The 137,978-nt window shown below is 43.8% G+C and overlaps 17 protein-coding genes and 1 pseudogene across 29 annotated transcripts in view; 12 read left to right on the forward strand and 6 right to left on the reverse strand.

The window, feature by feature from the left end:
* Nucleotides 1–251: 251 nt before the first annotated feature.
* On the reverse strand, nt 252–79,270 carry LOC117582494 (calcium/calmodulin-dependent 3',5'-cyclic nucleotide phosphodiesterase 1). Of its 8 annotated transcripts, none has more exons than XM_034270270.1 (9): nt 78,876–79,270; nt 20,183–20,422; nt 17,571–18,165; nt 17,395–17,508; nt 16,880–16,942; nt 14,624–15,226; nt 2,582–2,831; nt 1,004–2,102; nt 252–407 (listed from the first exon to the last, which is right to left on the reverse strand). In XM_034270270.1, the coding sequence occupies exons 1-9, from the start codon at nt 79,237–79,239 to the stop codon at nt 256–258; spliced, it is 3,480 nt and encodes a 1,159-aa protein (XP_034126161.1). In that variant the 5' UTR covers nt 79,240–79,270; the 3' UTR covers nt 252–255. The 8 variants fall into 8 exon arrangements, with proteins under 8 accessions (XP_034126161.1, XP_034126157.1, XP_034126158.1 ...); XM_034270266.1 differs by lacking the exon at nt 78,876–79,270 and adding an exon at nt 40,283–40,829; XM_034270271.1 differs by lacking the exons at nt 252–407; nt 78,876–79,270 and adding exons at nt 660–819; nt 40,283–40,828.
* Nucleotides 12,345–14,083, reverse strand: LOC117582496 (polycomb protein esc). Its single transcript, XM_034270280.1, has 4 exons — nt 13,861–14,083; nt 13,662–13,795; nt 13,425–13,596; nt 12,345–13,365 (listed from the first exon to the last, which is right to left on the reverse strand). The coding sequence occupies exons 1-4, from the start codon at nt 13,918–13,920 to the stop codon at nt 12,454–12,456; spliced, it is 1,278 nt and encodes a 425-aa protein (XP_034126171.1). The 5' UTR covers nt 13,921–14,083; the 3' UTR covers nt 12,345–12,453.
* On the forward strand, nt 21,408–21,713 carry LOC117582499 (leech-derived tryptase inhibitor C-like). Its single transcript, XM_034270283.1, has one exon. The coding sequence runs from the start codon at nt 21,485–21,487 to the stop codon at nt 21,695–21,697; it is 213 nt and encodes a 70-aa protein (XP_034126174.1). The 5' UTR covers nt 21,408–21,484; the 3' UTR covers nt 21,698–21,713.
* Nucleotides 22,479–22,890, reverse strand: LOC117582498 (trypsin inhibitor ClTI-1-like). Its single transcript, XM_034270282.1, has one exon. The coding sequence runs from the start codon at nt 22,791–22,793 to the stop codon at nt 22,539–22,541; it is 255 nt and encodes an 84-aa protein (XP_034126173.1). The 5' UTR covers nt 22,794–22,890; the 3' UTR covers nt 22,479–22,538.
* Nucleotides 23,696–23,877, forward strand: LOC117582500. The gene has a single exon (XM_034270284.1). The coding sequence runs from the start codon at nt 23,708–23,710 to the stop codon at nt 23,837–23,839; it is 132 nt and encodes a 43-aa protein (XP_034126175.1). The 5' UTR covers nt 23,696–23,707; the 3' UTR covers nt 23,840–23,877.
* On the forward strand, nt 24,498–24,984 carry LOC117582497. The gene has a single exon (XM_034270281.1). The coding sequence runs from the start codon at nt 24,589–24,591 to the stop codon at nt 24,811–24,813; it is 225 nt and encodes a 74-aa protein (XP_034126172.1). The 5' UTR covers nt 24,498–24,588; the 3' UTR covers nt 24,814–24,984.
* Nucleotides 28,275–42,628, forward strand: LOC117582495 (maltase 2). 4 transcript variants are annotated; one of them, XM_034270278.1, is made up of 7 exons: nt 28,275–28,425; nt 31,779–32,877; nt 32,946–33,096; nt 33,153–33,348; nt 33,408–33,548; nt 33,618–33,692; nt 42,592–42,628. In XM_034270278.1, exons 1-6 carry the CDS (start codon nt 28,307–28,309, stop codon nt 33,682–33,684), a joined length of 1,773 nt encoding a protein of 590 aa, XP_034126169.1. In that variant the 5' UTR covers nt 28,275–28,306; the 3' UTR covers nt 33,685–33,692; nt 42,592–42,628. The 4 variants fall into 4 exon arrangements, with proteins under 4 accessions (XP_034126169.1, XP_034126166.1, XP_034126168.1 ...); XM_034270275.1 differs by lacking the exons at nt 33,618–33,692; nt 42,592–42,628 and adding exons at nt 34,704–34,790; nt 34,858–35,110; XM_034270276.1 differs by lacking the exons at nt 28,275–28,425; nt 33,618–33,692; nt 42,592–42,628 and adding exons at nt 31,224–31,341; nt 34,704–34,790; nt 34,858–35,110 and having other exon boundaries at nt 31,698–32,877.
* A 19,099-nt stretch (nt 79,271–98,369) lies between the features above and the next one.
* On the reverse strand, nt 98,370–98,897 carry LOC117582241. The gene has a single exon (XM_034269852.1). It carries the CDS (start codon nt 98,895–98,897, stop codon nt 98,370–98,372), a length of 528 nt encoding a protein of 175 aa, XP_034125743.1.
* Nucleotides 98,898–115,431: 16,534 nt separating this feature from the next.
* On the forward strand, nt 115,432–116,629 carry LOC117582242 (odorant receptor 33a-like). Its single transcript, XM_034269853.1, has 2 exons — nt 115,432–116,156; nt 116,218–116,629. Exons 1-2 carry the CDS (start codon nt 115,432–115,434, stop codon nt 116,627–116,629), a joined length of 1,137 nt encoding a protein of 378 aa, XP_034125744.1.
* Nucleotides 116,630–117,530: 901 nt separating this feature from the next.
* Nucleotides 117,531–119,236, forward strand: LOC117582243 (annotated as a pseudogene).
* A 5,943-nt stretch (nt 119,237–125,179) lies between these two features.
* On the forward strand, nt 125,180–127,780 carry LOC117581836 (trichohyalin). The gene is made up of 2 exons (XM_034269283.1): nt 125,180–125,312; nt 125,748–127,780. Exons 1-2 carry the CDS (start codon nt 125,304–125,306, stop codon nt 127,308–127,310), a joined length of 1,572 nt encoding a protein of 523 aa, XP_034125174.1. The 5' UTR covers nt 125,180–125,303; the 3' UTR covers nt 127,311–127,780.
* Nucleotides 127,781–129,456: 1,676 nt separating this feature from the next.
* On the forward strand, nt 129,457–130,749 carry LOC117582314. Its single transcript, XM_034269958.1, has 2 exons — nt 129,457–129,842; nt 129,900–130,749. Exons 1-2 carry the CDS (start codon nt 129,512–129,514, stop codon nt 130,640–130,642), a joined length of 1,074 nt encoding a protein of 357 aa, XP_034125849.1. The 5' UTR covers nt 129,457–129,511; the 3' UTR covers nt 130,643–130,749.
* LOC117582311 lies at nt 130,668–132,707 on the reverse strand. The gene is made up of 2 exons (XM_034269955.1): nt 132,454–132,707; nt 130,668–132,391 (listed from the first exon to the last, which is right to left on the reverse strand). Exons 1-2 carry the CDS (start codon nt 132,607–132,609, stop codon nt 130,847–130,849), a joined length of 1,701 nt encoding a protein of 566 aa, XP_034125846.1. The 5' UTR covers nt 132,610–132,707; the 3' UTR covers nt 130,668–130,846.
* Nucleotides 132,708–132,915: 208 nt separating this feature from the next.
* Nucleotides 132,916–133,523, forward strand: LOC117582318 (39S ribosomal protein L27, mitochondrial). The gene is made up of 2 exons (XM_034269965.1): nt 132,916–133,075; nt 133,135–133,523. The coding sequence occupies exons 1-2, from the start codon at nt 133,012–133,014 to the stop codon at nt 133,500–133,502; spliced, it is 432 nt and encodes a 143-aa protein (XP_034125856.1). The 5' UTR covers nt 132,916–133,011; the 3' UTR covers nt 133,503–133,523.
* A 130-nt stretch (nt 133,524–133,653) lies between these two features.
* LOC117582317 (60S ribosomal protein L27a) lies at nt 133,654–134,833 on the forward strand. The gene is made up of 4 exons (XM_034269964.1): nt 133,654–133,724; nt 134,002–134,319; nt 134,536–134,670; nt 134,746–134,833. The coding sequence occupies exons 1-3, from the start codon at nt 133,722–133,724 to the stop codon at nt 134,662–134,664; spliced, it is 450 nt and encodes a 149-aa protein (XP_034125855.1). The 5' UTR covers nt 133,654–133,721; the 3' UTR covers nt 134,665–134,670; nt 134,746–134,833.
* Nucleotides 134,834–134,987: 154 nt separating this feature from the next.
* On the forward strand, nt 134,988–136,585 carry LOC117582316 (probable pseudouridine-5'-phosphatase). Of its 3 annotated transcripts, none has more exons than XM_034269961.1 (4): nt 134,988–135,123; nt 135,335–135,461; nt 135,523–135,741; nt 136,097–136,585. In XM_034269961.1, exons 2-4 carry the CDS (start codon nt 135,398–135,400, stop codon nt 136,507–136,509), a joined length of 696 nt encoding a protein of 231 aa, XP_034125852.1. In that variant the 5' UTR covers nt 134,988–135,123; nt 135,335–135,397; the 3' UTR covers nt 136,510–136,585. The 3 variants fall into 3 exon arrangements, with proteins under 3 accessions (XP_034125852.1, XP_034125854.1, XP_034125853.1); XM_034269963.1 differs by lacking the exon at nt 135,523–135,741 and adding an exon at nt 135,778–135,996; XM_034269962.1 differs by having other exon boundaries at nt 135,072–135,211.
* A 2-nt stretch (nt 136,586–136,587) lies between these two features.
* LOC117582326 (NADH dehydrogenase [ubiquinone] 1 alpha subcomplex subunit 2) lies at nt 136,588–137,161 on the reverse strand. The gene is made up of 3 exons (XM_034269973.1): nt 136,986–137,161; nt 136,817–136,923; nt 136,588–136,750 (listed from the first exon to the last, which is right to left on the reverse strand). Exons 1-3 carry the CDS (start codon nt 137,081–137,083, stop codon nt 136,668–136,670), a joined length of 288 nt encoding a protein of 95 aa, XP_034125864.1. The 5' UTR covers nt 137,084–137,161; the 3' UTR covers nt 136,588–136,667.
* Nucleotides 137,162–137,363: 202 nt separating this feature from the next.
* The window catches only part of LOC117582315 (tRNA selenocysteine 1-associated protein 1), a 1,254-nt gene continuing 639 nt past the window's right edge, over nt 137,364–137,978 (forward strand). The window contains exons 1-2 of the mRNA XM_034269960.1: nt 137,364–137,483; nt 137,538–137,978. The exon at nt 137,538–137,978 is cut by the window's right edge and continues 639 nt beyond it. Coding sequence (XP_034125851.1) covers nt 137,448–137,483; nt 137,538–137,978 — 477 coding nt within the window. The 5' untranslated portion in view covers nt 137,364–137,447. The remainder of the gene's footprint in view (nt 137,484–137,537) is intronic.

Genomic DNA, 137,978 nt, shown 5'->3' on the forward strand with positions numbered 1-137,978 from the left:
GGTAGATCCTAAGATGCAATTCTAATTTCTAACCAACATTCATTCACATAGAGAGCCGCATCTGAAGCGTTTATTAATCATATTTTCTAGGTTTGCTTCTAAGCGCATTTAACATTATTTTTATTTATTTTGTTCTTTTGGAATTGTGTTTTTGTTTTTTTTTTTATTTTCTGTTCCTTTCTGTTGTGTGCTTGCTAATTTTTATGATTTTTTCTTTTATTTATTTGTTTTTGTTGTATTTTTTGTTTATTATGTTTAGGTGGCTGCTGCAGCATCCGCCGTTGTGGCCTCTGTCTCTGCCGCTGTGGCCTCTGTTGCTTCCGCTTCAGCTGCGGGCTTGTCCGCATCTTCTGCGGCGTTTGCAGCCGCTTCCTCGGCAGCGGTGGCCAAAGCGCGGCTCTCGGCATCTGCAGGTAAATAAAATAAATGTTAAACGGGAATTTTCATTCACTTTTCACAAAAGTAAACAAAGCAAAGCAATGCAGTTTACACCTCTGGGCACACTCTGCCGCTAGCTAAATATTTTGCACATTTTGCTGGCAAAATCTCTTAACTTAAACGTTGCCGCATTTAGTTTGTGTATTAAATATAATATTTATTTGAAATCTTAATTTGAGAATTTGTTGCGCCTGCTTTTTGCTTGCAAAAATGGTTTCTATGCAGTTGTTTTTCTTCTGCTATATTTTGCCTTATTTCTTGCACACTTTAGTTGGGTTTTAAATACAATTTCTTGTTCTTAGCTTGAGGCTGTTTCTGTTTCTGTTTCAGTTTGTTGCTAGGCTTGATGACCGCCGCTCTTTTGGCGCCGATCCAAGAGCTCTGCGTAAGAAGGTTTTAGCATGAATAACAAATGGCTGGCCGGGAGATCAAAGCAAAGGGCATTCAAACTCAATTAGCAAAGACTACAGCGAGTGGACGGGGGGCAGGAGCACAGCCAATTAATATGATAATTAATAAAGCATTAGGCAGCGGCAGGGGCAGGGGCACAGGGACCGAGACTCACCTTTGACGGCCTGCTCCTTCCAGATCTTTTTGTTTTCGGCGAGACATAAAAGCCATGGCTTGGGTATTACAAATTTGGATGCAGTGCTGCCGGTGAGGCTCTTGCGTGCCATGGGCGGGGCACTGCATTCGGAGGACTTTTCATCGGTGCGACGATCGGAGGGACGTGGACCCACACGGCAGCTGTCATCTTGCTCCAGCAAAGGTAAAGGCTTCGTCTTGAGCACGGGCGCAATGGGTGCCAGAATGTACTCCAGCATATCGGACATGACGCACATGCTGGGCTCCACGATAAAGTCAATGAAGCAAATCTGTGACTCGGCGACGAGTGTGTTATTGCGATCGCAGAGCGGACTGAAGGGCAGGCCCAGCTCCTTCTCGAGGTCACCCTGGCGGAAGAACTCCTCGAGGAGCAGCATGGTCCAGCGCTGATGGACGCCCCACTGTTTGGCCGGGTGGGAAATGTCAGAGCAGTGCAGCACCAGCGACAACACCTTCGACTTGTCAATGGTTGCCTCCTGCAGCGTCAACAGATTCCGCATCGTTTTCATCTGCTGAAAGTGATTGGTCATGTCCGTGCCCAGCACCATGTCAATCACCAGAGTGCGCATCTCCCGGTACTCCTCCCGCGACAAATGCGACAAAATATTATACTCATCCTCGCGCAGCAGCCGGAAGCTGGCGCTCACATGATGATTCTCCAGCACCGCTCGATCGTTGTACATCAGCGCCGTCTCCGAGCCGGACATTACGTGAAAATTGTTGGTGGTGCCCGTGTGCTCGTAGTCGTGGAGCAGCGCCGCCAGCAGCGAGGCAAATATCTCCAAGTCCGTCAGCCAGTTCATCAATCCCGTGTTGCACAAACAATAATGCATCGTCTGCATCACATCCACCGCATGCAAATTGTTGTGATAAGGATTGCGATAGCGACAATAACCCTCCTCCACGCGATGCAGAAATGCCTCCAGCACCCCAGGTGCAATCTTGAATTTGTGTATCACTCCGTAGCGGTTCAACAGATCGTAGGCCACATATTTAACAACCTGCCCGCTGGCTGCCTCCGTCAGAGCAAACACATCGAATGTCCAGTCATCCAGGTTCTGCGGAAAAGGTACAGCAAATATTTTAATATATATTTTGAGATATTAATGGGCATTTCGGCTAATAAAAACAGATGTCCAACTGCTCTTTTCACTATATTATAGACTATTTTCAATTATTTACACATCATTTCATTCATTTTGATGAGAACAACTACTAAAATAAACAAAAATTCACGTTTTCCCTCATTTTTGACATTTTTACGGTCAGCTTTTCAGTTATTTTTATCTCTCATAAGAAAGATGCTCTAAAAATATAAAACATCAAATAATTAAATCTCCGCTAGTGGAATATTTTTTAAGTTTTATAATGCCAGCTATGACGCCGGTTGCCAGCGCGAATTTAGTACAAAAGAAGCTCCCTGTTGGGACACTTTAAGGAAATTGTATAAAATAATTCAACTTATTGCCCATTCAGTGTATGCTGTACCCTTGCTCTCATTGCATAATTTTGAATTTTTAATTAACCACCAACTCACCTTAAGCAGCTTGACCACATCGGGTGGAAATTGCATCAATGCCGAGCTGGAGACGCGTCTATAAATGCGATCCACAAAGATGCCCGCACGTATGGCATGTGCCACCGAGCGGAACTTGGGCTTCTCGTCGCTCTTGCGGCGGCTGGTGGCCATCTGGCGCGTGAATGTGGAGGCCAACCATTCGCGCACCTCCGGTGGCACGGCATCCGGCTGCACCTCCGATAACTCATCATCCTCGTCGGCCAGGCGCCTGCAGGTGGTTTGGGGGGATTGGTTAGGTTACGGGGGAAAGGTGGGGAAGAGAAAAAAATCTATTAGTTTGGCTGCATTTACAGACACTTTTAGCTAGATTAATTGTTAAACGAAATTACCAGAAAACAATATTTAAGAAATGTACAAAAATTAAAAGAACATTTCTATCAAATTTCTTTCAATAAGTTCAAAATATTGTAAGCTAAGTTTTTAATAAAAGAAAATAAAAATAAAAACAAAAATATAAACAAATTAAATGTTTAATAATATTCTTTTTGTGTGGGTTTAACAATTGGTACGGAAAAAGGAAGAATTTAATTTTTTATTTGGGTTAGAAAAGAATTTTTAGTGAGCGGAAAATAAAGTTTTATTTTTTTTGGAACAGTTTTAGATACAGATACAGTTAGAAACAGACTAAAGTTAGTTAACAGCTAAACAAGTAAGTGAGTGTAGAGGTAGGAAAGTGGTGGGTGTGGTGGGAGGAGTAAGGAGTAAATTTGCTACTTGGCAAAAAGCTGACAAAGGCAGGCAGCAGAGGTGCAGCATGCAACGAGTGGGTTGTGTGGCATGTGGCGTGTGTGGGTTTGTGTGTGTGTGTGTGTGGTTTTTATGGGCATGGTGACTTGTAGGATTTTCTTCATTGCATGCCAAATACATACAACCACAAACAAATACGTGAACATTGCAACAACATTGAGAACAAAACGTGCCAGGAGACGGTACGAGAGTCGAGACTTTCTGCAAAAAGTCGTCAACTTTATTCTGTGAATTTTGTCCCTGCCCAAGCCATCCTAATTGGCATTGGCAACAGTCGCTCATACAAGTATCTGTACACACAGCCATATGTACAAAATTCCCTTCACTAATTGGTCCATTAGGTGCAGTGTCCTTCTGGGACGCCCAATCAATGCATTTCTATGGAAACGCCATGAGCAGATTTTTCTTTTCTACATCTCCTCCTATTAAGTTTCAGAGCCGTGTAAAATTTATATAAAAAATATTAAAATATACCCTGTAAAGGAGTGTGTGGGTATGCTGAGGCACTTATGTGTTTGTAATATATTTTTTATGATAATTTGTATGCCAGTTGTGGGGGATAAAAAGTGCCAGTGGAAGGGTAAATCTTTGGCATTATGGAATGAATGTATTGTGGTGTCTTATTTTATGATTATTTTAACATTCATTTGCAGTTATGGCATGTCGTTTTTTTAATATTAAAGTAGAAATATTCAGAGTTGTAGTTAGAATGAACATTTTCTACAAATATTCCAACGATCATCAATAATCTCTGCAATCATTTCAAACCATTCCAGGTCACCTCCCAGTCCATACTTATAGCATTTCTACACCGCCTCTATTTCCATTGAATTTGCCTGCGTAGTAGATAAAATGGTTCTTGGAAAAACATCTTTCTCTCTGCCATTACATGTTTTATATACTTTTTTTTTTGCTCGCATCCACAGAGCTGTAAAGCACTTAAGCTTTCGCTCTATAGAAACTGAAAAACAGGACCAAGTAGGGCTGAGAGTGGAAGGCGTGGGGGAGACAGCTCTGAAGCGCTTTCGACTTGAGCAAATTAGCGCAAAATTCAATTACGGTTAATTAGATTAAACTTTTGCACTGACAGGATCTGCGGGCTACAGCGAGTTTGGTTTCAGGCGAAATCTTGTTTGGTTTTCAGCAGGTTTAGGCATTGACTTGAGGTTATTTGAGTACTCGCACTTCCACAGCGATTAATTTGGAGGTGAACCACAAAAGGCGTATGAGGTGAGGTGGCAAAACCAATTCTAAAAGCCAATAATTGTGGCTGTTTAGAGGTCAAATAATTGGCTTAGCATTTGCAGGCTTTTAATTGAATATATTTGGAATATTTTGGTGTTGTTTGTTTTGCTATTTGGTATCCAAGTATCTGCAAAGAGTTTCAGAGAGTTTTCGCTTACAGCAAAGGTTTTTGTTGAGTAGCGAAAATCATTTCAAAATTCATGAAATTTGTATTCATTTTTGACTTATTTTCGCACTTCCCTTTGGCATTTCCCTTACCAATCACTTTTTTGAACAATTAAACCCATCTGGCAGCCATTTCCACACATCATTCTTGCACCACACACACAAACATTTAACAAGTGAATTTATTTCTGTGCATTTCCCGACAGTATTCCTTTTTTGTTGCATATTTACATCGTTTGGCTTTGTACAGTTCACAGCGTCTAAAGCTTTGATATGCTCTACCGAGTGTTTGCTTAATTGTTTTTTTTGTAGTTTTAAATTGTATTTAATACGTGTACCATTCGTTGAGCATGGCATGCTCCGCTTCAGAGACAGACAACATAGTGGAAGGTACTTTGCTTTGATTTTTAATTTGATTTTAAAGTATTATGTTTGGATCTGTTTGGATCTCGCACCTTTTCTTCTTATCCTGCGTCTCCTGGGCTCGATACTGAATTATGAACTGTATCAGCTCGACGGTGATGACGCTTTGTCGGCTACTCTCACGCCGCAGACGACTCATGGCAGTGCCGTGAACGGCAACGACGACCGCGATGGTAATGACGATCTGCCGCTATGATGGTTTACCGTTAACGTTTCCGTGGTCGCAGTCCCTTTCGATCTTTGTGCCGTTACAACAGCGCTGCTGGCCGCCCCTTCCAGCGCCCTTGGGCTCAACATGGAATCGAACGGGAATTGACTTTGTCGCAATGTCGTGCCAGCTTAATTATTTCTTATTATTTTCACTTTGAAATGAATACATCACAAAAACACTTTGCACACGGACACCTTCCCTCTGCACCCGCACCCCTCTCCGTGTAATTAGCTGACAAAATGCGCTTTTAATGATCAGACAACAAGCAAATATTTGTGCAGCCAAAAATTGTGCCGTTGTTGTTGTCTCTCTTTTTTCTTTATTCTTTCCCGCTCGAAATTTGTTTGACGCTTGTACTTGGCCCGTCGCGAGTTAAATTTAAACTGAAGCTAACGGAGCGCCCTGCCAATGGTTAGCAAAAAAATTCTTTTGCCAGAAGAAGCCACAATTCAGTTGCTACATTTGCGTGCGCCCAGAGTCTCCCCCTCCCCCCATAGAGAGAGAGGGAGAGAGAGAGAGAGATTGAGTGTGTTCCCCCCACTCCTTGCAGCTCTCGATTGCGTGTACATGGACTGGCAGGGCGCACGCCAACTGCAAAAAGTAAAAATGAAACAACAAAATGGAATACTTGGGGGTGGGGTAGGGGATAGGGAAAACTGTGCTAGGTGGCCATATCAATTATGTCAGCACTAAGACATTGCCGAGTCATGCCAAGCCCACAGAACTATTATGTACCAAAAGAGACGACACTGAGAGAAACATTTGGAGGCTGGGCAGTTGCCAAAGGGATTGCCATAACTGTGCAGCAACCTACCAAATGGTTTTGAGGTTGCAGCGGCAGCTCGTTCAATTGTTTTTTGTATTAATACAAACGAAATCTTAAGCGACACCTTATTAATGTAACTTAACAAATACAATATTTAAATATGAATAGTCAGTTCTTATTTCAATTATGTTTATTAAAATTATCTTTATTAAAAAAGCTGCAGAGTATTTTCTTGCAGTGTAGTCCCAAGCTGTAGCTCGTCCACTTACATACAAAGACCGCCATATAGCATATATACACACTGACACACATCTTTATATATTTTTACTATTTCCCACAAAGCAATTACACAAAATGCTAAAAGGCATCGCCAGCAGAGTCATACCATGAGAATAAAAAAAAGAGGCAAATAAAGAAGAGGAAAACTGTAATAATACAAAGAACAGGATAGGATAGGGAATACAGAACAGAACAGGGAATTCGCTGACGCCTGATAAACACGAGAACGTCGCGAATATCGCCAGAGAAGGAGTTTGGGGCTCGTAAGCCGCAACCCGACTTCCTTTCCAAGGCCTTGGCGGTTTGCCTTTTGTTTAATGACTTTGCATGCTCCCCACAGTTCCCCTCCCCCTCCATGACTCTAGAACTTTTCCACTAGATCTTAAGCAAGGGTTTAAGGTGGCTATCATAAAGCTAAAGCCAACAGAGAAGGCCAGAGACCAATGAAAACAATTTCTTAGTTTCTTCCACAATTGCATTGCACTTCAGCTCTTGTTTTTCTGCTCTTCATTTATATTACATTCTGCTCTGCTCTCTTTTTTTATTTATCTGCTACTTCTTTCATTTCATTCTCTTTTGTTTTCTCTTATATTTTGCTTGGATTCAATTTTCATTTCATTTATTTGTGGCGGGAGGGAGTCGTGGCGTGCGGCTCGGGTTGCGTGTTGCGTGCTGTGGCGTTTGGTTAAATAAATTGCATCAGTTATTGGCACATTTGCATGATTTTCCCATAAGAATTCCCCTGTAGTTTCCACTCACTTAAGCCCATGATATGCAGTCGAATAACACGCGAGCTTTAATCTTGACAAACACCAGAAGAGGGGCTTACAAAAAAAGGATGCAACAGGTTGCAGTTTAGCGCTTTGATTTGTTGTTTCAATATTTAGAATTGATGTTGAAGTGGTGGAGAAAAAAGTGCATTAACTTGGTAAACAATTTGTTTATATTTAATGCAGCAGCGCAGAATGTGTTTGAGTAATTCACGGCTGCAAGGGTTCAAGTTTCTGCTGGAAATCATGGATGTAGCATTGAGAGTTTCTTAAAGAAAAATTCATCACGCTCATTGGACCTCCGCTCTATCAGTAAAATTCCCCAAAAACCATTAAACACTTCCTACACTATGCAGTTCAATAGCTTCTTCCCATCTAAGCATTTCATTCTTTAGCAACTTTCTTTAAAATTCATCAAAATATTTACAAGTTTCCTTCAACTTTTCGCCTTGCAATTTTTGGCTTAAATATGCTTTTGCCTTGATCTTTTTTGTGGGGTGTTGTGGTTGATTTTAAGGGTCATTTAATGGCAAGAAGCAAAGACAAAAATGATGCCACTATCGCAGCCATAAAAAGGGGCCAATGATAATGCGTAAAGGACCACCTCCAGGAGCCCTGCTTGCTGCTCCCTGGGAAGCATGCCACTTAATAGTTATGCGTGCAATTTCCTGTGCTTGTGCCCCAAAGCGTTTTTGTCGTCGTTGTTCAATTTTGTGAACCCACCAATGGCCCTGCCCCTCTTCTTGGGGCTCGTTCTCCATTGTCGACACACACGGGAAATTGCTGGCAAATTGACAGCTTTGTTTTGTGCCAATGATTTTGTGTTGTCTGAAAAACGTCACACACACAATCGGCTCACATGTCCCATTAGCTACGAGTACAAGCCATAGCCATGTTCATAGTTATGGAAACGGTGGCAGGGCAGACCAAGGACACAAGCGTGTAATACAACACAAAAGCCAGAGAGAGAAAAGCGGGAATGCTGGGAATTCTCTGAATGCCGTTTCTGCGAGGGCTGCCAGAGGTAATTGCGGTTAATGAAAAGTAAATGGAATTTCCACATAGCCAAAGACAAAATGAAATCATTTAATCCGAGCAGGAAAATTGAAGTTATGTGTAAGAAATTTTGTAGCTTAAGCAACAGTTAAGACTGGTGGAGGAGTTTTTTTTAGCCAAGGGGAAAGCACAGAGGCTGAGGGTCTGAGTGTGGCACATTTACTGGCTGAAAATTCAACGATTTAAAGCTCACAAAAGGTAAGAATTTAGCACACAGAAAATTGATCTAAAATCGTTAATAAATCCACAACTTAACCAAGAAATGTTCCATAGAAAATTCTTCCTGCAAAAATGTCTCAAAAATCCACTGGACCCTCAAGCAACCCTCGCCCCTTGAGCGACCCACGGCTTTGTGCGATTAAAGTGCGTATTTTCCCATTTTTGTATGGCCAGCAAAGCGGAAGACAGGACAAGACCTAATAGTAGTAGCCGAGCAGAACAGTAGCACAGCCCGAAGGTCCTTTCATTTGTTGTCAACCGCTCCCACTCGCTGTGGGGACACTGGGACACTCTGCCTATGTGGCAAAAGTTGGCAGCTAACATCATTTGTTATTGATTTTTGCATTGGGTAATATCAGCTGCTGTACGTCTTGGTGGCCCTTAGTGTTGTGTTGAAGCTATTTACTTTCAGTTTGCTTTTTGGGTCACTCCCAAAAGATGATTGATGAGTGGCAGGGACTACGACTTCGGCCACTGTTAACTCTGGTAATAACCTACTACTTGTGGCCCAGAGTGTGGGATAGAATATTCCACTATTGACCTACATAATTCCGTAGAGTCAGAGTCGATAAGGGGGGGTTTGTCTGTGTCTGACTCATTTGAATATTGTGCGATGAGTGGAGTTGGCAATTTTAATTGGTTTTTGGTTTGGCGATCTGCAGGTAGCTGCTGCTCGTTATTTCGACCATTAATTATAGTGCACCATACATCACTTAATGAGATACAATCCACGCCAGTTGTTCAATCAGTGTTAATGACTATTAATGATACAGAGATCCCGCTGCCCCCGCAATTACTTGTCTGTCCTTTGGCCCAGCCGTGGCGCGGGTTTGCCTCGCGTCTGCCGCTGCATCATAAATTGCAGAATTTACTTCTTTTTTTTTTTAATAATTATTTAATTGTGATTTATTGTATAATTTGTAGTTGTTTCTATTAGCTTTTGGTGCACTTTTCACATATTTCGGGGAACATCTGCGGCGGAGTGTGTGACGGACGAGTGCGAAAGCCGAAAACACATTGAATTTATTTCGAACCTTATCGGCATGAATGAAGCCGCAAATGGCATTTAATTTGTGAATATTTTCAACTAAAGATATCTCTTTTTGCTTTCATGATTACGACGACGACACTCACACACATACGAGTATATACCTTATAGATATGTAGATATATATGGGGGGACTGCCTATATCTAACTGACATTTTTACAGAAATATTGTGATTCCCCCCCCCATACGTTTCTTTTTCTTTCCTTTTAAAGTTTTATTATTTGCTTTTTTATCATAATTAAACAAAGCCAAAAATTGCGTCAACGATGGGGTTTAGTGATAAGAAAAGCTTCGAAGACTTATTGCCAGACAGATTTTTGTGGAAGGGTGGTGTCTGACGTGCAGATATTTAAATTGGAATATGTTCCTACATTTATGAATACTTTAGAGAACACTTCAAAGCATTATGTTGTGTGTTTTTGTTTAAGCATTGAATTATGCGATTTATATTATAAGAACAAACGAACAAAGCCCTAAATAATTTATGCATTATTTGCATATTTTTAAGGGCAACAAATTCGTTTTTAAGATTTACATTGTTAGTGCAGATAATTCTAGAAAACTCTTAAGAATATTTACCCTCAAATACCCTCACGAAAAATCACACAAAAATAGTTTAAAAAGTTGATTAAAATTCTTCGACTTATGTAAATGTCCCCCCATTTCTGTTACGTAAATGTATCATAAATAATTCTTAAAGTAAAGTACAATTTAAATGTATTCCGCCTGCGACTCTTAAGGCATTGTCATTTCACGCCCTCGCATTATATCCAGACCGAGCATAAAGTGTCTCTGGATCGAAAGTCATTTGTCCTCCCCCTGAAGATTTTCATTTGTAAAAATTGCCTAGCCCCTGCTCTGACTTCATTTGTCTTCATAAATCGAAAGTGGGCGTACGCCCTACCCCACATGTTAAGAGCTTAAAGTCGAAGTCGTTGCCCTGATTAGGTGGCTTTTAGCTCTGCTGCTGCTGCTGTTTGCCAAAAAATGACAAGCTAAAACTAATTTCGGTGTCGGCGGCACATGTAAACCCGAATTAGAGTGACAGCCAGAAGGAGGAGACACTCGGCTTAGCTCGCGGCATTTTGGCTTGATTAATTTTTAAAACGACAAGTGGAAGACGCAAATCATCATCAGCTACTGTGTGTGTGCGGTGAGTGTGTGTGTGTGGGGTGGTTTCCAGGCTTGCGCCGCGGGTGCGGTGCGGGTGCCGGCAAGGTGAATTTACTACAAGGTGACGTAGACAGCTGTGGGGAGCACTCGTAACTTATTCACCACGCTCAGAGAGACAAGCGCTAGAACGGGATAGAGATGGAGATTGCACTATGGTGAAGACGTTAAGACACCTTGTAAGTAAATGCACCTTGGGTGCGGCGTGTAATTTGCGTATTTTGACAGTGAAACAGGCGCACGCGAGACACAAATAATATACCGCTGCATCTGAAGTAACTTTCCCACAAGTACTAGGTATAAAAGCAATCACAATCACGCACAGACGACACCAAGACGGCACACAAACATGACAAACATGACAACTAGGATGCTTAGGTTATGGTAGTTGGTAAGGACAAACCGCAAGCGAATGATTCGTCGTTTACTCGAGTCGCTGTAGTCATTCTCATGGATGTGACTGTGACGACGCGCATAGCTGAGAACATGCGTGGAACTGTGACAAACCGTGGAGGAGGAGGAGAACGATGTGGTGGTGTTGTTGGTATTGTTGGAATTGGCAGAGTTGCATCTGATGTACGCGGCACATGCAAGCAAAAACAAACAAATGACAAAACAAGTGGCAACGGCAGACAAAACATACAGAGTGGAGCTTAGACAGCTTCAATTTCAGCCACCAATTTATGGCCAAGGATAAGCATCAGCATCAGCATGGCAGCCCAAAAGGAAAACATTTGAGCCCAGTCCAGCCTTTCGACTTTGCGTGTCCCAAACGCTTTGCTGTTGCCTGGAGAGTTCTCGGAATCTTCTATTGACAACTTAATACCCCTGGCAAGCACCAAGCCAACTTTAGCTAATTACTCATAGCAGCCAAACGGAGTGGAACGGAGAACGTAGAACGGAGTTGTTCTCAGCCAGAGTAAGAGTCGGAGTCGGAGTCAGAGTCAGCGGTGCGGTGCGGTGCGGTCAACGAACGTCGAACAAAGGAGATGCAAAACCCAATCAAGCCAAGACAATGTTACGAAAAATTGAGAATATTTCAATAAACGAAGAGTGGGATACCCTTGACTTGAGTGTGACTTGAATATTCCTTTTGTGTGAGATTTTATAGTGATTGAATAGAGGAGAAAATATTACAGCAGACAGCTCCACTGCAGCGGATAGAAAAAGCCTTTGAAATGCAGATATTACTGCCATCTTTGCATACAAAAACATCTCTTGGGCTGAGATATTCAATGAATTATAAGGTAAAATCTAAGAAAAGTAAACACACATCTCACACGTTCCACTCTAAAGTCAAAGCATCCTCTTGGCAAGGGCATACGTAATCGTTGTGGGACATTGTTCGCTTAATCAGTCTGCTGGGAGCTGTTATGGCTGCTGGGATACGTTACCTCGCCGCCTCCGCACTCCTTCTCCTTCTCCTTGCTGGCATTTTCAATTTCGTCGCATTTATTTGCAGCATGACAGGGCAGGGCAGCAATGCATATAAATGACGTTGCAATTGAAAGCCATTTGTTATGCGAAGCTTTGCTTTAGCGCCACAATTAGAAGTGGCCAACTGGGGACACAAACACATAGCTTAAAGGAGAGCTTAAAGATGCCACAGACCTTACATTCGATTCGATTTGATTTAATTGTAACAAAAAACTAGGAACTAGACAAGAGGAAATGTTGTGAGTTTTGGCCACGTGAGATTTGGTTGTGGTTGTTGCTGTTTCTTTCGTTTATCAAATGGCTGCAGCCTGAGGTCGATTCCAGCGCCACACGGTGGCATCGTCGCAAACATAGACCAAAATGCTGGCATCTCTGGAGAAGGCTATCTGCCGCACCGTCGACACACTGCGCTGATTGTGCAGCGTCGTCATGTGTGCACCCTCCGGATCGCTGGGATCCAGTTCCCACACATAAACCTTTCCATGCTGATTGCCCAGCGCGATGACTTTGTGCCAGGGATTGAAGCCGAAGCGCACAAACCAAATCTCACACTCGTCATAGTCAAAAGTGGCGATGAGCGTGCACGACGAATCGTTGGGCTTGACCTGCTCAAAGGACTGATGCAGCTGTCCGGGCTTCCAGCAGATGATGGCATTCTCGCAGGATTTGGACAGCACAAAGTTGCCGAACCACTGGACACAGTCCACATAATTCCGATGGATGTCGCGCGTGGAAAAGTCCGGAAAGTGCCGCGTCTCTGTGGGAAATGGCATCGTGGACTTCTCCTGACTGAATGTGTTCGATAGCTCCACTTTGAGCTGGAAGTCCGCGCTGTCCAGGCACCACAGCTTCAGGGAGTGATCCATGCCACTGGAAACGATGCGATCGCCCTTCATGTTAAAGTCTATGGAGAGCACTTCATCGCGATGTGCCTCAACGCCGCCGAAGATGGCAATGCAGACGTGAGTTTGAATGTTCCACAGGCGAATGGCGTGATCCTTGCTGCCCGACAGCAACAGCTGCAGCTTGTGCGGATGGAACTTGAGCTCATTGATGGCCTGGCCATGGCCCACATAGTTGCCCACAGCCTCGTTCTGCTCAATGTCTATGACGCGCACAACACCCCGATAGCCAGCGGCAGCCAGCAGCGGAGCGGAGCTCTTCAGATCGTAGGACCAAGCGCATGTGTAGAATACTTCATCCGGCTGCAGAATCCGAATGGAAATCAGTATAAAGACGGTAACTCCCATCTGGTCACACTCACATCTGGATCCGCATAGCAGTGCAGCAGCTGCAGTCCGCCCTTTCGTGGGCACTCGTACACCGTGCACCGATTGCTGCCCGCTGTGGCAAACACCTGGGGCTCGTCTTTGCCCAGCAACGTGTTGAAGGCCACGCCGAAAATGCTCGCTTCATGGTTCTCCTTGGCGTGTGTGCTTGAAGTAGACAAGTGCTGTATGGATTTTGGCTGTTCCTTTCTATTGTTTGCTCCTCCACTTACTCGTATTTGTAGGCGGCTACCGTTTTTGGCTTCGATTTGGTGGAGCGTCGCCCCCGGCGTTTGCTCCTCGTGCTCGACGTTGGCGATTTGCTGTGCGATGTGGTGCTGTTTGTGGTAAAACTGGCCGACTCATCCTGCCAGCCACAAACTATTAATTTTCACTTTCCACTCAGTTTTCACTCTATTTGCCATTACTTACGCCGCATGAGTCGTCCGAGTGCTCGTGCTCGTTGCCGTTTTTCACTTTATCACTGCTCATTTTTGATACGCGACACACGTACGCACAGTTGTCGGTTTGTGCGCGCAAGCCGGCCAAAATTAACAATTGATTTTAGCGTATTTAAATGTTTTTTTTTTTTAAACAAATGCAAATAAAAGATCAGCACGGGCAGTTTTGGCGGCAACAATGAGACCGCAGCTCGTGATCGCGAAAATACACAAGTATATCGATGGGCCATGCCGCTGATCGATAGGCGCAACTGGCGGGCAGATTTGAAAAATGTAAACAAACACATGCGCAGGCTATTTATAAGAAAAACAAACATGAAGGACAGTAACATGCCATGAGAATTCATGTGTGGTATACAAAAAAACATATACATTTATGTACATTTACATAATTTATGTACATATACAATTCAATTACGTAGAAGAGGGTACAGGTTTTTTTGGGTTTCGGGGGTTAAACATATTTACAGAGTAGAAAGCGAGCAAAAGATTTGTGGGGAAGAGGGACAGAGGACAGATTACAGCACAGCATTTATTTATAGGACAATGGTCAGTAGATAGAGAAAGAGTAGAGTTAGAGAGACAGAGAGAGAGAGAGAGCTTTGTTGGTTAACGAAAGTCAAATTAAAGTACAAACCAAAGACAACGAAAACGTAAAAAGCATAAGAGTAACGGTAATGTAAGGCTAATTTTGCTGTTAGATTAGGTAGAAGAAGAAACCATTTTTCAAGTACGTTTTATTCGTCGACATTGACCTCGCCCAGACCGGTGTACGCAGGCGTCTTTGTCGGTGCACGGTCGCTTTATTACTGCAACTGCTACTGCTGGAAACACTTTCAGAGGCAACCGCCGCTACAGTGGAGCTGCTGCCACTAGTTGTCGTCGTTGCTGGAGGAGTTGGCGCACTTGTATCTGTCGCTGCAGGCTTTGTCATCGTGTCCGTCGAGTGGTGCTCTTCTAGGGCAGATTCTGTCACCGTCTCGAGTGCTGGCACTGTTCTTGTCACCTCCTCGGTGCTGCCACTGGGCACAGTCGCTGGCGGACCCGTTGGCCCGCTGTGTGTCTGTGGTGCCATGGACACACCTTTGGTGCGGCTCTCTATGCTCGCCTGATTGTCAGCTGTGCTTGGCTCCTGTGACGCCTGTGCCTCTACCTTCTTCTCCTCCTCCTCCGCTGATCTCTTCTCCAGGCAGCAGCTGCTGTTGGAGTTGTTGTTATCCTGCGGCTGCTCCCGCTGCTCGCTGTCTGTCTGGTCACGGCTGTGGCTGTGGCTGTGGCTGTGTTGGCTGCAGTTGAGATTCTTGCAGTTGCCGTTGCAGCGCTGCTTTGCCGACTCGCTGCGGGTTCAGCGAGTGGGTGACAGCGAGTCAAGTGCAGGGCGGTCGAGCGTTTTTCGCACAGCAGTTGGCAGTGAGTAAATAGCGAACCGGTACAGGCGACAATAATGTTAGAAACGAGACACGTTGTTGTTGTTGTTGTTTGCAATTTTGTTTGTCAGATATTTGTGTGTGTAGGTGTAAAATTGTATTTAGTTTTTATGATATTTTTTATATACGTTTGGCAATAGAAAGAAAAAATATAAATAGAACATCAGTTGAGAGTTTTTGATAAAGGTTTTAGTTTTCGGTTTTTGGATTATTTGTTTTAGTTCCCAATACCCCAAAAGAGAAGCCACAGATCTAACAACAGATAAAGTTAATCCGGACTTTTAACTCGTCGGAACTTTGTCTCTCGTTACTCCTACTAAAGATGATCGTGGGGCGTGGGGCGGGCACACGTCAAGTAGCGAGAAATAATTGTGTATTTATTTTAAGTTCTAAGAATTTCTTTGCCTGCACTTTTGAGTCTACCCCAAGCCCACGTCCATCTCTGGTAGTTGCCCAAAAATAAAAGCAAAAACTTAAAAATGTCCCAACAATGGAGTGGGGGCTAAAGGGCGCAGAACAACCTTCCTCCCGGGCCAACACACACACCTCGCTTGGCTATGTAAATCGAAGAATCGTGTCATGTGTCAGGGGGGTAAATAAATGTAAATATTTCATGTAGAACATCAAGCGATACAATGGATACCCTGGCGTACTCCATGTACATATATTGCAGCTGACATTTTGGGGTCTGTAGAGGTTTGGGGGATTTAATTGAATGTGTGATAAATAATAAAAATGCACATTGGCACAGGGAATGTGTTGCGGTTGTGGGCTTAGAGTTAGAAATCAAAAAACCCTTTCAAAAATATTCAACGACAGCCCGCAGGTGAAGCTTTTGAGAGACGAAGTTAGAGCAGAAATGGAAGAAGACTATCCAAAAATCACACACACACAGAATTCCATCTGGTAAAGGAACGAACGACGAATACATTTATAAATCGAGCACAAAAAAAGGACATCGAGAGAGGTAGATCGAGAGAGAATATTCAGAGAGCAGACAGTGGGTTGTGAGGCTATAGACGACAAAAGTTCTTCAATAATACGGTGCTGCGTTTCATTAAGGGGATTTTGTGTGTTTCGGGAATATCCAGAGGATATTCTCATACCAGATAAATACACAGAGTTTTATACGTTACGTAAGGCTAGAAGGCTAGGCTAAGGATTCTCTGTAAAACGTATGAGAATGAGAGTGGAATGACAGAAAGACAGAATATAGAATGATGAATGATAGTGGGGCTAGTCTTTTATTTTTGATACTGGCAGAGGCAAGGCATCTCGAGACACATGAACAGAAGAGAGCACTACAAAGTATGAGCATAGAAATAGATTAAAAAGAGTTTGGAAAAAGATTAATGAAGAAAGTTATGTGGGGGAGTAGTAGGTTGAGGTTGAGTCTGGTTTGGATGTTTGTCATGTGGGTGGGCGCACGATTTTTGGGTATTTATTATTTATGTATTACGAGTTGGTTGTTGTAGAAGAGAGATGTTAGAGTTAAAAATCAACAAAGTTAACGACAAAAACGAAAAACCAAAGCGACAAGATTGTGTCTATGGGAAAACTTACTCTTCGTTCTCAACGGATGAAGACGCAATCTGCCCCAACTTTGTTTTACCTGTTGTGGGGCTTCTGCTCAATATACAAGTATGACAGAGACACACACACACATACAGAGAGGAGTAACAGTTATCGTAACGGAAACGGAATTGGATATAAAAAGAAAAAGGTATTCAGATATTTGTACGCATATAGAAATAAGTGTAACATTAAATTTCGAGGGGGTAAACTTCATTTGAGTTAGAAATGGATTAAATGACACATGGAATGTGGATGGTGGGTTAAGGTATAAGCTTGCCTTGAGTGCAATATTCTGTAAGATTTTGGAACCTACTCAAAATACAATTACAAAGCCTAAACCAATTTGTTGAGCTCGTTGTGGGAAGCTGAAGCACAAAGGAGTTCCGGTCGAATCAATCAATTATCCTTGATGACAAAATGCCCGCCAAGAGATGTTCGTTTTTAGGGAAAGTTTATGGGAAACATGTGCAGAGTGGGGTGCTGGGTTGGGGTGCTTTGCCTACCTTGATTCGTCTATGAAGACTGCTTCGAGTACACGTGCCGCATAATGCAGATTCCGCTGCATGTCCTCATAGGCAACGGTCTCGTGATCCATGCGGCGGAGAAGACTGCGTATTCTGTGTGAATAATTCATATAATTGTATATACATTTAATTTAAATACAAGTTTTAGGACTCACCTCCCAGCCGCTTTGTTAAGTGCATCTGGCGTATCGACTGGCGGTAGGCTTTCGGTTTCCCATTGTATCGCACCGAACGATAGATTCGACGTTGTCTCGAACGAGTGCTGCGACAGCGGATTGTCATTATCCCCCGACATTTGGGCGTGGGCGGTGGGATTTAGCGATTGATTAGTAAAATATTCCAACGAATCGCGACCCGCATTCATTTCGGTTGTTGACGGATTTGCCGACGACACTTGCGTGTTCTCGGGCAAATAGTTTGACGCGTTCGGCGACGAGGGTTGCATTTTGCTGCTGGCTGCGACTGCGGCTGCGACTAACGGTAAATGACTGCCGCTGCCGCTGCTGCTGTTGTTGCTGTTGCTGCTGCTGCTGCTGCCGCTGCCCTGCTGCTCAGTGGCCGTGCGGGCTGCACCGTTAGCGCCGGACTGCTGCCTGAGACGCTCTGCAAGTGGTTCACTGAGCGGTGCCTGGGCGAAGCTGATGCTGCCGGCGGCCGTTGTCGGATGCGAGGGCGAGGTGAGCTGTGACGCGTCAATTTGCGAGAAATTTCGACTATTCGTGCGTCGAATAATGGTCAATGAGCCGTGTCCTGCAAGCAAGTAGAACGAGAAAAAGTTGTAATAAAACTGCTTGTAGTTTGCCTGCCGTTTGCTTTAGTTTTATTTATTTTATTTGTTTTCCCTATTGACACATTGATTAAGGCGCCGGTTGCTACTGCGATCTAACGAAGCATGCAAGAGAGTCAAGGCGAGGCCACAGTGGTCGAAATGTTATTTTAAAGGCACAAAATATTTGCGACAAACCCTTCAGCACATTGCACATTGCAATCTCTTTCGTGGGCCTCTCTCTCTCTGTCCCTTTCTAGCGCTTGTCTCTCTGCGCGTGGTGAAAAAGTTATGGCTGCTCCCCACAGCGGTCAGCGTGGGCTTGAAACTATTTTATTTTGTCTGCTTGCCACTGTTCGCATGCTCAATCCTTTTGGGCATGCCAATCGACATGAAATCAATAATTTATTCACATCATTTAAGGTCCACTGTGGCAGCATACAGTTGCTTATTTATTTTGAGCTCCCAAGTGAGAGGAAAAATGCTTAACGAGCAGCGAACAAAACCCCTTGGAGAAGTAACTCCCACCCATTCTGCTTGCCTGAGTGGCCTCATCTTCTGCTTTTCCCTTAAGTTGGAAGACTTCACCCCGGGTTATCGCTCTCTCTGCCGCGCTCTCTTTTTGTCTCTCTTTGTCAAGTGTGGAGTAGCGCACACACACAGAAAGCTCGAGCGATTCTGCGAGTGTGTGTGTGTGTGTGTGTGCGTGTGTGGTCCCCGGTCTCCTGCCTTAAGCGAGGGACAGCAGCAAGACGAGTGAGTGTCTTGGCTTTGGGGTACGTTAACTGCATTCCATTTATTTTGACAGTGCAGGTCGGTTGAAGGGGCACGCCATAAAAACCCGCTTTATGCTGCACTTAAATTTATGTTACACCCGAGATTCCGCTTTTCCTTAACTGCTAGATACCGCTGGCAGTCTTTATCGACTCAAGTTTTGGGATGAAATGTTTTATGTGCCGCTTTTACTGGCCACTCTTCACGGCTTTAATGGCGCACCAACGCTTCATTTTACCTCACAATGTTGAAGCAAAATGGCTGGGGCTTCACCTTACAGTGAGCAAAAACCAACAACCCACAACCCACAACACACGCCACGTGGTTTAACTTTAATCCATGGGAAAGGCGTAATGGATACCAGCTGGACTGGACCATTAAATGTGTGGTTTTGTTTTTCACTTAAAGGGGGTTTCTTTTTTTATTTGGGAACTTTAAGACAAAGTGCGCAGAAGTTGGATGGTAAATCCGTTGGTAAGTGTCTAGTGTCTGGCACTCCATATCGATTGATCTAAGTTGTAGAATCAAAGCACTTACCTCAAATGTTAATTGAGGCTTAAGTTGTATCTCCGTATCTGAATTATCAAACTAAACATCGATTATGTCTGCCATCATCACTTATCGGCTTATCAGCGAACTACGCGAACTCCATGAAGTTTTTCTGATTTTAATCAGCATAATTAGGGACTCGAATGAGACATGATTATTCTAATACTTTTCGCTATCAGTGTACATATTTGAACAGGTAGCCATCCATAATTTATCCAGCTATCGATGAGCTGTCTGTGATTTATCGTCAATCAATTTTTAAGCTACCGAAAAACCTACTTTCTATGCATCTGTTTTCGATCTACAAATATTTAATGAGGTGTTTCAGACATTAAATCATTTTCTATTCCCATGGAATTTCATTTCAGCAACCTAAAAACCTGATAAATCCCTCAGACATTCCTCATTTAGTTAAGAATTTTATGCACTTTCTCCACTCATTTCTATAGTCAAATGTAAGCCACTCTTCTAACCCAAAGACTACCATTTAAAATCCAGAGATTTTCATAATGTAAGCCCCAAACTACAGCTCGGTGCAGCTGCTGCAAGATGGATTAGGCAAGGACTGCGGTCTCCTGTCAGTTGCATGAACTGGAAATTATAATGCGACCCAGCGACCTCCGCATAAAATATGCAACGAGAAAGGAAAATATAGAAAATGCCATAAGCTCCACTTACTTGCCACTTGACCATTTATTGTCGCATTTGGGCCAATTCCAGCAAACTCAGCGACTGTGGGACTGCCGGCGGCTGGCTCGTGTCCGGGCGTTGTTATCCCAGCCCCTGCTCCAGCTCCACCACTGGCTGCACCGCTCGCTGCTCCACTAACGGCACCACCTGAAGCCGCACCACCAACGCTGCTGCTGGCACTACTGGCCTCGTCTCGCTTATTGGGCAAACTCTCCGGCGTGCTGGCAACTGCAAATAAAACCAGATTTAAGTATGAGAGATTTTGTTGATGGGTAGACAACAGGTTTGGGTCTGTGTATGGCAATCAGAAATATACATAGGAACACCATGCATTCTCGTATGTATCCCTTTCTGCCCCCAGCCCAAATCCTTTTGTTTTGTGGCAATCCCTTATTTTCGGCTTAGCCAAAGTGTATTTTTGTGTGCTGTAACAGCTGTAACAGAATAAAATTGTGTTGAAATTTGACTGAAATTATACCTTTATTCTGAGCGACACACAAAATGCCAAAAAATCTGCCAATCTAAGAAAATAAATCTAAATTTTTTAAAGCCAACTTTTGGGGATACAAAGGAAAAAGAAGAACGAAACTCTTGTGTTTCCAAATGCAGATCATTCTGCTACTATTTTTCCCAAAGTCAGAGCACCCCAAAATGAAACTACCAATTATTTTCCCTATCTCCTTAAAGCGTTTCCAATGCCTCAACTCCTGCACGTTTTATCCCTCTACCCTCCTTCGCTGGCACTAGAAGATTATCTTGAAATTGCTTTTTATGCGTTGGAAAGGCTTTTACTAGGACAGGGCTAAGGCTGTGCTTTTTCTCTCTCTCTCTCCTTACTGTCAGTTGGCAAGGCTACAATGAAATCAGAGGAAAAACAAATACATTTTCATAGTTAATATTTATATTTATTTTATTTGTTATAATACGCCGGAGCCACGTGGTGCAAAACAAAATTACCGCTTAACAGAGCAAAGTTGAGCTCAGTTTTTCCACGGAAAATATACTATAAATATTTATTTACCTAACTAGATGATGATTTTCCTAACAAATTGAACAAACACTTTAATGTCTAGAATAAATTATTGACACTGAAACAGCGACGAGCTCTGTGGCTGTGGCTCTTCCTCTCTAGCTCGCTCTCTGTGAAGTTGTGTGGTGTTCGGGTTCGGGTTTCGGGTTGCGGGTTATCTATAAATGACTGCCAATCGCTTGGGCAAAGCCCCAGTCTTGTCTAACCAGTCAAAGCGTTGACACACACACAACAAATCCAACACTAAATCCACTGCAATCATGCGTTTCTTTGCCCTGATCGCCCTCTGCCTGTTCGCCCTGCTGTCGCTCACCGTGGCCCAGGAGGAGTTCTGCCCGTGTCCGCGCAACTTTGAGCCCGTCTGTGGCTCCGACTCCAGGACCTACACCAACAAGTGCGATCTGCAGTGCCAGGCCACCAAGGCGGCGCGTCAAGGCCGCAGCATTACGCTCATCAAGGAGGGCAAATGCTGAGAAATCAAATAATAACTTGAAACCCGATTTACGCTGCAAATAAAAACGGGTCCACTGTGACCTTTTTGTGTATAACTTTCTGAGTGTGTCTTTGCCATTGTGGCGTTTGTTGTTGACCCAATTGGTTAGCTATTTGGACATATGTTGGCACAACTAAGTCGCAACAATAACTAAAAAGTTAGACCAGGGCTGGCAGGCCACAGACAAACTTGGGAAATGGAAATGCAAAGTGGGAGGAGAATTATTTAGATAAGAGTAAATGTATTTCCTTGTTGCTCTTTCAGTTTGCCTTCAATTTCAACAAAATGTTTCCACATTTAATAATATTTATTTTCTCTTTCTCGAAATATATTTTGCAAATCTTTTTGCACTTATTTGAAAGTGTAGACAACACAAACCTTATCTGAGAATGTGCCAATTTAGAAGCTAATTTAATCAAATATTTTGGCATGAATCACCAAAGCCATAGATTAGTTTTTGAGAAGGAAACAGATAGGAGCAGATAGGAGTACGTGTATCTGCTCTATGGCTATCGTTGGCGCTGATCCACTTGATGCTCGGAACTAATGATTCGCAAATATGCAGCCCTCGTTCCAGGTGCGGCTTTGCCCGGCTTTCCCCCTCCAACCTGATTTATGCGCCCGTTATTTACGATTCATTTGTGCGATAAAGCCAGACGACTGCTATCTGCTATCAACTGCAGGCTGTGGCTGATAAGCTGATTTCTATATATTTTTCTATATGTAATAATTTATTTCACATTGATGATTAATACACTTGCTACACGTCAGCATATCCTTTATTTTTCCGTTTGTTTTATATTAAAAATTTTGCTTTCTGCTCAGCACTGGCCCGAGCGCAGGAGTCCCAGATTGCGGCCTTGACGTTCCGCCTCACGACGCACACAATTGTATTCGCAGCGATTGGGATAGGTGACCAGATTGGAGGCACACACCGGATCGTAGTTCCGGGGACAGGGACAAAACTTGCTCACAGTTTTGGGTTCCTTTTCGGGGGATGCATCGTCCGCCTGTGTGGGTGCAAAGGCCAGCGCCAGCAGCAGGCACAGAGCCACCAGAATGCTCAGAAATTTCATTTTAGTTTCTTTTATTTGTTTTTTTGCTGCCTGTCGGTGAGGTTAATCCACTTGCTTCACTCTTTCGATACTGCCCGCCCGAAAATGCTTTCGTTTGGGTTTGATTTTGGTTCTAGCTCCGGCGTGCTTCGATTTCCATTTGTTGCTTATCTTATCGCTTCTGTTTAGTTTGTTTGGAATTGTGTGTGAGGGCACCAAAACTCAGAATTTTTTCTGGAATATCTGTCAGCAATCACAAGGCACAGTTCTGAGTACTTTGCTGCCCTAATGTATTCATTTCAATTGAGTTGAATTATTTATGTGTTTTCTTGTTTGTTTACTTTGTATTTAATTATTTGTTTTATCAGAGCAGAGAACCAAGTAAAGGCGCATTTTGGTTTAAAGCCGTTAAAGCTTTTACGCGCGAAGCTTTTCGCTCTTCGCTGTCTCCCTGCCATCCACTATCTTCATGTGACGCTCTCTCTGACGCTGCAGCACTCTCTTTCTATTGCGCTCTCTTTCTATAGCTCTCTCTTGTCATGACGCACTCTCTATCGCTTCTAGCTACCTGTACCGCTCTCTTTTTTTTGTAACAACGATCAAAGCTTAGCCCTTGAAAGCTGACAAATGCAATTAAAGGAAATAAAAAAGCCCTTTCGAAACATTTGCCGTTATACATTTTTTCACGTTTTTTATGGAGCCCCTAATTTAATTAATGTGCCACCAGACATTTTTTTGTCAGGCAATTTACACGCTCCTACGCACACTCGCCTCGCATTGTTTATCTTATGTCGGTCTGCCTTTCAATTGGAATTTCAATGTCCATTTAATTTCAATTTCAATTAATTTAGCTTCAAGCGATAAATATAAGCCACTGGGGAAATTTCCCTAAGAGCCGCTCTCTGGGTTCATATAGTTCTCGATGTGCTGCCAGCATGAGAGGTATATTTCTGGCTGTGTTATTGCTGCAAGTGCTGGTGGTATGGGCCCTGAATTGTCAGCCCTGTAAACTGCTGGAAGCTCGTAAGACCCATGCAAATGAAACACAGAAGCAACCAAGGGGCTAAGAAATAGAAGAATATTTTTGTGTGTGCAAAATAATTGGCAAAAAAGTTCTGCAAACTCTGCAAAAAGTGTGAAAACAAATGTAATTTTTTATATTTATTAAATTAACTTTTCTTCCACTGAACTTTCTGTTCTTGGCCCACTGTGCGTATGGTGTAATCGAATGCATGAATGAATGTTTCATTCAATTCGAATAAACACATTTTGTGCTCCATTTCCTTTGCAACATTTTCCCTAGAATTACACACATAAATATGTACAGATGGTTTGTGGTATAAACAAGCAACGAAACCATGTGAGATGAGGTGTTTTTCCTCTAATTAGAACTTCCGCTTAAGATATACAAATTCTATTTGTTAAGATGTCTTACATTTATACACTTGCTAGTTTCAGTTGTGAAGAGTTAACCTCTCAACCAACCCGCACCCGCTCGCTCTCAACGCTCACAGAATGCGAGTAGTCTCTGAGGAGGAGCACAACGATAAGAGCTTCTTTGTGTGAGCAAAATAATCAGCAGCTTGTTTGACTAATTAGCAAAAACTTACGCATACACTGGGGCAGAATATATATGTGCATATGTACAGTCAAACAGATAGGCAAAAACAAACCCAAAACAAGCTGCACTCGACAGACCCACAACCCGAGTAGCAGAGTCTCAGTCTCAGTTGAACGCTCGACGCGATACGGCAGGTTGCTTCCCAGAAATTTTGTGTATCATTTAACCACAAAGACGAGAACGAAACCTCACAAGATGAAGGTCTTTGCTTTGATTTCAATCCTCGTCCTGGTGCTGGCTACCCTGTGTTTGGCTCCAGCCGACGCCAGCTTCTGTCCGTGCGACCTCAAGACGGTGAAGACGGAGGTGTGCGGCTCCAATGGAGTCACCTACAAGAATCGCTGCGAGTTCGAGTGCACACAACGCGACTACAAGAAGCTGGGCCGCATTCTGAATATCCGTAATACGGGTCCTTGCTAAAGGAGCACCCAAAGAGCAGAGGGAGCTAAGGTGTTGCTTGGGCTGTGCCACCAAATAAGTGAAATAAGTGCTGTGAGATTATGGTGGAGCATTGAAATAATCATTAATGTTTGTACATCAATTGTTATGGCAAATAAATGTGTGCTGAAATGGCAATGTTTTTTAAACGAAGTAAATTCAAATATTATTTCAAACAATAACAAAAACTTCTCATTACAAACAATTTCTTACAGGTCACTCCCCATTCGTCGCATTCTTTTCTCTTTTTGTTGATTTGTTCTCATCGTCGCCTCACATCCGACACTGAAATGTATTACATAAGCAGGTACATATGCAAATAACGCCATTCAATGCTAATTAAATGCCACTTTGACGTGTGCGTCATCACCTCTCAGTCAATCAAACGGATCGACGACATGGCCGCAGTTCGCAGTCACTGACAGACGCCTCTCTGAGTGGTGGTGGTAGGGGAGGGGGAACTCTAACGGGGACACGCGCTCCCCTCACATTCACTCTCTGACTGCGACGCGGAGGGACTCGCTCTCTTGCTACAACACTCTGGGGGAGGGGGGACTCTAACGGGGACTCGCGCTCGTCTGCGACGCGGAGGGGACCTCTCTTTCTCTTTCTCACTCTCTCTCTCTACTTCTCTTTTACTGCCGTTTATGCATTCGACGCACGCACATCAATCAAATTTATGCATAATTAATCGTTTTGCCAGCAGTCATTTGCCTCCGATTTGCTGATTGCCAGTGGATGTGATTTATTAACTCGGAGCGTAGCGGCTTGACTAACTGAATTTCAATACAAACATCCCAAAAGTGGTGTGCAAACACCAGTCCACCACCCACTGAAACCCACCACACGGCAGCCACAAAAAACAAGAACAATAACAAGCTAAGCCAAGAGCCACAACGAATCTGCATAATAACAGAGTTGGAACTTTATGAGGTGGTGCCACCGTTTCACTTTATGACGGGAAGCTGCTGCCTGTCAGCTGCACGGAATTTGGCTAGCCGGAATGTTATTAAAAAGATAATACACCAGATTGAGTCAACGGGTTGAATCATGACAATGAATTGGGGTCTTATCTGCCAGCCGGGAGAGCAGCAGTCAGTGGCAGTCACAGAGAATTAGCCAAAATGTGGGAATTTTATCATAATTTGTCAACCTGCAGGGCTGTCCATGCCCGGGCATTGTTTTAAAGGGAGAGCAAAGACAGGGGAGACAAATGAAATTGAAAGGAGTCTTAGAATTAAGGGAAAGAGCAGGAAAATCGAAGCTTTTTTGAGTGATTCATTTTAGTAGAAAGAGAGATTCTTCTTCATTTTCGCTTGTACTGCACTTACCTTAATCTAAACCAAAAGCCAAACTAATTTTGTTTCGATTTGTAGGCCTATACATGCGATTGTTAATAGATAATGCTGTACCATGGCACCAGCCCCCAAAAACCCTCAGAATAATAAAAGCGATAGTAAAGGTTAAAAAACAGAACACGAGCTGATATATGGTATATAGCCAGGCTGCTGTTGCTCCAATCGATTTGTGATAACAAGTATTTGATAAGCGTAAACGTATTGACAACATCAAACAGCAAGGTCCCACAAAAAAAAACCCCAAAAAATCGAGAGCAAACAAGGGCGCCAAGAGGTTGTCAGAGGACAGACAGCAAAATAAAAAATGAGTAAAAATTTGGGTAGAAAATACTTAAATGGGTGAAAGGTGGGGCGGAGGGACTACCCAAAACCCCGTAGCATATGTTTAGGCGCGTGTGCTAAATTCGTAAATATCTGAGGCTACCAACGGATTAGTCGTCGACTGATTTTTAATATGCCAGGCTGTTAGGCCAGGGTCCCCCGATGCAAAACTTTCATATGATTAAATATTTACATAATACAAAATGTACGGGCTGTGTGTTCGGGGAGCCCAAAAGCCAAATTGAAAAGTGCTCTGAAGGGTACATACATTCCCGAAAATATTCTGACACAAAAGGCTGAAGAAGGGCACGCGAAAGCGAAAGCGAAAGCGAAAGCAATTCAATCAGAGTCGCGACATGAAAGGTAAACCCTGTTGTCCCGACCGGCAAACCCACAGACAGACAGAGACAGGTGCACCCTTAGAAAAGGAGAAGAACAAGTGGAACAGAAAAGGAGACGTGCCGCTGGGACAGGTGAGTGAGTTGGCACAGTTCGGTGAGACAGGCGCAGGATTAGTCGGGAGCTGGCTGCCACCGTTTTGCCCTTAAGTTTGGCCCCCTCCAAATTATAGCAAATTTGCTTGGCTTGGCTTGGCTTGGCCGAAAAGGAATTCCAATATTTGGGAACAAAAACTCGAGACACGCCCCCATGTCAAACCCTTTTCATGTCGTGCGCTGTAAATAGCTGAATTATGCCACGCTACACGTGAAGATTTCTGCACATATTTGTGCACCAAAAGAGGAAAGTCGAAGGACTACAAAGGATCTTTCTAGAGGCAGCAATGGGGCAAAGCAAAAGCAGCCATCAGACAACCATTTGGTTTGGTTACTCTTGTTTTTGATGTTGATGGCAACATGTTTTAATTAAGCTGCCAGCAGCAGCAGCAGCAGCAGCAGCCACAAGAAATCTGGTGCCTGGTTGGGTCCAAAATGGGTCCTGTCTGCGGCTTCCATTTGGACATCCTGGTCACGCAACGGAAGTTGGCGGTTTGGCCAGAGCAGCGAAATTGCAGCTTGATAAATGTGCTGACGGTTAGAGTTTGTTTGGCCTTTCCACCGGAAATACAAGCTTTGGGATTTTGTACGGGATATTGGAGGCAACGGAGGTAATAAGTTATGGCGCAACATTTACGGTGTGTGTTTTCCCCTTGTTGCTGGCAGGCTTTTAGTGAAACTTTTTATTAATTTATATAATTAGAAACTGCAGACAGATTGGATGTTTATGTGCGGAGCAGCTCTTTATGGAGAAAGCTTTAGTGTAAATTTCACTTCAGCTTGGTTCCAATTTCTTCTTAGAGCCACCTAACAGCAGCACTTTCATTTATATTCCTAAGCAAACTCCTTCATTTATATTACACACTCCACAACATGCTTCACTTTGGCTACACGTCGCGCGTCATGCAGCAGCGCTCATCGGTGGATTTGAGTTCCCCGAAGCTTTCCTCTCAACTTATTTTGTCAATTGAACTTCTATTAATACTTGTAAATTTGCTGCTGATTCATGTCCACCAATAAATAAATATTTAAATATTATTACTTCCTTGCCATCTGCTCTTCCCTTTAGTTTATTTGCTCGTGCTCTGGAGGGAGCCATGTTTTCCCTGGCAAAACAACTTACAATTGACACAGTTACATGTTACAATTCTCTTCACGAACAGCACAAATACCTCAGACAATGCCCGACAGTTGTTTCAATATTTGTGTGGCGATCGCCAAACAAAACCGGAATTGAGTAGAGCCGGTCAAGCGGTATAAAAGGGCTGTGCTAAGGCTGGCCAAGAGAGAGAACTCAGTAGGATGATGATCGGTTTGGGTAAAGTAATAGCCCTCGCGGTGAATGTGGGTCTAGTTGTGGGTTTGGCCGCCGCCGGACCATCAAAGAAGGAGCACAAAGCGCTGGATGCCAAGAACAATTGGTGGAAGAACGAGGTCTTCTATCAGATCTACCCTAGATCGTTCCAGGACAGCGACGGCGATGGCATTGGCGATCTGCCGGGCATCACCTCCAAGCTGGAGTACTTCGCGGAGACGGGCATTACGGCTGTGTGGATGAGTCCCATCTTTGAGTCGCCCATGGTGGACTTTGGCTACGACATTTCCAACTACACAAACATCCAGCCCGAGTATGGCACCCTGGAGGATTTTGATGCACTGATTGCCAAAGCCAATGAGCTGGGCATCAAGGTCATACTCGACTTTGTGCCGAATCACAGCTCCAATAAGCATCCGTGGTTTGCCAAGTCCATTGCCAGGGAGGCTGGCTACGAGGATTTCTATATGTGGGAGAATGGCACACTGCTGGAGAACGGCACTCGAGTGCCGCCCAATAACTGGAGATCCGTGTTCTCGGGCTCCGCGTGGGAGTGGAACGAGGAGCGTGGACAGTACTACCTGCGGCAGTTCACCTACGCCCAACCCGATCTTAACTATCGCAATCCCGCTGTGGTCCAGGCCATGGATGACACTTTGCTCTATTGGCTGAACAAGGGCGTCGCTGGCTTCCGCATTGATGCCGTCATTTACGTCTACGAGGACGAGCAGCTGCGGGATGAGCCACTGAGTGGCACCACCAGCGATCCCAATTCGTTTGATTATCTCGAACACATTTACACAAAGAACCAAAAGGAAAGCTACACCCTGCTGCAGCACTGGCGCCAGCTGCTCGACAACTACTCCAGCAGCAATGAGGGTCCTCTGCGGATCATGATGACCGAGGGTTATGCTCCGTTGGCGGATCTAATGGATTACTATGAGGATGCGCAGGGCGTGCTGGGACCAGAGTTTCCTTTCAATTTTGATTTCATTACCGAACTGAATGCCGATTCCTCGGCTGCAGATTTTATCTTCTATATTGAGCGTTGGTTGATTTACATGCCACATGGACATGTGGCCAATTGGGTGATGGGCAATCACGACAATTCACGTGTGGCCTCACGCTTTGGTGCACAGTCTGTGGATGCCATGAATATGCTGATGATGACACTGCCAGGCATTGGAGTGACGTATTATGTGGGTGCAGCAATGATTTATTTCTCCATTTTATTTGCATTTCTGCTCTCCTTTTAGGGCGAAGAGCTGGGCATGCTGGACTATCGTGACATAAGCTGGGAACAAACTGTGGATCAGCCTGCCTGTGAAGCTGGCATTGACAATTACAAGTGGATCTCTCGCGACCCCGAGCGCACGCCCATGCAGTGGAGCGATGAAGCGAATGCTGGGTTCTCCAGTGCCGCTCAGACTTGGCTGCCTGTGCACCCCAACTACAAGGAGCTAAATCTGCGCAATCAACAGCAGGCAGAGCGAAGTCACTACAAGATCTATCAGTCGCTGCTGAAACTGCGAGAAAAGGAGGCACTCAAGAGTGGAGCTTTCATACCTGGAGTGCTGAATCGCCGAGTGTTTGCTTTTAAGCGGTAAGCAAAGCTCTCTCTCTCTCTCTCTCTCTCTTTGAACTCTACTCTAACTCTCTTCCATCTTTTGCAGTGAAATCCAGGGCCAAAACACTCTGCTAACCATCATCAATGTCAAGAACCAAACGGAGCTGCTGGACATAAGTGATTTCATTGATTTGCCCAATCGTTTGCATGTCCTTGTCGCGGGTGTGGATTCCGCACATACTGCCGGAGAGCGTCTCAATCCGAAGGAGATCATTCTGGCACCCCATGAGGGTTTGGTCATTCAGTTGAGCAAGCGAAAATAATTAACCAAAACATTTGTTGTTACTCCTATTTTACATTAATTTTCAATTATAATGCAGCATTTCGTTTTAAAATGTATCTCGAGCAGTCAATCTAATTTCAGTTTTCATTCCAGCAACAGCAAAAAAACAATTTACATTTGCATTTCTGCGCTTTAAAAGCCATTTTAATTGAATTGGAGAGAGAGAGAGAGAGAGAGAGAGATAGAGACACAGAGAGAGCGAAAAGCAATTGCCAGTGCCAATGCCGAAGACCTTTCGCTGTGCCCTTTCGGCTACGTGTTTTGTTTGTTCTTCTTCCACTTTCACCCAAAGTGTTACTCTTTTGCTCGATTTGTACTCGAATAACTCATAAATGTCAACGGTGCGCAGCGGTGCGGTGCGGCATCCCATAGCGTTTAATTGTCGCTGATTTTAATTAAAATTCTCTTTCCCTGATTCTCTGAGTGCGTTTTGGGTACCGTTTGAATATTTTTGTGGTTCTTCAACTGCTTCAATTGTTTGTGGATAATTGTTGTGGTAATCAAGAACGAAGGGTGGATGCACAGCGGGAGGACTGCCTGAGTGACGTCAGAAAGAGTATGACAATATATTTGATGGAAGGTTAAAGCACAGATAGTACTGGCATAGAGATATTTTTATATTATTTTTTATTGATACCCAGTGAAACTTCCCTGGTGAAACTTGCTTTTGCTTGTTTTACGCAAAAGTTGAGCAAATCCTAATCATGGTTCGTCATTTGCGCTGCCCACTGTAATCGCACTTTGTCACCTACATACATACACAAGCATTTGCAGCCGCTATCTCGCGTCTTCATCTTGCACTTTTCGTTCTTTGCTTCGCTTCGCATTCACTCTCTCGATCTGTCGCTCTCCCGCGCCTTATGGCACGGGCCTGCATCTCAATTTTGCGTCACCTTAACGAGCGTTGCCCTGCGCTAATGCTGTTGCTGGCTCTACTTGTGGACTGAAAGCTCGCGATCAGCTGAAAGCAGCAGCAAAGCAGAACAGCGGCAGAGCAACGGCAAAGCAGATGACATGATCTCCGTTGAAAGCTAATTTGTGACTCGCTGCCGGCAGCTGCTCAACGCAAGAACTTGTTTAGTTTTCAATTCTGTGTTGTTTTTGTTTTGACGGTGAGTGCGCAAAGAGCGAAGAGATTCTGTAGATTGTGACAATTTCTATAAAAAGCCAAAAAGCTCTGCCTGCCTGCCGCTCATCCCACCAGCTCTACAGCTGACTGTGCAGCGAAACGTGAAATTTCAAATTTGTTTACTCATTTAATTTGCTTTTGCAATTTTGTTTTTTGTTTGAAGTTCAGTTGATAAGCAGATTGGCGGCACACCACTCTGATTATAATCAGTGCAAAAAAAAAGCGAGAATTATTTTAATTATTGGTTTAGAAATCGGTTTAAAAGTGACGGGAAAGCGGCAGCCCACAGCAGAAGCAAAACAAAATGCGAACAAAATTGATACGAATTCCTCTTTTTAGTCTGCTGGTGGTGGTGCTGCTGTATCCTGGTTCCAGCATGTCCAGTTTGGTAAAGAGTGACTCGGAGGACTTTATAGACTGGTGGCAGCACACGGTCTTCTATCAGATCTATCCGAGATCCTTCAAGGACAGCAATGGCGACGGCATTGGCGATCTGCCGGGCATCACCTCCAAGCTGCAGTACCTCGCGGAGACGGGCATCACAGCCACCTGGCTGAGTCCCATCTTCCAGTCCCCGATGGTGGACTTTGGCTACGACATTTCGGACTATAGGAAAATACAACCCGAATACGGCAGCATGGAGGACTTTCAGCAGCTCATAGACAACGCCTACGAGCTGGGCATCAAGATCATACTCGACTTTGTGCCCAATCACAGCTCGGATGAGCACGAGTGGTTCAAGAAGTCAGCGGCCAAGGAGCCCGGCTACGAGGATTACTATGTCTGGGCGGACCCCAAGATCGATGAGCATGGAGAGCGACAGCCGCCCAACAACTGGCAGTCCGTGTTCTATGGCTCCGCCTGGGAGTGGCACGAGTCCCGCCAGCAGTACTATCTCCATCAGTTCACCAAGGAGCAACCGGATCTCAACTATCGCAATCCCGCTGTTGTCCAAGCCATGGATGATGTGATACTCTTTTGGTTGAACAAGGGCGTTGCTGGCTTTCGCATCGATGCGGTGAACCACATGTTCGAGGTGGAGTCCCTGGAGGACGAGCCGCTGAGTGGCAAGACCCAGGATCCATTGTCCTACGACTACACACGACACATCTACACCAAGGATCTGCCCGAGGTGCTGGAAATGGTGCAGCACTGGCGGCAGCTGCTCGATGATTTCAGCTCCAAACATCCCGAGGGTCCCACACGCATCATGATGACGGAGGCGTATGCCGGACTCACGACACTCGCGGACTACTACGAGGACCGGCAGGGGGTGCGAGGCTCGCATTTGCCCTTCAACTTTCACTTCATTACGGACGTGAATGGCGACTCGGATGCGCGTGACTTTGTCTACAATGTGGAAAAGTGGCTGATCTACATGCCACGCGGCGGGCACGCAGCCAACTGGGTCATGGGCAACCATGACAATCCCCGAGTCGCCTCACGTTTTGGACCAGCCTCAGTGGATGCCATGAACATGCTGCTGATGACCCTACCCGGCGTGGCAGTTACCTACAATGTGAGTGGCGACAGCGCTCCAAAAGGTCCCTTCAAAGTTCACTTTTGTGTGGTTTATCTTTTGGTCAGGGCGAGGAGCTGGGCATGCAGGACTATCGCGACATCAGCTGGGAGGACACTGTGGATCCGCCAGCGCGAAATGTGGGCGAGAAGCTCTTTAAGGATGTGTCCAGGGATCCAGAACGTACGCCATTCCAATGGAATAATGCCAGCAATGGAGGTAAAAAATGTTTAAAAATATTCCAAAATGATTTCTGCATCATTTTCCCCCTTCAGGTTTCTCCGAGGCTGCCAAAACCTGGCTGCCTGTGCATCCCAACTACACAGAACTCAACTTGGCTGCCCAAAAAGTGGCAGCCAAGAGTCACTACAAGGTCTATAAGTCGCTCATTGAGCTGCGTAAAACGGCCATAATGCGCCGGGGCCGCTTTACCATTGAGCCCATTTCACGCTGGGTGTTTGCCTTCAAGCGGTAAGTGGAAATATCAAACCCCTAATCAAAGTTACTTCAAAGTAAATACTTGCACTTAGATCATATACCAACTTTGATTCGATAATTACCATCATTAATGTGAGCGACAAGGAGCAGTTGGTCAATCTCTCAGAGTTTCTCAATCAGCCCAAGAAATTGGTCGTGGAAATAGCTGGCGTGGACTCCGTCTATGAGAAAGGGTAAGTTTGGACTCCCCCTCCATGCTCCTTTGCTCTATTTTCCTCTATTTTTACACCCGCTTACTGCAGTCATTCCCTGGCCGCAAGTGCATTGTCCCTGGCTCCACACGAGGGTCTCGTCTGCCGACTTGTCTAGGAGTTCGAGCCTTTAATTGCATTTTCAGCTCAAAATGTCACGCGATTGAATACAAAATGTGTGGAAAATTAATGACTTTACAGCTGGTGGGTGGGTGTGTGTGGGGTGTCGGGGAGCACCAAAAGGAATTCAATTCACAGCTAATGAAGGACCAGGACTGGTCACACATCGTCGCCGGTGGGTGGCTGGCCTGGCATTTTGCCCAGAACTTTTGCTGCCAATTCTGCTCGCTCGCTTGGCCAATGTAATTTTTCATGTAGCAGAGTACATGCTACATACACATCTACATGTATGTAGAGTAAGAAAGATTTATGGCTCGCATTTCGCTTCCCATTTCTCTCTCTCTCTCTATCTTTGGGTTGCTAAAAGTTGTCCCTTAATAACTGAATTAAATGTTTTGTGCATTTTTCAACTATCGCAAAACTTTCTACCCCGGGTTGTGCACGTTCAATAGCTTGCTGGAAAGTTTTTGATTGCCTGCTAGAGACATTTTACACAACAAATTGTTTAGATAAGAGTCTGTCTAATAGTTTTAAATTGTTGCAAAATTGATGCTGGATTGTGCGTTTAGTTGTGTAACTTTTTGCATGCTTTTTGACAGCACAATTTTGCATCCAAATGAGGGAATTGGAAGCTTATAAAATAAATATATTTTTAGATAAAAAATGCAATAAAAAGTGCTACCACTCCTCTGAAATATACTTTTAACTCCCGGAGGCACTTACATATTTTCATGTGCTGGCAAAAACTTTCCACATAAATAAATACATAAATAATTAATTTCCAAGCAGCCAACAAGTGCTTTTAAGTTGATTTAAAACGAGGTTAAAAATGCACAAAAATGAATTTGTGAGCTTTAAGTGCAGCTTAATAGCTTTCCATAATTTTCACAAATGAAAACACACAAAAAATTAAACTTGAGGCTTAAGGCTTTCAATGGATTGAAATATATATTTCTTTTTTGCTGTGTCTGCCGCGAAAAGTATTAAAAAACATATAAACTATTTGCATTAATTCAGCGACAGCCTTCTGGCTGTGGCCTTCGAGCTTGATCTGCCACCGCGTGGAGGACTCGTGCTGAGCGAGCGCTGCTCCACGGCAATGAGGTGAGTGAACAACTCTATCTATGCCCATTCATTATCCATTATCTTTTTTGCTTGTAAATATTTACAGCGCACAACGTCGCACTTTGGTCAAGCAGCTCATCAAGTCGGCCCAAGTGGTTCTAGTGGCGTTTCTATTCTACAATTTGTGGCGCCACAAATGGACCAAAGTGAAAATCAATCAGCAACGCTTTTGACGGATTTCTACAGCACTCCAATACCAGCAGTCAGTGTCTGTGTGTCTGTGTGTCTGCTTGTTTGCTTGTTTGCTGATTGATTGATTGATTAATTAATTAATAAAACGAACATCAGATTAAATGTCATTAACAGCGGTTGAATGTGGCTGACTGGGATTTGCAAAATGTAATTTCCTTTAACAGCAAGCAGATGAGTCGAGAGGAAATGTGGGGGCGCTGATAGATGAATTTTCGTCAAGGGTTTCCGAGGAGGTTTCTACGTTTTAATGCCACAAATAATTCCCACAATTCATCTTTATGTTGCACAAGCTACTTTCAAGCTTAAATCATCCATCTATAAGTGTACAAATTATTTTTAAGCTGCAATCATCAATCTAAACTGTCTCACTCTTTTCATCTTTCTCTCTTGCTCCATAAAATGTCCAAGTTTCGATCTCCCCCACATGCTGTTCAAACAGCGAGGACTCCGCTTAAGCATTTGACACTCTCTGTTATGGCAGATAAATGTAAGCATTATCCCGCTGCGACAACTACTGCATTCGCATTCCCCTTCCACGTTCCCACGCCCATTCCTCCATATCACTTTACAAATCCGTGCTTAGAGCCGAAGCGCTTTGTCAGCAACTTTGCAGCAGTGAACTGCATTCTGCACTCTGCTCTTGAACGTGAACAAACTTGATAAATTATCAAGTGCCACCCCCAAAAGGGCAAAGTAGTGCAAGCACAAAAGAGGAGGAGAGAGAGAGAGAGAGCAAACCGAAAAGTGGGAGAGAGCGCGCAGTCCACAAGCGGCAGAGAGGGCAACACAAAAGCGGCGGAGAGTGCAAGGCCAAAGCGGCAGAGAGAGAGAGAGAGAGAGAGAGAGTGAGCAGCGAGAGAGCGTGGAAGGCGACAGACAGCCAGCACGCTTTTACCGTTCACTATGAAGCTGGGCACAAAAAAAGTGTCAGCAATTCAATTTGTTTGCGCCGCATTCAAATAAAAGTAGTTTCGCCTCAAATGTAACGCATTGATGCCTGAGCATAAGAGACAGGACTTGGGCCTTGAATGGATTGGATGGCGGCTGCCTAGTTGGGCCACTGATTGCCAGTTGATGACAGAAGCAGCAGCAGCAGCAGCAAAGAGAAAAGGGAGAAGGAGAAGGAAAGAAGAGCAATGGAAGGGCAAACGGCAAGCAAAGTGCCTGCAAATTAACCCAAGCGCAAACAGTCAAAGACAACAGGCAGCAAAAGTACACTGCAGAACAAGTTTTGGATATAGACAAACAGAAAATGTTCTATCTAAAAATATTTTGTAGCACTCCCAGAAATATATATCTTTATTTAAGTAGCTTTGAAATTGAAATCCTGCAAAAGTTCTTCAACAAAATATAAAGTAAATCTTGTTTTCTCGGTAATTTACAAGCTCCTTTTTTTGGTTAGCACTTAAAAAGTTTAAAATTGCATTTAAGTTCCGAAAGAAAAACATTTTCGCTGGGCAAACTGAACAGATTTTTGCTGCTGAGTGAACCTTCACTTGAAGGCAGACCAAAATTGCGTTGCAAATTATGGCAGGAGCAGGAGGAACACCTCTCGAAATTGTCAGGACAACGACGCAACGTTGACATCGGAGAGCAGGCAAAACAAACGAGAAGCTGGCCGGGCGTGTGTTTAAGCCTTTGTGCTAGTTAGCCAAATTGTAGCCAAACATGTTGCAAAATCTCTGACAGAATAGACAGAGCCGCTCGAGGCTGTGCACCTTAATGCCACAGCAGCAGCAGGAGGAGCAGCACTGGGGGATCCTTTTCTGGCTTCGGGTCTGGTGCTGTTACTGGCAGACAACATTTTTCTAGGGTGTATTTCTGTGGCATATTTGTGGCACCAGCAGACAGAACACACATAAATCCCAGAGGGGTATCCCGTGGTCGTTTTTGCTCTTCTCTTGCTGTGGCTATGGCTGCGGCTGCTGGCTGACATAAAGCGGCAGCGTTGGCGCCAGTTTTAACTGTTTTTAATTAAAAAATTTCCCAACGTTCGGGCCATTGGTAATCAGTTTTATGGCCATGCGAGTGTGTGTCTGTGTGTCCCCTCTCGAAAGGGTTTAACGAAAATTGATTTTAAGCCTTTTTTTTCTGCTGGCTGCTGCTTCCTTTTATTATTACGGCTGTCGCTGACACTTGAAAGAAGAAGTTGGTCCGCCGAGAGCTAAGCCAAAGTGATAGCCAATTGAGAGGCCATTGCCATAAAAGAGTAAGGAGAGAGGGAGACTGAGTTGCATATATTATCCCTTAAAGTCCTGCCTCGGGCTCGTTGGAAGCTGCCGCCAACTTTTTTACCAATAAAATTTTATGCGTGGCCTTTTGTCGCATACTTTGAGCATTTCGAAAAAGAATTTCTGTACGTTTTCTGTGTGTCTGAGCGGAATTTATGCAAATTTTGATGAAATTTCCTTGTCGCTTTTTGGCCAGCCAAAAGCCAAAAGAACAAAGCGTTCGCTTGGTAAGGTCAAGCCAGAGCTCTCTGGCATGTGAGTTATGCGGTCACACCAGCGCCTGAGGGTATGCAACGGGTTAGAGTCCGTTTGAGGAGAGCTTGAAGGCAGCTTGAAGGGGAATCCAACTTGCTGTGGCTGAGTTTTATGTATTTATGAATGGTAAACTTATGTTTGGTGGTTTAGATGAGTAAATACTCGTGTCTTTATAGATTTGTTCCTTAACTTTTCTTTTAAAGCATTAACTTATCGGTTTTAGCTACCGATTCGGAGTTTTTTGGCTTCGAACTCAGATGCAAATTGTGGGAAAAAGTAATCTAAAAATGGACTTTGCTTATTTTAATTTTCGTAGATTATTCTCAGAGCATTCTTTTGGCTAAAAAAGTTCAAATATAATCCCTACTTTCAGTTCCTGCTTATTATTCACAGATTTATGTGTTTTCATGCTCTCAAGACTTTTCATGAATGCCAAATTTAATTTGTCAAATGCCCAAAACGAAAACGAAAACCCATTGAACCACAAACTAAATGAGCCACTTAACCCGTTTGCTTTCCAGCATTGGGTGGAGCAGTGTGAAAAAGGAGAGAGAGAGAGACCAGCACCAGCTGCCGTCTGCCAATCGGGGGGGTCTTTGCTTTGCTGTCCATGTCCCTGTCAATGCGTTCAACTTGTCGGTGCCACGCTTGATCAGCCATGTGGCGAGGCCAGGCCGGAGCAGAACTTTGTACGAGGCAATCCCATGACGGACAAGACAAGACAAATCGAGGGCCATAACCAGTAAAAGGGCGAAAGACAAAACAGCCGCGAGCCGGCAGGGCCGCAGCAACAACAAGTGTAATATGTCAATTGAAGGACACTCCGCCATCGACACAGACAGACACAGACATACACAAAAGGATATCTGCCCTGCCCTGAAGCCGAGTCAAACACTTGACTATTTATTGCAATGCTGTCTGCGCTGTCGCCGCAGGATATGCTAAGGATGTTTGCAAAAAATATTGCAGCGCCCATAAATTGAAAGGCAAAAAGCATGGGGCACGGGCGCCGACGACAACAACCTCGGCCAAAGACAAGAAAAGGAATGAAGGATCTATGGACTTGGGGATACCTGGCAATCAGATTTAATTTGGAATTATTTAAAGCTGAGTTTGGTTCACGAGGAGACAAAACTTCAAGCACTTCCTGCAGTGAAATTTTCTTTTGTTACACAAATTCGAATTAACCCCTTAAATCTACAACCCATTGGGTATCGAGGGGCGTGGCCTAGGGTCTTGTGTGGGCTTCGACTTGGCTCTTGGCATTGTCTCAAAATCGCCGCACGATTTGTGGCCGCTACGTGACCGAGTAAACGAGCCACCGCCACCCTGCCCCACAGAGAGCACGAGGGACGACCTTGGCTTAAAGGAATTTGCCAAATCGAATGGAAGTCTTGGCTAAATGCTAAAGTTTTTTGTTGTGCATGAAAGGATTGAATGAATCAATTAAGAAATTAAAAGTACGAATTGTTTTTCAATGAAATAATTATACAAATTAAAGCGGTTTAAAGGGGGAATAATGATTATGATTATTTGATTAGATAACTTAGAAGAGATAAGTCATGGATGTAGCAGTAAAGGGTGTGAAGAGATTGAGACTGAAATCGATAAGAATATATGAACTTAAGTGGAAAGCTGCTGGGAAATGATTCATAAACAAAGCTCAAAGATAAATCTATAAATTCGAAAGCGTATCCTCAGTCATAACCAACTTACAACTGAAGCACTCAAAATGCCAAAACTGAAACTGCTTGAGGAATATTGTGGTCTAATATCTAATGAATTCCATCAGTGCCTGCTGAAGAATACATTTTATGGGAAAACTCAATTCATGAATTTTAATCTTGAATGGACACACACATTGTGCTTACATTGTGGCTGGCTGGCAGTTTATTAGCCAAGAACACAGACACTGACCATGGCCATGAATGAGAGGGAGGCATGCACACACAACAGAAGAGGGTAACACATTTCTGTTTGTACATGGAGCAAATACCTAACCATACATATATGTACGTAGTATGTGAAGCTAAGAGAAGGCTGCTGCTGCTATCAGACTTGGGCCACAAAGGCTGCCACTCAAAAGTGGACCCCCAGCAGCAGCAGCAGCAGGAGCAGCTTTTGCACCTTTTCCCTTTATTTGAATGAAGTTTCCATTTCCCATTTACATTTTCTGCTTATTTTTTTTTCTTCCTAAGCGATTGTTGTGGCATATGCAAGCAGCATAAAAAGTTGCACATAAATTGTGTACCAAAATGAATTGTTGTTGTTGGAATGATGAGGGCAGGTGATGGTCCAGAGTTAACTTTTATAATAACCCAACTCCTAGGGAAATTCAATTTCATTTTCATTTTAATGCTGCAAGAAGGAAAGTGCAGACCCACCTCGGCACCAGCAGCACTTGCTTAGAAATTGCTCTTCAATCTGTTTCTTATTCTTTGGCTTTTGCTTTTGCTTTCGCTTTTTGGTTTCCTCTTCTCTGTTGACTTACCTGCAATGAAACGATGGAAAAAAGTCGTAAGTTAAAGGAGACATGTACATGGATAAGTAAGTACGGTATTATTCGAAGAACTAAGAAGAGGATGAATGAAATTAAAACTTGAGCTTAAGACTCCGCTCTCCTTTGGCTTCTGTTCTGCCACGAACAAAGGGCAGGCGCTGCACAGTGGTTGTGGCTGGCAAAGTGTGTGACAACTGCACAACTCCCCACTTCTGACCTCACTAAACCAACTGCATTCCACTGCCATTCTCTCTCTTTCCTTTGTTCACTCTTTTCTTTGTCGCTCTGCTTACCTATTACGTAGGAGTACCCGTCCAGCGTCAGGACGCACTTGCGGGTGGTGGTGCCGCTGCCGCCCATGAGGCCACCCAATATGCTCCCACTGACGCTGCCCGTAACGCCGGACGAGTACCTGCTCGAGCTCTGTCGACTCGTCTTGCCCAGACTGGTGGAGAGCGTGCCCGGGCTACCTGCTTCGCAGCTGTTGAGACTCTCGCGTCGCGGCGTCGCTGCCTCGACGCCCACAAACTCTTCGCGACAACCGAGCGTCGAGCCGAGTCCATCCGCCGAGTGATCGCGCTTTTGTTCGCGTTCCGCTAAACGAATTTTGGTGCGCGGACTGCGCGAGGCGGGAATGTGAATCGCGGTGGAGGGGCTTGCTGCTGCCGATGGCGACGCCGACGCCTCCTCCTCTTTAATGCTCAAACTTTGCGGTTTATCGCGTCGCTGCGGCGTGGCCGCCTCATCGATAGTGTCACCCATTTTAGATCAAATATTCTCTACGTCGATTTATATGCGAAAATGCATTGTTGCGCGAACCGGGGGAAACCTTTTTGCCTTGTCGATGTGCGCCAAAATAATCGTAGAATTGATTTTTTATTTGTTTAATTTTTTGCACAATTTAAATTAGCTTTAAAATACACTTTTTCTTAGCTTTTTATTTTGATTTGTGTCTTTCTAGCAAAACGAACGAAGGGCAAAATTGGGGAATACAATTTTGTTATACAAAAAGTGTCGCTAAATCCATGCAAATGCCATAAAACTCTCATCAAAATGGCTAAATCCAACAATGAATATCTCAATATATTCCTTATATTCCAAACGCAATTGATAACCAACAAAAAATGGAGTTAAACGAATTTTGTAGTGCCCAAGCAGCGAAATATGTAAAATGTAGAAAAAATGTAGAAAGTATGTAAATGCATCACTGATGACAGTTTCCAGTATACAAATATGACTTCTATGGCTCTCCCTCTCGCTGATTGTTTTGGAGCACAATACTCTCTCGTATATATGCAGGATAAATGGCTTTTCTCGATTGACAGACTTCTGGCATGGGAAAATATTGTTTTCCCCCACCAGCTTTGCCACTGCCCTGTCCTAGCTCCCCGACTCTAATTGCAGTTTTTTGTGTCCATGCTGTTGTCAATTATTTGCTTCGCCTGTCGACTGTCCCCCCTGCCCGCTGCTGCCATTTGTTTGGACTGACATTGTTTGGCTTTATTTGATTCAGATTTTATCGCCACTCGCTCGAACATTTTGGCTGGATGGATATTTTTGCATATTGCTCATAATGGCAGTCCATTTATCAGAAATCCATCAATGCCACAATGGCACAATCCCCCCTTAAAATGTCTCTTCAACTCTTGCAACGTTTTCAATGCGAATTTTTTATGATATTTTCGCGTTTTGCATATATATTTTGTGGCATGTCTTTTGGCTTGTCACGTTCCACAAATGAAGCAAAATGGCGACACTTTTAAGACGTCACGTGTCTTCAACCGGAATTCGCCCGTTTCTCCCCTTTCTTTTGCCAGAATGGCCCTAAGCATTTCACTTTCTCCACGCCTTTGAGACTTTACTTTACTCAAATTTGGCTACAAGGAGACACTTGCAGTACGTGCCCGCCCTTTTGGGTAATAGTGCAGGTCGTGTCTCCGCTCAAAACTATTATTATTTCAATGCCGAAAAGGCGCCTCGCCTCAATCATCATTAGCCACTTGATTAAGGGGCAAGCAAACAGCACATCTGGGAACTTTAATTAGTTGACAGCTGCGAAATGTTCACTCTGGGATGTTTGTAGAGAATTTTGATCTTTGAGATGGTTTGAAACTTGTGAAATTTATACCAATTTGTGTGGTACTAATTAAATGAGAGGAACAAATGCAACAAAAGGTTTTAAAGTTTAGCTAGTTTGATATGCAAACTTAAGGCAAATACTCGTACATTTAAATGCCGGATAAACTCTTTTTTGGAGCTGCTATTTTTCATATGCACGTAGAGGATAAACAGGATTTTTACTCCCATTTGAAAACTCTACAAAATACATTTGGCAGAAGCAACTGAAACAAAATCTACCAAAATATACCTCTGACTTTTGTGGTGTTTGAATTTGCCACCAATTGGTTGAACATATCAGCCCATTTTCTGCCATTTAATTTGTAATCTAAATTACAAACTTAAATCAAATTAAAATCATTAAAAAACCGCAAGCTAATTTACTGCCAGAATAATCTGGTTATGGTTAAAACATTCAACGTGATGGCCAACAAAATAATATGTTAAAAAATGCACCAAATTTAATTACATATTTTGTTGGGTTCTCTGCTGCTGCTGCTGCTGCTGCTGCTGCTGCTCCTGCTAACCAGATGAGTTTCAAATGATAATCGTGCAATTTTAATTAACCCGCATGAGACACAGCATGTCCCGCCTGCCCCTTGGCCTTTTGTGTCCACTCGAGCTGAAGCTGAAGCACCCGCTGCTGCCCGTTGAGCGTTTAAAAATTTGGAGTGGAAAATGTCAGTGCAGCTGACAGAGGCTTCAATAATCGCAAAGAATCAACTTTTCGGGTGGCCTAAAACTCTCGCTTAAAGCTGCGTTTTGTGTGAGATTATTGCGCATACGCAGTGTTTATCGGCGTTGCCTAATGAGGTATCAATAACCGCACTGACTGCCTTTATGACTCAATTAACGCTAAGATATTGGCCCCGAAAATCAATTCAGTGCGCCACACAAAGGAACAAAGGCATCATAAATCGTACACAAAATGTACGTTATCTTTGCGGCAGGGTGGACAACCCTTGGATGGCCGTTCAGGGCACTCCATTTATGATAGAAATTTTCAAATTTCAATCCTTATTGTAGGCAAAAGCTAAGCTACCCACATAAATAATGCAGCTCATGAGAGTTTTTTGTTTTGTTTTGTTTTGTTTTGTTTTCCATAATGGCTTCAATGAACCCCAATCTCTGACAGACATTTGGCCAGCATCTCTATTAAACGTGTCTCTCTGGTTACTGTTGATTCTGCTCCCACTCTCACTTATCAGCCTCTCCTGTGTCTTGCATCTTGTGTCTGCTGTCTCATTGGATTGACAGATGAAAGCAGCAGCACGTAAATGGCAGCCAAGGGAGGGAGGGAGACAGTCAGTCAGAGTCAGAGTCAGAGTCAGAGTCAGACACAAGTCAATTATTTAATTAAAAGCTGTCACTGGCTGCTGCTCAATGTCGCTGTTAATGTGGATGCTGGGAGCAACTGGGACCTTTTGGAACAAACAAAGTGTAACAGAAAACATCGCACACACGAGACAATAATTAACAAGACACACTTGAAGTTTGAAGAGGGGAAACGCCACACAGGGAAACTCATTTGTCATGTGAATGCAAGCGAGAAGAGAAACTTAAAGTTGAAACGTCCAGCATGAGGCATAATCAATCATTTTGTGGTGCTGCTACCAAACAAGAAGCTTCACTGTGCATAGCCCAAAGGGCAGCAAAAGTGCTATTAAATTACAGTTTGAGCCACAAATAATTGCAGGCACATGTTGTGAGTTCAATTCGAGATGGCAAACACAACAAATTGGAGTGCAAGTCTGGTAATTGTTCTTGGAATTTCGAATTTCCAATGAGAGAAATTTTAATTGGAGAAAGTATTTAATTTACAAATGCAGAATATCTACTTCTTGGACATTTATAACAATTTTTAGTACACTGAATGAAGCCTTGAAGGCATCTTGGCTTGGTTTCAATTTTGCTGCAAATTTTGCTTATTTATGCCAGAATTTTCCTTTTAAATTCTGTCGCAATTCTAAGAGGTAAAATGTAAGTTAAATTTGAAGCAAATGTTTATTTAATTCCATTTTCCTAAGCCAACTATGAGCAATAAGAAAAGGAGTAAAAGGAGTAAAAGGAAGACTCCCATTCAGACGCTTCAAGCTTGGGCAGGGATATTTATGTTTAGATGAAAGCAATAAGAAATGTCAGACGTGTCAGAGCATCGGTAGACACAATTTATATGTGCAATGGGTACAAAACATATGCCTTGAAAACAGTCCAAAATGATTTAAAAATTGCAACTAAAAAGGGTTACCCATCATTAAATTCTTCAACCAAGAGCGCGCCCTATTTGGCACAGTGTATACCAAATGGAGCTGCACACACACAGGCACAGACACACCCACGTATCTTCATGAGCCTCCTCTAGGGTTTCCTGCCCCCAACCCTTACACCAGCACCCTATATTTTAATTGTTGTAATTTTGTGCCGCTTGTTGCTGTTGTTGCTGTTGTTGCCACCGCCTCTTGCTGCTGCTGCTGCTGCGGTTGTTGCTATAATTTCCGCGTTGTTGTTTGATGGGCGCCAGTGTGACGCCATTGCGGGGTTTGTCGTCTCGTCTCTTGTGTAAATAAAAGATGAATTAAAGTGCGATAGTTTGTGTTTGAGCGAAGAATGTTGCGCAGGACAGCACCCAAATAGCGCACAGGACATGACAGGAGAGTACGTGGGGACGTGGCATACACGACACCAGCGTCAAGGACTCACTCGTACACCGTTAATCACACACTGCATTCTGCACCACGGATCGATGGGATGCAATAAAAAAGCACAAGAAATTGCATATAATTGAAGGGAGGACTCCTGCCAAGGACTTGCTGGCTACAACAGGAAGTGCTATAAATTGTGCCACACTGCCACTGCCGCCGAGGAGGGCGAAGGGAAACAGAGAGAGAGACGATGACGCGGCTCATTAGCATTTTGGGCCAAAGGAAACATCAGGAAACGTGCAGAAAAAAAAAATGCCAGCCAGCCTGTGACTTCCCATCATGATCATCGGCTAGGGGGGAACGAACCACATCAACATTCCGACTGTTTCTATATTTTGTTTGGATACAGAGTACTTGAGGGCATATTTGCGCTGTGATTGAGAATGTGGATTGGATTTCTTTTTGGAGTTTCTAATTGCTGCAGGAATGCGAGCTAGAGGTTCTAACGGTGGGTTGAACTGTAATTATCATCAGTCACTTTTAGTCCACAAGCTAAAGCCGCCGTATGGATCGTAAGAGCGAGCGTGAGCGTGAGCCCACGCTCAGAGCGCTTCGGAGAGCGCTAACAGGTAACTGTAGACAAATGCTGTTAGCGGCGAGCGTAAACAGACTGTTATGCTGGGCTGTTATGCTGTGCTGTTACGTTGTGCTGTTAGGCTGTGCTGCTACACTGTGCTGTTAACAGTGCTGCCGCCCCGCCAGCGCTGCTAATCTTAACAGTCGCAAATATTCGGTGGAAAGTTGTACAGTTTTGTGGCTACATTTTGTTACCTTTATAAATATTGTTAATGGCTTTCAATAAATGTACCAAAAATGACATATACCAGCTAGAAATTTCAATTTTCCAATGCAGCTTAAACCTATTTGTCTTTGCTCTACTTTTAGCTTTGTTCTCTGATTCTTTTTAGAAGTAAACCTTCGGTGTGCCGTACTCAAAGTTCAATCTAGACTTCCTTCCGACTCATTTGCCAGCTGTATACGAATACAGGACACCCAGCTGTGTGTGTTAAATGCAGTTCCTACCCGCAAATACCCATTTACATAGAAGGACAACCGACGTCGACGATGGAGCAAACAAATGAGAAAAGTCGCATTATTAATTTGCCGCACCGCACGACCATAAATAAGGATGTCTGTCTTTGGGACAGACACCCCCCCCCCCCCCCCATACACCCACACACCCTTGGCACTTTTTGCACACATATAAAATTCAAAGGACCTCCTCCGCACAGCCTTGTCCATATGTTCTGTTTTTGCGGCTCAACTTGCCTCGGGGCTGCTCCGCCTGCGGGCTTTGCCTTTCGTTTTGTCTCTCAGCGCAGCACCACGCAATTTTCTTTAGCAATTTATTACTATTTTGACTTGTAGATATGTTGCTTGCTGTCTGTGTGTCTGTATCCTGTATCCTGTATCCTGTGTGCCCAAAGCATTAAGGACTTCCCTCGCTCGCTCTCTCTCTCTGTGCATTTGACTTGTGCCAGCGACAATTTGTAAAGCAGGCAATTATCCTTATTAGCTGCTTATTTATAGCCATGTTTGTTTACTCGTTTCCTTCCACTCAACCCAACAATAAACAATGCGAAAACGATTGGCGCATATCGAAGAGGGCTTCCCCCAAGCACTAAGGACTCTCCTAAGAGACAAAATAATTGCCCAAGATTGGCAATCAACCAGCGAGTACCCAGGGGTCCTGAAGAGTGCTTAAGCTTTGAGAGTACATTTTCAAAGGAATTCATCAAGTCAATCAATTGCAGTTATGCGGCAGACACTTTTACATTTTTATGGCGATCTTTTATGGTAGAATTTTATCTTTCCATGTGGCAAATATTTGAAAATATTTCATAACTTTTGAAAGACTGTAAGAGTCGCCGAAAAATTCCCTTTTCCGTTGCCACTCCCTAACCCTTTTGCTCAACAGCTTTAAGTCCATTAAAATGACTGCATAATGAGTTGGGACACCCCCACCACAGACCCGCGTGCTGTCGCAAAAGTGAATGGAAGAAAGTTGATGGTGGGGCAGGGAATATTTTAAGTGCGGGTTGTTGAAAGCTTTTAAGGAGCAAACTGAAACTTCCTGGAACATAAAACACATTGTCAAATCAGCGACATTTTTATTGCTGCCCCGTGGGTGGGTGGCAGCGATGTTGCTGCCTCCTTTCCCCGCCCTTAAATCATATATGTAAATATGTAAATGTGAGTATGTAAATATGTAAATATGTATGCATGTGGCATGTAATATGTGTGCGCGCTTACATGCTGATGATGTCGTTATTAAACGCATAAATAAATTGTCAAAAAAAAAGCAGCTGAAAGCAGCGAAACTCGGAGCAGAATCTGGCAGCAGGGAGGAGATATTTTAGCCCTGCTTTATGTACTCTATGTACGGGGGGGAGGGCGACAAATAGAAATGTCTTTTGGGTCCTCTGTGTGAGAACTTATTTCTCGAGGCATCCTTCCTGCTGTTGTTTATTTTTTCACACTGTTGACTTTGGCCATGTTTTATGAGTCTTTCGAGTATTTCTGTTGCTGTTTCAGCTGCAGACAATTGTCAATTAAATGAGAGGTTGAGAAAGGGCAGCCCCTGGGGGCAGCAGCAGCAACTGCAATGCATAATAGTCTGTGGGGACATTTGTTATTTATGACATACGCAGTGCACAAAGTTAAGTTAAGTTAAGTGGAAGGATAAGCGAGGTCCTGCAACTGGCAGTGGTTCCCACAAGCGTGTGGGGGATAAACGAATAATCGATAAGTGTTCAAAGCATTCATAATCGATAACAACTATAATTGGAACACTGTGTGCAGCATGGCTGCTATTTATAGTATTTATTTTTACTATTTACGGATTAGTTAAATGTTAAAATAAGCTCTTGAAAATATTCTTACACTTTCTGGCTTCGAAACTATATTTTCCCCTATATAAACCACCCAAGGGACACTGCTTTTAAAGACATTAATGCGGCTGCATTTGCATATGGCCCATGGCACATGGCCCCTGTTCTATCTCCCCCTTTTTGCTGGCGCTTCTCCATTGCAGCTGGTGATTAGTCAGTCGTCCGTCGTGCCAATGTCTATCAACAGTTTGTACCCTAATGCCCCAGCAACATGCAATACCAGAACTGACCTCATTTTGCTTTGCACTTGCAGCTGTTGCAGCGGGTTCAATCTCCAGCCCCCCGCCCTGCACAGTTGATTGTCTGAAAGTTCTCTTCGAACTTCGGACCTCTTGTGCAACGCATTGAATCCAAGTTGGGCTGGCAAACAAATCAACAAAGACGACAACAATGTTGCTGTGTGGCACGTACTCGCTGGCATTTGCTCTCTCCTTGCGGGAGTGGCGAAACTTCTTGCAACAGTTTTGCATAAGACTGACTGCCTGAATGCAAACACTTCATTTGGCTGTCCAAAAAGAAAGGAACTTTCGATTAGTGGCAATGCCACACACAATGCCACACACAAACCAACTTTTCCTGTGGGGAATGAGGACCCCGGCCAGCAACGAACAAAGTCAGTTAACTGTTTTGGCCATAAAACTGGCACTGTTTTGTGTGCTTCGATTGCACTGAGAAAAAAGAAGGTGTACAAATAGAGGGGATCAATTTTTGATGATATTTTATTGCGCTTCAAAGTAAAAGTTTGCAGCAAAAAGGCTTAAAATTCCCTTCTGAGCGCATGTAAAAATCTATAAAAATATATTTGGCATGGGAAAACAGATTTGAGATTACAGAAGTTTATTATCATTGCTGTAGTTTTGCTGCATTCGAGCGAGAAATGGCAAAAACGAAATGGAAATTCTTTGAATTGGAAATGCAACTACTCGATTTTTATGCCTGGGCCAAAAGCACACACGAAAATGAGCCTTAAAGGATAAGGCAATGCCCCAAAATCAACAAACTTATGGCCCAGCTCTGTGTGAGTCCTTTTTGCACACATACTGCCATAAACATTCGCATGTGTACTTTGAGTATTTCGTACGAGTATTTGTGCAATTTTCGTCGTATTTTGATGTTTGCTTATTTGTATTTGCCAAACACACAAAAGTTGTGACTTTTTTGGGTGAATCAACATGCCCAGTCCTGTACCCTACACACACACAGACACACACAGAGCACATCTGTGTTGATGATTTGGCAAATCACTTGGAGAAGTCTCCACTCGACACCCAACACTTGGCCTGCTCCTGCTCCTGGTCCTGCTCCTGCTTCGAAAATGATGCGCAATTTCTCAAAATCTTTTGGGCACGGAAACCCCCCCGCTGTTTTCGCACTTGTAATGGTGTGAAATTCAAAATGGCAGCAAGGGGATTGTGCCTCTGGCCCATTGTCATTTATCAAGTTTATTAGCGGGGCAGCATGAGCAGGAGAATGCCTATTCATTTATTAAGGTATTCGAGCAATTAAATGCGATTTATGAGGTTGTACGAGCACATTGTACACCCACAATCGAAACCCAAAGCCGAAAAAAAAGGAGAAAAAACATTAGTGACATCATCAAATGCACACTTAAGGTGGCGCCATAAATTTGTCCTCTGGTGTATTGTGGTGTGGGATGATGCAATGCCAGAAATTGTGTGGGAAGGAAATTTCTCATTTGAGCGCGCTCTCAGCTGCCTTGTAATTTGCATCAGGAGAAGTGTCGCGTCACTTGGATGTTGGTTGTTTGTGGCCAAGGGTTTTCCGTGGTTTTCTTGATTACAATGGTGGCGGTGATTTACTCGTAATTTGCAATGTAAGAGGATTGCGCTCGTAATTGCGCACGCTTCTTGAGCGAGACTTTCGATCGTTCTCCGCTTTGTTCTCTGCTCTCTTGATTCTACAGACGCAGCAGCCCTACGCCGGCAGCGTCGTAAGTTTTGTGCATAGCAAACGATCTCGGGCAGCGCGGTCGGCACACGCTCAGCGTAAAAACTTCGCGTCGTGGCTTCGGGCTTTGCACAGAAAACCGCCGCAGCGGCAGAGAAACAGCTTCCTTGTTACGCAGCGGCAGAGAAGCAATAAACGTTGTTGGCTTTGTTTTTGTTGTCTCTTTGCATGCAAACGCACTAAAGCATGTGAGTACCTGCGTGCCCACCCCTGATCGGCAGCTCCGTATTCTCTCCGTTCTCTTCCGTCGACCACTGCTCTACAGACTTTGTTGCTGTCTGTTGCTTTCTGTTGCCTCCCACCAACTTCCATGTGTGCATGAGAGCAAGCTCTTTGGAACGGGATCTGAGAACCGTTAATATGAAAGTTAATTTAATGCCTAGCTGCTTTTCTTCTCGTGATTATGCTCTATGGCGATTATGAGTCATAGAGGCAGCACTTATGCATTGCATTATTTACCGTACTCTAATTGCTTACCGTGCCACCTTTTTTGCAGCATTAAAGTCTTGCATGTTCACGTGAAATTGTAGCTAAAATAAAACAATTACCATTCCACAGACCTGTGAATATTCCCTAACCCCCTGCAAAATTTGTTGTTGCTCGAAATTGCAATCATTTTGTGATTATGTATATCTTGGCGAAAGTTTAGCCCGTCCTGTGTCTTTTGCCGGGAACTTTCCGACATTCTTGTTATTTGCATAGTGCAACAAACTTTAAGCTAAGGCCCCGCGAAAATATGCAACATTTTCCGCAAAGCATTTTGGCTCTTCCGTGAGTTTGAAATGCCAAGGAGCCAAGGAGCTCTAACCGGAGCCTTTCGGTGCAGCACCTCCTTGGCTTCCTTTCCTTTTGGCTTACTTCCTGAGTAAGTTTTGCAGGGCCAGCTTTTGACGCTTTGGCATGTTTATCGCCAGCTCTTGCCGACCGAGTCGAACCGTATGGCCCAATTGGCCATAAGCCAAGTCCTGGCCAAAGCCAAGTTTTACTTTGCCTCCTAACTTTCCACAGCTTTGCACTGCTTTGTCAGCATTAATTAAAAGCAAATTACACTTGGTTTGTGTTTTTTGCCGCTTTTGCTTTTTGTTTTGGTGCAAAATGCTGAAGGGAAACTTTCACTGCAGCATCATTAAAAACTTCTTAAGGCTGTTGATTTATTTTTCTTTTTGGCTCGTAGGTTGCGTCACATTTCATGAATCAACAACTTGATTAGCAATTCAAATGCGTTCACTTTCGCTTTTGGCTCTTCGCTTCCCTTCGCTCCTCACATTCACCTGCGCGCGCTCCCAGGACAACAGCTGGGGCCAGCCCTGGCTGGCTTTGCCAAAGTTTTCCTAATTAAAGTGGCTTCCCAACAATAAACCGCAAACCGAAAATCAGAAACACACAAAAAACGCTGCCCAAAAACTGTCAATGGAAACGAGAAGCAGCAAGCAAAAGCAGAGACAGAGAGACGAGCAGCAGAGAGAGCGAGTGAGAGAGAGAGACACGAGCAGCAGTGACAGAGAGGAGCAGCAAAGAGAGCGCGGAGCAGCAGAGGCCGTGCCGCTCGTCAATTTTGTGTGTGCGTTTTGCGGTCGGCCGGGTCGCGCCCATCAGACCAAAACAAGAATTTAAATATATTTAACCGACAGGCAAAAAGGGTCCAGAGCTACTTGAAGCGAGGGTACTGTGGGTTCGATCGGTTTTGTGATAAAACAGCCAAAGATTAGTGGATAAAGACATATTTTTTTCATGTATCCATGGAAGCGGTCTTTGTAAGAGAAATCAGATATAAGAGAATGAATGAACTGAATATCTTATAGATGTTATGGAAATTTAATTTTGTATGTAAAACCCTTTTATGCAATTGTAAAAATAAAAATGTGATTTAGTGGACAATGGATTCTGGCAGTCATAGGACAACCTTTCAACGTTTATTAGTTACCTATAATGTACCTGGCAAATAAGTATAATAAATCTATCCGAAAACTCTTTAACTTTATCTAAATCTTCTCAGTTCATTGCTGTCAATTATTCTCTGCATTCACCAAGTCCCAATCCAATTGATTGGATAAAGTGTCTCCCAAGCCATTGGCAACCGAATCAACTCTTCTTGCTGCCGTTCTTTCGATGTCATTCCGTATTTTGTGACTACTACTGCGGCTGGCAGGCAACCAATTCACACAGATACACAAACACACACACACACACACACACACACACAAACAGAGACATCCATTTGTACCCCCAGTCTGACACACAATGTGGCTTAGTTCTGGGCGCGCTGAAATGTGAAACCATTTTTCCCCAACAACGAAAACACAAACCCAACTTGGCAATGCCCGAAAGGGTACATTCTCACATTCACATCTACATTTGGCATTTGTTTCGCATTTTAAAGTTTTGCCATCACTCTTTGAGGTTGCACAAAAGTTACCACAAACCTAAAGTCATTTTCCCAATGCAAATTAAACCTACAATCAAGCATACGTCCGGCTCCCGTCATTCTCTTTGGTTAATTGGCGATGCATGTAGATTGGGTTGAGTTCAAATTATGTTGTGTGTGCCAACTAATGAAAGAATAATATTTCATTTTAATTACTTTGCAAGTTTTTCTGGCCAGAAGTCTCTGGGTAGATTTGTGGCTTTAACCCATCAGAGAAGGGAACTGCTGAGGGTTTCATTTCATTAGTTTGAAGAGTTGTTCTTGCCTGGCGAAGTGTTGACAATTTGCACACCCTTTAAGGCTAAGCAAAAGTTCTCAAAGTGCGCCACAAACTACACCAAAAGGCATTAACTTTTCACACAGAAAAAGATAACTTCAAATTAATATTGATGATAATTTCTCTTTGGCTTCATTGAATCAGCACTTTGCCGCGTTGTCTTTCACTCTCTTAAAGCTTATCAGCTAATCACAGTGACTTACTTAGTCTCTCTTTCTCTCTCTCTCTCTCTCTCTCTCATTGTTTAATTCCCGGATTGGAGCGTGTAGATAAAAGCCAAGCAACAAAGTCGCTCCCATTGGCCATGTTAAGTGACTTAAGTGCCTGTCAAAGTTTTGCTTCGTTTTTGGCGACGGCTTTACGCTTCTTTTGTTTCTTGTGTGTGCTTTTATCTAATCAATAATCGCAGGAAAGTGTCCAAATAGCAAACGTGCAAAATCTTTGGGGACAACGACGGAGGCAGAGCAAGGACTAGGGCCTCAGCAAGGACGTGCTTGACGCTGGCAAAGGCAAAAACCTCTGGAGAGAAATCAGCAAAAGCTAAGGCCAAGGAGCAGACAGCGCAGCGTTGACTTTCGGTGTGTGAAAAACTTTCAAGCAAACAATTGTCGGCGGCCTAATAAAATCAGCACACAGATACGCACCCACACATGAGCAGGCAATGACCCCACACAGACACACACACACACACACACACACAAACATATCGTCTCTTATGCATGGACACACACACTCATGTGTACTCGCACACTTTTGCGTGTGACACAAACGATAATGGAATATCGACGCAATTGATGAAGCTATTTTGCCGTAGCACACTTTTGTGGGCTGCTGTCTTGCACTGAAATTTGATACGCGACGCGCGGAGCGGTTCATGGCCGTAGCCCAGGTCCGTGTACTCGCAACAGAGGCGCTGGCTTAATGGTTATGGCGTCGCTGTGGCACACACACTCACGGACGGACGGACGGACGAACAGACGGACACGTGCCTGCGCCTAACGATATGCAACGATTTTTGGGCACATCAGACAGTGTGTCACACCCCAGCTCAACACACACTCTTGCGGCCACTTGACGAGCTTGCACTTAAGGGCATAATAAATTTAAAACAGAATACGCTAATTACCCGAGCCCCAAAGAGGGGTCTTACAGGGGTTTGTGGGAGAAGAGAGCTCAATGGCGGGAGAGAGAATGAAGAGTGGGTCTTAGTTAGATCGAATTATTGTTGTGATCAGAGATCGACCCATAAAAGTGTGAAGCTTTGTCGGGTTTAACTTTGATTCCTTTCCAAGGCAAGCAGAAAATTTGAAATATTTTATTCCTACTCAGCTCTAAGTCTTCCTCCGCTTGCCCTGGTTACTGGTTACCAAAATGTTTCGCGTCCTCCCACCACACACTGAGATAAATAATTAAATTTGATTAATGTCACTGCTCGGCGGCTTAGAACGCATAAATGTCCTGGCTTGATGTCTGACTTGTCGACTGACACCTGCCCGACATTCTCCAACTTTCTGTCAGTCAATCAAGAGCGCTCCAAATGGCGTTTCATTTTTATTGCAGCCTGTTTTCCGCTTCACTTCGCAACAGAGCAAAACAAAACAAGGCAAAAGCAGCCAAAAAACAATGCCAAACAATAACAAAGGAAAGGCGGTGGCAGTGGCAGCATTTCCACGCTGCCAAGCAAAACGCAAAGCGCAAACAATTTGTTTTAAAAAAGTTGCCAGAAAAAAAGAAAGAAATTCACGCATTAAATTGTGCCCCTGGCCCGTTCCCCTGTTGAAATGAAAAGTAGAAAATATTTTTGTTGGTTTTGGCTTTCTGTGTGTGAGGTCGCTCGCTGACATCTAAATTAATCTATAAACAAAGGCAAACAAGTGTGAAATGTAGTGACTGAGGAATGCCCTGTAATGAGTTGGATTATTTGTGGATTAATTTGCCAGGGGAGTTGCATAAGAAGGATACAAATATTCCATCAAAACTGATCGAAAGATTGACATATAAATTTCGGACTTATGAACACACAATAAAAACTATTTTGCACACATTTTAAAGTGAAATACCATCCTAAAAAATTGTCCAATCATCAATTTGAACTACTAACTATTCCTGTAGCACTTTGCTGTACTTTCCAGCGCCTAAGACTCTTTAAAACTAACAGAAAATAGCTAATCACATTGTATAAATGCCCACAAACTGCTCAGCTTTCATCCTCCCATTCCACAAGCTCAACCCTGCCCCAGATATATTTATTTTCCCCACTGCGCACCTAACATTTGTTTTGTCTATTTAAACACACACAAAAAACACAACGACAGACTGGCTAATTGATGGAATTAATGGCTGTTTTCCTGCGCATCTTTGGCCGAAAATTTGTTTTCTTGTTTTCCTTTTTTTACGCTCTTTTGTTTAAACATAAATTCTCGTTTGTTTCTTTTGTGGTCTGTGGCTTTAATTAGCACATACTCGCAGTGGTATCTCGGGGATCATTTGCGCTACACTTAATTGTCACTCGATTGTCCAGATTACATCGCATTCGCAATTAACACCCAAAGGGCATCGTTAACATCATTTAAGACAGATACAGCGAAAGGGCGCACAGCGAGGAGTCGCCGCCGACCCAACTCAACCAGATGGAGCGTAAACCCGTTTGGTGGATTGCACTTGTCCTCAGCGCGAGGAATGTTGAGATGTGAAGTGGCTAGTGGCTGCCAATGCAGATATGATGACAAAAAGCAATTGGAGCAAGAGGTGGAAAAAGGGCAACCGACACGGGAATACGCTTTGATTTGGGTGCGAAAATAAATTGGAATAAAATGTTAAAGATGGTTTCATTTTTTTGAAGCAAGTTTGCAGCACAAAAAGTTGCCTCAGCTTACAACTTCAATATGAAATCTCACTGATTAATGATAAAACGTTGTTCCCTCACTCTGCCTTAATTTATATTCCTTTTAACAAGTTGGTTGTTAAGCGCAGAGGACCTGCTCTCTGTACCCTTTCCAAAATAACACAGATTAAAGGCAGTAAAAAACATAAATGCCTTTAATTAAATTGCCTCTCCCGCTGTCCTGGCCATCCCCAGTCCCCTCTTGCTGTAATATATTCTCTGTGTTTTTTTTTTGGCAACGTTGCGTGTAAGCCCGAAACGAGTTCGAGCCTCTGATGGGCAGTGAAAATTGATGGGCGGCTTCAATATTTATTTTTGCTTTTTTTTTTTGTTGGCTGTCTTGAAACGTTTTGTTGTACGCATCTTTTGTGGCTGCCCCCCCGAGTGCTGCATGAAATGTAATGAGATTTTTGTCTCTTGTCTCTGCCTGCCTTTTTCTTTGTATATCATAATTTGTTGCTGTTTTTTTTTCTTGCATGTAGGTCAAACATTTGTGGCATTTCTCGAGTGCCGTGCCGCGCAAAAAGGGTAACCAAAATCGTACACGCGCGTCGTTCGGATTGCATTCCAATACCCAAACAAAATATTCAACTTATTTTGTTTGCCTTTGCGAGGCAAACTAGGCCTAGACGAATCTTGATTGCAATGCGTACGCGTCGTTGTAGTACCTTGTTGTGGCTCTCTAATTGATCCCCTGGGCATGGGCTCAATTAGCTGGTCAACTGGCGAAGCACTCGACGCAGCCAGCACAGCAGAGCAGAGCACTTCAACGCGACAGTTGACGGGCCTTAAAGCCAGACTCCGTCTGGCATCTTGGCCATGTCTAACAATAGTCCAAAATCAGACAGCGACAACAAGTGGCCAGCTCTGGCAGAGTTTTTTGTAGACCGAATTGTCTCATTGCAAATTTTTGCATTTTGCCACAGCTGCAGCGCAGCTTTTGATACACTTTTGGGGCAGCAAATGGGTAGTGGAATGAGCTGAATTAATGGTTGAAATTATAACATTTTAGCTAGACTTTTCTTACGCTTTTAAAATATAAATTTACAAATAAATTTCCACTATTTGTTGAGGCGCTTTTCGCAGCAAAAAGCCCACTCCATAGGCGTTTTTGCCACTTATCGTCTCGAGTATCTCTTGCAAATTACATCATGGATTTGATTTGATCATCAGCCGCACAGTGGAAACGATAGCCTTCGCTTGACCACTGTGGCTGGTGCCGCTCACGGAGGCGACAATTGCTGCCATTTATTTCTATTTATTTCTTCTATTTCATATAAATATTTCGTCTGGTTTTGGGCAGCAGCGTGACGTAGGCAACAAAATGCCAAAAACGTGCTAGATATTTGTTTCTGTCTTTGTATTTTTATGGCCGCCTGCGTGTGCCGTGCGCTGCTGCTGTGCTGCCGCTGCATCCGTTAGGTGTGTGTTTGTCTGAATGCAAACGATGTGAATTTTCGGCCAACTATTCGACGACGACGACGACGACGTCAGCGTCGACGCGTGCGTCCGGTGCGCAGTTGGCTTTGATCAGCTTTGATAGTGCGCGGGTGCGGGGTGGGAGGCCAAGGGGGGAGTTTCAACTTTGTTTGCATTCAACTAAATTCAGATGTGGCCACAATTTTTGAGATTTGTGTAAACAATTTGCGCATTTTGCAACATTTTAGATTTGATTTTTCTGACGATATCAAGAGACAAGCTGTCTAGGCGCGGCGGGAAAATTGCTAATGAAGTTGCCTTAGCTGCAGGTGAAAGGTTGTTAAGGAGGGTAGGAGGGAACCATATATGAAATTTGCACTTAAAGGAATTGAATGGTGGAATTATAGATCTGTTTATGCACCAGCATATATTCCCACTTATTTTCTCCCAATTAATTTGCGAGAAATTAACACAACGTTAACGAAGAATGGCTAATATTTATAGCACTTTTTTGAGTACACAATTACAGCCACAATGAGATAAAAAATACCGAAAACCCATTACTCCATGGGTACTCATTACCCTAGAGCTTAATTCAATTATGCTAAATATATTTAGAGCACTGACACAAAAGCTTTCAATAAATACAATAAATTCCGCTAGCATAAATATGAATTATAGTATAGCATTTTTACTGCATGTTTTTTTCTATGAATTTCACTTTGCCATATACACATACAAAATGTTTTTGTTATTGGCCACAGATTTTATTTGATGCCCGTGAAAGGAAGCAGAACTTCCGCTCCACCCCGTACAAATTATGCGATAAAATAAACATAAATTCGTGAATGGAGGCGCAGACACTCATATTGAGTATTGAGTATTATTGGATTTACAAGATTTTTTATGATAGCCCATAAACGAGAGAGAGAGAGAGAGAGCGAGACGAGCAGCATACTGAGATTTGCGTTAATCATTCGCATCAATTTATGTTGATTTCGTTAAGTATTTTTTAATGGACATCAAATGAATTTGTTATATTTATTTATGCAAATAAAAGTGACGTAAAATCGAACAGATTTCGAGGGGCCAACTCGAATCAAATTAAATTAGCAGCGCAGAAGTTTTTTTTCGCGCTGTGTTAGATTTCGCACTTAATTTTGGAGGATTATTCATACATGAATAAATGCATAGATATTTTGTTTTATATATTAAGATCATTATTAATATTGATATGGAAATGTTGGGCAATTTGTTGTCTGTCCCATTGATACATTTGATGCATTAACTAATTGCATGGCGCATAAATCATGCCGAAACACAGAAAATGTGCAATATATGTAGATATTTTTATAGATTTATTATTCTATTTCTGTGGTTACTATTCAATGGGTGTGGGGGCGTAATAAAACTGAGAGATAAACGAAAAAATATATACCTATGTCCGCACCGGGGTGTGGACTATTTTGATAATGATAAACAAAACGCTACGTGTGGCACATAGAGGGGGAAGGAAATCCATAAACGACGATAAACGAAAAGTAATGCACAAAATGCAAACAAAAGTTTTGGCTTAGAAAGACACTTTTGGGTGTTTTATAAACACTTTTGATTGTGGGAAATATTTCATTAAAATTTTGATTTAATTTCACATTAAGACAGAATTTAATCTGACCATTTTCAAACGATCAACGACTAACGATCCGCGATTAACGATTGTTTAATAAGCTCCGATAAGCAGCTAAGTAACGGTTCAGATACTCAGAGTACGCGGCGTACGCGCGTTGGTACGAGTGAGACAAAAAACTAAGGAGAAGAGCCGCGGCGGCAGAGGTAGAAGCAGCAATTACGTCCGCACATGCTGCGTGTTGGGGATAAACTAACTGGATTTTTCGGAGTTGATAGCGAGAATCACTGAGACACCGAACGGAGACACACACAGAGACACACCGAGATCCAAAACAGAGACACACACATACACACACACACACGGCTAACCCGTCCCCAGCAGCAGCAACAACAACAAAGCGGCAACAGCGGCATTCATGTGGCAAAAAGCTTTGGGCCGAAAGAAATCTGCGCATGAAAATTGTGTGTTGCAAAGCATGGATAGGAGTGAGCAAATTTCCCGCTATTCTGCAGGCAAGAAAGCTTTGCTTTGGCTGCGAGAGCTTTACCAAAAAGCGGGTATGACACTTACTTAAGGTTGAAGCACTAGGTGCAACAATTTTCGAATGCTTTTTTGTTGATAAAACGAGCAATGAGCTTTAGGAGTTTCATTTACAATATTCAGTTGCTTGAACATTTTAACTACAACTTTTCAATAAGTAAGTGTCATACGGCTAAAACATATCCCACTGTTCTCATCGCCTTCTCCTTTGGCATTTGCTCCCTCTCTCAGCATATTTCTGGAGCGTGGCGTATTGTGGTTTTTGTCTCGCTTTATTTTTGGCTGCCTTTTCCGTTGTTTGCTCTGGATGTGGGGAAGGGAGCGGCACCGTCAACAGGTTGCCACCCTGCCAGAGTGAGTATGGGTTGGGGCTCGCTCTGCCTCTCCTGCACGGTAGCCAAAACAAAATGAAAAACATTTTCAGCAGCACGACCCTAAGGGCCACACACACACAGGCGCACACAAAAGATTTTTGAAAAGCGCCTTTGAGTGAGGGAATAAAATAAAAATATTCACCAACATTTCTTGTTGTACAAGTGTTTTTAGCTTCCTCTGCTTCCTCCTTCCTTCCTTTATATTTCCCCTCCCCCATTTTGCTTTTGTTTAGCATATTATTTGCTTACCAGGGCTGACTTACCGGGGCATCAAAAAATAAACAGAAAGCTTCTTGTCGAAGATTTTAAGTAGCGAAAACTGAGCCGAAAATATATCACAGCAGGGACTTACCTGGAATCAAGAGAAAATCAGTTAGAACAACAGTTATAATACACATAATACAGGGTGACAATTATATAGCAACAGGGGGATGTAAGGGAAACACACCCCTCATTAGGGGAAACTCTCTCTCTGGCTCTGCTCGAAGCAGAGGTCATGCCATCAGCTTAAGAGGCAGCCAGCTACTGTGGACTGAGCATATCATATAATTAAAGAGCAGCACAGACGAAGGACCAAGCATAACTGTGGCATAAATGCAGGAAGAATGCCAACAAAAATTGGCATAAATCTAGCATAAATAAATACGTTCAAAATGCCACTCAAATTCACTTTAGAGCTCTAATAAACTGCAATCCATCTAAGGCAGATATACAACAGATCAGATCACACGGCAATCCAGCATATCTCATGCCCGTTCGCTGTTACAAATTACATCACGATTCGCAGCAAAATATTTATGAGTGTTCCATGTGTGTGCCTTTGTTGTTGCCGGCAAATGCAAACGAAAATTCCTCGAGCATGCCAAAATCTTTGCTGCACTTTATGTGAATTATGCGTGCAACAAAAAATAATGGCAACAATTCGCAGTTGGCCTTGAGACACGCCTGAATGGAGTTCTCGGGCATAAATAATTATTCTGCTTTTTGGACTATTATTTTCATGCACTAAAGTTGCCACAGTCAAATTTTGCCTGACAAATTGAATTTCACACATCATCCTCTCGAGAGGGACTGTCAAAATTTCTTTGCCTCTAAATTAGATTTTGCAGCGTGCAAAATTGAATTTGAGTGCAGGATTTCATTCGCTTAGTATTTTGGCTGCTTGGCTAACACGATGTTTATTACTTTTTGGGTTGTAATTAAATTTCCAAATATATGCACAAGCTACTCGCAGAGAAATGCAATTTACGGCTGCAAATATGTATGTAAATATTGCCCATGCGCCACGTTGACGGGCAGGAATTTCTGCCCAAAAGGGGGAGGGCAGTGCATCAATTAGGCAGCGCCGCTATGCCACAGCATCATCAGAGGTTTCGCAACAGTTATCCAAATGCTAATTGCCAAATGCCAAGACAGACGTAAATTAGCCAAAGTTATGCTTGTGCGGACCGAGAACATGCGCCAAAGTTTTGCCTAACTGGAAGTTGCATTTGCCACTTGAGCTGTTGCCGTAATTGATTAATTTTAGTTTATATATTTAGGAGCTGCAGCAGGCATAGTTCTACGCACTCATTTCATACAAAATAAATGCATATTTTATTAAGTAAAGAAGAAAGGAGAATTTTATTTCTCACCGCTGAATCCCGCAGCTCGAACTGTTTCCTAATTATTTTGTTAAAACTCTCACAATTATTCAGAGTGTTCTTTGCTTATTTTCAAACACAATTACACATCGCAGATCTTCCATCTTAGGTCCTGATCAATTATGCTTGCTCTGGTTCAACTTTATTACGATTTTCTAGACACGATGCGGCGGAGCCTTGTGCTCAGCTTAAGCGACGCTTGACTTCTGCAGCTGCGTGCAACACAGCGTGTGTTGCATGTTGCCAGCTAGCTCTAGAGCTGGTTTGTGGCCTAAACCAAAACTGGACACTGCGTCGCAGCACGCAGATCGGATCTGGCGACTGGCCTGACCTGCCATTGCGTGTCAGGCAAATAAGCTGCAGGCGCCAAAGCCAAAGTCTAAGCCTGTGCACCTAATCAAAGCTATTAATAAATCAAACATCAACAACTAAATCAATAACAAATTCTAATTAAAATTAAACCGAGGTGCCAAAGTAATTCTCTGTCTGTTCCTGTTGTTGTTCTCTCGATTTTTTCACTACAAATTTCACACAAATCAGCTTTAAATGTCAAAACGCATGTTGCACAAATGCGTCAAATGCCAAAAGCGGGCCACCGGCAATAAATCATCATGCATGGATGTTGAGTTTGTTGGATCTGTTGGCTGTTGGATCTGTTGGCTGTTGGCTGTTGGAGCGTCAAAAAGTCAAACGCAAAAACCTGTTGACAGACATGAAAGCAATTTCTGGTTGCAATTGCCGGAGACATGCAGTGCCCTACAGTTTTGGGGCATAATTGAGGAAACAACTATATTGATGGTAAGGCAAAGTAGTGCCAAAGAGCAAAAACCATCACCATGCCACCCAATGGAAAGAGTCTTAAAATATAAATATTTAGGCGCCCAAAAGTTGCATTTGCATACAAAAATTAACTAGCTAAAAATTCCCCTTTAAATTGTTGGCCAAACAACTAAACTCGAAATAATTTCCACAAGCTTTATGCCTCCCCACATTGCTGAAATGCCACATCAATCAATTTTGTGTAGTGTATCCATAAACGTACAAATTTAATAAATGTTTTTGTTGTTGTTGCGGTTTTTGTTGGTCGCTAGTTTGGACAGCAAGCAAGCAACAACAACAGCCAGCAAGAGACACTTTGTATTTGAGTTTTTTGGTTGCATTAATTATCGCCCTGCCATGAAATATGCGCGCCACGCATGCGCAGATCGACATGGGGTGGCATGTGCAGAGATAGGGAGACAGAGAGGGCTGACAGGCACGAGAGGGGTGCCGTGCCATAAGGCAATGTAGCGCGTGTTTGCGGCTCGGGAGCAGCCTTACGCATGGACTGACGGACTCTGCTGAGTGACTGTTTACCTGGGCGCCAATTAAATTTAATTCAATAAGCCAACCGATCAGCGCTGCGATACAAATTGTGGCCATACGGATCCAACTTTCAATGTTTTGCCTAATGAGCGCCCAAGCACCCAGCGGTGACATCGCCACAGCGTTGCCATATCGCTCTTTGGACATCAACTAAACTGTTTGACAGCCCATTTGACAGCGGGGTTGACGGTAGCCAAAAAGGGGGGCGCTAAAAGCCGTTCAAATGGGTGTGCCGCCTAGATGACTGTGGGAGTGCCTCAGAGCACTGAGTGGCCACCAGTTAAAGACCATTTAAAGATTGTGTGAGAGATTTGTGTGGTTAAAATACTTCACAAGATATCTTAGATTGAAATAAAATCAAACTTAAATGTTTCTCCCTAAACAGGAGACGCAGGCAATTGTCAAAGTTTTCAGCACACTTAACTAGCGCCATCTGTGGGCTCTTGACGCAAGTAAACGGAGCAGCAAAGCTTTCTGCATTTTTACTTTACATGTAGTAGACGGACTCGTACCTTCATGACATGTCGGGAAGAAGCTCCGACGAAATGTAACACTAAAATCGATGCAACAAAGACTTTTTCGGAGATATGAAAGAATTTTGGGCACAGATTTGACCTATTTTTGAAGCTAACTGAAAGCCTTCTCGTTGATTGAAAAATGTGTGGAAACAAATGTATAAAATTCGCTAAGCTTGTGGAATTTTCCATGTCACGTCTAACATCTCATGCAACATTTAAACTTTTCTCATGTAAGCTTAAGGTTCGAAAAAGTTCCCTAAAAGTTGGTTCTCTCTGTTAGCTTTTTCTCTCTCTCTCTTATCGACACAATGTTCTCTGCTCTTTTCTCTCGGTTCTGTTGCTCTTTCTTCATCTCTTCCTAGCCACTCTCTTAAGGCACAGCTTTGATAACAAGATAAGGAAAGGACTCAGCCCTCCACCGCCTTCCCTTCCTTGGGGCCAAAATCTCATCATCTAATCCGTCTTAATTGCAGTCATTATGTGTGTCTGTGTGTGTGTGCTTTCCCCACAGCCAAATTGATATTCTAATGTTCATAAAAATGTTTCAATTTCATTTGCTGTTGTACCAAAATAAAGCCACAAAATGAGGGGTTAGATGGCCACGAATGGCCTCTCCATGGCTTACAGAAAGGGATAGCTGAAGGCGAGGGAATAGATCCACCCTAGCACTGATGTGTGCTGTGATGTGTGGCATGGCTGCATAATGGCGGCTTTGGGTATAATAAGTTTATAGTAAATCATAAATGGTTGGTTGGATTCGAGGCTTTTGACGCTGTCCAAGTGCCTTGTACCCGTGCCACATGCCACACGACGACGAGCGAAGTTTTGCGATTGTGTGTCTTCAACACACAGTGTCCTTTTCCCCCTCTCCCCCTCCTTAGCTCATCCTTGCTGTAGTTGCTCGTCTTTGCATTGCCATTGTGCAAATATTTGCATATTTAAGTTGTTGTTGGCGTTGTTGGTGTTGCTGTTGTTGCCACAGCCGCAAAAACTCATAAGCGCATTTTAGTGCCTTCCACACACACCGAGAGAAATGATCAGCAGAGGGAGAGAGTTGATTAGGAGAGAGGCGACTCGTTACTCGCTACTTTCACTCGTTGAATTATCAAAAGAATGCCTGCCGCTTGCAGCATCTGTGTTTCATCATTTCACACCCAAAACAATTGAATTAGAGCCTTACTTTTGTGTTTCATTTCCAGGCTATGCTCATTTCCATCCCATAAGCACGCTCCTTTTCCTCTCAGTGCACTCGCTCCCTGCCCGTGTTTGCCTATCCCCAAGTCCTTGCACACAAGCCTTCGCGCTGTGTACATGTCCGTCTTGCTGCTTTCTTGGATTTACTTCACGCCGCGCCCCACCCACTGGCGAAGGTCAAGCGGCGCGCATTATGAAGCTGACATCCAATCCTTTGCGGGTTGCGGGGGGGGGGGGGGGGGGGGCTGCAGAATGCTGATTGTTTAATTATGTCAGGTGCTAAAGCAGCCATTATCGTAGCGGAAGAACGAAGGTGCCTGAAACACACACACACAGAAAATGTCGTGCCACAGTGCGTATGCTTAACGTAGACATTGGCTGCATTTAAAGCAGGCGGTGGGTCGCTTGGTCTCCCGGTCTCCTTGGGCCAACTGCCTGTCGCTCTCCTTGGCGGCAACTTAATTAATTTAAATTGTGTGCGCCACAAGAGGGTTGAGGGGAGTGGCAGGCTGTAGGGATTCCGGCTTGAGTGAAAGCAACGCAAAGGTCCTTCAGTTGCCTCAGCTGCAATCTGTTTCACTTAGTTTGTTGTTCTGTTGTTTTTTTCAGCTTTTACTGCTGCAGCTGTTGTAATGCACTTTTAATGCAACAAACCCAAGCCTTCCTCTGGCTCTAACTTGTGGCTCCGGTGAAGTTTTCTGGCCAGATCTACCGCCAGAGACAGATCTTGGATCCCTTTTGTTGCTGCTTCATTGTTGTTTAGCCACAGCTCTGTTGTGCGCTCTCATGATTTGCCTAATTGGCTTTAATTACACTGCCACACAAACAAACAAATTACAGACACAGACAGAAGGGAGAGTGGCAATTTTTAGGCCAAATGAAGTGCATTGTTCGCAGTCATTGGCAATGACATTGTTGTCCTCCACAAAATGCCATTCGTGTCAGGTTTTATGTTGATTTTGTTGCCAGTACTTTGCCAGAGTCTCAGCTTCCATTTGCAACGGGCAAATGCCAATGGGCAAAGAAGGAATGAAATAGTAGCCTGCAGTAAAGAATTTTGATGGATGGAGCACAGGGAGGAGCTAGAGATGTGTCCTGGGTAGAAAATTATGAATTGCCGTGGTACCCCGTGACCCTAGAGAGCACAGGTGCAGCTGCAGGAAAATGGTAGTTGAAATTGCTTAATAAATATTTGAAATGTTGCAGCTGGGCTGTGTGTCTGCTGCTCTTCGAAATGGAAGTGCAACTAATTATTAATTGATTAATAATTAATTATGAAGGAGTACAACACTTTCAGCTAAGCACAAAATAATTGCAGCGTGACTCATTCATTGTGTGCGCAAACCCAAGACTATACCTTAAACCTTTTTGCCATTAAAAGTTGTTGGGAATTCCAACTTAAGATCAATATTTGAGTGGCCATAAAGACGGTTTTTAAGGCAAGAAGCGACGCTTAAAAGAACACAAAAGACATTGGCCAGAGGTTACCGCAGAACTCTGCCATCTAGCTCTACCTTTCCAGGGTACACCCACCCAGACCAAAGTTTTAAATAACAAAGCTGCAGAGCTTTAAATTAATCTCGAGTGTAAGACGAGTGCAAAATGATGAACAGCAGCGCCCCAACAGCATCAATCACATTTACAGTTCATTAATAAATGCCGACATCATTTTGATGTATGACAAAGCATTTAACACACAGCGAGAGGGAGAGCAGACCAGGACCTTAGAAACTCCAAATAAATACACCAAAAACTCTACTACTTATGGCTAAGATTTTCGTTAATTTTAAATCAACGCTGACAGCGAATAAATTATAAAAGAACTCACTCGGAAAACTCACTTAGGATTAGGCAGTGGCCATGAATGGTCTGCGTGCTGGCTGTAGCCAAGGACAGGACAACAGTTGAAAGGATATCAAGCACTCTGCCAGCTAATTCATAATTTACAGCGTAATTTCTGGGAACTGGGAACTGGGGGGGAAACTGCTGCGTAATTGTTGTTCTCGTCGTGATACTAGAGAGCAAAAGGCGGAACTGCCGAATGAAAAGTGAATGATGAGCGAATGAAATGGCATAGATTCGGCAGGTTTTGAGTGGGAAGCAGTTGGTTAGTTTTCTCGACTAAATGAGCCAAAGAAGACCACAACAGAAAGATATATATTTGACGGTGTGGAACAGCTGCTCCAATTTAACGCCCAGACGAACGCGGACACAAAATTGTTGGCAGCACTTTGGTATAATGGTTTTGCTCTCCTTTGGTTTTCCATCTTGGACAAGGATAACAAAGGATGCGCCGAGATAATTGTAAAGCACGGGCTGGGCTTTAGTGCTGCCCTTAGAGACGCTTTGGGGCAGCGCAAATTATAGTTAATCCATCTTAATTAGTGGCAAGAGAGCGGGGAAAGCTGTACAGCATAATTCGGACTTGAAATTAAATATTTAAATACAAATTATGCCAAATTCAGAGACAGCTGGAGGCTTCATTTGTATATTTTCCAGGCACACAGATAAATACGAATAAAAATAATGAAAATTCTCCTGAATAATGTTTCTGTTTTCTTTTGTTTTATGAGAATATTTTGAGATGGAAAACACTTCCAAGATTCCCTGTTTTTGGGCCGTCTCGAGTGTAAATTCTTGATTTAGGGCAGCATTTAGGCGTCTGTCTCTTTCCATAAGTAGTCTCTCTCTTGGGGTCTTAGGCACAAAGCACAGGCCCATTCAGGCGTCATGCTAATCCATATCAAGTGTCAATTCGTGCGTAGCAACAAAGTCAGTCAGCGATTCATTCGACCTGCTGATTGAGCACTTTTTCGGCAGCTCCTTTGGCTCCTTCCCCGTCTTCATTGTTGCGTCGAGGCTTTTGCGTACACTTTGTCTTTGGAGCGGAAAATGCTAATAAATAATGCATGCGTCTTTGTGTACTTTGTGTCTGTCTGGCTGTTCCTCTGTCTCTGGGTTAATGGCCTGTTCCACAGCTGCTCCCTGAGCTGGGCCAACAATGCAATTGATTTTGCCTCGTCCTTTGCCTGACTGCTATGTAAATGTCGCTGTCAACATGCAGGACTCTCTCTGTCTCTCTGCCAAGATAAACATCTGATAAGTGGCCCGAATCGCAGGCTCAAAGCCCATCGAGAGTGATTTAGTGCTTTGTGGTCAAGTGTGCTCCATGATTGACTTCCATGCAGCAAGAGCACCAAATGAAGTAGCAGAACGCATGTGGAGGGCAGGACTATGGGCAGATTGGACCCTTGACTCAAGGAAACTGTGGAGTGAAATTGGGAAGCAAAATTGTGGCGCTCGACTGTGGAGAGCTACCAAATCTGGCAACAGAAATACCAAAGCCACTCTGAATAATGCAATAAAGAATTGAAGCGCCAATAGAATTTGATTGCTGATAGCAGCAGAGTCCAACGAAATATTTAAGGACTTTTTGTTGATTTTTAAAAGTTTTTAGCTTCCAAATTATATCTTTAAATGGGTGAAAAAGCTGTTGACTTCAAACTCCAGCCGCCTCTTGATCATTTCTGAGCCTTTAAATCGAATTGAACTCGTTTTCGTTTTGCTTGTTTGGGCACAGCTTTGGCCAAAATACACAAATGCTTAGCTCTAAGCTACAAGAGCAAGAAACTAGCTATCCAAAATTCTACAATAAATATTTAAAATAAAAGCAAGCAGCACAAGCCTTTCCACAGAAGATTTAAATTTCTGCCAGAGCCACACAAGCAATTGGTCCTCAATGGCACATAAAAATAATTCGCTGCTGTGGACACACGAACGCCTCCTGCCCACCCCCTGAGGGGGAGGCCGAAAAAGGAAGCAGAAGACATCACGCATACGCACTGTTGACGGGCAGACAACCATAATGAGATGTCAGCGCCTGACTATCAAGTGGCTTTGGTGGTTGCTGGTTGCTGGTGGCACAGCTGCTTGGTGGCTCGTCGCTGGGTTAGCTTGGACCCAAGCGACCTGTTTCAAGTGCTGTCCGAGGACTAAAAGGAGAGCGAGGACAATGACAACAACGAGGACGATTTCCATGCAAACAAGCGTCGACGTGCTCAACATTTTTTAAGCCATAATGAGGAGCAGCAGCAGCAGCAGCAGCAGCAGGGCGTGACGCTTGAGTGGTAAGAAGAAAAAAACTACTGCACACGCATAAATCGTATCCTGCAGGACAGCGTTGGCAGGACTCATTTTGAGACTGGCAAACCATTCTTAATGATGACAAATGCGCCCTGGAATGATGATGGCAACTTACGACAGGGTTGACGTCGTGCCAGAAAGGATAATGCTTAAATAAATTTCCCCAACATTGTCCTAGATGTTATTGAAATTGTAAATTATGTCAAGGACAATGCCAAAAAGCTTAAGGCCATGTCTTCGTGTGCCACTGGCACCCCAGGGATGTTGCCGGACAGTTAAGGAGTAAAAGTCTTTGGCAAATAAAGCAGCAAAGCTGAGCGGAGCGGAGCGACAGGCAAACTTAAGCCTCAACCAAGAGTCGTCCAGTAATTGACGGGCAGTGAAACTTTTCTACCCCCAAAAAATGTATATAGAAGAAAAGTTTTGATTGCTTTCACTCCTCTGTGGACAGGAACAGGAGCCGCACGCCTTAATGAGCAAGTTCGTTGACATCCTGCAGGGTGGTTGGGGGTTGGGGGTTGGGGGCGGCGACTCATAACTTTGACAGACCGCGACGCTGTTTAATAATTAAAAAATGTAGCAACAATTTGTGGCAAAGTTTGGCTCATTTGCATGCTTATCCAAATCCAAGGGCATAAATCAGGCGGGGCAATGGGAATGAGACCACAAAGAGTGCACAAATAGTGCAGCCAGACATGCGATGTGCGTGAAGAAAACGGGAAAGGTAAGGTACGGAGAAAACTGGGTAAGCTGCTATAGAGATTCTTATATTTCTGAGGAAACACTTTGGAGTTTGCTTGCCTTGAATGTACACTCAGAAAGATATTAATCAGCCAAATTAGTTTACAATTCTCAAAAGCAAACACTCAATAGCCCAATGGCAGGTGGCAGGCAGTCTTCTTGTGTGTGTGTGTTTATTGCATGTTTATTGCTGTTTGTTTTACCGCTGCCTGCTGAGATTCTCACTGTCTGTTGTTTCGTTTCTCTTCTGCTGTTGCTCTCTTATTGCTTCTCTCCTCTTGCTGTTACTGCTGTTAGTGTTGTTGTACTGTTATTTCCTCTTTGCTGTTGTTTCGCTGTTACCACAGCATGCTACTGCTTTCTGCTGTTCTTTGTTTGATCTGCTGTTAATGTTGATCTACTGTTAATGGCTCTCTGCTGTTAATGTTTTTCGACTGTTATTGCTTCCTCTGCTTTTGCTGCTGTTGTTGTTGTTCTGCTTTTAGAGCGTTGCTCTTCTCTTGCTATTGCTGCAGTTCCCCGTTAATCATTGCTCATATTTGTGTGCCAGCTGTCCCACTCTTGAGCATGCACATCATTAGAGCACCTGGCAAGCAGCGCTGTCCGCAGCACCCACCCCAAGCGCGTGTGGAGCGAATGTGTTTTTGCTTTTCCCAAACGCAAAGCGGCGCCTGCAGCAGAGCGCGTGCATATAACGGTACTGTGGTACTCTTCTTGCGGTTTACTTTGGTTTCAGCTGTCGGCTGCGCTCTTGGTCTCTGCATCACACGATCAAGTGAGTGCGTGAGTGAGCGAGACAGACGACGATATTGGGTGCGTGCATGTTCAATCATGTTCGGCGTGAGAGTTTGCTCAAAGCAACGGATAAGCAAGTGCCAGGAGCGGGTGCATAAATACACACACAAAAGTGTGGCTCTAATAGACACTTCCTCTACTCTGCTAGCAGTGCCAATAATCCCCTTTGAGTACCCACAACAGTTCAGACAGCCTGTCTCCGGACAAACAATGCTCACAGACAAACAATCAAGCATCCATTTAGCCAGAACCAAACGAAAACCCGTGAAGTGAAGTTGAAATGAGCACAACTGTCACCACAAGTCAATGGCAAAGTGTGCCGTTCCATTCCATTCCCCAATGGCAATCTCATTTGCCAAGCGCTTGTCAATGCCACAGGAAACCGCATGTCCATGTTCGTGGCATAGCCCGTGGCACAACCACTTTCGATTGGTGGCAACAGCACAGCAACAGCAACAGCAATGACAATCTAAGCAGCAACAATTGCTAGCCAATTGTCTGGCTTCGTTTGTCAGCTGAGCCACACACAATACCAACAGAGCGCCGGCGGAGTCCTGCCTGAGACTGCAGCTGCTGCTGCTGCTGCTGCTGCTGTTTCCTGTTCTCCTCTTTTTCCAATCACAAATGTTAATCCCGATTGCAGCACAGCCAGCACTCACCCAAAGGCTTCAAGCGCACAAAAAGGTGAGCGAGCAAGCGGATTTGGCATCTCATATTTCGATTTTCTACAGCAAGAGACAGACACAGAGGGAGGCATCAGGGTCATAAATCAATATTTGCCGAGGGGAATATTTAAAGGCAATTGGCCAAACACTTTGCCACTTTGTTGCACTTGCCAGAAACGAGAGAGAGAAGCTTGGATTTCGCTTGTCTGCAAAGAATTTGAATTAATTTTGATGGAGACTTAACACTTATAAGATGAGTTATGGCCGAGTTATGCCATTAATCGATTTGCTTTCTCTCCCTGCTTTGCCAACTCGCCTTGGCTTTCCCTTTGCACGCTTTGTGTCTTCTCTCACTTTTCTCTCTTTCTGTGTTGGCAATATAAAACTTTTATTGAGGACCCATGGCCTGTAAAACTGCCAGCTGCAATCCAATCTGAATCCGAGTGCCCTCAGACTCCTCCTCACTGCCCTGTGCGACAGCTAGGCTGCTGGCTGATGTTTCCTACGGTGAGGAATGCAGACTGCACTCATCTTTGAAATCTCAGTGCTCTGTCGCAGTTGACTTTATGGGGCGAGCGAGGACACAACATCCAGGAAGCAGGGAACAGAGCAACTTTATGCATTAATGCACTTAAAAGTCCGGACTGGGTGTTAAAGAGCTGCCAGCAATTCGCCTGACGAGCCAAAGGTCTACTGCCCCCCACACACACACACACACGAGTTGCCACCACCTGCTCTGGCCTTTAAGCTTTATTGGACTTAATTCTAAAGGGATGCAGCCAGCAACCTGGTTGCCTGCCATTTCATTCAGTAACAAAAACCGAAGCGTGTGCCCTGGTTTATTTTGACTTCTAATTAGTTTGCGCCCAACCCAGTGCCAGCCCAAAAGGTTCGCTCCCCTTTGCTGTTATGTGAAAACAAACATTAAATATGTACCAGAAAGCCAGGACAACTTTTCACGTATAGTAATATCTAAGGAGGTCCTGCGTGGCACTCCCTTTTTTGTTTATGCAAATATTGAGTTAATTTTTGCTGCTGAATTATTGAAAAGCGAATTTCATTCGCTTGCACGGCAAATGTTTCGCTTCGCTGATTTGTTTAACATTTTTCAGCATTCAGCAGTTGGATTCCTGGCATCTTTTTGATTATTTATGCGTGTGCTCATCGATGGGTTGGACAGCGGCTACTCAGCCCCAGATGTAATCATGAATGCGTTGAGGCATGCCATTCCCTTGGTCAAGTCTGTCTGCTTAAAAGCAAACAGAATTCCCATGCAAAAGAAATCAATGGCAAAGAGGGAAGTGGGAATAAAATGTGTATCCTGAAGGAAGGAAGGAAGGAAATGGAAATGGAAATGGAAGAGTGTGCAAGTCTTGCTCTGTGTCTTCATGCCTGATTTACTGCCCCAAAAGCTGGGGCAAAGGCAAGCGCCAGACTGTGGCACAGGGTGGACATAAGACTCTTTTTTTTTGCAGTTCTGCCAATAATCCAAAGCCTAATAGCCCACATGTCATTAGAGCAGCTCGAAGCTCCTTTAGCCACTTGCCTTCATTTTCTTTGAGTTTGCAAAACAAATCAAATCGGAATCATTTGCTGGACATTTGTCTAAGACACAAAAAGCAAATAAATAAGTAATTGAGTGTGCAGTCGACAATAAAAATGAAACGGAAACAGAAACAGAAGAACGAATATAAATATAGATGTTGCAGCCAGAGACTATGGGAAGGTTAGATATGAGGCCAAAGCCGAAAGTGGAAGTGCCACACTGAAGGGCCACATAAAACTTCGCAGAGAGCGGAGGGCAGTCGCAGGGGGCACAGGCAGCGGCACAACTTTGTAGCTCAACAGGAATAGGAATCTCTCGGCCCCTGGTTAAGTGCTCGTCTCTCGTTTGGGCCATAAACTTTTGTAAAGTTTGCAATTCAATTTCAATTTGTGCAGCAGCAGAGCCACAGCTAACGGAAATGGGAGTGGAAATACGAGCAGGCACCATCAGACATATAGCTAAGCAAATATCTATACAGAAAGTAATGCACAAATGGGTAATAATACTTGTAATAACAGCAGCAGCAGCAGCAGTCAAATCAATTTTCCAAACACGTAGCAAGTGGAGCCTTAGAGCTTGAAGCTGTGTTATGTGGGGGGGCCATCAAAAGCGTTGACCAGCGCATAAATTTGATTTGTGAGAGAGAGAGAGCAGAGAAAAAAAACGCTGCGTATACGCAACAAAATTAAGATGGAAGCGAGAGAGAGAGAGAGGTGATAAAGAGCGACAGAGAGGGAGAGAGACAAGTCTAAGCTGGCTTTATGGCGACTTTTATGGTTATTCTTTATTTTCTTTGTGTTCTGTAATTAATTTGTGCAGAAATCTAAGAGGAAAATGAGAACTTAAAGTGCAGATTGCAAGTACAATTATTTGCCCTTCTTTAATTAAATTATTTCCCCAAAAAACACCAAAGCGATGAGTGCTTTTCGGCGTGTGTCCTTGCCCTAACTTTTGCACATTCATCACAGTGTAAATATATTCAGGCAATCCTCAAAATCCCATCCAACAAAGAAGTAACAGAGGAAAAAGCTACGAATCATCTGGCTGGCCTTTCGATTACGCGGCGCCAAGTTTAGTAGATTTTTATCTGCCGCACAAGAAGGGAACAGCGACCGGGGAGAGAGTAAGAAAAAACCAAACTATGTTGAACAAAACTGCGGGCAGGGCAATAAACAAATTAAAGCCCAGACCAGGCCCCAAACTGGCCGGGCACGCCCCTGAAAATACAGAAAAAAGAAGACAAAAAAAGTAACCACAATCCTCTAGCGTGTACGCTGGCAATGACGGTGCGACACACCCATGAAGCACACCAAAAACCCCGAGACCCAGTAACCAGCCAGGACTCATTTCTTGTCTCCCACTCAGCCACAACAAGTTGGTTACCAAAAAAAAAAGACCAAACAGGAGAGGAAAGGAAAAGTTTTGCGCATAGATCTGCAGATAAATTGCTGGTAAAATGCTCAAAAGGAAAAGTGTCTTTTGGCATTCTTAAAACTAAAGGCAGGGGGGGGGGAGTTGCCCGGTCGCGCGGCTGAGTGATAAGCTGGAGCTGCAGGTGGCAAATTCACTCAGCACTTCGACAGGACATGCAGCAGCACAAAGATTTCTGCATTTCCTGCGGGTATTTTTACTTTAAATTCGATTTAAAGAGGAAGCTGTGGCCCTCGCTAATGAATGCCCGGCAACATCTTTGGCACGTTTCCCACACCAGCAGGAAAGCCATAAAAAGTAAGCAAAAAAAAAAAAGAGAAAAGCGATGCCCATAAAAAATATCACCTGCTGCGTTATTGTTTTTCAGTTTTTCCCTCACAGACGTCTGCATGAAAGTCACCGATGATTGCCATAATAATTTATATCGAGGCATAGGCAGAGGCTGCTGGCTGCTGTGGTGGGATGCCTGAATGCCCTGAAGAATGCGTGGAATTTATACATTTTCCAGACTGAAGTGATTGATGATGCGACTACAATTTCAATTAGGTTGAAGCACAGCGCCCAGCCCAGCCTTGGGTAAAGGTTAATCGTGGCTTAGGACTTGCACAGGTGAAAGCATTCTATTTGCAGGCTTATGGCAATTTTTCATGAAACAAAACCCCAGCTTAACTCTTTACTTAGCACAAATTCCACTAAGCGCTTTGCAGCAGCAACCATTTTTGGCTCTTAATTGAATTCTGAGAGTATTCAAAATGTAACCAAGCTGTCAGAGTTGCTGCATTTCAAATGGACCTGGACTTGGACCCGTTGAGGCTTTAGTTCTGGTCCCCACCTGACTGAAAGGCAAACAATTTAATATTATTGTTCTCTTTTATTTTATTTTAGGCTACCGATTGGGTTGCTGTTTTTTTGAAATTGCATTTCGAAGCAAAAAGTTCGTTATCCTCAATTCACTTGTGGGTCTGGCAATAAAATAAATATGATGCTGCCAGCAACTGGCAGTGAATTGGTGGCAAAAACATTCAACAATGCGATTGCCACAGAGGCAGCAATGTGGATGGAATGTATCTCCATCTCTGTGCAGAGCAAACACATTGCTTTCACTTTCATCATTCGCACGTTTTGTTGTGTGCAGGTGTGGGATTGTGATGTGCCTCGCAACGTTTGCGTTTCAATTTCCGTTGATTGGAGTTGCCAAATGACTTGCCCAAGCACCTGGCCAGCGTCCTGTGCCTAGTCCCTGCTCGAGCAAATTGAGAGCAATCAGCTAGGGAAACGATGGCAATTAAATTGAATGCCAAACGCCATTAAAGATGGTCCACGCTGAGGCTGGAAAGTTGTTGTTCTGCCAGTGAACATCTATTTTTGGGCTAAGCTGACAGTTTTATGAGCACTTGAAATGTGTTGCCTCCAGGAGGTTGCCTCCTGTGCTCCTGTCAGTTATTGTTTAGGCTTCGACAAAACTTGTACCCTCCCGTAAGTAGTTTAACGCGATTAACACAGTTTTAGCCACAGAGTTAACTTCGTCTTCAGACTGGGGCCAGGAGCTTGACTAATAAACTTTTAATTGAATTTCTGAACCAACTAGAAAATCTGCCCCAGTCCTGGGCCTGTCCCCGCTTTAACCCCTTTCTAAGGCGAAGTAACGACCCACCGTTATGGCAACATTTCAATTTCCTGTGTTCCGTGTGAAAAATTAATGCCAAATTTGAAACAAATTGCAAAAGGCGCTTGCTGCTGGCAGAGTGTGGAAAATGACAACAGCAGCCAGCCAGCCAGGCAGGCGGGTGTAGGACAGGAAGCAAAGGATGCCGACAGGATGTGTCTGTCGTGCACTGCTTTATGGGTACAACTAATGGCGAGTGCTGAGGGAATACCCTAAGCAGACGGGAGAAGCTTCTTAACGATTGCTAGAGTTAGGGTAAGAAAGTTAGGCGAAAGTTGTCATCGATTAATCACCACTAACTCGTGAATTATCGATAAAGGTACATTTAATGATTGAAACTAAATTGTTCTACAAATCAAGTAAATGTTCGGATTCTTTTATGTTTCTTATAGTTTCAAAAGGTTTTCGTGTTGCTTTCGTTTATCGATTATTAATCGATGAAGTTAATTTTCACTTCAAATACACTTTTTGTAGGCTAGTGATAGATTTGTTAGTATTTCTTAAAGCTAAATAATTGCACCCAATAAATTACGCTTAAAATAAACTCCGTTTAAGGTTCAAGCAACACTGCAGCTTGATTTCTCGATTAGTTTTCGATTACAACAAAGTGCATCGATATCCATTATCGCAGATACTTATTGCGACTTCTGCCATTTCCAAATACAATTTATTTTCGCATATCAACTGCCTGCAGAGCAGCTCTCCCAATGCTCTTTGCCATTCACACTGACAGGTCTGATATGCTCTCTAGCGGCGCCTGGCTTTGACTTGGTACACAAACATTTTTGCCAAAATATGCCGCAAGCCTCGGCAGAAAGGGGGAGAGGTGGCAAGCAGGTCGAGTTAGTGGGAATCCAATAACGGATTTGTGTGTGTGGGTGGGGCATGATATGGTTTTGGTTTAGCCCGCTGCTGGCAGAAAATCAATGTTACCCAGCAACAACGACAACTCCACGAAAAATGCCTAAGGAATGCTTTTCCACAGCAGACTGGAAGTTGTTTCCTTGTTTTCCTTACATGTCGAACACACACACACACACACTGGGGACGGACCCGTACAAGCAATTTAAATTTATAAGCGCTAATATTGTCAAAGTGTAACGCAAGAAAGAATTTTGTGTGTCCGTCTCCCTCGTGGGAGAGCGACACTTGCCTTTGCCTGGCTGGAACATAAATTAAATGCCCAAGCAATAAAAACCAAATCAATTTGAGCGTGAAATCGACTTTCATTTCAGGTTTCCCAGCTGTCGCTCGTTGCTCCACCGCTTGGCTCTGGGCCAATCGATAAATTCTCGATTGCAACAGGTAAAACGATTGGCAACTAAATCAACGCGTCTGCGACGGAGTCTGAGGTCTGTCTTGGGTAATGGCCAGCGTTTACTGCCTTGATTAATGTCGGGGAGCTCTGTATCGGGATTGGAATTGGATTCCTGCTCGAGTCGACTCCCACTCGTTTTGCCATTTTCTGATTTGTTGCGCGCTGCAATCAACGGTGCAACGGTTGCTGGAACTTGATTGTGGGATGCTCTTTGCTTGTGGATTTACCCTTTGAGTACACATTTCGGGCTGTAATTTGAGCAATTTCTAGACACAATTTCAATCAACCTACCAGCTTAAAGTCTCAGTTTGTGTCACAAATTGAATGCCAAATTGTACTCCCTTCTGTAGCGCCTAAAGAGCACCAGCAAAGTCGTGGTTTAGTTGCCTCAATCTGCCTTGTCATTATTTTTAATTTGCACATCCATGACATCAGTGTGGCAAGTGCCAGACCTGGGTCCTGGCGCTTGTCCTGCTGCCTACTTGCTGTACGTTTCACACTGCCACATTGCCAACGTTGACAATGCAATTTCCGCCAACAGCAAAGTACACAAGGCCCTTCCCCCCAGTCCCAAGACGACAACGAAGTGAAATGGAACCAAGGAAAAGGCAGGAAAACGCATAGAAAATGGAGGATAGAGCAGCAGGCTGGCTGGTTAAAGTGCTGGTTGATGGCTGATGACACAGCCAACCGCACTTGGAAGCGTGTTTCCCGTTGGCTGGTTGGTTGGTTGGTTGCAGCATGGCAGCTTCCTGCCTGCCACTTGTGCATACATAATCAACAATTAAAGATTAAAATGCCACAGACAAAGTTGGGTTGGATGGAGGCTTATTAATAAAAGGGCAGAGAACTTCGACAGAGAGAGTGACGCACTTCTTTAGTTCTTCTTCTGTTTGGAGCAGTTTTAATTGCATTACGGAGATGCTGCCACACACACAGCTGCTGCTGCTGCTGCTGGTGCATCTCCTTTGGGTGCAAGGATTGCTTCTATCTAATTTTCTTTTATTTTCCCAGCCTCATTTGCTTTGTTTTCCTTTGGGGCACAGCCATAAATAAACTTCCACTGACATCATTAAAAGTGCGTTAAAAGCAATTTGCAGAGACAGCCATTGAACACCAATTAAAAATACATTTTGCAATCTGCTTTCCATCTGCACATTGACAGGCACTGATATCAAACACAATTTACATATTTGCTGCGATGATTTTACGCAGATTTTCGACACTCAAACGACAGACAGTCAGCTAAATCTGTAAACAAATACGCCTCCTGGGAACTGGTTTGGGCCCGAGTTGGGTAAGAGTTTCCGATTTCGGATTTGTATTTGGGATGGGAAAGGACATGGAGTACGGTTGGACACCTGAGACACACTTGACGCCACGGCACGTGAGTCTTCAATTTCGGCGACAATTGCCATTGCCAATGCACATCTTCGAAAGCAACCAATTCGTTAAGCGGAAGTTCATGTTTGTTTGTGGTACAAAATCAATCAAAGAAAATCGATTATTGAAGTAAATATTCCCCAAAATAGACTTCGAAACGATAATTTTGCCTGAAAAATCCATAGAAGAAATTCCCTAAGCATCTAAAATAAAGCAGCCGTTAAATATACTCCTGTAAAATGTCTAAAAATATATTTTGGTTCTTTCTTAAATATTTTTGTCTTCTTTTTGCTTTGTTTTCATCTTCTTTTCGCCTTTTTCCTGCCTTATTTTTGTGCGGCCAGCCGCCATAAACAGCTTATTAAATGGCAATCAATCTTTCATCCATCAGTTCCGCACACGACAACACACAGGACGACACACAGGACATTCAGGAGCTGCTCCCTCATGTGACGTCGACATGTCGTCGTGGAACCACATTGAATTACAAATTTGACTGCCACACACACGGCATGGCACGGCATCGAATCGAATCGATAAAGAAATGGAAACGAAAACAAAAATCGAAAATGAAAGGGAAAGGGAAAGGGAAAGAAAACACCTGGCCAATGTCAATCGATGACCTTGCCCATCAATGCCACAGAGAGCGTGTGAAAAGAGGGTGGGGCAGTGGGGAAACAGAAGCGAAAAAGGAAATGACAAAATAACAAATTTTCAATGCTTCATTCAGTGTCCCATTATACGAGTACTGTATTATGTTACGCCTCGCGCGCTGTGCCCACAGAGACACTTGTTGACCCTCACGTTGGATGTGCAGGGTATTCGGGGAGAGCGAACTCCAACAGCGATCGCGACAGCAGCACAAAAGCAAGCGAGACGCTGAGCGAATTCAGACGAGAGCGAAGAGGTTGACCGACATGGAGCGAATTCAGACGCGAGCGAATTCAGAACGCAAAAACGATGCAGAGCGAATTCAGACTGCAGAAAGCAAAGCAAAAACGACGGAGAGCGAATTCAGACGCGAGCGTAGCGCAGATCGGAGAGAGCGACGACGAGAGAGTTTTCAATGCAGCCGGTCGCGATGTAAAAGATTGTGTGAGAGAGCACTTTAAATGTACAAATAATTCCCAAAACAGAAGCACTTCTGAATAGTTTTGTATTTCAGTGATCAAAGGCAAAGGAGTAACAAGGCATTCCTCTCTGTCTTCACATATGCCCACCCTGGTTACACTTTGTTCTATTTCACTCACCAATTGTATAGGTGGCACCATCCACCGTAAATGTAGCCGCTTTGCACTTGTTGAAGAAACGTGAGGCGAAATCTAAAGCGGAATTTTTCAAGCTCGACGAAACACGTCGTATGGGCGAGTCCGGACAGGATGTGGCCGCCAGCACGGGCCGATGATGATGCTCCTCCTGGGTCGTCTGTGTTGGCAGCAGCTGCTCGTGCTGCTGCCCCAGGGAGGACGACTCCACAGTGCTGGTAACCGTATTCGACGAGGTCAGGCGTGCCGTCAGCACCGCTGTGCCTGGTACTCGACTGCCGCTGGTCACCGGTGTGGCCGTGCCGGGGGCCAGGCGACGTGGCGCCTTCGACAAATTCAAATTTGACATTTTGCACACACTCACACAAGAGAGAAAGGGGGAGAGAGAGTGAGCCTCGGGTTCTATATAGATTTGGCACACGATAGTTGAGTCACTTGATAACACACATTTTGGACACACTGGACACCTGCTGACCCCAAAGCAGGGCCGTAAGCCAAGCCAATTTGGCTGCAATTAGTCTATGGAGATTGAATATTTGCTTTTGGGAACGAGAGAGAGAGAGAGAGAGAAAAAGTTTAGGCACAATTTGCAGTTTTTGCAGCATGAAATTATAAAAGAATTTACGGCAAATAAAGCCCTCGGGGAGGTACACGCTTCAGGCGAAGATTTTGCACGTCGAATAGTTTTTATTTTCATTTCTAATTTATTTATTTTGCCCATTTATTTCGCTCTGCTGAAAACAAACAGCAGATTAACGAATTTCAGCCTCCATTTCACTGCTGAAACATAAAATAAAGCAATACAAATGATCCTGAAATGTCATTTGGCAAAGTTAATTGAAATACCGAAAGTTGTTTTATTTTTCAACTGAAACCACAAGCCGCATGGCTCTGCTCTGTGTGTGGGTTGGTCGGTTATCCCTCCGCAGTTTATCTCTATTAATATATCTCTCTTTGCATATAATTTTGCGGCAGTTTCAATTTACATTTCAACCCAACAGCATATTTTACAAAATTTTGCAATTACACAAAGCTTGCAGGCAGAAGGTGTAGAATTTCTGGGTGGCAAATTAAAGGGAAAAACACATGTGTAAGCCCGAAACCTGTGTGCCCAAAATAAACCTGAGTGCCATGATGATTGCAGTCAATAAAAATGGAATTACGGAAAAGCTGAAACCCAACATTTATGCCGTGAGGCAGAGGTTAAACCAGAAGGTTGCAAACGGGCATAGGCTGTGGGCGCTCTCTCTCTCTCTGTCTCTTCGCTCTGTAAAATGCGACGAATTAAAGTAAATTGCCTGGAAATAAGCACATACACACAGAGACAGAGATATCAGAGATACAGCCCACAAAGCACACGAAGATAGAGCTACGCAGGAGCCACAACCATACAGACAATGAGTTGAGGATGGGCTGCCTGGCTGCCTGGCTGCTGGCTTTTTGTGGCTAAATTGCCGCCAGTTCCGGCTGCCTATCATCTGAGTGGGGTGTGCCGTTGTTATTGTAATAATGGCATTCAAATGTATACATTAGAGGTTTGGTTTTCCTTTCCTCTTTTCTACATTTTTTCCATCGCTTATCGCTTAGCGGAAAGGCGTCGGCAATTGCCACATTAAGTGAGACAAACCATACAAATAAATACAAAAGTTCTCGACACTCGACATTCAAAGTTGCAGCATACAATTACAGAAATACATTCATATTCCACAAAGAAAATCAATTCATAAATCCTTACGCTCCTTTTTGCTCCTGTCTTTTGCGTTTGCATTCAATCATTTTGTTGCTGAAATATTTTGCAAATACAAACATGTGAAAATTTGCTCCTTTTGTCTACCTCTGCTAGAAGTATTTACTATATTTTTTCTACCTCTACTTTATCCATTTCCAAACTCTGCTCTTCCCACTCTTTTCTCTGCCTCTGCGGTGTGGCATTTTCCTGTTTTTCTATGCTGATTTTTTGCTCACTTCTATCTGCGTTTTTGCACCTATGCTTTTCTCTCATACCTTCCGCGGTTTCCCCTTACATTTCCGCTGCCTTTTCCCACCACTAGCTGTTGTCTTCCGCCACACTTTATTATCATGCCTCGTGCAGTCTGTGTCTTGGCTTTGTGTTTATTTTCTATGTGGCATGTCAACACCTCCCATGTAACTGTAGCCCCAGCCCAAGAGCTAGACTCAATGTCTGTTGAAGTAAAAGCTGAGACTCGACTCGTGTTGCTTGAATATTATGGATTTTGCCGCCGTGCCATCTGTGGGTGTGTTTTATGCTTTATTGCATTATAACAAGTTCCACATAGTTCTTTCTTTTTGTTGTTGTTGTAACTGTTGTAGAGCTGTTCCATACTAATTAATACCTTTGGGGCGTTCTCTCATCATTTCATGGGTCTGTTTGTGTGTGCGTCCATGTTGGCACATACATTGCGATGCTCAGTGGCTTGGATAAGCAGACGAACGAGCGAGCGGCTTTAATTTGGTAAATTAATTCTGAAATAAAACCCTCATGAGTTCCCCACACACAACAGCAGCTCAGACCGCGCCACGACAAGGTCACGCGGGGGGGCGTGCATCGAGGAACAGATAAAAGACTCAGCCAGGCAGACGTACATACAAATCTGCATACATATTTACATACATCGAACAAAGGGAAGCATAAAGTTAGTTTCCTGATATTTGGTTGGAACTTCTTTCTTCAAACTAACTTATTCCTTGGTTATCCTTAGCTTGAAATAATTCTATAAGCAACATTTGACTCAAATATTTGCTATAATATCAAGGAACCTCGTAAAAATGTTCTTCCCTGCTTTTGTTACATTTATCGCCACAATATCCACATGCCCCGCGTCCTACAGTATCTTGCCACAAAAAAAAAAGAAGTGTAACCCCAACCAAAGCCAAAGAGAATGTTGAAAATTTAAGGATACTCCATCGGATGCCAGGGGACGACCTGCTGTTGCCTTTGATTTGAGAGCGCGCGCGATGGCGAGTAATCAACTCAGTTGGAAACATTTCGCGCTGCAAAACAGAAAACTGGAAGCGAAACTCGGGCAGAAGAGACCCGGAAAAGTGGAGCTGGACCAGCAGCAGCCGGGCGGGTGGACAATGGGCACGAACTGTTCTTTTGTTGTTGCTGTTTGGGTTGGGAAACCTCTGATCCTGCGGCCACTTGTCTGCTTGGGTTCGTATGTCCAGCAAATGTATGATGCGGCCATAAATAAAAATAAAGGGCGAGGGCCCGCGCCAGCAAATATAAACTTTGTGTATATTTTTGCGGCTTAAGCACAACAATTGGCTGCGCTGCTCACTTCTTGATGCTGGCACAGCAAAGCAGCAATAACAACAACCGCTGCGAAACACAGCGCAAAGCAACAACCGAACACTGGGCAAAACAGCAACAAGACACTGAGCAGCACACTGGACAGCACACAACAAGTAACAGAGTTTGAATAACTAATGAAAATGAATTAAAAAATTGTTTTGCCATCAAAGGGACAGAGCGCTTTGGAAAAATGTTTTTCATTTGTTTTCCGTATTATTTTGTGTGTTTGTTGCCTTCTTTCGTTCCTTTTGCATGTTGCTTAGTGTAATTTTTGGCGATTTTTATTTGGGTTTGCCAGCAAGAGCAACCCCCGGCACAAATTTCTACCTGAAAAGGGTTCCAGGCGCCCGCTAGCTGCTCCCCCTCGGCAAGCTTTTAGATTGACTGAGCAAAAGGGTCATGGGTTTGGGTCAAGTCTAGGTAGAGCGGGGGAGTGGGGGAGCAGCTCTGTTTCAGTCGCTTGTGCGTGTCGGTCATATCATCGCCGTTGAGTAAAGTGTTAATCCGCTTTTGTTATTGTTTGGCATACAGCCAGCCATGCCAGCAAGGGGAAAGGAAGAAAGGATCTGGTCCTTCTGGTCCTTACGGTCAGGTGTTAAGCGTGGGTGAGAGCTGTTGAGGTTTTTCTTTTTTGTTGTAGCTCGATTTGTTATGCTGGGTTACATAATTGTTCATTTAAAATGTGTTTAATGCAAATTTAGTTGTGTCCTTCTGCCTCCTAATTGCTAGTTGCCAGTCCTTGCCCTTTCCCTTGTTTATTCCATTGTTAGAGCAGGAGCGAACGGGAGGGGGGGCGGCAGACAGACAGACAAATTGCTAAGCAAATATTTGCACTAAGCCAGCGATTTGTTGGGTGCCCCCAAAGGGTCGGGGAGGGGCAACAGGTTCGTGTTGCCAGCAACAAGTTGACAGCCTCGTTGCCAAAAGCAAACTTTTTCTTATCTCTCCTTTATTTTTTGGGTAATTTTTGAGTAATTAATATTGCCACTCGGGCAGGGAAACTTCTTCTGTGCGTAGAAACTACGCATACACACACACAAACACACACACACACACCAACACACACACGATTGTTGTTGGTTGCCGAGAGACCCACCGAGATGGTCACCAAGATTACCGAGAAACTACGAATGCGACTCGAACACGGCGGTGGTCTGCTCCTGTTGCTCTGTGCTCTTCCGCTGCTAAGCTACGGGGTATTACCTTCCGGCAAACGTGTTGCCAATCAACTGACGAGACCAGCAAATCATGTCCTGTCCTTGTGGAATGCAAAAGAGCGCAGCGCAAAATGAAGAGCGGAAGCTCTAAGGCCACTGCCAACCAAAGAGCATATGTTTGATGTCTAAGCTTTGCCCATGGAAGAGAGAAAGACGAGGCAGGCGAGACAGAGGAAGGACAGTGATGGATGAAGTGAGGCATTAATGACATTTAATCAGAGAAGAAGGTTTCTCCTTTATAAGCGTTTAATTGGTTTATAATTAAAGGGAAAGTGAATAATTTTTTCCAGTTTTTAGTTGATTTTTTTTTGCATTTTTATCCTCATATTTTTCTTATCACAAAGCTTCACCTTGTGGTTGCATTTCTTTTCTATTGATTTAACTTCCTTTCCATTCCGATAATATTCAGTCACCCCAACAGCTGATTGCAAGGACACGCTGCCTCGCTCTTTCCTTAACTTGCGTTACTCTTGAGTCCTTTAAGCTTTTCACCACGTTCTCTACACTTTCACCACTTTCTCTGCCATGAAGTTTCCCACCGACAAACGCCAGATGGCGCGCACGCAGGCGATGGCGGTTAAAAATCAACGCAACATTTTAGCTCTTGTCTCCCAAGAATATATTGAAGGGGGCACACGGAGGATTCCTGTGTAATTTATGACGCCACAACAGACATCAGACAAAGCACCAAAGATACAAAATAAGCTAAAGGAGCAAAGGGAGCGGCTAGCGGTGTCGTTCTGCAGGTGTTTAGTTATTTATGCCTTGTCACACGTCGTTGTCTGCACGAAACAAATGTACGAATATCCTGCTGAGTGCTTGTAGACATCATGAGGATGAGGATGAGGCAGGAGCACACAGCCATAAAGGATTTGACCCAATCCCACTCCTCACACTCCACCTGCTCCTGCCACTTTTTTGTCACGTTTAAACGGGAGCTGCTGCTAAGAAATTCCTGAAAATGCTGCCAAGAAACTTGCATAAAAACATTTAATGTGGAAAGAATTTAAGTATCCTTGCGAGAGCAAAATAATGTATGCAAATGCAGAAGGATGATGCGTCGTATAACGTGGAAACTCTAATTGAAAAACTTGCAGGAGCAGAGAGAGCGACTTGTTGCCCTAATTAAATCCTTTGGCTTTGCATATTTATGCAGCCTGCATTTGCATTTAGATCGGAATCTGCAGCTCCTACTTGTATAAACACAAGAAAATTGTCAACGATAATTGTGCGAAAATGAAAATGAAATTGCCAGCAGCAGACTGGATATTAATGGCGATGGTAGCTAGGGAAAATTTGTCATTGTTTTGTGTATTTCAAGCAGTTTATGGTTTAATGTTTTTAAGTCATATTTATGCACATTTTATTGATGCATTTTGTGGCTACAAAAATATGCGTCAAAGTGTGAACCCATACGGCTGGTGGCTGTAAATTTAAACACTTGTTTAACAACGTGTTGAGGTGTTGCCACATCAGCTCAGGCTTGCTCTCATCCTGCGGCATATTTTGGCAGCCTTTTCTGGGTAAAGACATATTTCGTTGCTTTAGTTAAGTTTGTGCTCAAATATCATGTTTTTTTCGTAGCTTTTTTAGACATAATTGCATCAAAGTCTGAGCTCTTGAGTGCTGCTCTTCAGTGGTTCTCTTCATAAATAAAATAAAATACAAATTAATTTTCTCTCTTTTTATGCGGCTTCGTGAGCAATTTCCTCGCCAGTCATCAAGTCGCTTTAAATTGCAAATTTCATGCTAAATTAAACAATAGTTCAAATTTCTCAAGCCAACACATTCCCTCTGCCCCTGTGGTTTCGTCTGGCCATAGATCCGACAAGCCAAAACTTCTCGCAGGACTCAACTCAAGCTGTGTGTGTGTGTGTGTGTGTGATGTCTCTGGCACGGAACTCTCTCCTGGTAATGCACTGTACTGTGCTGTCTATTTTTTTGCCAGCACTGCCTCTGCCTTCTGTTCCTGTGAGTAGACTATCATGACATTTGAATAATGCGAACACATTTGGCATTTTATTTTATCATCGGGCATTTTGCTGATGTGCCTACACATCCTCCTCCTTTTTGGCAGCAACATCTTCTGATGAAATTAAACTGCCTCTCGTCCTTAGAGCCTCTTGCCTGTTGACTTGCTTTCCTTTTATTTGCCTTTACTATTATGTTCCCTCATTCATTTGTCTCATCGTTCAAGGACCCAACTCAACCCACGCCTTGCAAGAGCAGGCTAAAAAGGGCGCTGGGGCGTGGTCTAATTACAGCTTGAGGAAAAACTTTTTCATTGTTGCTGCTCATAAAAGAGAGAGCGACTGAAGCTTGCAACAATTTTTGTGTGCTGTTTTTTAGTAGGCAATAATTTTGGGTAAACTTTCCAATTAGAAGGTTAAGTAGTCGCGGCATAGGCCAAGGCAGCAACCGAGTTTCCTGCCTCAAAGTTGAATATATTCTTTTGGACCCTCAAGCGGATTGTTTGGGTGGTTGCTGCGCGACTCTTTTCGCCTTAACAATGCATTGAAATTTTGATTGCAACCATTAAAATGCAAGCGCAGAGCGCAGCGTGGAACTTGACGTGCCCCAAACCGAAAGCACAGCATAATGAGCAGTTTTTTGCTGTGTTGTTGCAAGGTCAAGCAAGGACGACACACCAATTGTTGCTGGCCTTTACTCACTTTTGTGAGTCGCAGTGGCACACTGCCCTCCTGGTTGCTGGTTGCTGGTTGCTGCTTCTCGTGTTTTTATAATTTGTTCGTGCCACAATGGCGGCGCCCCGGCAGCGACAGCCGCAGCAATTAGAGCCCTCTGCCAGCGGAAAACAAAACAGAAACAGCCAAACAAAAAACTAAAAACACGACGAAAAAAGAAGAGAAACTAAAAACACGAACCAAAAATATGTGCCGCATGACAAATTGCCATGCCAAAAATAAAATGAAAGAAAATAAAAGACAAGAGACAACATGCAACATGCAACATAACAAGTGGCAGGCAGAACAAAGCAGCTGCGAATGGAGGGGCAGGGGCAACATCAGGGTTTAGGGAAACTGAACTTCTGGCTTAGAAAATTGAATAGAATGAAGGGAGATTGAATGGAGAATAGGTACTGGGTATCGGCAGCATTGACTTGAGGCATTATCTTCAATGTTCTCGGACTTTAATTGTGCCTTTAAATAGAGCAATTACTGCCATTTAATTTATATAAGAAATATATTTTAATTGAATAAAAACCTCCGTTAAATAACTAACAAAAGCGCTCCAAATGATTGCTGCACTTAAATAAAATATACGCAAAAAACCACAAACTTCCAAACATTGAAAAAAATGGCTGTTAAGATGCCTCATCGAAATAGTTTGCCAGAAATAAAACCGAGAAAAATATAGACCGCAACAGGCACTTGTAATGTGTATTGGAATCAAGGCAAAAGGAATAAATCAATAAAACTAAAGGCATGGTCGGGCATACAATGTTCTCGAGGCTGCAAGAAGACTCTTTGGATGGCACTGTAGGAGGGGACGAGGCTGTGACTGTAACAGAGGGACGGGGCTGTGACTGTTACTGGCTTGTGCTGGCTTGTGCCTGGCTGCTGGCTGTGTGTCGAGTCTGCGACAGCCTCGTTTCTCGAGTATCCACTTTGATCAACCTCGAGGCTCGGTTGAGTGGGCGCCCATGTCCTCCATCGCTGCGCACCATCGCTTGGCCAAAGCCCTAAAACGGGCATGCTGGAATGTATTTCATGTAATATATTTTGCAAAGCCAAATATTGATTTGCCGTAATTGTTGTGCTTCGAGTCGATTAATGCGACAATTCTCCTCTATACTGCAGTGGCAGAGCAGTCCGGTCCGGTCCGGGCGGATGTCTGTGTGTGCAATCGGTTGGTTATCCATTGTGCCACACACAAAATTAATATTACATTTATGAGTCACTTATTGTGCCCTCATTATGTAAAGGGCCCCGGCCGATGGGTGACCGCTAACCAACAAATGACCCGCACTGCTGGTGGTGGCATTGACTCCTTGCCACAACCCACACCACAGCCCACATCCTGCTGGTTGGATCCGCGGGTGACGGCACCAGAGGTGACTGACTGCATTCTGCTGGCCCACATTTGTCCCTGTTTTTGGGGTTATTGGTTGCACAAATTAGCGGAAATTATGCAACGATAATGTTGTATAACGATTGGCAAGGCAATTTTATGGCTTCCCTTCCACCACCACCTCCACCTCCCCCGCCACGTCGCTCTGTGGTTTACAGTTAATTTTACCACAAATTGCACAACATTTTCTGGGGAACTAGAAGTAGTTAGGAGGGAGGTACTTTGTAGGTACTTTGTGTATTTGGTGTAATTGTATTTACATAGGTGCGGGTGCAATTTTATTTGGAAAATGTTCCTGATAACTAATTTGCATGCAAAAGAGGATTTGGCCCCCCATAAAGAGGATAACACAAGGCTTTGGCTTACACATAAAACAATAAGGGTTAATGGTTTGGAAGGGTTATCTCCACCGTCTGAACAATAAATAATTAATTAGATTTAATTTTGAACACAGGATGCACGCAAGACAATAAGCTGGCTAAACTAAAACCAAAATGTGCATGGCAGCAGCGCTGTTAGATGTGCATGGATAACAGTCGTTCGCCGCTCTTGCTAACAGCGGACTGTTAGCTCGCTGTTGCTCTCGCGCTGCCCGCTCTCACGATCCACTTGGCTCTCGAGCAGCAGCCGCAGCATGTAAGCTTGCATTTACAAGTGTAGCTGTAAACGGCAGTGACAGTATGTGTATGTGTAAGCATGTATTTATCGAAAATTGCCTACGACTCTTCATCTTACTTTGGCTACTTCGACCCGAATCAAGTCCACATCTCTTCGCACCTGATCCACCCTGCTACAACACCCAATTAAAACGTGAATTTCTCTTCTAACATGACCAAACCAGGAGCCCAAAACTTAGATTACAGACCAGAGCACTGCTCTGCTTGTGGGTGGTGGGCTTTGTATAAATGAGAGCCGCTACCTGAGTGGAGTACAGACAATTTTCGGGTGCGTGTTCGTACATAGTGGTACTCTGGCGCAACTGTTAAATAAACACAGAGCTTCTGGTTGATGAAATTCCCTTCAATGTTGGCTTACAATATGCAAAAACTTGTCACTTTTAAAGTCTAAATTATGTGCTGTGTTCACATGTCCATAGAGCAACACAGGAAAACAGAACCCAAAATTTGCATAGAAATAACATGCGATACGGGCTGGAAATGTCATCCATTTTGGTACAGTGCGTGTCACAAATACAAAATAGATTTACCACTACTAAAACCATCAAAAATTCGGACATATAGTGCCGAAGTGCACCGTATCAACAGCACTCAAAGCATTCTTTCATTGCTCAATCGCAAAATTTTCAATATTCATGAATGGAACACGTCCTTTACTGAGTGTCCCCTGCCGTTGTCCCCTGCCCGTTGAATGGGACATGACATAGGGCACGGCACAATGATAATGCCTTAATTATTCAACAAGGATTCGCTCTTGCCTGCCACGAACCTCACATAAAATACCATAAAAGCCTCCGACAAAAATGCCATTGACAGCACTTTTCATGGGGACATGGCAGGGGCAGGGGGACAGGCCATGCTCACACGTACATAAATATTTTCAGGAATGCCCGAAATATATTTCATATTTATAACATAATTCGATATAATGCCCTTAGCGGGCACATTCCCATGCCCAAACATAAAAAAAAACCGCACACTGACCAGCCACCATCATCATCATCATCATCATCATCGGGCTAACCATCGCGTGAAGGGAGGCAGGCAACGAACACAAAAGGCCAACAGCAAAACGCACTTTGCCTACTGAGGCATTAACATCTGTTGTACGTTATCTCGTATCTGCTGTACGCAAACCCAAACTGCTCTGCTGTTGCCGCATGCCCAAACTCAATCTGTAGCTCAATCCGAACCCACAGGCCACAGCACAATGGTACGTAGATTTGCTCTGACTGTTTAGTAGTTGGAGGGAGTAGTTTCTAAACGAAAGCCCTCATAAATAATCGGTTTGGCTAATGGATTTCGGATCTAGTCAATATGCCAAGCCATGACTCGCTCTCTCTTGTTCCTCTTTATCTTGGCATGCGAATCCCTCAAGGATGTGGGTGGAATGCTTAAGGAAATGAGATTTCCCAGCAATTTGCAATTGATGCAATTAAACTGTATTTGTATTTATTGTACCTGCAGGTCAGTGTAAAGCTAACGGCACACAAGCAAATGGCACACAAACGACGCAGAAGGCAAATGACAATGGCAAAGGAAACGGAAACTATGGGCTACATGGGTGCTTTTTGTGTGCAAAATTAAACAAAGCAATATGAAAGATGTATAGTTTTCTAAAGGCATATCTAAAATACAATTAAAGTGTGTCCTAAGAATATCAACAAATGAAATGTAAACCTTATATGTCAACACATTTCATTTACCTTTCATCTATTTCAATTTCTGCACATTTCAATTGCTAATGCGCTCCACCAATGCACGACAGCGTGGCAGCAGAGCAGAGAAGAAGAGAGTCAATGGCAGACAGTTACGATAGCTGCATAAGGTACCAAGGCTCTCTGGTCAGCAGTCAAAAGCTTTGGCATTCAAGCAGGTAGACGGCAACCTCCGTTACTCACTCTCCCTCCTCGCTCCCTCTCTTCTCTCTGTCGCTGGGTGTGTTCGTTCTCTCCCTCCCCCTATCGTCGGGCGGTTGCTGCATAATTTAAGACAATTCTCTGTCGCCTCATTTTATTAACTGCTTCTTGAGCTGTGGAGAGCCCACATGAGCGCTGCAATCAGCTGTCGTTCCTGCCCTGCTCCTTGGCTTTCTTGGCACTTTAATGTTGACTTTCATGTTTATGTTGAAGCATTTGGCAGCCCCACTCCCCGCTTAAATATGCTAATAATTCCACGACGCTGCTTTATTAAATTTCTATGGCAACCGAGTAAAATGAAATGCGCCCCAAAATGACATAACTTATTTAGCTGGTGCCGCGCGCTAAATTAACAGAAGGAGAGAGAGAGCAGCAGTTGGAGTTGTAGTAGGATACCCCGATTACGCCCCGGTTTACACCCCGCCCGGAAAACCAGAAGTCGACACTCAGGCCGACCTCCTTGGCTGTCGTTTTATGGCCACGCCTTCGGAAAGTGGCTTTCGCCTGCTTTCCGGTTTTGCCATTTTTTATGCCAGCTTTAAAATCTGAAAATTGTGTCGTAAATCCTTGTCCCCCGAGCAGAAAGCCACTGGAAGTTTAATGCACAAATAATTATTTCATTCAGTGCGACAGCTTTAATCATTTGTGGTGGCGAGTGGCGAAAACAGAAGAAGAAAACGGTGGAGGAGGGGAAGATGCACAACTTTTGCTGATGGCAGCAAACTCTAGCTTAATGGGTTGCTTTTTCTCTTATTTGCGTTCTGTTATTTAAACGGATTTATATTTGCATTTAAATTGGAATTAAATGTGAATTTAAGAAAAGAATTACTTTGAGATTTATGCAAGACAACGCCATGAAAGATCAAGTGAAGGAAGAATGAGAAGTGTAGCATTAATTTGGCCAAAACAAAAACCAAAACCGAGCAAACGGACGAATTCGCTTTAATGTAATTTCCAATTAAGACGGCAGAGCGCAAAGCAATAACGACGGAGAGCGAATTCAGGCGGCAGATCGACGCAGAGCGAATTCAGCCGTAGAGCGAATTCAGCCGTAGAGCGCAGAGCAGATCGGCTTGGTCGTAGCCAAGAGAGCTTCAGTCCAGGCCCCCTGCGTCGTAAAGGGAGAATATTTTTGGTACCATTTACTTTGTATTAAACGTAGCTTGCAACAATATTCATTTTTTTAAACCATTAAACCACCATTGCCCGATATTCATTTTGTTCTCCCACACATCCTGCCTTAATTGTTTTGTAATAATAATTAATAATAATATTTATTGGCAGGATATGCCCATGACACACACACAATTAAACCCACACCCATAAATCTGTCAATAAATGACAGCCGATAATGAAGCGAAGAACAAGCTAATTATTTAAAACCCTTTTGGCAGCAGAGCTTTAACCCTGCAAATCGGTAAATGATTGTGGGTTGGGGTTGGGCTGGGTCCATTGTTGCACTTTTGTTTGAGCAGTCGCCAGAATCTGTGTTAATTATGCGTTGCCTGTTTGCAGAGGGGCGGCCACCTGCCATTGTTAGCCATAAATCATAATTGATGCCTCGAACTCGGTTGGGGGAGACTTAATAAATAGTGGCACCGCAGGCAATTAATCACGCAGCACGCAGCAATATTAATGTGTGCATTGTTTTTTAATAAACAAACAGAGGCAGCCAAGCCCCTGCACACATGTGCGGCGAGGAGGTGTAGGCTGTGTCCTTGCGGTTCGTCCATGAATCACAATTATAGTGCCGGCGAAATTAAAGCAATGATTTTCCATTTAGGCAAGCAAAATTAGCAGCGGCAGGAAAATGTGCAAAAGGCAAGAGAAGACTACGAGAAACTTCACAGAATAATAATTGGATTTATAGAGAATTAAAATTCCTCAGTTGCTTATTTTTTAAGTGCGTTTTCGCTGAGATTATTGCTGCAACTTCCAAGACTTTCATGGCATCTATTTGTAATCAAAAAGCAATTTAAGCAACAAGCAAATCAATCCATAATCTGCCCAAAAATCCACTTAAATTGTTCTTAAAATAAAATGAAATGCCAGCGGGGAGCGGCACAAATGTTAACTCCAGGGGCCATGGCCATATGCCAAATTCAGATTGACAGTGAAAAATGGATTTATTTTTGTTGTTGGCTGTGGAAATGGGTTGCCAGAATGAAACATTTTGCCAAGCATGATGATAAATATGCAAATCATTTGTGTCGGAGCTTGTTGACCCCCGAAAGCAGAACCCTTTGCCTGAGATTACAATAGACAGCAAATGGTCAAAGGATGGACTTACCCTTCCTTTTGTAGCGCCTTTACTGTGTTGCCTGCAAGGGGGGAAAGAAATTCGATTAGAAGGTGAGCAAAGCAGAGATTTAAATTCAACGCATAAATATCAAATGATTTAAGAAAACTAAAACAAACAGCCAAGGGATATGTGGATATGAGAGAATTTAAGCCGATTCCTTGGCCATTGGGCAGGCTCCGTCTTTGCCCTCTTGACTTCAAGTGTCTCGCCGTCGTTTGCTGCTGCTTCGTGCATATTTTTGGCATACAATCAAATATTTTGCCAGCTTATAAATATTATGTTACAGCTCAATAAGCTTAGCACTCAAAGACCCAAACTTCAGTCAAGCGATTTGGCTGGTGATTGTCACCCATTAGTCATTAGCATGCAGACTGATGGTGTCTACGGATTTATTTATGCTTCTCGTTCATCGAGGAAGTGTGACTCGAGTGGCCGCTGATGGATAGCTCACACATGTGTCCTGGCCTGCTCCTAATGGTTCTTGGACAACTTTTGCTTGAACATTGGACAAAGATGCTGATCCCAGCGCTGATCCATTGGCTAATGAGGCGGGGCTGGGCGTAGGTTAGAGCTCCCCCGCTGAGCTCTGGCCAGCGTGCTAATGACACTCATTAACGCAGCTCAAAGTAAAGCTCGGGGGGGTGGGGGAGGTTCTCTTTATCCCCATTCAGATGCTAGTCCCAGGGTTTCTGCTAGCTAATCGTCTTGGCCTTTTGCAGCGTTTGCATAATGCCCAAATGGTGAAGGTTCGACCAGAGTAACGAATGAGTTTGGGAGGGTATAATGGATATGTTGAGCGGTTTGCTGATTTTTCAGACTTCAGAGTGTTGCTTATTGAACTAATATCTTTAGAGCATTGTATCTACATTTTATCTGCATAACCATTATCAGAAAACCAAGAGCAGCCCAACTTCGTTGCCACATTTTCCCGCATCTATTTGTGCGTAGCATTTTTATTTTTAGCACAAGTTTTTCTCTTGGTCATTTTGCCCTTAGAGCAATCTAATTATGGGGCTGTGAGAATTCATTAATGCCAAAGTGAGAGCCAGGGCAGGCACGACAAAATTAATTTTCCATCAGAATTAGCGCCGGGTATTCCGGGGCGGCGACCTTCTCGCGCTCTTTTGTCACTTTGCATATTTTTCACGCCAGTTGCCGGCAGTCGCCTGGCCTTTTGGTATCGCATTTCCATGAAGTGAAGTTTTTTTGTTTGCTTTCGCTGATCAGCAATAAAAGTTTAATGATTGCGTTAAGCTGCAGCTGCTGCTGTCCACCCACTCACGCACATATCCCATGGCTGGGTGGGTCCTGCAACTCGATTAAGTTCTCGCGTTGGCTCGCGTCCCTGGAGCGCCAAATCTGCCGAGTGTGCAACATTTTGTGTGCGTCCTGGGGGGGAGGCAGGACTGCTTCAACATTTTAATGAAGTTGTAATGAGTCAAGGGTTCGGCAGCACTCCGCCTCCGCCTCCGATCCTTTGGGGCCACGCAAATATTTGCCCATATAAATTACAGACATGCGAGCATCTCGTGCGACGCGTGCTTTGAATTTCTAATTTCATTCATCAATTTTTCTCGCATCCCTGCTGTTTGTTTCAGCCAAAAAAAAACCAAGCGAGAGAGATGGGAACCTCAAGCGGCGTGAATTTTTGACTGTGAAATGTTCGTGGAACGTTTTGGGGCAGATTAAAAATGTGCAATAATATGGCTTTCCGCCAAAGAGGTAGCTTAATTCAGCTTCAATATTTGCATAAAAACAATTTTCATTTTAATTATTGCAACAGAAGCTGGCCCAAAATGTTCGACAAAAGAATGCACAAAATTGTTATAATTAAATCAATTATTTCGAATGTTTTGGACATTTTAGAAACAATTTATTAAGCTGAGTTTATTGGCATTTAAAATTAGCATAAATAATGCTGAGTTCACACAGAAAGAACCGATCTTTCTATCACAATTTTTAAAGCAAGAAGCACGAGTAAATATTTAAATTTATATTTTTATTTGCGCGTTTATTTGCTCAGCAAAGTTTCAATTTCATTTTTGTTTATTGCCACACTTTCATTCCTCTCAAAGATTATAAATCAAAATTGTATCTTAATGGTTGCCAGTCAGCAGCAACTTCTATGACCCAAGAGCTCACAGTTTCCCGTCGAAAGATCTCAATTTACATTTACATTTCCCCATGAGCACCTCAGATTATAAATCAAACAAAAGTATCTGCTCGAAGGGGAGCGGGTTCCCGCTTCCAGCATGACTATGACACAATGCTGCTGCTGTCCCTTAGACTCTCCTCGAGTGTAAGTGAATTAAAGCGAGTCACAAGCTGTGTGTAAATTTGCCAGGGCATGCTTTGGGGGCGCAAGGTAATTGAAATTTATGCATAAATTATGCGCATAAACGGACACACGGCACGGCCAGGCAATAAACAAAAATAAATTCCCCCAAATGGAGGAGGAATGGCGCAATTTTCGTAACACATGAAAATTTGATGAGTGCCACAAGAAAACAGAGCACAGAGAGCATCTTTTTTCTGCTTTATTATTTAGCTATTTACGTTTTTAACACAATTTGTTTTTGTCGTTGTTTTTCACTTGTACAATTTTCCAGCAGCGTCAGCAGGATGTGGCGGAAGCTCAAGGAAATATGCAAATTTATTGCTGGTCGCGTGAAGGCAGCCGCAAAACGAGACTTTCAGCTGCAGACACTTTGTTGCACCAGTTGGCAGTCTCTATCTCTATCTCTATCTCTATCTCTCTCTGCTGTGTGTTACGCTCTTCTGCGGCTTTGCCAATGACACGTTGCACAGTTGACTGCCTCAAAAATTGAGCAACGTCCGGGAGCAAATTGTATCAAATAACCCAAACGTCAGCACAAGTGCAGCGGACAGATCCGTATCTCCATCTGTTACAGCATCGACTCCTATCTGTCTGTGTCCGTGTCCGTGTCTGTCCGTGTCCGTGTCCGTCTGCAACTTTGTTCAGGGAATAGTCAGCCATACACTCATCGCAGCTTGCATGGCCAAATGCAGGAAGAAAACTGTCAGGCGCATTTGTGCAACGCTTTATTTAAATTACTCAATTCGCTAGACAATCTGCCTCGAAAGTGGAAATTAACTACAGATGCCAGAGAATGCTGGCGAAAGGTTTACCCCCGCTGCTGCTCTACAGCAAATTCAATTTAGTGAAACATTTTTTTTCCTCCCACCCCTACTCATACGCAGAGAAAAGTTTTAAATTTGGGTTAGCCATACAGCCAAAGGGGTGTCAAGAGTGAGCGAATAAAATGTGGGGAGGGACAGAGATTGCGGAGTATGGAAATGTGGTAAAATATGTGTAAGGGTGAGAGTATGTGTAAAATGTATAAAAATGTGTAGAGAAGAAAGATATTTTGTAGCTAAAATATTTTCAAATATTTAAAGACTCTTTTGAAGGGCTTACAAATTTTTTGAGTTAACTTCTTGCTCGAACCGATTCTCTTTGTTCACATGTTGTGCAAACGAGTCTTGCAGTGGCACCTAAATTCAGCCGGACTATAAGCAAACTTCTATGCTGAAACTGCAATGAAATGACACAAATTTGAACACTCACAAATAAACTCACAAATTCCATTCGTGACTCTTTCTGTAAATGTTGTGCAAACGAGTCATAAATTCAGTGCAACTTTCCTTGTTGAAATTCCCCTAAAATGTCGCCGAAATTCCATTGAAAGTGAAACCCAGAACTGTGCCGCATGTTTCTCTTTTTCCCCCCCCTGCCGCCATATGGCGACTACTTCTACCACTTGGGGGTTCTGCTGTTGGTGTCGTCTAGGTGTGCTCTCTCAACCGGCTTAAGGCGCTTACTCTGTCACCCGACTAACACACAAACCAATGCACAGACAGCAGCAATACCTTTATCATGGTGTGGATGTGTGGAGTTCCTTGCCTTTCGGTCTCCCTCTCCCTTCCTGTCTCTTGCTGTGTAATTTTGTTGGGCCCTGCCTGAGTGCCTTCCGACCCACATGGACGGTAAGACGTTTGCCATTTTAAAACAATGTTACAAGCAGTCCAGAGTACACCTTTTGCCAGGTCCTCTGTGCCCTCTCTGCGTAATTCCATTGAGAATTCTAGGACAGGAAACACAAACCAACGTGAACTCTATTTCATTTTTGTGTGTGTGTTGCCTTCAAAATATTTGACAATTTTTTGCCGACTTTTGCAAAGATTGCAGGCGCCGGCAAGGTGAAATTTCTTGAGCTGTAATAAGCAGCTTACAACAAAAAACAAAAACAATCTCCAAGGCACAACAAATCTCCGAGAGACAAAGTTGCAGCTACCCCAAATTGGCAAAAAGGAAACATAATGCTTTGTGGTCTTGAGTGGAGGTTAATGTGATGAGGTATTTTCATGTTGGGCTTTTCTTTTTGCGGTCATTTAATCAGCGGGGGAGACGAGTGTGTGGGAGTGCATTAGAGCGGAAGAGCTATTAATATATGCAGGATAAATACATAAATACATATTTATGTAAACGTAATAAATTGCCAATTTCATGCTTAGCTTAAGTCAATGAAATTCCAAGGATTTTGCACATCGCTGGGCAACATTAGGATGAAACATTTGCAGTGCCAAAGCACCTTTAAGGGCAGCCACAAATTCAAAGTAAGCTCAGCTGAAGGAAAGATATATTTGCAGTCCGCCAGCTAATCTCCCACTTACCAGCCACAGAGCTTGATAAGTAAGAAAAATGTAGCCCAAGCGGCACAGCCGGAACATAAATTGCAGCTGCGACCAACTCAATCATGCGACAAACATTGTAGCAGAAACGCACTCCAACATGCTCGTAATCGTGCTCCCCCACTGGTGCCACCAAGTGCTGCCAGGAGCGACTGCAACTCGGATACGTATCTAGTAAATGTTTGCCTTTTTTTTCATACGCTACTGGCGCTTGTTTATAGCGCATTTTGCTGAAACAAAGCAGCCTTCCGGAACATTGCACAATCAAATGGTGGAGGCAGTGGCAGTGGCAGTGGCAGTGGCAACAACAAGTTGCAAGCTCAAAAATAGAGCACCAAAATAGGCGTCAAGCTGAGCCAGTCCCTGCTCTAGCTGCAGCAGCCCGCAAATTGATTTTGATAACATGCCAGCAGGGTCCTTAGTATCCTCTAGCCCGCTTAGCCCGAGAGTTTCAACTGATACGAAAACGAAGCATAAATCTAGCGACCATGGAGTGCCCATTGAAGACCTTTTAATCAGTGAACTTGGCTCACTTTTCACACTTAACAAGCATCAAACAATTCTTCTCTCTGCCTGTCACAAACAGCCACAGTTCTAAGGCTGCTCTGTCCTCTTGCTGAAACTCAAATAAAAAGTAGAAAAGTAGAAAAGTAAGCGCCACATTTTGTTGTACTCGTCACTTGTCAGGCAGTAAAAGCAAATTACTTAAAGTTCATTGCTTTAAGCGACGGGGCGGTTGCAGGACACTAAACAGGGACAGCAACAGGAACAGGAACAGGAACAGGGAGGTGGTACGTCGTGTCCCATGACGAGATTTGATGGCCGGCCAGAGTGAATGCCCATGGATGCTGATGGGTGATGGCTGACTGCTTTTTGACTCACACTCCAGGCCCAGAAGGACACTCAGATCCTATCAGAGTCACATTTTTGTTGTGTGCTTTAAATGTGTTCAAGGACACTTAGCTTAATGGTTAGCATTCAAGAGACATTTTTGTTTATCTCAAATGAAGGAATTGTACAGGAAATGGAAATTGTACGGGAAACAGAAATTGTTGCAGGAAAATACAGAAATTGAATGCAGAATTTTCTTAATTTAATATTTATTTGAAGTGTAAACTTTTCAGTGGCATCTTTGTCCCGTTTTCATGGGCGCATTTCTGCGTTGTTTATCCTTTTCCAACTGCCAAAATGAGTGTTTAAATTGATCAGAATATTCAAGGGAATTTAAGGAACAATTTGCAGCTTAGAACATTTTCCTCTGTGCATATTCATCAACTTTCTTGTTAAACTCCTTGTTGTATTGCCCAGCAAACAATAAAATTTGATTAAAACTATCCTCCATGACGCTGGCAGTTTCATTATAACTTCCCATGGCATCCGCGGCAAAGGACTTGAGTTTTTGAGACAAGTTTGGTGCATACTGATCGAAGACCCCGATATTCACTGTCCAATTGCCAGCGAAGCTGCCCTTGAAGCACTCGTAAATATTCCCGGCATCAGTCACCAGCTGCTGCCAGAGGTTCTCCACCATTTGAGTTACTATCAGGATGTAGGGATTCACATATTTGATGGCACGAGCAATTGCCACCATGACCCCATGGCAGCCTTTCTGTAGATGTGGCAAGAGTCCAGCGTTGGTCAAAAGTTTTCCAGTGGCTGAAGCCTCAAATAAGCCCTGCCCATTGATCTCCGTGTCATAGTAAAGGGCAATGCAGAGCATCAAGATGATGAGGATGCAGCCCCATTTACATTTCGAGGTAAGGCGCTGCATTTTTGGAGTTGAATTTTACTTGAATTTTAGCAGAAATTTCAGGAGAAAATTGAGCAGAAAGCTGGTCGCTTGGTTGTAGACAAATTCTCAATTATTTCTCTATGTGAACTTTGTGTTTTATTCACTCAAATGTGGCGGCAAGTGGGAGTTGTTAAGTGTTCAAAAAAACTGCCTTTGAAAGTATTTTCTAAGGTGTGTTCTTCCGAGCTCCTGCTGCACGTTCTTCCCCTTAAAATTTCACATTTTTTGATGAATACTTATAGAAACTAATTAAAGGGCGAAAAAAAAGTGTGTCACGGGGCGCACACATAAACTTTGCCACCGCACACCCGCTCACACCTGTCCCAGGAGCTGTTTAATTATGCAAAGGCAGGCGAAACTTTTCTTGAGCTTTTAAAACAATCCCAGAACAAGAGGGAGTGGAAGCTAGATAAAAGTAATATATGTTGAGAAGAAGTTTAAATGAAATTTCTACCACCACAGGACTTGTACATGATTTAGCAGCCGAAGACGTTGAGCCAGAAAGCCAATAAATCAATGACAAAGCCCGAGTCGAAGGCAGAAGCAGAGGCGCTGTGTGTGCGAAAGTTCAAGGCCATAATCCCATTTGATGCCGCCACAAATACGCCAATCAAGTCATACATAATGTATGATACTGCGGCTGCTCCTCAGGAGCCGATACGAAATTTTCGGCTGCTCCCGCTGCTTCCAACAGGTTCTACCAATTACAAAAATTTAGCACGCTTGAAAACCAAAACTAGCAGAGAAGCTTACTGGCAAAAAGGAGAAGGCAAAAGTTTTCCCATTACCAAAGGAAAACTGCCAAAGTACTTGGCAGCGTCAAGAGCCTTGAAATCGAAAAGCCAAAAACCCCAAAAACCCGAAAAACCCTAAAAACCAAAAGCCAAGTTCAAACGACCGAAACAACTCGAAAATTTGTGTCTGAAAATTTTGTTCTTTGCTGCTGCTGCTGCTGCTGTCCAAATGGAATCACAACAAACTCTAATTGAGTTTTTGGCCAAGTTAAAACGCTTTCAAATGGGAGAAAAACAAAAGGAAGGCCAGGGGGACTAGGGAAAATGTTTCTAGATAAAATAGAATTGCTCGAGCAGCAGCTGTTACGAAAAATATGGAACGGAGAGGAGGAAAACTTTATTTGCATGCATTTTGAGTTAGAAATAAGTAAATGTAATTCAAGGAAATATTAAAAATTGAGGAGAATATTTTTGACTGTTGAAATGTGCCTTTTATTTTGATAATTTGTACTTTTAAATATTTTAAATAAATCAATTAATTGCAATTTTGCTTAGTTTTCCTGCAACATTAAGGCACAGTATTCAGAGCTTAATTGAAGTTGATTTTTTGATGCAGGCAATGCCCAAAAGTCACAAAATAAAAACTAAGAATTCGTATGGTTCCTTTTTGTTTGTGTTCTGATTGGTCATTTCAATCGGAATCAATAAATGTAATCAGCCAAGCCAGAAACAATTAACAAAAGCGACACGAAAACAATCACTGATTGTTCAGATGGGCGACAGATACAAATGAAAAGAGGGACAGGACAATTCCGGGAAAAATGCTCCCAAAGGGGTACATAACTTTTGCTGCTAGGCCTGCTGCCTGCTGCCTGCTGCGTGACAGAGTGATTATAAATAATGCAGAGAAATCGATTTATTGACTAACAAACACACAAAAATAAAGGAAATTCCAACTCAATGAGTAAAGACAGAAAAGAACTCACAAAAAAGAAAGGCCACCAGCCAACACAGCCCGAAAGTATGCCGCAAATAAAACGACAAACCACAGAGAGAGAGAGAGAGAGAAACGATGGGAGATGTGGAAAATAATCAAGAAGACGCAAAGAAAAAGAACAAGCACGAGAAATGACCATTTTATGAAGTGTTTAATGGATGTTAAGTGAGTGAGTGAGTGTGTGTGTGTGTGGTTGTGTGGGTGTGGGTCTGTGTGTCTCTGTTATCTATTGAACGCTTGGCTAACCACATAAACCAGCAGCAGAACAAGAACCAAAACCAGAACCAGCGTGAACAACTTTGACTTTGGCTTGGGGTTGAAATTAAATTGATTTTTTGTGTTTTTTTTTTCTTCTATCTACGCTTGGGACATAATTGTATTCCACGAAAATCAAACACACACGCAAAAGCTCTCTCGTGGAAGTGATTCATTTGCATCAATCTAATAGAACCAATCGATCCAAAGCGGACAGCGGGTCACACTGGACACAGTACACAAATGGGTTTCGGCTGGAGGGGTATTTTTTGTCTAAAATTTACTTTGTTGACAGAATATATGTGTGTACATTCGGCTTCTGTGCTGCTGCTGGACGGTGGAACCTTCTGCGGCACATTTAAGTGCTGCGACAGCTAAGAAAAACGAACGAGGAAAGGCTTTGGTCAATATGTGGACTAGAGGATACCCTCGTAGGGCAGCAGCGCTGTAAACACAAACCACGGTAACAGCCTGTTAATACTCTCCGCTAACAGTATGCGGTTTACAGCGCTCTGTTAGAGCTCTCTGATCCACACAGCATTCTAAGCTAACAGCCTGTAGTCGCTCCCATTTACAGCTCTCTGTTAGCGCTCTCTGATCCACACAGCATGCTAAGCTAACAGCCTGTAGCCGCTCCCATTTACAGTTCTCTGTTAGCGCTCACTGTTCGCGCTCTCCGACACGAACCCGCTGTAAACGGTGGCGATTAGCAGTGGCATAAATTTGTCTTTGTTTTTGTTTTTAATACATTTTTTACCGATCTGCCTTTTCATCCGCTACAACATACCCTTCTCATACTCTCCAATTACCGGGTATAAAAAAAAAGACGGAAGAGCGAACCAACGAAGGAGCCAAAGCAAAGGAGAAAACTTAAGCAATCCCATCAACTAAAAAGCATCTCAACGTGTGTCCACACACACACACACACACACATGCACACACTAATGTATTGTCTGTGTGCATAGTATCTCAAATGAGACTAAGGCAACTAAGGCGCTTTCTAGCTGCAAATGGCAGCACTTAAGCCCACATTTCCCCCCATACCTTTTCTTTCAATCCCATTGCCAACCCATCGGTGTCCATGCCCCATGTCCCCCATTCAACGATGACAAGCGCATACAAATGGAAATGAAAATGCCAAAGCATTTCATGGCAACCCAACCCCCAGTCGCCACAGCAGCCGGCAGCCGGCAGCCGGCAGCCGGCAGTGCAATAGAAAATGACAAATTGCAAGTACGCTGAGCGTTAAAATTATTGCGGCCTGATTGCATTAGTGGCCATGAAAGCGTAGATTTGTTTAACCAGCGACGAGGCCTGGAGACGCCACAGATACGGGACACAGTTGCGGGTCTGCCAGGTTGTCCGGTGGCTCGGCAACAAACCTCTAACTTGCTCCACCTGACAGCCAAAATGGCGGACAGGCAATTAATGACACTTTCCCAAAGCAAAAGACTCGACAACGACCTACGTCGAGGACCACAGCACAGTGACACGGGAGGAGGCAGAGACCGTAAAGAAATCCTCCTCAAAATCGGTGACATTTGACTCCAAGAAGAAGGCCACTAGCAAAGAATGATGTGGCATTTATGGAACTTTAAACTCACATAAAACAGTTGGAAAGGATTGTAACTCACCAAAATTAAATCATAGCACAGATTCAGCACAAAATTCTCAGCAAAATAATTACATTTCGAAACATTTCATAACTATTTTGGTTGCTCAACTTAAATGCCATTATGGTCCAACGATAAAGCTAAAATTAGAAACCATCGGGTAAATATTTAAGTGAAATTCCAAATAATTTCCTAGCTCATTGAATTGGCTTCTGCGAAACATGATTAAATAAATTGAAATCAAATGAGAGAATTGAAAACGAAATCAAATTGTTCCATTTTCACTGGCAATTGCTACAATTTCCGTTTATTTGGCTTCGTTCAGGCGAAAAGTAATTAAACATCAAGTGCAAAAACACATTTGGAGAAAACAAAAACATTGTTCTGTGGCTAGAGTGAAAGTTGAGCAATTGCTCTCGGGTTATTTATATGCGAATGTACTTATGGTTATGGCTTATGGTGCATCGGAATGAAAGAAGTCTATTAATAAATGCGTATGTTTATCAACTTTTAACTATTTTTAGTGGTAAACAAGCCACTCTGGGAGAGAGAAAACAGCGCGTGAGGGAGCAACAGCGAGTCAGAGTGAATGGAAAGACGTGTGCCTTCTGGGTTAACCTGTTTGCTGCATTGTCAGCATAATTATAAAACTATGCCAATGATTTTTGGTAGATAAAACTATGAACAATTATTACCAGTGCTCGACAGAGGAAGTTGCATCATGATTAAATAATAGTTAGTTAACTGGCAGTGAAAAATATTAGCTAAAAGTAAGAAACAAAATTTAAAATGCCCAGCAGCTCCCCACAAATGAATGACTTCCTTTTAGGAAGCTTTAACTTTCCGTTTGTGCCATTCCTTACATAACCCAAAAACCCATGTGACATTTGAGTTGGAACTTCCCTTAGCTGCAAGGCCTCAAGGCAACCCCCCACTGCAGCACACCTCCATCATGAGCGCGCCTTTTGGCGGGCATTGCAGGCATTGCAAGTGGCCCATTTAGGCTCCAGGCCTTTGCACGTGAGTAGCCTGCAGCATGCGGCAGCAAAAATAGTGGCTGATGGTGTAACACTGAATGTGGAAACAGTTTCCACTCGGCAGATACAAGCATATTCGCATATGTTTACCGTGGGCAAGTGTGGGGGAGAGGCTTTCGCAGAGTTGTCTAATTTTTGCCCTTGCCTTGCTGCCTCCTCGAGTGGCGTGGCGGACCGTGTGTTAAGCTCACTTTGGCCTACTTGATGTTGGGGCTGGTTGGGCGCTGTATCCTCCTGTAATCCTTCGCTTCACGCTGCTGCAAAAATATATGTATAATTTTGGCGCACATAATTTCCAGGCGCGAAAACCAGCTAGAGAGAAGAATGTCAGGGCAAACAGCTTCCAACTTGTTAACCTCCTTTTGTGCGCTTTCACTTGCCCTCGTTGTCTCGCTCTCGCTGCCTGACTTACTCGCTGTCTCTCTCGCTACCGCTTTGACTTTCTCGCTGCCCTTCTCGCTCCCTCTTTGACTTTCTCGCCTTTCTCTCCTGTGCTTTCTCCACAGTCTGTGCTTATGCCCACTTAAACGGCACCTCCACTGTTGGCCGCTTTACCCATAAGCGGCAGGAAGAATGAAAACAAAATATTTAAGCGGCACATTCCCCACAGTTTCCTGTGCTACCCCTTCTCCTTCTCGCGTGTGTGAATTTTCAATTAAAAGCGCTTTCCCCTAGCTGTCTGCATTCACACATGAGCGAAATTAACAGCTCATGAAATATGCCCTGAAATGTATGCTATGCCACATGCAGCATGCCCCATTGTTTCTCGTTCTGCTTCTTAGACTCGACACACAAAAACCCTAACGATGCCGAAGTACCCCCCGAGGCGGCAATTTAATCCCCTGAACGAGAAGTGCCAGGAAATCCTTAAGAAAAGCAAAAGTTATGTTTGGGGCCACACTTGAGGACAGAGGAAAAAGAGTCATTAGTTTCCATATAAATAGATTCATAAAAAACGAGAGAAGACTCTTGAAGCAGCAGCAAGCTCCACCTCCGTTTCCCACTATATTTTAATGAGCCTCTCAATATGCATGACACATGGCTTAAATGTGTAATTACGCCCGGCGACTGGGAGACACACCGACCACGTGCTCTCATTATCAACTCATCAACAGCAGCAGCACAACATTTTGCGTATGCGTAATGGGGGGAGAACACTCCCACAGCCACTCAAAATGTAAGGAATTGCTGCAGTTCATTGAATCTGCTGGCCTGGCTGCTGTGCCAGATAAATAATAATTTATTGGGGAACGAGAACAAAAAAAGAGAAGAACGATGCCAGAGCAAAACGGAAACGATTTATCAATACGAAAATATATTTTCTTCATGTATTTCGTTGTGTAGGGAGAAACATTTTCAAGAACTCATTCCGGCACTGACAGCTTTACAAATTTGAATGCATTTTCCATACCAATTTCATTTTGTAGCTGCCGAAAACTTATGAGGTTCCTGGGGAAAGTCAATGCTTAAACTATCATCAAATAATCACAACTAAATGGCAAAAGTTCTCGCGCAGCAGCAGGGCAAGGCAGAGGCCAGACAATAAATCAAAAATGAGGCCCCACACACACACATGCATAATGGCAAGAAAATGGAAAATACTTGGCGGAAGGTTGCCGCAAACTTTTCTGCGCTTTTGTTCAAGAGTTTCAAAAGTTGAAAGGATCACCAGCAGGGCCTCCTGCCTGTCGCTCACTCTCTCTGAATCTTTTGTCAGAGTTTGCAGGTGATTAACAGTGGCAGAAAATATTCATTAAATTTGAAAAATGATGCAGTTTCAGTCTATTCCTAATTAGTTTTTGTAATTGAGAAATGAATGGCGTGTGCAAGCAAAGTTCATTCTTTGCAGAGATGCGCAAAAAATTCTAACAGGAGCATTGCGCAAAAAAGTAAACAGAAGGCGCCATTGAACCGCAGAAAAGTAAACGAAATTGTCAGGCTGGGCAACGACTGCGCTGTACCCTGTGGAGTTGGGCAAAAATTGAGAATTTATTTACCGATCTCACAGAAGCTCAAATGAACCACAGATTTGGCTCCTAACAAATAGCCAATATGCGAACAAATGTAACAAGAATGCTTAACATTTTTTGCCACTGCCATTGGCCATGAACACAGCTCCAAGAATTTGTTTTCCTGCAATATAGTTTTGTGTTTTTTGCTATTTTGCATACTGCGCAAAAAGCAAAACCAAAAGGCAAAAAGAAGACAAGTGAAAGTTGTACGGGAAGTGTTATAAAGAAGTGGAAATACTCTTACCAATTAAAGACAAATTCTGTGTACAAAAATACTACTAAATTGATCTTTTCATAAGGCTACCTTCAAAGCTCTGTGCAATCTTCTCCGCTCTGTTACAGCATCGAAACCGTTGAGCATTGTGTACTTTGATTGTTTACTTTTTGGGTGAAAAACTGTTAATTAAATTATAAAAATAAATTGAGTTTCTGAAACGTTTAGTACCTCAAAACAACAAAGAAGAGCAATAAATCTAAACCAAATATTTAGCTGCTAACCCTGAAATATTGTATATTTTTTCGTGATTTCCTAGTTCTTAGCCACAAATTCTATAAACATTTTCCAAATGATATTCAAGAATATTCCACGCCACTCTGCTCTTTGTTTTAAAATCTAAGGTCTGCTCACAATATAAACATTTTTAATCAAATTTCAAGTCTCGTCGTGTAACTTCCACTAGAAACTTAATTTTCCATACAATTAAATATTATATTCTTGTTGCCAAAAACTTTTCGGCAGACAAAAGAGCTCGAAACTCAAACAGCTGGCTCCCAGGCTCCCATTTGAATAAGCTTTGCCTTGCCCCATTGTAAGTGCATTAGAACAGGGCCAAAAGTGCAGGATAGAGCGGAGGACAGGCCGACGCCAGAACCCTCCGACTGTTTGCCAGAATACTGCCAAAAACTATCCTTGACTTGCATTTGCATTATGCATGCATTTTCTTGGGTTTCCATTCTCTCGGCTCTCGGTTTCTGCTTGTTTTTTTTTTTTTTTGGGTCAGATTCGGATTGAGAAACTACGCGTGTGGGGGAAGGTCATGGCATGGGTTTACTTACTCAGCTTTTCTCCGGCTTTGTGCCACAAAATGTAATTAGCTTCTCAACCGTTTCGGTTTCGGTTTCGGTTTCGGTTATTTATTTCCCTTTTTTTCCTTTCAGCGGTCGTGGAGCTGCTTTGGCTGTGTAAATTATTGCGACTTGTTATGCTTCTGGTTGAGGCTGTAAAACACGCGAGTTGTTGTTGTTGTTTTGCTTAGATTCCGTTTGATTGCAGTTTTTTGTTTACTTTTTTGCGTGTTTTGTATTTTGTCTGGCAGCTGCCGTATCGCGAAATCAATTTGCAATGCCTCGTAAAATTTCGACTCGACACATGCGGCGTATGCGCAATATTTAATAAGCACTTTCCCCCCCCCCCAAAACACACACACACACAGCAATTTATGGACAGATGCCACACCCACACCTCCACGGGAAACAACAAAAACAGTTAATATCTGGACGTATCAGTCATACGTCACGTTCCTCTTTCAGTTTGAAGAATGTTGGGCTAGAGGCAGGAGGGCTGGCCAGGCTGTGGAAGGGCTGGCTGGGCTGCCTCTTGTGGCAGCACGTGCACTTGACATTTAGTGTCCCCACCCGATAGCCCCACCACGCCACAAAAAGGGTGCGCAGGGGCTGTGTGGCCGAAATTCATAAAAATTGAAAGCAGAAAGGCAAGCGAGTGCCGTCTAGGCACTAGTAAGGCAGAGAATATACCTTGGAAAATGTATAATTATATACCCAAGACAAAATGTTGCAACGATTGTTTCTCAATCGATCAATCAATAAAAAGAGTTTGTTTAAGAACTCGAACGATTACCCGCTCCACTCAATCGTGCATTGCGTGTTCGGACATCAACAAAATAATACAAGAGGCAATGTGGCATTTCCTTGTCCTTGATGGCAATTGTCAAGTGCGTCGTCAAACCCCACCACTTCGGGTTCTCCCTCACTCCATTAAGCAAGGAAAAGCGCAGCTGTCGCTCCTGCCACTATTTCTTTGGGGGGTTGCTGCTCCGAGTGACGCCGCCAGTCATCGAAAGTAAAGTGTCCAAAAAAGAAAGTGCCAAGCACAATGACGAAACTGAAGAGGATTAGAGTGAATAGAGTATGGAGTGGGTGCCAGGACTTCCTGTCCTTTCGAACTGTTAACCTAATGAACGGCATTCATGGCCATGTCCCATGGAGCTGTCTCCATCACGATTCTACTAGCTTTTATGTGCCTTGTCTTTAGTCATTTATCATAACTTTTTGGGACGAGTAACCTTTGAATTGGCCTACGCAACATTTAGTGGCAATAAGCAAACGACAGCCCGGGGCTAAGGCAACTAAAACAAAAGTTCATTCTAAAATTAAAACATTTTCTTGCAGAAAAATGTTGCCCAGTTATGTCAGCAATGAAAAATTATTGCATAAATTAATTACAGTCGTCGAGCTAGGACCCGCCGCAGACGTGAGCAAATTATTGAGCACGTGTCCCCGCCGTGTAGGCGATCCCTGACATAGGCTCACGGCTGCTAGGGTTCTCTTTGGCTCATACGTAATGAATGCTGCTTGTTTTGAATCGTGTTGAGGTGTGGCTGTGTTGGTACATTAACCACACACGTCTATAAATTTGCATTACTTCCTGGCGTAAAGGAGGAAGCCTCATTCCAGGCTCATTTTTAATGCACATTTTCTAGCAGGGAAGATGGAAAAAGTTCGCTACGAATTTTACATCGAATTTCTCTGTGGGGGAGTTTTTTCTGCTGCTACAATCTAGAGGATCTACTTTATCTTTATTTCCTAAAAGTGGTTCCACTCCTACAATATTCCCTTTGCTAAAATCTGTCATAAATAAATTACAGAACAATTACATGGCAGTCGCTTCAACAATTTTCGAATTGCCAAATGCCATTCACAAATTAATTATGGAGAGCGTTGGAAATTTCATTGTAAATTGTTTTCGCCGGAACGTTAATGAAAAACAAATCCGTCAACGGATCGTCAGCTTTGGTGACGTCGCGACGTTGACAGCGTTGGAAATTAGCCACGCCCCCACCCATACTGTGGATTGTGTTGTGACATGTTGTGTAGAAAACAATAGAAAAATAAGGAAAAATGAGTGCGAAGAAAGTGGCAAGAGTAAACACAAATCACACGAGGGGCCATCCATCCATCAGAGTCCAGGACACATTGCGGCGCCTGGGGGCACCCTCGGATATCACGCGGATGTCAATCAGCGAGACGCACTCTCAGTCTCGAACAGTAGTTGTTCAATTAAATTAAATATATATTATTTTTCATTCACTTTTGATACAAGATTGCCCGTCGCTGGGGTGAAACCTTTTGGCGGGGAAAACAGAACAAACATTTAAAAATAGCGCGACCGTTGGCCCAAGGACAAATTATGGTTATTTTTGAAGCCATACAAGCGGCGTTGACTGCAGGCCAAAAAGAGAAAGTACAATAGGAAAAGCAGCAAACAAAAGGTGGCAGGGCAATCTCTTGTCTTGCATTTGTGGCATTGAAGAGAAACAACACAAAAGTAAATCAGATTCAGCTTTTTTGCATTTCTTTTATATTTTACTTCTCTTTCATCTTCCAGCACTTTTGTTTTTTTTGCAGTCCTTTACTGAGGATCTTTGCCTCTTTTGTTTTGGTTACACTTTTGCACACGCACATACAGCCGCAGAGATTCTGTTTTGTTTTTGTTGATTTTGCAAACACAAATTGTGTTGATCGAAGAGAAGGATTGAGAGAAGAGAGCAAGCGTACCGTTAGCTGCACACGAACGGACGACACAAAACGCAGATCATGAAATTAAATTTGTCTCTATTTTTTGTCAGTTTTAAGCCATCTCATTAGAGACAGAAGACTCGATTTAATCCGGATATGTGGTTAACATTTACGGTGATTTTGATTTAATATTTAGCTTCCAGAATTCGAAAATTCAAACACAATTATTCGTTTCATTCGTATTTTGTTGTTTCATTGTTCGCGGCAGAAAAATTTGTGAGACCATCGCACGTTTGGCACGGCAAACAACGCTAACTCGCACTCGAGAGCAGGAAAGCTCATTTTTGCGTTGAGGCAGCGAGCCGTGAGAGAGCCTTTGCGTCGCACAGTGGGAACTCGGCGCAAAAAGTGGCGACAAATGTCTTGAATGAATACGCATCTGATGGAGTACTCCTCGGGGATTTCAAAATCGGTAGCAGAGAAAATCGAACTTATATTTAGGAGATATATCGCATGATTATCGTTTTGCTGGCTCTCTTTCAGAAACTCTGAATTTGGCCAACTGAATTAACCATCGGAGCCACTGTGCGTCCGCAAACGTACGGATTTCTGTCTCTCTGTCGCTCTGTTTGAAAAATTGCCAACAAATGGAAATGGAAGATGAAACGTGTGTGCAAAGGTAAGTACAGGTAGAGTTGGGAAATAAATGACCACCCATTGCCGTTGACGGGGAGGCCTTAAGCATGCTGAGGAATGTCTGACATATGGTGAAAGCCAAAGGATTTGGTCTCTGCTCAAATGGCTGCTAATTTGTATTTTTCGGCTTTAAAAGCTCTGGAAAAACCAACCAAATATATTACATATTTGAGGTTTTATTTTTGGTTTGTTAGTCGCTTATGAGGCAATTTGTCATAACTATTTATTTATTTATTGATAAGTGCATTTAATGTCGAAATTGTATTCTTCCTTTTCCTGCTTCAGAGGCCTCTTTCACAGGAGCAATTGTCAGATTTGGAGTGGAAAGCCTAATGTTCAGTTAGGAATAGTTCCAAAAACTATTCAAGCAATTCCTCATTTTTCCGCACAACAATTTTCAACACCGGTACCCTCAATTGGAATTGAGCACTTTGGAAACACAATCCCTTCTGAAATCCCATTTGAACTACATGATTTGGTACCTTCCTCAAACATTGCTAGCCCTCTGCCCTTTTCAACTCGTGATGAATGATGGCTCGTTTCATGCCCAATGCCCAATGCCCCATGTATTGATGATGTTCTGGACCTTTGGTTTGACCCCACAAGTCATCACATTAATTAAGGGAACGGACGCCATAGCCTCATGGCATAGAATCCTGCAAAATACAAATAGTTCGATGGAGAACTGAGGCTGCAATGAGAGCGAGTAGAAAGTAATCCTTGGCAGCGAAGCACTCAGGTCGTAGTCGTGGCACGTAAAATATGCCAACTGAAAGGAATTTTGCGGCAACGCGTAGCATAGCTGGCAGCGTGTAAAGTGAGCGATAAGCGAAGAGGCAGGCGGAGACCATGGGCCAGAGGCAGAGTGTGGTAGACATTGAAGCTGCTGTTGGAGAAGTGTTGGAGGAGAATGTGGGGAGGTTACTTGGATGCCCTGCAGTTTATGGTTGCTGTAGTTAATAAACGGGAAACCGCAAGATGCCATCGCAAAAAGAGAAGAAGACAAAGAGAGGGAGAGAGAGAAAACTGAGTAAAACGGCAAAGCAGGAGCTGGAGCTGGAGCAGGGCACGCACTGCTTGAAGCAGAACAATCAATTTCACGTCAATTGCTTCATATTTCATAGGCTTTGTGCTATGTCTACGATGACGACTATGTCGACGGAGGAGCAGGCAGGCGGCCAGAAGCAGGAAGCACTCGAGTAGGATATACGAAGGCACAGAGAACACAGTCATTCGAGTAGTGTTCCCATACGCACTGCTTGACCCCAAAACATGATTTGGCACTGACAGCAGGCTAGAGGGCGCGGGCGGGGGCGGGGGCGGATGGCGGGTGCGGACGGATGCCAATTGAAATGTCTGCATTTGTGGGCGTGTGTTATGACAACGAAAGGAAATGGAAACAGAGCCCCCAACTAACGGCTAGAAATGGAGTAAATAAAGGATTTATAATTTGACAGCTGGCAAGAGAAACGCAACAGCTGATCGAGACAGAGACAGGAGATAAGGCGAGCAAATCGCTGGGAAAGGTGTGTGAGTGATTGGGAATTGGTGGATTATCACAGCAGCCTGTGTCAATGTTTCAATGAGTTCTGCAGCTTTTATTTAACGGTATATGCTACACAGCGGGGGTGAAACGAGAGCGAAGCTGACGGCTAGCGCCACAACTGCAGAGCCGTTGGATCGCAGCAGCAGCAGCAGCAGCGCAGCGCGAGAGCGAAGCGCACGAGAGAGTGAGAGCGAACCAAAACGTCCGCTGTTAGCAACAGTCCGCAGCTCTCTCTCTCTCTCTGTTATCATACAGCGAATTTGTTTTTGCCACCATATTTCCCTCTGAAACCCTCTCCCAGAGCTAAACCAAATCTCCGCCAAAACTTCTTTGTAACCAAAACCTAAAGGAAATTCATAATTTCATAGCGCAAAACTTTCGGGACTCTACGCCGACTAAGCGAAACTTTGTGTGAGGCGCTAATGTTGCGTTCTATGCTAAATTGTAGCCGGAAACATGCTACGAATTCCACAGATGAGCCAGGCAAACGGATTCGAGCCGGCATTTGATTGATTGCCATTTTGGGCCAACAGCCAGCGTGGCAGACAGAACAGAACAGGGCAGGGCAGGGACGAGCATAAGCGCAATTTGAGAACATGACAAATATGTAAAGCGCGTGACCAACAGACCTACACACATACACTTTTCACACATTCAAATTAATTTTCATACAGCAGGAAAAGCTCTGTGCTGGGTGCACATTCATTCATTTATTCAGCCTCTAATGAGTAGGCGTGGCAAGGTCAAATGTGCAGCAAGCACTTACGCTAATGATAAGCAAAGAAAAATGCAATCCAAAAGGCATTTCATGGGAAGAAAGAGCAAAGGGGGCCGCGGATGGGCATGTGGTTTGGAGAGAGAAGCAAAACTACACACTACACAAATCGTTCAACACTTTGTGGCACTTAAATGGGGAAAACCACATGATAAAATTAGACGATTAGCAGAGCATTTGCCACAAGTACTGCGGGATACACAGAGTACGAGAAACAGCAGCAGGAGCGTAGACACAAAGGGGCTCTGGGCACTGAAGCTAAGACTTCCGTGCACCCCCTTTGGCGCTACGCCACTGACTGTGCAGTCCGAGCCCCGCCACACCCTTTGTCCGGTTTCGAAGTAAACAAACGGCAGGGGCAAACGCAGCTGCTGCTCCACTTTGCACCCCTTGACCTCCTGATGGTTAAAAAATTAGAAAATATCAAAACCAAATCGAGAAAACATATAAACACACACAATTTCGTGGTGCGCGGTTCTTGGGAACAATGATCCGAAAAATCGTTGAACAAAAGCAAAACGGAACGGATAAAAGCGATAAATACTTGACACAATGAACTGGATAACCGAAATAAACAAACGATTAAAAATACAACGAGAAATCAAAGAGGGGCACCACAACTGAAGGCCATAATAAATCGCAGAATATCCAAGCAATCAGTCAATTATTTATAAGGAATATTTCTTAGCGAGAAAAGTGCATAAAATGGTAAATACTTTCCATTCAATTTAAACTTCCGCCTTATAAATATACCAATTTATTTTGTCCTGTCGAAGGCACACAATAAAATCTACAACTACAAATTTTCAGCCAATTTTGCACAAAATTCGGACATTTTCGTTTGTCTGTTCACTTCCCTTAAAACATAAACTGCTCACGAACAGAGACAGGGTTTTATTTCTGCATTTTATTGCTTCACCAGTTTCTCTCTTTTCCCTTTCTTGTCTTAGAAAATTGGTTGGATAAAATGTTAAATGAAATTCAACTTTTTGCAGCAATTTCCCAATGAACAATTAATTGTTTACTTGATCTTTTCCTTCTTGTTCGCTTCTTGTGTGATGCTCGATATGCTAATAAAAACCTAGACAGACACTTGCACAAAAAAAGAAGATCTAAGAAGTGAGAAAGCAATAAATTAAAGTACAAACAATACGACAAGTTGGAAGGTTGTGGAACTTCTTCCATTTGATAAATGTTTGAAAACTGTCAGTGTTTCGAACGATAAAGCAGCACTCCTCCACTCACTCCATTGACTCTTCCACAGCCACAAAGTTTATCGAATGCCACGTGCCCCGTTTGCCCTCAAGCCTTGTCACAGCACAGGAACAAAAAAAAGAGGGATATCAGATTAAATTACATTTTGCGCACAGTTGTGATTTTTCATTAATTTAGTTGTACAGTCAAAATACAGTCCAAAAATCATATAGAAAAGGGAAAATGAAACTTTAACAAAAAAATTCCAAATCAAATAACTTTTGCAACATTTTTTTTAGCGCATTCTGGAGCGGGGGTAGCGAAACCGCAAAAAGTTTTGAGCTGCCCTTCCTCTTTATTATGCTCATTGGTGTTGAGGGTATATTGGTTTTGTAGCTGTCCGATTCAGTCTTTTAGCTATGCATAAAAGATTTGTAGTTCTCATTGATGTTCCTGCTGGCTGTGCATTCTCTTAACAAAAGTTCCTTGTGTCTGTTACAGTGCTACATTATGTTATTATGTTGCTGATACTAAGTTAGAGAGCGTCTCTGTTGATCAGAGATTGTCACTGTTAATGGGAGCATGCTTCTGTTAGGGAGAAAACGTTTATGTTAGAGCGAGCGCGAGCATTGCGATAGAGTGGATCGTAAGAGCGAGGTGGCGTAAGTGTTCCTTGGAGTTGATGAGTGCGAGTGAGAGCAAATGTTTTATCCGTGCCTTCTTCCTTCTTTGCCTTCTGCCATACATTATTCCACATGAAATGGCAACTCTACAGCATTCTTCCTTACAGAGCATCCACTTTATCTAACTTTATGTTTTTGTTCTCCGCATTTTTTCCGTGTCCACACTTTATTTTGCGGCATTTTCACGTCATTGTCACAGTTGTTCATTTCCTCATTTCGTGATTACGAAAACGCAGCGTTAAGCCAAGCGAACAAAAAATGAACTTTTTTTGTCAAAAAATCACATACGGAGCAGGGGATTCTGCTGAACCACCCACAGATAAGCAAGCGTCAAATGCGCTTGAAATGTTTTTTTTTTGGTTCCTCTAAGGCCGCTGTCTTTTTCCCCTACCCTTTTGCCTGCTGCAGACAATGTCAGCTAAAACCACATCTTGATCTGTCGAAAAATTTGCATGCAAAAGTCATCGATGGTGGGGCGGTCATAAAGCAATCAGGCGACGCCAAAGTACAGGCCATAAAACGAGTGCAAAAATGTGCAGCGAAAAAGTTTTTGCTCGCTCTGCAAGATATTAATGTCAAATTAAGGCAACTTTGTACGTGCCGCTGCAACGGAGTCTCCGTGCTAATAAAACAGAGATGACAAGAAAAGGAGCAACTTTTTTGGGGGCGCCCCAACACCCCTAGGGAAGCGCTTCCCTCCGACAACTCTTTCAATTAATCCTTTGCCTATTACCCAACACGTGTTAAATGCCTCAAAAGGTGCTTTTAATTATGTGTAATTATGTGTAATTAATGCATTATTTAAATATACACATATAAAAATAGAAACTCTGCGACTGCCTTTACCCTGTCTCGAATATGGAGCTGTCCTCGCCAGACGCAAGCAGCGTCTCGGTTCATATTTAGCTGCCGCCTTCAAGCTCTATTTGCTGAACCATTGAAGGCTTTCCCCATGATTTTTAGTATGTCAAACATCATCTAAAGTAGTCACAAACTAGACTAGCAACCCATTCAGACACTTTTCGTGTAGTTCTTGCAAAGGAAACGCAAACTCATTAATAAAATCTTATACCATAAAAGACAAGTGTGAACTGGTTAAAAACTAATTAAGTATAATTATGGGTTCAACAATTAGGCGTCATAATTAATAATTTCCCAAGAACGAACTATAAAAGCAGCAACCAACTTGGAGCAGCTCCAAAGACTGTCTCGAACATGGAATCGGAATCAAACTCCGCACCATTTATACGGAGTGATCAAATCTATCGAACCTATTGGCTCTACTGGCGTCTGCTCGGTGTCGAGGGCGCGTATCCAATGAGATTTTTGCTCGACTTAATGCTAAATTTCTTTGTGACCTTTTGGTATCCCACACACATGATCATTGGCTTATTTAGCGAGCGTACCATGAAGGATGTGTTCAAGAATTTACCCTTCACGGCGGAGAGTTTCTTCTGCAGCTTCAAGATGATTTGCTTTCGTTTGAGACTGGCGGAGATCAAGAGAATCGAACAATTGCTCAAGGAACTTGATGAGAGAGCTGTGAGTCCGGAGGAGCGTTTATTCTTTCATCAGAAAACGCGCAGTGTGGCGGAGTTTATATCGAAAAGTTATGTGGCAGCTGGCATAGCGGCCACAGTGACCGGCACAGCCTCTGGGCTGTTCAGCAGCGGACGAGCATTGATCTATCCTGCGTGGTTTCCCTACAATGTTCAGGCCACAGCGCTCAAATATTGGATTAGTTTCGGCTACCAAGCCACAGGAGCGAGTCTGACGATACTGCAAAATATGGCCAATGATTCGTATCCGCCGATGACCTTCTGCGTGGTTGCTGGACATGTGAGAATGCTTTCGATGAGGCTGACACGAATGGGACATCATCGCAAAGGTGCAACCAAACAACTGATAGAAAATATCGAAGATCACAGGAAGTTGATGCAGTGAGCGCAGCAGCTAAACCTTTGACTCTCTTTCTTTAATTTATATTTGATTTCCTTTCAGAATTGTTCGCCTGCTGCACAGCACCCTGTACGTCTCCCAGCTCGGACAATTCATCTCCAGTGGCATCAACATCTCCATTGTGCTGATCAACATTTTGTTCTTTGCGGAAAACAGTTTTGCCATCATCTACTATGTCGTGTACTTTCTGGCCATGGTCCTTGAGCTCTTTCCCAGTTGCTACTACGGCACTTTGATGTCCATGGAGTTTGATAAACTGCCTTATGCCATCTTCTCCAGCAGTTGGCTTGGCATGGGCCCACGTTACTGCCGCACGCTGCTCATCCTGATGCAGTTCACCCTGGCGGAGGTGGGTGTCAAGGCTGGTGGCATGGTCGGCATCAGCATGAATGCATTCTTTGCCACCATCCAAATGGCCTACTCCTTCTTCACGCTGGCCATGTCGTTCCGGTAAATGAGTGGACATTCCGTGGCATTCCGTGGCATATTCGTTTAATTTTAATCGCCATTAATGGGAGGAGGCCTTTTCCCAAATTGCATTGCATTGTGAACGCTTTAATGTCATTTATGTTGTCCGGGTGCAGCTTCAACACTGAGAAAAATGTCACAAATTCAAATATTTCAAACGAGAATTTTTATTCCACAAAAATACCAGAATATACTAAAAAATAAGAGAAAAGATACCACAAGATACCAGACCCCAATCTGAAATGCCAGATAAAAAAATACAACAAAAATAAAAAAATATACTAAAAAATACCAGAAAATGTCATAAAAAATACCAGATCAATACAAAATCAAATCTAGTAGCTTCTCAAATCTATGAAAATCTCTGTACTGAGAAAAATACTCTAAAATACCAGAAAATACTAGATAGTATTTATCTAGTATTTTCTTGTATTTTAGAGTATTTTCCATACTGGGTTTCTTTAGGTATTCAAATTTTTTAAATCCACGAATTCTCCTGGTATTTTTGAACATTTATCTGGTATTTTTTTTAGTATTTTAAGGGCATTTTTATAGTTTCATGTACACTAAAAAATCTGAAACTTTAAGTCGAGATTGGTTCAAAATGGGAGACTTATTTACACAGATACATACAACTTTGCCACATTCTAAGATATTTGTTGTATTCGAAGACGCTTCGTTTTATGCATTCAGAAGTTTATAGACAATATAGATACCCCGTGAATAAGTCTATTCATTCCTTTATTACATTCCAACTCTTACTCTTCATTGGCCGACTACTTGCAAAAGGCTTAAGCAACGAGAATTGTCCTGCCATCGGGCGCTTCTCACAGAGCTTCTTTAGGCACCCACAGACCTGCGCTGGTGTCAAGTGTTTAACCCTAATAATGGTAATGATTGGGTATACATAATAGTGGGTGTACCTGTAGCTAATGATGGGCGTGTAACAGGTTGACTCCGATTCATCTGATTGCGGGACTCTTTTTTGAGTCGAAGCTGGGAGATGTGTACAAGGGTTTACCCATCACGGCTGCCTGTTTCTTTGCCAGCTTCAAATTTGTTTGCTTTCGCTGTAAGCTGCAGGAAATCAAGGACATCGAGGCACTGCTCCTGGAGCTGGATCGGCGAGCAGGAGCGTGCCTACTTCGATCGCAATACCCAGCGAGAGGCGAATTTTGTGTGGAAAAGTTTCATTGTCGCCTACGGACTGTCGAATGTGGCGGCCATTGCCTCTGTTTTGTTTGGCAAAGGACACAAGCTGCTGTATCCTGCATGGTTTCAGATCTATTGGCTGAGTGTGGCCTATCAAATTGCGGGAGTTGGCATACAAATTGTGCAGAATCTGGCCAATGATTCGTATCCACCGATGACCTTCTGTGTGGTGGCTGGACATGTGAGGCTGCTCTCCATGAGACTGAGTCGAATGGGTTATGAGGGGAAGGCAGCGAAGGCGACGGTTGTTAAGGAGTTGTTGGAGAACATTGAAGATCATAGAAAGTTAATGAAGCGAGTGAAGTCCTGCATTGTTTCCCCTAATTTCTATAGATTTATCTTGCAGAATCGTGGAACTACTCCGCAGCACGATGCACCTCTCACAGCTCTTCTTTGCGGAGAACAACTTCGCGATGACCTACTATGGGGTTTACTTTGTGGCCATGTTGCTGGAGCTATTTCCCTGCTGCTATTATGGGACTCTAATTTCCGTGGAGCTGAATCGCCTGACAGACTCCATCTTCTCCAGCAATTGGGTGGGCATGGAGCGGGGCTACTGCCGCTCTTTGCTGATATTTATGCAACTAACTCTGGCCAACGTGGAGATCCGTGCTGGGGGCATGATTGGCATTAGTTTGAATGCATTTTTTGTCACCATACGCCTGGCCTACTCCTTCTTCACGCTGGCCATGTCGCTGCGTAAATGAATATTCATTTAATTGTAATTACCGCTTAATGGGTTGTCCACAAAAGGCTTTATGAAAATTGCATTGGCGCCGTTTAAATGTCATTTAGTGGCCACTGCGCGAAACACCCAAATGGAATACATTTTGTATGAACAAAAAACTTTAACTGATTTCTCTCCGTGTCGCTGCATGCCGCATAAAAGCCGCCAAATGTGTGGCAGACACTTCCATTAGCCTCACGATCGGCCTTTCTGGTGCTGCATGCGTCTCATGGCGGCCACCTACTTTGGTAGGTCCACACAACGTCCTGTAAGGATCTACATGTTGGCACTGCATCTCCTTGTGGCCTTGATGTTTCCAGTGCATTTGCTGGTGAATATCGCGCTGCAGCCCACCTCCGCTGAGCTCTTACAGAACCTCTCCATTTCGATGACTTGATATTCCTGGCTGTCATCTGCGTACAAGTCTTTCCCAGCTGCTACTTGGCGAGTGTCGTGGCCGCAGAGATCTCCAGCCTGCCGTATGCCATATTTTCCAGCAAATGGTATGAGGCATCGTCGGAGCATCGACGGGATTTACTCATCTTCACGCAACTCACGTTAACTCACATTGAACTCAATTTGAATGCTTTTTATGCCACCCTGAAGACAGCCTACTCCCTCTTTGCGCTCGTGCTGCAGGTGAAAGATATCTAGAGTCCGGCCAGAGAGAGACTCTTAATTGAATACATTTTCCAGTAATTGATTTACCCAGTGCCCAGTGGCCCCGTGGGCCTCTTCGTATGAAATTTTCATTAATTTCCACCGTCGCAATGCGCAAATAAACATTTTTCGCAGCAAAACAAAAATAAAACATTAAAGCGAAATTCGAAAAGAGAAGCGAAATGAATGGAAAATTTAAATTTCGTGCTTGGGTTTTATGTTTTTATTGTAAGCATTGCATAAATCTGAATGGAATGTTTTTCGTGTAATTAAAACATAAAAAAAATACTATAGGCAATTCCGAGATCCAAACAAAAGGTCGAGATTTAACCAGCGCAAATGAGGCCTGGAGGCAGGGAACTATTCCATAAATTTAAACATTTTTCAAAGCTCTCCTGAACCTCTCTTCAAGCCGTTTCTCCATGCGAAATGCATAGCCCCGAGGCCTAGCATTGATAAAGGTTTGCGTAGAGTTTTTCCCTTTCACAATTTATTGACTTATGGCTCGGGTTTTTTGGTGCTTTTTTTTTTGGCAATTTTTTTCTTGGGGCGTACGTGATGCAAACACTTTTTTACTCCTTAAGAACCTTTCCTGAACTTTTCCCATTTAATAGAGCTTAAAAGTATTGAGGAATTTTATATTTTTAAGAGAGTTTTGAGAGGTTCCTGCGTTACACTTAAACACTTTTAATTAAAATTTTGATGTAATTCTTTAATATTTTAAAATTATTCCCTTTTCATAAAAACTCTTCAAAATGGCAGCAATGTATGGCAAAAATGTTATACATAATGTTACATACTTAAAAACACTCCAAAATTATGCACTGAAAACGGAGGCAAAGGAAGGCCAAGCGTGAACGTGATTAAACGAATCGATATGGATGTTATTAACGGGAGACCCTTGAAGCGCTGAGGGACGGAGGCATATCCCTTTTGATTAAGGTTGTGTGCTGCCGTGGAAATGCGAAATATATTAATATATTCCACAGCTCGGCAGACGGAGCACTCTGTCAGTCCGCTGTTCAGTGTCCCGTGTCCGGTGTCCCATTTCCACTGTTCCCTGTCTGCAGCTCACTGTTCGCTCTCCGCTCTTTCCTGTCCACTGTTCCCTGTTCGCTCTCCCCGCTCTCCGCTCTCCGCTCTCCGCTGACCAAATGCAAATGACGATGAGCCTGCCTGCCGCTGGCGTTGCACGCCTGAAAAGTGCAATGCGAACACAACGGACTGCATAAGTAACCGGGAAGGCAGGAAGGCGCTGCCGGACATGCATATGATTGCATGTGTTTGCTTGTGTGTGTGAGGCGTGGCAGAGCTGTGGCCAAGGACACGCCCGGATTCGCACCGCTACGTGGCAATTTATTGATGCACTCCGAACACAACGATGAGTGCATTCAAATTGCCTGAAGAGTGGCGTGGAATAATACGAACAACTTCCACAGGCGACAAGTGCCGTGCCGGGCCGCAGCAGCAGCCATTAAACCCATGTCCCAACAGCACAACACTTTTCCGTCATTATTGAAAGCAATTTCCCACAGCAAATAGAAAATCGAAAAACAAAAAACGAAACGCAAAATAAAATCAAGCAAAAACATAAGACAAGGAAAGGTGAGATGCAAATAGTCGAAGAGTTGATACGCTGCATGGCGATTATTCCATGCAAACTGAGAGTGATTGTGGGAGAGCGTCCGAAGTCCAGAGTTCAATGAAGCCCAAGTCAAAAAAGTGTAAGGAAGCAGAGCGAAAAGAAAGTATTCTATCTCCTTCTGTCTTATACAGATTCACGGTCGGTTAGAACGGGGGTTGAAGCTGCACGTGTGCCAAGTGGATCGTAAGAGCAAACGCGATCCCGCTCAGCGCGGTGTCAAAGAGCGCTAACAGAGCGCTGTAAACGGGAGAGCAGTAACAGTCTGCTTACAGTGGTGTGTTAATATCCCTTTATTCTTTCTTTATTGCTTCCCAAATCTCTACCCCAAGTCATTATACTCTTTGTAAGTGTAAAACAAGAAAATGCGACAAATTCCAGGGCTCAGGACGCAGCTTAGTGGCCGATGCGCGAATATTGCGCATACACCACCCCAGGGAGCCATAGAGCCAGTAGCTGGTAGCTGGTAGCTGGTGTGCTACCCCACCATTACCCATTCCAATGCCCATTCCATTCGCATTCCCACAGAGCCACAGCCGTAGCCCAATTGCTGGAGGTGATTTAACTTTTTTTGCCTGCCATTCATTTCCTTTTCAATAGCACAAAAGCACACAGCGGTAGATAGATAGATAGATAGGCGAGAGAGAGGGAGGGAGCTCCAGCGAGATGGCAGAAATATTGTTGGCATACTTTTTTCAAGTGTTTCCTGCCTTCCTGCTTGTTGTCCCGTTAGCTCCTGCGTTTTCTGCTGTCTATTGCTGTTTATTTTAACTTTTGGCATTCTGCTGATGCTGCTGCTGTGTGTGTGTGTGCGAACCGGGGGAATTTCGTCCTCTGCCGAATGCAGCAATAGGAAAGTAAAACAAAAAGCGCTTAAACAAAAATATGAAAAATAAATTGAAACACTCTCAGCCAGGCCAAAAGTTGCCTCTCTAAAAATCCCCAAGCGATCCGCACTCGCACTTCCACTCAATCAGTGTGATGGGCTCTGGCTCTGGTTCGGGCACGGCCTCTTGGCATTTGGTGACATAGAGGAACCATCCATCCGGCTGGCAGCCTCAGCCGCAGATTGGATTGCTTCCACTTTTGACCAGAACATAATGGAATTTTCGGTTGCAGCAATGCCCAGCGGCATGCAGAATGGAAATGGAGATGCCCAACCATGAAATAACAATTTCGAATCTTTTTTTTTGTGTTGCAGCAATACAACAATTCCACAGCAATCAACAAAAATCAAACTATTTTGCCATGCTGCATTTTTAATAGAGGGTGAAATATGCCGGCAATCAATTCGAGAATAGGCTTATCAATGACATTGATTAGATTTTTTACTGATATATTGCATACATAAATTTTACATATATACATACATACATACATACGTGTACATACATTTGCATATGTTTTTACATTTTATTTTCTCTTTCAATGCATTTAAATTGCATTTATTTAAGAGTGTGCTTATAATTGCATTTAAAACAAACTCTGAGGAAAAACAAATAAATTAATTAAGGGTCTAACATGTAAGAGTCAAAATACACTTTCGATATAGAATATTTATGCTCTGATTTGGGATGCTTTGTTCGGGAATGTTGTATAAATGTTGCCACTGATTATGCCTCATTCCTGATTCGAAACTATATCTGAAATATGTGACATCTTTATAATAAACGCTCCAGAAGAAATGGCAAAAGGAACGGAACGAATTGAAAAAAAAGTGATACAATTAATTTCAAATATCGCTAATTTATTCAGGAAATCCACATACTCCCTTTTTTTAGCATTTTCAAATAATTAAAAAAAAACTCCACTAGGACAAACACAAGCAACTTAATTGTAATTGCAATTGGCAATTGAAATTGATTATTTGCGAGTAATGAACCCTGGCAGTGGCAGGGAAATGGTTCTACAAAACATGTTGCGAAAAATGATTAATTTGCTCGGGAAAATGGCCCAAGCTGGAGCGTGGGGATTTTCACCATGTACTACTCTGCATTGCAGTGCATGTCGGAATTGTCAGGACTATTTTCCCATTCTGGACAGCCAACTCAATTACAAAAGTGCCGCGCCTGATGCCCAGCCATGCTGCTGGCCATTCAATTTTGCTCTGGTTTTCCACACAGCTCATACCAAATCCAGCAAGGGGAGAAACAAGCGGAAACGCGTATCAAAGACAAACACACACAGCCGGCGAATTGGGGCAGGGAAAAGTGTCCAACAATGTGGTTGGCGGGGGAGTTACACATGTTACCGTATCGCCCATGCAGACGGACACCCGAATGAGAGATGCGGTGTGGCGCCTAAAACTATGCTTCACGGCATGAATAACAGAATAGCTCGGCTCAGCTCGGCCCGGCCCGTGGGTGCGGATGTGAATGCTGGTGGGCTTTTTTTTTTGCTGCTCTTGGGCCTTCTTCTTTCGGCCTCGTCTCTTCTTGTATTTCAGTCATGCATGACAATTTTTCTCTCTGCAGCTAGTTTTCATGACGTACCCTGTACGCCTGTAAAGTGCAAGGAGGGTAGATTTGTATTAGACATAAGGCAGGCTTAAGCACCAATAGTGCCATCACTAGCTTAACTACCATCACTATGCATAAGTCTGGTTGGAATTGAGAGAGCGCCCAATTGACTCTCTCAGCTTTAGGGAGGCTCGACTCGCCGCAGGTAGATTTTCTAATAAGCAAGAGAGCCAAGCGCAAGCTTGCAGGCAGACAACAACAACAACAACAAAGGAGGAACCCTAAAAAGAGAGCAGATTTGCTCTCGCTTGCGGTACCTGCGATCGCCACCCGCGAGCGCTACCTCTTACCTGCTAGAAGGAGTTTTGGCACCCTAAACAACGGAACAGGCACTGCATATATAAAAGTTTTGCATGTGCAATTATAATTATTATGTTTACTTGTTTATATGAAGTTACTTTCCCACATGTTTTTACAAATTGTTGAAAGCTTTTAACATGCGATTATCTAGCAGTGCACAACACAAGTCTGAGTACAGGGTACAACGCAGCCCACACTCACACCTTCCAACGGTTTTGTTTTGCTTTTCATTGCGCCTCTGCTTCTTGCCTTGTTATTTTTGCTCTTGCCTTTGTTCTAGCCCCTCGCTCTTTAGATGAATTTTACTTGTTTTTACGGGTACACGCGGCTAACACAATGGTGTTTGCCCGTTGTTTTCCTCGCTGTTGTTGCCTTTTGTTTTCACAGCTGATAAAGTTTGTACGCCTCGCTTTTGCGAGTCAGGACAGTGTCACATCCTTAAACCCAGTTTGGCGTTGCTCTATTCATAAATCTCTCACACATGTGGAGGGGGTGGGGCGAGGGATTTTACGGTTGGGTTCAGGCTGTTCCGTTGAAAAGGGATTAAAGATCGCCATGGGTTGTGCCTAAATGTGTAAATTATTTTTGTTGGCCAGTTTCAAATGTGTCAAGGAAATAAATTAAATATTACATGTGGGTGCAGTTGGCAGCACAAATCTGAACACAAACTTCTGTAGCGGCAAGGGGAGAAATGATTTCCTGTCCTGTGACTCTCAACTATCAAAGTTCCCTGAAAAATATTCAAAATTCGAAGCCTTACAATTGTTTCCCTCCACCATAACCTTTACCTATCCCATGCCAGTGCGTATTTCATTTAATCAATCTTCCGTTAGTCCCCACAGAGAGACAGTGGCAGAGAGAGAGAGAGAGAGAGAGCGATGCAACGAACAAATGCTGGCCTCTAACGTAACAATGATAAAAAAAACCTGTCGTATAATGAATCTCAAAACTAATCGATAAAGCGTGCTCTGGTTACAATCTGCTAGTCAGTCCATTAAAAGTTACCGTTCCAGCCTGCCGCCCATCGAGCAACCACATATCATATTTCCCTAGTGTCCATGGAGTGGTCAACCTGCATGCCGCTTGACTGACCGTTTTGCTGCTGCTGCAACTGGAGCTGCAGTTGCGAAAAATTTCAAATGCATGAGACCAACAAATGGGGGATTCGGTCAGGCCCAAAAACCAATTTCCAATTTCCTGTCTACCATTTTCATAAGCAGCTTTTACCTCTCTTGATAACTTCCTACTCGAGTTGTACCTATACATTTCCCCTACCATTGCTCGGTTAAGGGTGCCAGTGGGTGACAATTTTTCTGCAGTTTCGAAAAGTGAATGCCAGGCAGACTCCGGCTGAGTATCTGTTTTCTGCTGGGAAGGTCATTTGTAACCCTAACTAAACAAATTTGAAAGCTGGCTGCCGCATATCAGTTTGTTGTTTCCTGCAGACGATATAAAATGAGCGATGGCCGATGGACTGCCCATCAGTTGTACACAGCGAAACCAGCCAGCAGGCCAGAAGCAGCAGCTAAACAAATTACCAAAGCAACTAAACAGCGGACAAACCCAAACTAATCGCATATTAAACGTCAGCAGAAACGCCATGAAACGGGTAAGTTTTCGCATTAGGCCATAAATTATTGCCGAAAGGAGGTGCCACATAAATCAGGATAATCAAAAATACAAAACGTTAAAAGCCAACAGCGTATTAAGGCAAATTTAGAATGTGTCGAGAGCCAGCAGACTGGCAAAGTTTTGGCAGCAAAAAGAAGTGCAAATGCGCTGCAAAAGTGGATGAAAATATTACGAGAATTTAGCTACGGAAAAGAGTTATTTTGTAGCCAAAAGTTTGCCCTATAAAATGTAACGAAAAGCAAGCATCCAGCAAGAAAAAAACCCACACAAAACCTTTTTTGGACATGACAAATTTATGGCTAAATAAAGCTAAAAGGCATTGCCGGAAAAATTCAATAGCCAATTGATGCTGTCAGCGAATGATTTATGTCGAGTATGCCACAAAAAATAACATTAATTTATCCACTTTCAGACCTACTTGTTGCTCTGCCTGAGCCTGCTGACCTGCAATGTGGCAAATTCCTCGTATCTGCGTAATCTGGAGGCACTGAATCAGCTGAGCAAATCCTCATCCTCTGCCAGTCTACAGCAACAACAGCAGCAGCTGCTACGTGGAGATCTGAATGGGAACGTTGGTGGTAACAATGAGGACGATGATGATGATGCCACGACAACTACACCCAACTCCAGCGAGGATTATGACACACGTCCGCAGTACAGTTTCGCCTACGATGTGCGCGACACGTTGACCGGCGATGATAAGCGGCAGGAGGAGAAGCGAGATGGAGATCTGGTCAAGGGACAGTACTCGCTGATCGAGCCCGATGGCACGCGACGCATTGTTGAGTACACGGCCGATGATGCCAGCGGCTTCAATGCCATTGTCTCGAATCAGCGAGTGGATGAGCAGCAGCAGCGAATCAGCAGCTCGTCCTCCTCCTCGTCACGTTACAGCAGCATCGAGGAGCTGCAGTCCCGTCTGACCGCCCAAGCGATTGCCGATGCCCAGAGTCTGGCAGAGGCCCAACAGGCCAGCCAACTGCAGCTGGAGGCACAGAGTCGCCGCGAGTCTGAGAGCCAGGCGCGTGTACAGGCACAGCAGTTGATGGAGCAGTTCCAGCAGCAGGTACAGCAAACGGCACAACTCCGTCAGCAGCAGGAACAGCAGCGACTGCAGCAGGAGCAACAGCTGCGCGATCTTCAGCGTCTGCAGGAGCAGCGAGAACGCGAGCAGCGAGAACAGGAGCAGCGAGAGCGAGAGCAACGGGAACGAGACTTGAGGGAGCGTGAGCTCAGGGATCGCGAGCAGCGTGAACGTGATCAGGAGCGTCGTCAGCAACAGGAGCGTCGTCAGAGCCAGCGACTACTCGAGCGTCTCAGCAGCGATCAGCAGACGCTGCTCCTCACCCAGAGCCTGCCCAGTGCCAGCCAACTGCTCGGACAGAGTGTCCAGGCCACCGTCGTGTCGCATCCACCCACACTGCTCTCCCGGCTGCCTTCCTCATCGTCGTCCACATCGTCCTCGTCCCGCACCACCTTGCTGACTCGTGATCGCGATTTGGATGCCTGGCGACAGTTGCCCAGCGCACGCCTCACCATCGAACGCACTTCGCAGCCTCAGCTGATACTCGCCCAACCCGCCAGTGCCTCTGTGCAGGCGCAGTTGATTAGTGGATCGCCCCTGCTGCTGGACTCGAATCTCAATGGATTGCTCACCACTCGCATCAATGGGCATGGGTCTCGTACTGGTTTGAGCTGGTCCAATGGTCGCCGCCTGCTGAACAATGATCTCTGGCAGCTGGACAGACTTGATGAGGACAGTCGTCGGGAGGATAATCGTCGAGAGGAGAATCGCCGAGAGGAGAACCGACGAGAGGAGAACCGACGGGAGGAGAACCGACGTGAGGAGAACCGACGTGAGGAGAGCCGCCGAGAGGACACTCGTCGGGAGGATCTGCTGCTGCGTCGTGAAAGCGAGGAACTGCGCTCTGGCAGCGCCGAACGCCTCAGCAACAGCCGCAATAAGGCCTGGTAAACCAATCCAAAACCACAATAAAACAACACTTCAAACTGAACTCAAAATGCAGCCAACGGGCAACGACCAACGACCTCAACGATCTTCAAACTTGGACAATGATTATGTTTAGTACTTAAGTCTTAACACTGCCTTCGCTTAGCTCTACGTTGACTCTTGTGTTATTTATTAGTTTAATTTCGTTTTTTGGGGATTTCGGTGACGCTTTTTTCTGCTCCTCTCGCATGAGTATTCTGTTCACTCTACAGAAATAATCCCTCTATGAGTACCCTCGTTTCCTGCTAACGCATACAGCAAAAACTATGCCAAGAACTTAACCCAGTCAGGCGCTAACGCTTCTTTCTGTCTAACTTTAGCGCTAAGCTTAATTGTTTCTGTGTAACTTTATAGTTAGTCAAACTGCATTAATGTGAAAAAAGCAACAACAAAAAAAAGAGAGAAGGAAGAAATAAACATCAGAATAAACAAGGATGCTGCCAAGCCTTGCCCTTTGCAATGAGAATGATGGTGGATTTTATGTCTACAAATACTCCTCAAGGAGCAGAGCAGCCGAGGTGCGCTGCTGCATAACGCGCGACACCAGATCTGCTCGCGCTTATCCAGAAAGTCAAAGAAGTTTAGTCTGAAATAAAATAAACCACCGCCACAAAAAGTATCTCAATTTGAAGCAAATTATCTGCTGGAACACTGCAAGAAAAACGTTGAAACTTATGGCCACAAAACTTTACAGGAAGCAGAAAGAGAGAGCCAGAGAACCATCAAAACGGTAAGCCAACAGGTGGTTTTTGGGGCTCTGCTCCTTCTGCCCAACTAACCAAAGCCAGTTTGACCCTAATCGCCTTTCATGGACTCCGACACTCCAACAACTCTCGCTCGGTCATAGATGCTGCACTCGCCAGGCACACCCCTTCGCTCCTGGATGTTCCTGCTCCCTGCTCCCCTGCTCTTGCTGCTGTACACGTGTGCACGCAATTTGGTCATAAACCCTGAAGCCAAAAGTTTCCTAAGGGCAGAAAATGGCAACAAATTTTTTAATAATAAACACTCTGGACGAAGTACACGTAGACACTGAGGGAATGAAAGTTTTGCTGTGCCTTCTCCGCTCTGCTCCCATTCCATAAAGTTTTGTCGCTCGCACACTTAAAAGTAAAGTTGCACTTGAGTGCTTCAGGTGGGGGGATGAGCCTGAGAAGATGAGTTGGGATAAGGTTGTTAAGATGCCAAGGCAATAATAACTCGGCAAAAGATAATGAAAACTGGGCAGCAGGAGACAGGGCAGCTGAAACTGAATCGATTACGTAGAAATTCTTGTGAAAAAGGTAGAAAGAAACCGCTTGGGCATGAACTCTTGTAATTTAGTAAATAGTGAAGCTCGGCATCCTTCTTGGTGTGTTTAGGTATTCTAATGGGAAGTAATTGAACTCCTCTCATGGTGATAAGTGGGCAGCCAGAAGAGTGCTGAAGTCGGGAGATTATATTATATTTTTAGTCCGATCAAATTCCAGACCCCATGAAATGTTCTAAAATTTTTACTATAGTTTTGACTATTGTTGAGAGCAACAAAATCCAAAAAGTCCAGAGCTAAATGAGAGTAAATATGTTGCCACCTAAAACGTGCAATTTGAATTGAGCCTTTGGCGCCAACTTACAAATGTTACTGTGCTGTTAGGCGCTAACAGACATGCACGTAAGATTCCATGCCTACTTACGTTTTAGGGTTATGTTGTGTATTGGCATATTTTGTTTGTACCGTATTTTACAAACAATGCAATAAAATACAGTTCTAAAAATTAGTCAGCCTTGTAGAATATTATTTCTTCCATCTGACAAAATTATGCGTTTTGCGCTGAGAGTCTTAGCTAGTTATTATTGTTAAGCGGAATATCAAAATCGAGAAATATAAATTCAGGACATGAACAGAGAACGATTAACCCTATATCGGCCAGTGGGTATTTAAAAAGACGCACGAATTTGAGGAACTTAATCAATTTACGCTCAGGTTCAGATGTAATATATGGTGGTCATAAATAATTTGCGATTAAAGAGAAGAATGAATCCATGAAAGAACTTAATAACAGCTTAATTTTCCCCGGCTAATCTTAAGTTTTTCCCCTGTTTAAATAGAGGGGGGTTGAGTGGGTTAATTGTTGATCTGTTTTATTTAAGAGCATTTTAATTTCAACAAACAAATCAAACAAAAAATGAACTCGCCACCACTACCCAGTCGCACGGAGGATTCCATGCTACGTCTGAAGATCCGCAGCTATGCCAAGGAGCAACGCCAGGTGCTTCGCACGAGTGCAACAGATGCGCTGCGCTTTGGCTTGGGGCAGATCTGGAACGAAATAAGCGAACTGGAAAATCTGAGTGCCAAGGATGTTAGTGGACTGGCGGCTAGGATCAAGCGGCGTAAGCATGCCACAGCGGAGGATATGTACCGATTGAGTCACGCCTTTCTGCAGGGAAATGAGAATATTAATACATTCGCCGGTATACCGGGCGCCATGCAGGTGCTTGTTAAGGAACTAAGTGGTGAGGCTCCTCTAAGCGTTCCCAAATGGAGTTCCTATAGTACTTTTTTCTCTTTAGGTGCCAATATACAGCGTCAAATTGATGCCGCCGAATGCTTCTGCAATCTGTCCCTGGGCGATGCTCACGTGTCGGAGAAAATTGCAGCGCTGGCGGGCAGCTATTTGGTCACATATTTGGATGGCAAGGAGCAGCGTCTGAAACGCAGCTGCCTGTGGACATTGGCCAACATATTGGAGACCTGCACAAAGGCAGCTAAGACTTTGTTGCAAATGCAGCTGGTGCCCAAATTGTGGAAGCTCTACACGGCGCCCCCGGATGACTTGAATAAGTTTCAGACTGATGCTGGCACCTGCTTGCGCCTGATTGCCACGCACTCCGGCGGCCTAGTGAGTGACTTAGATCGCGGCTACATTGTGGAGCATCTAGAGGAGATGAGCCTCGAGGCACAAGGCAGCGAATACTTTATGTACATTTTATTTCAATTAGAAATTGTCCACGCAAAGCGGGAGCTAAGCGTGCAGCAGGCTGAAAGTTTGGTTAACTTTTTTGTTGGCAGCTTGGACAGCAGTTGGAGCGCCATCTATGGTGTGCGTGTGATGGTTAACCTCTTGGCTAACGGTGAATCCCAGCTGCTGGGTTGCTTAGCGGCACCTGAGCAGTTTTTGGCTGTTTTAAATCGTTTATTTGCGCTGCGGAATGCCAATCTGAACTGCGACTTGTTGCGTTTGCTTAAGAATTATTTAAGTCTGAACCTGGTTGATAGCAATTTATTATTGGAACAACTCAAAGTTTATGCTTAAATTACATTTGAGTCTTGGGTGTCTCTTTATTGGTCATTTAATGAGAATTTGTCAAGCGATAAATAAATAAATAAAACCGAAGAAAATTCCTCACACTTAGGACAGAACTTGGCAAGTCTTTGGATAAAACAAAACAAACAAAAATTAACTGTAATATTTACCTTACTACATCACGATATACACTTAAGGGGGGGTCACACTTATTTATAAATCATCTTCGAAAAGTGCAATTATGCGACGCCGCTGGGCATCGTCGTCTGTGTGGGGCTCGCTCTCGTTTTGGCTGTTGTGATAATTAATATTATGAATCTCCAAATCGGAGACAGAGTCAAAGGGTAAATTGCACTGCCCACAGCGGGCCGAAAATGTTGGCGGAGCGGCTGCCTGGGCGGGTGGAGTGCCCGAGCCGGGCGTGACGACTGCCGCACGCTGCAGTTTTTCCAGGAAAGTCACGCGCTCCTTGTGCTTGTCGCCGTTGGATGGCTGTTGCTGTGGCTGCTGCGCTGGTGGCCGCAAACCCAAGCTAAGAGCTTCCCCATTGGGACTGGGTCGTAGTCCCTGCTGTGGCGAGGGTCGCAGGCCCATTCCAATCGAAGTACTTGCGGGCTTAACACGTATCGGAATGGGTTTCTTCACCCCCGCGAGCGATGCTCTTGGGGAATTATTGCTTACCTCCGCTTTACACTGGGAATTAGTGCTCTCCGAGCGTGCAATTGCATACAAAACATTATTCTCCGCCGTAATGGGCGTCGTTGTGCCACTCGTAAAGTCGAACAAGTCCTCCAGCTTCACCTCCAACTCTGGCTGGCTAGGCACAGCCGTCGCTTCCGCTGTCTTCTCACCATTGGAGACCTTCACTTGATTGAGTTTCTCCGCCAGCAGCGTGTCAATGGAATGTTCCTGCAGCCAGGTGCAGGTTTTGTGCAGCGCAAAGATCATTCTCCGAATGAATTCGTGTGGGGAGACCATTTTCTGCTTGCGAATTTCCAGCAATTTCGTCATTTCTGTAACGAATGTGATGAACTGATACTCGACACAGTTGTCCAGATGCGTCTGATGGGAGTCCTCGAACATGAAGCGCTTCAAGCAGGCCGGACACTTGCGCTCCTTCCACATGGGCTCGGGGATGGTGACTTTGATGTCCCGTAGTTGATCCTGCTCCATGGGATCATCCTCCTCGAAATTCGTCTCGCTGTAGTTGTAGCAATTCTTGTGCTTGCGCAGCAGAGCTGCCTCCTCGTTCTCATCGCTGGAGCTGACGGCGGCATAGTCTTCCTCGTCGTCGACAAGATCGTTGCCCGTGCCGCTGCCATTGCCATTTCCCGCTCCACTGCCGCTGGGCAGCTCCATGTCTCTGCCCTGCTTGGCTTTGCACTGCTGCTGCTTGTCGTAAAGCAAATTTAAATACTGTGTACGTTGCTCAGAGTTCACCGTCAGCTGCGGCACATGCTGATTGAGCAATTGCTTGTGCACTTTGTCCTTGTTGCCCTCCAGCTTGACGGTGTTATTCAGCAGCAAATTGTGCACCGGTCGCTGCTCCACATAGCTGAGATCCTCGGCCGTAAATAGTGCACTCTCCTTGTCCTTTTTACTCTTTTCCGTTATGTTTACCGACTTTTGTTGGTAGAGCGCCGCCAGCTTAAGGCTGAGTGCATTTTTAATGCATTGCTCACGGAATGTGACCGCATGTTTTAGATACGAAATGCAGGGAGCGCAGATATTACGCGGCAGTCCATCGTCAGTAGAGTTCTAGCAGAGATATATGAGAACACTTTACACTAAAAACTTCTTAAATTTTCTGCTTGCCTTACTTTCAAACCCGTTGTCTCCTCCAGCAATATGTTTATCGGCTTCTGCCAGTTGAGAAATTCATTTGTTGTGCCATGCAAGTACGTTGGTATCTTGGCAAATATCTCATAGTCTGCGGGGCTGCTGCAAATGCGACAAATGTTGCCCCACGGCGACATGCTTATATGTATTTAACTTTAAACTTAATTCTAAATGCCGGACACAACAACAAAAATTAATTTTCTTCGTCGGCGAGTGTTGCTCTAATATATTTAGGGTAAAACCAATACAAAGAGCTGGTTATTAACAGAGGGTTGAGTGCGCCTAACAGCACTTTTTCAATTACAATTCTCTTTAAATAATTCAATATTTCCTTATTTTCAGGCCATCTAACACAAAATACAATGTTTTAAGTTTTTAGAATATAAGCAGCATGATTTGGAACAAGTTTTCGGACACTTAAATCTGTGATTCTCTCTATTTTTCTCGTTTCGTGAGTGTGGCAACACTGAAGTTGGATTTATATAAACAAAACACAAATCCGCGTTTCTGTCGCTATTTAATCAAATAAAAACTACGAAATGTCGTTTACCATAATGCAGAAACTGTCGCTACAGTGTCTCAAAGCGGATCAGCCACTGATAAGTATGTTTACACCCGACAAAAACTGTTAACTGGATCTAAATGAAATGTTCTCCCTGCAGCCACCATACGTAATGCCAGCAAGAAGACCGGCGGCAGCACCCGGAACAAGAAAGGGCATCCCAGACCAAAGCATCGCGGATGGCGTGTGATGGACGGACACATTGTCTCGCAAGGCACAATATTGGCCACACAGCTGACAACGCGCTTCCATCCCGGCCTGAATGTTGGCTTTGGTCGCAATGGCACGTTGTTTGCCATGGAACACGGCAAAGTGTACGTGACCTGCGAGACAATTGATCCAAATTGGGATCATTCTTGGGTGCAGAGAAACTATGCGGGACGACAGGACCAAACCATCTATAAGAAGTTTTTCAATGTTATTCCCGAGAAGCAGCATCAGCGCTTTCGCTTAGTGGATGAAATTTAAAATGTCATAAATGAATTTTTAACCAGACAAAAACAAAATTGTATTAAATATTTCAAGAACATTAATGCGCCTAACAGCACTTAAGGCAAAACATTGCGCACAACAGCCCTCTGTTTACTGAAAGTGCGCCCAACAGCACATTTTCGATATACGATTTCCAGCCTGTCATGTTCAAGCGCAGCCAACCTCACTCACTTCTTTCTTTCCAAAACTCTGAAGATGGTGAGTGCACGTCGGTGAACGTTGTGCAGTTTGAATTAAATTAAATGGCAAAATAAACACACATTGCCGATGGCTATAATTGATTAACTGTACTGCTGTTTAAACGCACACAGTTTAAGCAAAAACTGTGCAATAGCAGAATGTGAAAGTGAGCAAAACGGCAAAAGCGACCGCGGCGTGGCAACATAACCTCCACACGTGCCAATGGCCGCAGTCGCTTGGCTGTCACACGTGCAGGAAAACGTGAATTAAAAGCGATTTTCTCACCCAATTGCAGTCAAATATCAAGCGGAAGAAGACCAGAAAGCTGCGTGGTCACGTCAGCCACGGTCATGGTCGTATCGGCAAGCACCGCAAGCATCCCGGAGGTCGCGGTAACGCTGGTGGCATGCACCACCACCGCATCAACTTCGACAAATACCATCCTGGCTACTTTGGCAAGGTCGGTATGAGGAACTTCCACTTGCGCCGCCAGCACAAGTTCAGGCCCGAAATCAACCTGGACAAACTATGGTCCCTGGTCGGACCTGAGAAATTCGCCGAGCTGGAGAAGGAGAAGAGCACAAAGGCTCCCGTCATCGATTTGGTGAAATTCGTAAGTTCTCCTCTTGTTTGTGGCTGTTTTTGCTGTTTCTTTGAACATGAAGATACACCCAAGGCGATGGGCGGACTGAATGCTTTCGTACAATTGCTCTCACCATGTAGAGGAAGCCTTACAGATCAAGGAAATAGCTACAAAAACATGCAAATCGTTCTCTTGGATTGTTTGTTGAAAACTGTATTAATTTATATTTAATTTCTTCACACGCAGGGCTACTACAAGCTGCTGGGTCGTGGACATCTGCCCGCCCGCCCCGTCATTGTGAAGGCCAAGTACTTCTCCAAGAAAGCTGAAGACAAAATCAAGAAGGCCGGTGGTGTGTGCTTGCTGAGCGCCTAAGTTAAGGTGCGTTTCATTGCCATAAGAGGTCTAGCTCCTCCATCAAGTGTTCCCATTTATCATGTTAAATTTGTATTGCAGATTCCTCTTCGTCAGAAAAAAGCAAACGGATTACATTCGAACATCTAAAATGTATTTGTTTTTTAATAAATTTAAAAGAAAAACAAAATTTTGTGTAGTGGTTGGTGTGGGAGGGTAAAGGTGTTATTATGCCACGGTACCGTTAGATGTCACACTGGAAATTCAATACAAACTCTCGTGCATGCATGTGTATGTGTGTGTTTGCCTAGTGGAAAAGTTTTAGACACACTCGTCGCTTTTTAGCGAGTGGTGGGGCTTTTTCGATATATTTTTTACAGTTAAAACGCTAACAGCCATCATTTTGGGGCGCAACAGAAAGCGTTGTGAAGCGGTTGACGACGCAGGCCCCAACAAAATTCGGGAAATCAAACATTACGTGTAGGTCAAGGCTGTTGCACGGGGTTTAATCATAATTTGGGCAGTGGAACGAACGTCCTTGGGTCAAGGACACGCAAAAGCATAAAAAGTAATAAAAAAAATATGTGCGAAAGACCTTGACAAGGGAAGAGAGGAGGGACTATGCTGGCGGAAGAGTTTATATGGCTGAGTGGCGAAATTACGTTGTAATTTGTGTGTGCTTGTGTTGCAGCTCCTTTAGACGTATTTCATCAATAATTACATAAGAGCCGGAACTGGAGGGGAGCAGAGCAAAATGGCAAAAAAGGTTTTACGGAATGTCACCCACTGCATCTTCGACATGGACGGCCTGTTGCTGGGTAAGTGTCGTGTGCGTTTTGTGATTGTGTTTGAATTTAGCGTCCCGTCTCTTGCCATCAGACACCGAGCGGCTGTACACGGATGCCGCACAGCAGGTACTCGATCCGTATGGCAAAACGTTCACATTCGATGTCAAGGAACAGCTGATGGGCCTGCAGACGCGGCAGGTGGCCGAATTTATGGTGAAATCTTATGAGCTGCCCATCACCTGGGAGGAGTACGCCAAACAGCAGCGCGACAATGCGCTGACCCTCATGGGAAATGCACAATTGATGCCAGGTATTAATTGAACGTTTTGCTATTCCCACATTTCAGACACTGAGCGTATTTACGAGGAGATCACTAGACAAATAGCCGCATCCTTTGGCCGTTCGTATTCGGTGGCAACGCGCTTTCGGGCCATGGGCACCACAGAGCCACGCTTCGCGGAGATTGTCATCAGCGAATGTCAGCTGCCCATAACATTGAATGATTTCCTCAAGCGCTACTCGGACATGTGCCACAAGCGACTAGACAACGTGCGGCTTCTGGAAGGTTAGCACCGCCAGTAACAAAAGCACTTCCTTGCGCGCGATTTTCATACGAAATGTTTGCCTGAAGCCGTTCCTTATTGCCTTTCCTCTATGTCTTGCAGGTGCCGCACGCCTTTTGCGTCATTTGCATGCCAATAAAGTGCCTTTTGCGCTGGCCACCAGCTCGGGTGCGGACATGGTGGAGCTGAAATCCACACACCACAAGGAACTCTTCAATCTGTTCCACCACAAAGTGTGCGGCTCCACGGACGCTGAGGTGAAGAACGGCAAGCCAGCGCCGGATATCTTTTTGGTTGCCGCTGGTAGGTTCAGCGATACACCAGATCCCAGCAAATGTTTGGTCTTTGAGGATTCTCCCAATGGCGTGACGGCGGGTGAGAGCGCCGGCATGCAGGTGGTCATGGTGCCCGATCCACGGCTGTCCGAGGAGCGTTGCGCCCATGCCACACAGGTGCTGCGTTCCCTGGAGGATTTCAAGCCGGAGCAGTTCGGACTGCCACCATTTAGCGATTGAGCTTAGGGATTTAATCCTACAAATTGTAATCCTACGATTTTCCAACTAAAAATAACAACAAGTTGCCAGCGGAAAATGTTGGGTTTGTCTTTTGTACTTTTAATAACGCCTAAAATTGGTTACTCTCCCCGCTAGATGAGTATTTTTGGCTTCACCGTTTACTTGCCCACCGCTTCCAGTTGTTTTTGGATGTCGGGCGCCTCGCGGTTACTCAGCGACACGGAAATTTCCTTGCCTTTGCCTGCGGGTGGGAAAATATTTACTGATTTAAGTTTGGGCAACTCTTGGAAGCTTTTTATATAATTACCATAACGAGCCCATAGTCTTGGCTGTGCGCCGGAGCATTCCCGCACCAGTATTGGCAAATCGGGATTGGCCTTCTTCAAATTTGGATAGAATTTCTGCACAAATTCCCTGAAATTATTGGTTTTTCCTTTTTCTATATTATGTAATTACTATAAATAGCAACGCCTTACCTGGCTCCTTTGGAGGCATCACCAGCTGGATCTAGCACGATGCGCAGCTCCTTAAGTTTGGGCGTGAGGCTGGCAAGCCGGGTCAACGTTAGACGCATTTTTCTAAATGTTTTGAATTAAATTAACCAAATCGCACGCAAACGGTGAAGGTCAAGCGGCGATAGGTTTTGGCTATCGCACAAAAGTACCGATAAGCGTTTGGCTAAAATAAAAAACATACGAATAAATAATTTTAGACATTTAAAAACAGAAAAGTAGTTTACATTTGCTATAAATAAATAAATCCGTAATAAATATTTATCCAAGCAACAGTTCAGAAATCAACAAAGAATATATATATATATACATCGATTTATAGATACTTCAATGTTTGTTTAATCGATAGCAGCACTTCATACAGCTACCATCACTATTGTTTTTATTTTCTCGGCTCCCGACAATTTTATTTTTGTGACTACAATAATGGCGTCCGTGCATTGCCAGCTATGGATGGGCAGTGTAAGAAGCATAAAATATTATCTAAGGCTCTGCTAACAGATTCACAATTCACAGCTGGAGTCCTACATGACGGAGAACTTCATAATTGCGGCCTTCCGCAAAATGGGCGAAGATCCGACCACAGTGCGTTTGATGCGAAACAAGTACACAGGAGAGCCAGCCGGCTACTGTTTCGTCAACTTTATATCGGACGATCATGCACTGGATGCCATGCACAAGCTGAATGGCAAACCCATACCCGGCACCAATCCCATTGTGCGCTTCCGCCTGAACTCCGCCAGCAATTCGTACAAGCTGCCGGGCAATGAGCGCGAGTTCAGCGTTTGGGTGGGCGACCTCAGCTCCGATGTGGACGACTATCAGCTGTACAAGATCTTCTCCAGCAAGTTCACATCCATCAAGACGGCCAAAGTGATTTTGGACAGCTTGGGATTCTCAAAGGGCTACGGCTTTGTGCGCTTTGGCATCGAGGATGAGCAAAAGTCGGCGCTTTAC

This window comes from Drosophila guanche, unplaced genomic scaffold (genome assembly GCF_900245975.1).
Source record: "Drosophila guanche unplaced genomic scaffold, DGUA_6, whole genome shotgun sequence".
Taxonomy (NCBI): Eukaryota; Metazoa; Arthropoda; class Insecta; order Diptera; family Drosophilidae; genus Drosophila; species Drosophila guanche.

Bases quoted from the DNA above. Each gene is read 5' to 3' on its own strand.
- LOC117582496 (XM_034270280.1), bottom strand. From the start codon at position 13,920: ATGAGCAGTGATAAAGTGAAAAACGGCAACGAGCACGAGCACTCGGAC. The intron at 13,597-13,661 runs GTAAGTGGAGGA...GTCTACTTCAAG, and splicing joins GTAGCCGCCTACAAATACGA to CACACACGCCAAGGAGAACC. The intron at 13,366-13,424 runs GTGAGTGTGACC...CGGATTCTGCAG, and splicing joins ACTGCTATGCGGATCCAGAT to CCGGATGAAGTATTCTACAC.
- LOC117582499 (XM_034270283.1), top strand. From the start codon at position 21,485: ATGCGTTTCTTTGCCCTGATCGCCCTCTGCCTGTTCGCCCTGCTGTCG.
- LOC117582498 (XM_034270282.1), bottom strand. From the start codon at position 22,793: ATGAAATTTCTGAGCATTCTGGTGGCTCTGTGCCTGCTGCTGGCGCTG.
- LOC117582500 (XM_034270284.1), top strand. From the start codon at position 23,708: ATGAGAGGTATATTTCTGGCTGTGTTATTGCTGCAAGTGCTGGTGGTA.
- LOC117582497 (XM_034270281.1), top strand. From the start codon at position 24,589: ATGAAGGTCTTTGCTTTGATTTCAATCCTCGTCCTGGTGCTGGCTACC.
- LOC117582495 (XM_034270275.1), top strand. From the start codon at position 28,307: ATGATGATCGGTTTGGGTAAAGTAATAGCCCTCGCGGTGAATGTGGGT. The intron at 32,878-32,945 runs GTGAGTGGCGAC...TCTTTTGGTCAG, and splicing joins GCGTGGCAGTTACCTACAAT to GGCGAGGAGCTGGGCATGCA. The intron at 33,549-34,703 runs GTAAGTTTGGAC...GCATTAATTCAG, and splicing joins GACTCCGTCTATGAGAAAGG to CGACAGCCTTCTGGCTGTGG.
- LOC117582494 (XM_034270266.1), bottom strand. From the start codon at position 40,751: ATGGGTGACACTATCGATGAGGCGGCCACGCCGCAGCGACGCGATAAA. The intron at 2,832-14,623 runs GTACTTGAAAAA...AACCACCTGCAG, and splicing joins TCAATGTCGACGAATAAAAC to GCGCCTGGCCGACGAGGATG. The intron at 2,103-2,581 runs GTGAGTTGGTGG...CCTTTTCCGCAG, and splicing joins ATGTGGTCAAGCTGCTTAAG to AACCTGGATGACTGGACATT.
- LOC117582241 (XM_034269852.1), bottom strand. From the start codon at position 98,897: ATGCAGCGCCTTACCTCGAAATGTAAATGGGGCTGCATCCTCATCATC.
- LOC117582242 (XM_034269853.1), top strand. From the start codon at position 115,432: ATGGAATCGGAATCAAACTCCGCACCATTTATACGGAGTGATCAAATC. The intron at 116,157-116,217 runs GTGAGCGCAGCA...ATTTCCTTTCAG, and splicing joins GATCACAGGAAGTTGATGCA to AATTGTTCGCCTGCTGCACA.
- LOC117582314 (XM_034269958.1), top strand. From the start codon at position 129,512: ATGAACTCGCCACCACTACCCAGTCGCACGGAGGATTCCATGCTACGT. The intron at 129,843-129,899 runs GTGAGGCTCCTC...TTTTCTCTTTAG, and splicing joins GCTTGTTAAGGAACTAAGTG to GTGCCAATATACAGCGTCAA.
- LOC117582311 (XM_034269955.1), bottom strand. From the start codon at position 132,609: ATGTCGCCGTGGGGCAACATTTGTCGCATTTGCAGCAGCCCCGCAGAC. The intron at 132,392-132,453 runs GTAAGGCAAGCA...TATCTCTGCTAG, and splicing joins AGGAGACAACGGGTTTGAAA to AACTCTACTGACGATGGACT.
- LOC117582318 (XM_034269965.1), top strand. From the start codon at position 133,012: ATGTCGTTTACCATAATGCAGAAACTGTCGCTACAGTGTCTCAAAGCG. The intron at 133,076-133,134 runs GTATGTTTACAC...TTCTCCCTGCAG, and splicing joins AGCGGATCAGCCACTGATAA to CCACCATACGTAATGCCAGC.
- LOC117582317 (XM_034269964.1), top strand. The intron at 134,320-134,535 runs GTAAGTTCTCCT...CTTCACACGCAG, and splicing joins TCATCGATTTGGTGAAATTC to GGCTACTACAAGCTGCTGGG.
- LOC117582316 (XM_034269961.1), top strand. From the start codon at position 135,398: ATGGCAAAAAAGGTTTTACGGAATGTCACCCACTGCATCTTCGACATG. The intron at 135,462-135,522 runs GTAAGTGTCGTG...TCTTGCCATCAG, and splicing joins CATGGACGGCCTGTTGCTGG to ACACCGAGCGGCTGTACACG. The intron at 135,742-136,096 runs GTATTAATTGAA...TATGTCTTGCAG, and splicing joins AAATGCACAATTGATGCCAG to GTGCCGCACGCCTTTTGCGT.
- LOC117582326 (XM_034269973.1), bottom strand. From the start codon at position 137,083: ATGCGTCTAACGTTGACCCGGCTTGCCAGCCTCACGCCCAAACTTAAG. The intron at 136,924-136,985 runs GTAAGGCGTTGC...CAATAATTTCAG, and splicing joins GATGCCTCCAAAGGAGCCAG to GGAATTTGTGCAGAAATTCT. The intron at 136,751-136,816 runs GTAATTATATAA...TCCCACCCGCAG, and splicing joins AAGACTATGGGCTCGTTATG to GCAAAGGCAAGGAAATTTCC.